The sequence below is a fragment of the Anabrus simplex genome, chromosome 2 (genome assembly GCF_040414725.1).
Source record: "Anabrus simplex isolate iqAnaSimp1 chromosome 2, ASM4041472v1, whole genome shotgun sequence".
Taxonomy (NCBI): Eukaryota; Metazoa; Arthropoda; class Insecta; order Orthoptera; family Tettigoniidae; genus Anabrus; species Anabrus simplex.
This window is the reverse complement of record NC_090266.1, coordinates 443,675,473-443,819,651: the sequence shown is the minus strand read 5'-3', so window position 1 is coordinate 443,819,651 and position 144,179 is coordinate 443,675,473.

The window sequence follows — 144,179 nt, the reverse complement described above, 5'->3', positions numbered from 1 at the left end:
GTATTTAGTGGCCACGGAGGACGTAGGAGGTGGTATATCGAATTTATTATACACGATGCCGTGAAGTTCCCTTTGTCGTGAAAGGCTTGAAGAATCGTTGATTAATTTTTCACAATAGCTGTATACATCTCCGTCCCTGCCGTCGCCTCGCAGACCCCGTGCTCGATTTCTGGTCAGGTCAGATATTTTTACCTGGATCTGAGGGCTGATTCGAGGTTCATTCGCCCTGAGTGATTGTAATTGAGGAGCTAACTGACGTTACGATAGCAGCTCCAGTCTACGAAGCCCAGAATAACGATGCAGAGGATTAGTTACTCTGATCTAGTTTCATCTCGTAATCTGCAAGCCTTACCGGTGAGTAGCGGTTACTTGGCAGGCAAAAACCCGTCAGATATTTTGCGCCGTAGGGTTTGGGAAATTTGGATAAGTATTTTACCATTCATAGGGGGTTGTGTCCTGTGCTGATATACGGTTAATTTGTATCATTGCCACGTTATTTTGTGTCAAAGTGAAAATTAAGACTTTAATCCAGGAAATGGGATATAAGTTGCTCTAATATATTAGGAATGCTCTTCCTAAGGGGCGACACAGAAGTGCAAAGGGAAAAATTTAAATGAAGGCGGACTATTGGTTTCGAAACGGTCTGTCTCCAAAATCACCCAAAAGTTGGCTGTGCGGTTACGATCACATAGCTTTGAGGTTGCATTCAGGAGATGGTGGGTTCTAATCCCATCGTCGGCAGCCCTGAAGACGGATTTTCGTGGTTTCCTATTTTTACACCAGAAAAATGATGGGGCTGAACCCTAATTAATGTCACGGCCACTACCATCCCAGTTCTATCCATTTCCTATCCTACTGTCACCGAAAACATTCGATGTGCCAGCGCGAGTTTAAACCAGTAGCAAAATACACTGCCTGACATAAAATTTGATGGACTCAGAAAGGGAGGAGGAAACGAAATAAAATTTCAATATCGAGAGGGTATGTAATGTTATTTCAGTGATTACAAAATTGGGTCAACTTACAAAGAATTTAGTAGTACGAGCCCACTCATCAGTATAAAGCTGCATCCCCTCTGACGTGGATAGGTGCACTGATTCTATTGGGAGGGGTTTTGTAAAGCCGTTGCATCCTCTCTTGAGTCAAACTGTCCCACAACTGTTGTAACTGGTCCTTCATATATTGGATACTGGCACGCAGGCGGAGTTTACGTCCTATCTCGTCCAGCACATGTTCTATCGTGGACAGATCTGGGCAGCATGGAGAGGACGGAAGTACCTCAACATTACGGAAACAGTTCGTAGAAGCACGTGCCGTGTGTCGACCAGCATTGTTCTGTAGAAAACTGGCACCGCGATACTGTTACATGAACGTTACACATGGTGAAGCAGATGTCCGCGTCGTGTTGTTATGCCATCACAGTTCCCTCATTCACTACCAGCCGTGACCTGAAGTCATATCCGATGAGTCCCCACACCATGACGTCAGAAGTAACACCGCTGTCCCTCTCCAAAACATTGGAAGAATGGGACCTTTCCATGTCGCTGCCATACTCGCAGACGATGGTCATCCGGAGTAGTGCAGAACCGCGATTCATCGCTGAACACAATGCGACACCATTCATCAGCAGCCCATACTTCCCAGTCATGGCACCACTCCAAACGCAGCCGTTTGTATTGTGATGATAAGGGCAGGCTACGCATAGGACGATAATTTCATTGTCCGTGCTACTAGTCTATGCCCAGTGGTGCGGGATGACACAGAATATTTCAGGAAGTCCGTTACTTGCTCTCAGATGGCCGGCGCAGATGTGAAAGTGTTACGATGTTCTTGGTGCGTTCCCTTGTGATAGACGTGGTCGACTGGAACCTTGACGACGAGTATGTCTGCCCTCAAGTTCCAATGCAGTCCAACATCGGGCCAGTATCACATCCGAATTCCCCACAAATCGGGGCACTGAACGATTCGACCAGCCGGCCAAATGGAGACCCACAGTGAGACAATTTTCAAACTCTCTCAGGTGCTAATAACGCAGTCTCACACGAGTATGAGGTATCTTACTGTCCTTCTCGGTGGTCACACAACATCTCACGCTGTTCACGCCCCTTATATATCCTAAGAGTCCGGGTAACAACAAGTAAATACGAACAACGCTAATGCACTCTGGGGGCCGTTCTACCTGTCACAGGGAACTGCACCTCCTATCATTTACATACCCACCGATGGTATGTACGTGTACAAAGTTCAATTGGCATCCGACAATTTCTTCTGGGTGCTTCAATATTTTTCTCAGAGAGAACGGTTAAAGTTGTAGGCGCTTTTGAACACGTGCTTCCCTGCATTTGATGTAGTATTTTACCAATGACATCATCAACACTGTCTACAATATTACGATTATGTCATCCCTACCATTGTAATAATAACGACACTGCCTCTTCCCCCTCCCGGATGTCCGTGTCACGCCACTTATCGTTTGACTAGGTACGTAAATTTGAAAGTAATATATCCTCGACTGATTCACTACCTTTCCACTATCCTCCCATAATTCGATTCGCTGGTACCACGTGAAATTATATCTTAAAATTAAAAAACGCATGCAATTCCAAACTTATTTCTCACGGACTTAAAATATTAGGGTCTGTGGAGAAACCCGGGGTAAATTTACAACTTAGCTGGCGTTTAAAATGATATACATTTCTCCCATGTGTACGATACACAAATTAGTGAAGATACAGAATACAGCAGTTACGCAGAAATGAAAAAGTTAAAACAGGCTAGGTTAACATAGATAGTCGCATCAACCTATTCTATTGACTCATGACCTAAACAACAGCAATATGGTCCAAGTGAAAATTCCAGTCGAAGCTGCCATGACTTGAATCCGAGACAAGCAGGAGGAAGTTCAATGAAAAAACTGCTACGTCAGACTGCTTCATTCTTACGAATGTAAGTGAGAATTTATAAAAGAAAATTTTATGTCCATAAATCGAACAAATACGAAATGATATGGCGAAATATCTATGAGATTTGAATAAAATCAAATATTGCACAGTATTATCATCAATAGACAAATGCGCTTTTACCCATTCATTCAACACCTCTAACCTGAGTTTCCCCATTCAAGACTGACGTATGTCCTTAGGGAAATTGGTGCACATTGCCATGAACGCTCTTTCTCTTCAAATTCTGTACATTTTTACAATCCACCCTTTAATCCGTGTAATAAATGCTATTGATGTTCCGTTCGTTATTCTCCAACGCATTGCATGTTAAGAAAGAAAGAGGTGTGTTGTATATATAACAGATAATAATAATAGAATTAATATTAATATTATTACTATGAGATCGAATCCTCATTCGAATGGTTAGCCATATCCCGAACATCTCAGTCATAAGGTACCTTAGATAGGCTAAACGTTTCTGAAGAGGCCTACTAGGGAAATGATGAGTGATGAAGTTCTCCGTTGCTGTCATACAAGAGCCGCATGGTCCAGTCGCCTATCGGTCCGCCAAGCTCACTGATATGCATACACCGACCGACCCTATGAGTAAAACCTTCACACCATTGAAATGAAATGAAATTGCGTATGGCTTTTTGTGCCTAGATGTGTCCGAGGATTTCGGTTCGCCAGGTGCAGGTCTTTTGATTTGATGTCCATAGGCGATCTGCGCGTCGTGATGAGGATGAAATAACGATGACGACTACACATACATCAAGTCCCCGTGCCACGGGAATTAACCAATTATGGTAAAAATTCCCGACACAGCTGGGAATCGAACCCGGGGCCCCTGTGACCAAAGGTCTGAACGCTAACCATTTAGCCATGGAGCCGGACCTCAAACGACTCATCCGCAGGGACTGGCTGTGTAAGGAATGGCATCACATCACAATATGAATGTTACAGTGTTACATTCATATTGTTAAACCAAAAGAAGAAACTAAGTTAGATCTATGAAAGCAACAAACCTGTTCCAGCCTATACAAAAATACAGTGAACTTACACACTACATTTCGCCAGAAATGGATTTGGCCTGATTATTAATAATAATAATAATAATAATAATAATAATAATAATAATAATAATAATAATAATAATAATAATAATAGTAATAATATCTGAAACCTAGGACGTAGGTCCACCAAGACGACTCACATACCGGGTGCTCCACCAGCCTCTTGCGATCCAGTTTTATGCATCCCTTCACATTTACTATAATTCACAAAGACATTGGTCCCTCTCCCTAAAACGGGGTAATATAATGAGATGTGTGTTTACGGGCTAGAAAATAGCAGCAATCGTGAGCACCATTATATTTCATTGTGGGCACCTCGAATGAACCAGTAAAATGAGTACACAGAACACGTACTTTAAAACAGGAGGTGGACGCACAGACTGGGAGCACGGTACAGTATAGGCTGGGAAGTGGTCGCCGTAGCTCAAGTGTCGCAGTAGCTCACATGGCATGCGGGCGGAGAGATATGCGATAGCGGACAGTGCTCGAGTAGGAGATTCGAATACCACATAAGAATTTTTTTAACTGCCTGTTGCCTGGGATGTGGTAAAATTGCATACTTGATAGCTTCCAGGGACTGATTTGTTTATTTGACCCTGTAACAGACCGTATGTATTGTTGCATTGGGTATAGTGCTGGGTATGAGGATGAGGATACGATGGTCTGTGGCCAGTTAGCTACGTCGTACATGTTCCAAGCTTGGTAGACCACAGGTAGTGCAAAGCATGCCCCATTGGAACGAAAACAACATGCAATGTCAGGCAAGTATGTAGCTGTGCGAACTCCCCTAACACCCTAATCCCATGGCATTGGAACCCTGAATAGCTTTGGACTATCAAGCGACTGAAGGCCTGCAGATTACGAGGTGTCATGTGGTTAGCACGACGAGTCCTCTCAGCCGTTATTCTTAGCTTTCTAGACCGGGTCCGCTATCTCACCGTCAGAAAGCCCCTCAATTCTAATCACGTAGCCTAAATGGATCTCGAACCAGCCCTCAGACCCAGGTATGTATCTCTGACCAGGCCGGGATTCGAACCCGGGGCCCCCGCGTAGCAGGCATGCACGCTACCCCTACACTACTGGACCGGCGAGAACTCCCCTCCTTCGAAGCAATTGACAACACAAGTTTTATTCACTGCCTCGAGATGTATTCCAATGACAAGTATATGGATATGCTATTTATCTATGGAGATTCTTGACAGAATGCATACCAGGCACGACGCCTGTACCAAGAATGCTATCCGGACAGACGACAACCTACGGGCATGACATTTTGAAGTGTGTAAAGACGCCCGCGGGATACTGCATACCTGGGAAGGACACGGCCTGTTCGAGATCATCCCGTGACATCTGCTGACAATGAAGATGTCGTGTATGACGGTATGCGGCGTAACCCTCAAACTAGCACACGGGCCATTGCACAGGAGACGAACATTAGCCGAGCGTCTGTTATACGGATATTGCATTCTCACCGGTTTCACCCGTACCATTTGCACTTACACCAGGAGCTCCATGGTCATGATTTCGTAGCCCTGGTGGCGTTCTGTCAATGTATCCTATTGTACCACCCAGGCACATGAAGCGAGGACTAGGGATCAAGTGGACGCGCATTTCCTTGTCTGGGAGCGAGTTCGCGGGAACCTGAAGCGTGGATAATAAGTGATAAGTAATGCCCACCACAAGTCGTTAGTGAGTGAGAGAGGTAACGTTTTCAGCACCGTAATTTTGGAACCGTCTTTAAAACAGCTTGGCTAACTGCGTTCTCTTATATCAACGGAATTAAAGATTTTAATAAGACTGCACTGTACATGAATTGAAAAGAACTGTTCGTCTTCTGTGAATGTATTTTGGGTTTGTGACGTGCTTTGTGGTGATAATCTCCTGTTGAAAGAGGAATATGTGATTACATAACAGTGGAAAGTCACAGAGACCAAGTGTTAAATATCTTGACACCCACTTGACAGGGGGAATCCCGTGAGCGAGCTGAAAAATGAAGACATTTATTTACTCAATACTCCGGATTTCATCCGGGAGAGTCTTAACCATATTATAATATCACTGGTCACCTGATTATCGCACTACTAGCTGATGTACCTGTGCTTCGCTACGGAATTCTACATTGTATACAGAATTGTAGTTAAGTAGTGTACACGTCGTGAGCAAGATTGTACTGAACTGCATAGGTCTTAACGTTACCCTAGAAACGCTACAGGGGAGCCACCAAACGTCTTTTCTCTTATGAAGACTGGGTTAGGGAATTTTCATTGTAATGTTAGTTTTCATTATAATGGCAGACGTTCGCTCTCCACCAGCCCTTTTACATAATCAGAAAGACTGTCTTATTGGTTTTCCAAAATGGAATAAACGTAGGTCATTAAAATGACGTCAGTAGGAATGGCCCTATTAAAAGCAATGCTTTCATACGAAATACTCGATCAAATGAAAAAACACACATTTTCTCACTTTTAACAAACAGTACTACGCTGCCGATCTAACAGTCAAAAGTTCCAGAGCTGGAATGACCAAGCCACAGACAGCCGCGATCAGTGAACACCCTTCGTCTTTCTTCGGCGGGGGGACCGAATAGTGGAGTGTCCCAGGGCAAAATCTATGCCCTTTTACTAATTTCCATCCTAGGATCCTAGGAGTACCCGAAGAGTCTGACAATCTCAATTCACTACACTGGTGGCGAAAAAATCTGACTTGGAGGCAATTTTTCTCCTCCGAACTAGAGGAGAAACCCCCTCTTCACTGCTAATTTTGAATAAAATGAATGTAAAATTTAATAAAAGTGAAAAGGAAGAAGCTTTTCTTAAGAAACGGCTCTGTTCAGGGTTGAATTTTCAGTTATTTAGTGAATTGTGGTGCTATACATTGGACCAGGCCTAAATTGTAATACTGGACCACGTCATACTACTACTACTGCTACTACTACTACTACTACTACTCTGCCATAAGTGTGCACACTGCTCATTCAAAACAGCGCGTCAGAGTAGGGATCGAATAGCAGGATACTATGATGAACCAGTGTGTTACGTACCAGCAGTATCAGAAAATGTATAAACCAGAGGAATGACATGCTAAAAGAAGAAAGTTTTGTAACTCCCCAAATATTTCCCGCCAATATGCAGTCAGGCTGTTATACTCGGTACGCAGTAGTAATCCCATCTATCGGAGTTGACTGGTGGCATAAGGGACAAAGAACATCACAACCAACAATGGTCAAGGTAATGTAATTATTGATCAATGTTATTCGCTTTCGATATTGTAGGCCTTCACATTTAGTTTTCTTCCGACTCCGAAATACCACTCTTATCATACTCGGTACGATAAAACTGAATAAAACATAAAGGATTGGAAATTGTATTCTATATAAATTTTGTTATGTAGTATTTTTCGATAGGACCAATAACATAGGTATTCAAAAATTAATTTTAGGCGCCTTCCCCTGAACTACTATTTCATCCAGGGTGAATAAAATTGCTTATAGCTTAGACTCTAGTTTCTTATTTTCCGACTCTATACACAGATTTTCATCAAATTCTGTTAAGCCATTTTCTCGTCTCTCGGCGTTGATTTGTACTTAGCAACAAAAATACAAATTCATGAATATATGTGTTATAATCGCCGGTACGGTAAAAATGTATAAGACATAAATGGTCGAAAATTTAATTCTATATAACTTTAGTTTTGTAGTATTTATCGATAGGACCACTAATAAGATACATATTTGAGAATTAAATTTTAAGCCTTAACCTAAACTACCATTTCACTAAGTGTGAATGAAATTATTTATAGCCTAGATTGCAGTGGCTCATCCTCCGACTTTAAATACCGATTTTCATTAAATTCTATTCAGCCGTTTTCTCGTGATGCGTGTACATACATACATACATTCATACATACATACAGACAGACAGACAGACAGACAGACAGACAGACAGAGAGACAGACAGACAGACAGACAGACAGACAGACAGACAGACAGACAGACAGACAGACAGACAGACAGACAGACAGGCAGACAGACAGACAGAAATTACGGAAAAGTAAAAGATACATTTCCGTGTTACTGTGGACATGACCGATACAGAAATACCATTCTTTTCAAATTCTGAGCAATGTACAGAAAAAACTCTTATTATATATATACTAGCAAGATACCCGTGCTTCGCTACGGTATTATACTGAAATTTATAATTGAATGCTTATTGTTTTAGATATATAATCCGCCAAAATTCACGATCTGACTGTTTTTCTGAGAGAATCCGCCAAAATTCGCGATCTGATTCGTTTTCCAATAGATTACGGCAAGTTTCCTCCCATTTTTCAATCTTTCTTTCCTGCAATCGATTTCGTACTTCCCGGGCTAGATCCAGGTACTCTACCCGGTAAGTTGGTTCCCTAAATCTTTGCCATCTTTTCCTATAAGCATTTCTAATATGGATCAAATCCTTCAGGAGCTCCGGCGTCCTGTCGTCTTGGGTGCCTTGACGGTGCTGAACCCACGGCCGGACTGCATTCTTAGTCATTACCCGTCCAGGACCCGTTTCTAGCGCGGTCCACACATTTGACGACGGTCCAGAACATTATTATTATTATTATTATTATTATTATTATTATTATTATTATTATTAATATTATTATTATTATTATTATTATTATTATTATTATATGTTCTGGACCCCACAGCAAGATGCAAGACCGCTACTTGGCGGTAAATTATATCTGCTTCCACTGTCATTGTTGATAATGTGACCAGCACCATTGTCGCGCGTAGGCAAGTGCGCGGAAATTCTGGCGATGCGAATGACATACTGTACTTCCGTGCATTATTGACCTTATTATAGAGGTGAACAATTTGACGGTAAATCTCGTTCCTATCGTTTATTTCAAATATGTTTACATTTTTATTTATATGCCAAAGAATCTACTGTAATCTAAGAACGTTCTCCGAAGGAAAAGATGGCTGTTGAAAACGAACCCAGGAAAGATTAAAAATGATCGGTTTATGATCAGAATAAGTACATCGAAAATCTACAGCCTGTTTCCAGTCATTCGATCGGGTCAGGAATGGAAATGAATAAAGCCCCATCTAGCGGCGACAATAGGAATTGTGCCGGCTGCCGAAACACTCCTCTGGGACAATGATCGATGAATGACAAATGAAATGAAATATTGGACAGTGTTGATGGAATGAATGATGACAGGGAAAACCGGAGTATCCGGAGAAAAACCTGTCCCGCCTCCGTTTTGTCCAGCGCGAATGTCACATGGAGTGACCGGGATTTGAACCACGGAACCCAGCTCTGAGAGGCCAGCGCGCTGTCGCCTGAGCAACGGGGGCTCCTTATAGTACATTATGAACAGTAAAATCAATTGGTCTCACTTCCTTTTACACCCCAACGCCGTTAAGTTTATTAACCACCCCCCCAAAAAAAAACATCAAAAGAAGGCATGTTTCTTTATGTTTAAAGGAGATTCCAAACACCAATGTTCACGTCTATTAGATTCAGTTTTGAGATGTAAGTATCCCCATAAAAATAATTCACTTTTTTCACTTCCCTCCACACTCCCCCCCCCCCAAGTGAATTTTCCGGCAAAAAATACTTGTTTCTTTAATAGTAAAGGATCTTCTAAATACCAATTATCACGACTCTAACTTCTTCAGTTTTTATTTATGTGTCCTCATGAAAGGAATTCAACTCCTTTTCACTCCCGCCCCCAAGATGGTTTCCCCCCCCCCCAAAACGCGCTTTTCTTTGTTTTTAAAGGAGATCAAAATACCAATTTTCACGTCTGTAACAACTTTAGTTTTTATTAGATGTATGTATTCTCATACAATTAAGTCAATTAATGTTTCAATTTTTCACCGCCCCCCCCCCTTCATTGGATTTACCGAGAGTACGTGTTTCTTTACTTCTAAAGCAGATTCCAAATATCAAATTTCATGTCTGTAACATCTTCATTTTTGAGATATCAGTAGCCTAATTAAAAGAATTCAACACCATTTTCAGTCACTTTCCCGCCCCCCTCCACCCAAGCGGTATTCCCGAAAACTAAAAATAGACGTTTCTTGATTTTTAATAGAGATAAAAAAACCATTTTTCACTTCTGTAACATGTTAAGTTTTTTGAGATATACTGTAGAAATTCTCATTTTAAAATTTCACCCCTTTTTATTTCCCCTTAAGTGGAGTTTCCAGAAACAAATCACCTATGTTTCTTTACATTTGCAGGAGATTCCAAATACCCACTTTCTACATCTGTAACATTTGACGTTTCTCAAATATTCTCTAGACATAGTCTTCCAAAAAATTCACCCCAATTTGTCACTCCTGTTTAACCGCCATCAATTGGATTTTCCAAAAACAAAAAATATGTGTTTCTTTATTTTTAAAGGAGATCCCATATACACATTTTCAGTTCTGTAATATCTTTAGTTTCTGTGATATATGTATCCTTATTAAAGGCATTCAACCCATTATTCACCCATTTACACCCCTCCTATTGGGATTAACAGAAAACAAATATACGTCTTCCTTTATTTTTAAGTGAGATTCTAAATACCAATGTTTACATCTGTAAACTTTTAAAGTTAAAAATTAACCCCCCTTATCAACCCCCATTATTTGGATTTTCCAAAAACGAAAAATTACTTGTTTCTTTATTTTTAATGTAGATCACAAATACCAATTTTCAGGTCTGTAATATCTTCTGGTTCTGAAATATAAGTAGCCTCATTAAAGGCATTCAACCTCTTTTTCACCCTTTTCCACCATTCCTATTGGGATTTTCCGAAAACAAAAATATACATGTTTCTTTATTTTTAAAGGAGATTCTAAATATAAATTTTTACATCTATAAACTTTAAAAGTTTTGAGATATAGATACTCTCATTTTAATAATTGGCCCCCTTTTCACCCCCCATTAAATGGATTTTCCAAAAAACAAAAAAGAATACGTGTTTCTTTATTTTTAAAGGAGATCCCAAAACCCAATTTTCAGCCCTGTAATATCTTCCGGTTCTGAAATATAAGTAGCCACATTAAAGGCATTCAACCCTTTTTTCATCCTTTTCCACCCTTCCAATTGGGATTTTCTGAAAACAAAAAAAATACGCGTTTCTTCATTTTTAAAGGAGATTCTAAATACCAATTTTTACATCTATAAACTTAAAAAGTTTTGAGATATAGGTACACTCATTTTAAAATTTCGCCCCCTCTTTAACCCCCCATTAATTGGATTTTCCAAAAACAAAAAAATACGTGTTTCTTTATTTTTAAAGGAGATCCCGAACACCAATTTTCAGGTATGTAATATCTTCAGTTTCTGAGGTATAAGTATCCTCACTAAAGGCATTCAACCCCTTTTTCACCCCTTTTCACCTCTACTATTGGGATTTTCCGAAAACAAAAAAATAAGTGTTTCTTTATTTTTAATGAAGATTCAAAATACCGAGTTTTTCATCTGTAAACATTAAACGTTTTGAGATATAGATGCGCTCATTTTAAAAATTCACCCCCCTTTTCACCCTCCCATTAATTGGATTTTCCAAAAACTAAAAATACGTGTTTCTTTATTTTTAAAAGGGATAACATGTACCAATTTTCAGGTCTGTAATATTTTCAGTTTCTGAGATATGACTACCGGTATCCTGATTAAAGGCATTCAACCGCTTTTTCACCCTTTTCACCCCTCCTATTGGGATTTTCTGAAAACAAAAAAATACGTGTTTCCTTATTTTTAAAGAAGATTCTAAATGCCAATTTTTATTACTCTAAACCTTTAAGTTTTTGAGATACAGATATTCTCATTTTAAAAATTAACCCCCTTTTCACCCACATAGCGACGGAATATCCAAAAATCCTCTCTTAGCGAGCACCTACGTCTTAATATGAATGTATCCCGAAAATTTCATTTCTTTATGTCCAGTAGTTTTGGCTCGGCGATGATGAATCAGTCAGTCAGTCAGTCAGTCAGTCAGTCAGTCAGTCAGTCAGTCAGTCAGGACAAGCTATTTTATATATATAGATATACTAGCAAGATACCCGTGCTTCGCTACGGTATTAGACTGAAATTTTTGAATTGAATGGTTCTTGTTTTATATATAATCAGCCGAAATTCGCGATCTGACTCGTTTTCTAATAGATTACGGCAAGTTTCCTCCCATTTTCAATCTTTCTTTCCAGCAATCGATTTCGTACTTCCCGGGCTAGGTCCAGGTATTCCACACGGTCTGTTGGGTCCCTAAATCTTTGCCAACTTTTCCTATAAGCATTTTTAATATATATCAAATCCTTCAGGAAATCCGGCGTGGTGTCGTCTTGGGTGCCTTGGCGGTACTGGACCCGCGGCCGGACTGCATTCTTAGTCATTACCCGTCCAGGACCTGTTTCCACCGCGGTCCGCACATTTGACGACGGTCCAGAACATTATTATTATTATTATTATTATTATTATTATTATTATTATTATTATTATTATTATTATTATCATTAGTAGTAGTAGTAGTAGTAGTAGATGTTCTGGACCCCACCGCAAGATGCAAGACCGCTACTTTGCGGTAAATTACACCTGCTGCCATTGTCATTGTTGACAATGTGACCAGCACAATTGTCGCGGATAGGCAAGTGTACGGGATTTCTGACGATACGAATGACTGACTTCCGTGCATTATTGACCTTATTATGGAGGTGAACAATTTCACGGTCAGTCTCATTCCTATCGTTCATTTCAAATTTGTTTAAATTTTTATTTATATGCCAGGAGAATCTACTGTAATCTAAGAACGTTCTCCGAAGGAAAAGGTGGCTGTTGAAAACGAACCAAGGGAAGATTAAAAATGATCGATTTATTATCAGAATAAGTACATCGAAAATCTACAGCCTGTTTCCAGTCATTCGACAGGGTCAGGAATGAAATGAATAAAGCCCCATCTAGCGGCGACAATAGGAATTGTGCCGGCTGCCGAAACACTCCTCTGGGACAATGATCGATGAATGACAAATGGAATGAAATATTGGACAGTGTTGCTGGAATGAATGATGACAGGAAAAATCGGAGTAAACGGAGAAAAACCTGTCCCGCCTCCGTTTTGTCCAGCACGAATGCCACATGGAGTGACCGTGATTTGAATCACGGAACCCAGGTGTGAGAGGCCGGCGCGCTGCCGCCTGAGCAACGGAGGCTCCTTATAAGTACATTATGAACAGTAAAATCAATTGGTCTCACCTCCTTTTACACCACACCGCCGTTCAGTTTATTAACAAACCCCCCCCCCCAAAAAAAATTAAGGAAGGCGTGTTTCTTTACGTTTAAAGGAGATTCCAAACATCAATGTTCACGTCTATTACCTTCACTTTTGAGATATAAGTATCCCCATAAAAATAATTCACTTTCTTTCACTTCCTTTCACACTCCTCCCCCCCCCCCAAGTGAATTATCCGGCAAAAAATATTTGTTCCTTTAATAGTAAAGGATATTCTAAATACCAATTATCACGACTCTAACTTCTTCAGTTTTTGATTTATGTGTCCTCGTGAAAGGAATTCAACTCCTTTTCACTCCCGCCCCCAAGATGGGTTCCCCCCAAAACGCGTTTTTCTTTGTTTTTAAGGGAGATCCAAATACCAATGGTCACGTCTGTAATAACTTTAGTTTTTATTAGATGTATATATTCTCATACAATTAAGTCAATTAATTTTTCAATTCTTTCACACCCCCACACCCCTTCATTGGATTTTCTTAGAAACGTGTTTCTTCACTTTTAAAGCAGATTCCAAATATCAAATTTTACGTCTGAAACATCTTCATTTTTGAGGTATCAGTAGCCTAATTAAAAGAATTCAACACCGTTTTCAAACACGTTTACCCCCCCCCCCTCCACCCAAGTGGTATTTCCGAAAACTAAAAATAGACGTTTCTTTATTTTTAATAGAGATTAAAAAATACCATTTTTTACTTCTGTAATGTGTTGAGTTTTCTGAGATACTGTAGAAATCCCCATTTTAAAATTTCACCCATTTTTAGTTCCCCTTAAATGGAGTTTCCAAAAACATATCACCTATGTTTCTTTACATTTACATGAGATTCCAAATACCCACTTTTTACGTCTGTAACATTTTATGTTTCTCAGATATTCTGTAGATATAATCTTTCAAAAAGTTCACCCCAATTTGTCACTCCTGTTTAACCGCCATTAATTGGATTTTCCAAAAACAAAAAATACGTATTTCTTTATTTTTAAAGGAGATCCCATATACAAATTTTCAGCTCTGTAATATCTTCAGTTTCTGAGATATATGTATCCTTATTAAAGGCATTCAACCCATTATTCACACTTTTACACCCCTCCTATTGGGATTTACGGAAAACAAAAAATGCGTGTTCCTTTATTTTTAAAGGAGATTCTAAATACCTATGTTTTACATCTGTAAACTTTTAAAGTTTTAGGATGTAGACACACTCATTTTAAAAATTCACCCCCCTTTTCACCCCCCATTATTTGGATTTTCCAAAAACGAAAAAATACCTGTTTCTTTATTTTTAAAGTAGATTCCAAACGCCAATTTTCAGGTCTGTAATATCTTCAGGTTCTGAAATATAAGTGGCCTCATTAAAGGCATTCAACCAATTTTAACGCTTTTCCACCCTTCTTATTGGGATTTTTCTAAAACAAAAAAAAGTACGTGTTTCTTTATTTTTAAAGGAGATTCTAAATACCAATTTTTACATCTATAAACTTTAAATGTTTTGAGATATAGATACACTCATTTTAAAAATTCACCCCCTTTAACCCCCCCCCCATTCATTGGATTTTCCAATAACAAAACAATACGTGTTTCTTTATTTTTAAAGGAGATCCCAAACACCAATTTTCAGGTCTGTAATATCTTCAGTTTCTGATATATAAGTATTCTCAGTAAAGTCATTCAACCCATTTTTCACCCCTTTTCACCCCTCCTATTGGGATTTTCCGAAAACAAAAAAATACGTGTTTCTTAATTTTCATTGAAGATTCTAAATACAAATTTTTACGTCTGTAAACTTTAAATATTTTGAGATATAGATGCACTCATTTTAAAATTTCACCCCCCTTTTCACCCTCTTATTAATTGTTTTTTCCGAAAACAAAAAAATACGTGTTTCTTTATTTTTAAAAGAGATCAAAAGTACCAATTTTCAGGTCTGTAATACCTTCAGTTTCTGAGATAAAAGAACCGGAATCCTGATTAAAGGCATTCAACCAATTCTTCACCCTTTTTTACCCCTCCTATTGGGATTTTCTGAAAACAAAAAAATACGTATTTCCTTATTTTTAAAGAAGATTCTAAATACCAATTTTTACATCTGTAAACTTTTAAAGTTTTGAGATATAGATACACTCATTTTAAAATTTCAACCCCTTTTTCACCCCCTTAGCGACGGAATATCCAGAAACCCTCTCTTAGCGAGCACCTACATCTTAATATGAATATATCCTCAAAATTTAATTTCTTTATGTGCAGTAGTTTTGGCTCGGCGATTTTGAATCAGTCAGTCAGTCAGTCAGTCAGTCAGTCAGTCAGGACAAGCTCTTTTATATATATAGATTGTACCTCTAATACACCGAGAATAGTATGTATGGGAACTTTGAGAGGGGGAAACATTTCATCTGATATAGCTGATATAAAGTGTAGGAAGTGTCACTCCTGGGCAGTATGCGTTTTTATGCCGTGAGAAGCACATGTGTGACCGTCTCGAACAACAGTTTCATTTGCATGTCAAATTCATTTTAAATAATGGTAATAAAGTCTTGGTGTATGAGGAGTGATATCGGTTATATATTAGAGTGCGCGTTCGGATTATGTTTTGTAATTCAGAGCACGGACTTGAATTGAGAATATTATTATTACCGTTACCGTCATCACTTAAAACAAAGTAGGGTCTACTGCAATCTTCATAATAATAGTTTTAGTAAACAGAGACACAGGGTATGGCACTAAGACGTCACTACTAAACTAAATGTGGGTGTTTAATTAATCACCCTGTATTAGTATTGCTGATCCCGGGACCTTGGGTCAAAAATCGGGTCGTAAAGTGTGCGTCTGAAACAGATGTACGTAAGGGGCCTAACTCTGTTTGTTGTGTGCCGTTGACTAAGTAGATTCCAATAGCAAGGGTAATGCAGTTCCAGCCTAGGGGTTCCAGCTCGGACCTGGCCATCAAAGCAGTCTACATGGAAGCTATTGTGGAGTAAATCAACCAATGGACGTCCCGTAGTTATCCGATGTGCCCTGAGGATAAGGCTGAGTACATACATTTTACTAGCATGGTTTATATCATATCAGAATATCCATTTAAATTTCATTAATTTGTAAAAAATAATGATAGGCTTTTGTTTCCTTTAAAATGTAAATATGCTAATTAATCACACAGTGTTCAATTAGTAATCTTTAATAACTGATTATTCAATTCTTAATAACTAAATTAGTAATTCAATTAGATTGATAAAAGTCTTATATCTTAATAGCTAAAAATAAAATTTTTAATGACTAAATTATTCATACATTTATATTGATAAAGGTTTTATATTTTAATAAATACAAATACAATTTTAATAATTCAATTATTAATTCAATTATTCGGTACCTACAATAATTTTCTGACAGCTTTCAGTGGGACTTTAATTCTTAGTGTTGTGGCAGTGTAGCTCCAAAATGTTATATGAACACCTGGTGAATGGTTGAGGGCGGTCGTCAGAGTTCTTTCAGTCCTAAGCGTGCTGCGTTCTCTTCAGTGCAAGAGAGGTACGCGAAAAGTCAATAGGGACAGTAAATATATATTCTCTATTGTATCGTTTAACTAGCAATTACCCACGGCTTCGCTCGCGTGGATTTCGTAATTTGATAAAAGTAATCGTTCCTCGGCATTGTACTAAGATATTATCTGAAAATTTCTGAAGAATAAAATTCACCCAAAAATTGAGTTTCATCTACCCCAGGAAATTCATGTAAACCATGTTTGTGATATTTCCTTTTGGAGCTAAGACGACCATGCGGCATAGAACTGTACATGTGAGAAACAGTCTTCTCTCAAGTCGAAAATATAAGTAAATGTTTCCATATCTTTAAAGGTGATTCCAGATACCTACTCCCACATCTGTAAGATCTTCAGTTTTTGAGGTGTGCATAAGTATCCCCATAAAAATAATTCAACCCTAGATCAGTCCTTCCCCCAACCTCCCCTCCAACTAAGTGTATTTTCCGAAAAGAAAAATACATGTTTCTTTATTTTTAAAGGAGATTCCAAATACCAAATTTTACGTCTGTAACATCTTCAGTTTTTGTGATATATCTATCCTCATAAAAAATAATTCAACTAGTTTTCACATCTTTTCACCCCCTGCTAAGTGCCTTCTCCGAAAACAAAGGATGCGGTTCCTGTATTTTAAACTGACTTTCCAAATACAAAGCTTCTTGTCTCTAACATGTTAAGCTTTTGACATATAATGTAGACACACCAGTTCTCATTTTAAAAATTCACCTGCTTTTCCAATTCTTTTCAGCCCTTTAACTGGATTTTCCGAAAACCAAAAAAAAGTGTTTCATTATTTTTAAAGGAGATTTCAAGTACCAGTTTTCATGCCTGTACGGCTGTAACACATTCAGTTTTTGAGATAAATGTATACTCATAAGAATAATTCAACTTATTCACTTCTCTCCACCCCTATCCCGCCTTAGGTAGACATTCTGAAAACAAAAAGAAACACGTGTTTCTTTATTTTGAAAGGAAATTCAAAACACCAACTTTCACGCGTGTAACAGCTTCAGTTTTTAAGGTACAGTACCCTCATAAACTTATTTCAACTCATTATTCACTTACTATAAACCCCACACTCCTTACGTCGATTTTCCGAAAAAACAAATGTGCGTTTCTTCATTTTTAAAGGAGATTCCAAATACTAATTTTCACGTCTACATCTTCAATTTTTGAGAGTTAAGTATCCCCATAAAAGTATTTCAAATCATTTTTCACCCCCCTTCCTATCCGTTAAGTTGATTACACCCTCCGAAAATGTGTGTTTCTTTATTTTTAAAGGAGACTCCAAATACCAATTTTCACGTCTTTAATATTTTTGCTTTTGAGATAAAAGTATCCTCATACAAATAATTCAACTAATTTTTCAATTAATTCTCCCCCCTTAAGTGGATTTTCCGAACACAAAAGCACATGTGTTTCTTTACTTCGATAAACGTTCCAAATAAAAAATTCATGCCTCTAACATCTTCCGTTTTTGAGATATATGCATGCTCGTAAAAGGAATTCATCACCGTTTTCATCCCCGCCCCTACCAAATTGATTCCCCCACCAAATGCGTGTTTCCTTATTTCAAAAGAGATCCCAAATACCAGTTTTCACTTTTGTATTATCTTTATATCGTTTGGTATATATATACATTCTCATAGAAATAATTCAACTAATTTTTCGAATCTTTCTGCCCCCACCCCGTTAAGAGTTCTTCCGAAAGCCCAAGAATACGTGTTTCCTTATTTTTCAAGGAGATTCCTAATAACATTTTTCACGTCTGCAACATGTCAAGTTTTTGAGATATACTGTAGATACGCCAATTTTTAAAATTCACCCCTTTTTCAGTTCCCCTTAAGTGGATTTTCCGAAAAAATATTTATGTTTCTTTACATTTACAGGCAATTCCAGTTTTCAAATATATAATACGTTATGTGTCTGAGATTATTTGCAGAAATGGATTTTTTAATTCATCCCGTTGTCACCCCTGTTCACCCCCTATTCATCGGATTATCCAAAAACCCAAAAACACGTGTTTCTTTATTTTCAAAGGAGATTCCATGTTTCAATTTTAAGATCTCTAACATTTTCAGGTTTTGAGATATAAATCTCCTCATAAAAGGTGTTCAACACTTTTTCCCCCTTTTTCAGCCCTTTTATGGAATTTTCCGAGAAAAATACGTGTTTATTTTTAAAGGAGATTCCATATACCAATTTTTACGGCTGTAAACCTTGAAATTTTTGAGAATCCTCATTTTAAAAATTCACCCTTCCTTTTCACGCCATTAGCGAGCACCTGCATGTTAATATGAATATATCCCCAAAATTTCATTTCTTTATGTCCAGTAGTTTTGGCTCGGCGACGATGAATCGGTCAGTCAGGACAAGTTATTTTATATATTTAGATGTTACACATTTGGTTAAATTGACAAGAGAAAATTACAATTCAATAAAAGCCAAGCTTGTGATAATTAATTAAAGTATTTCCAGCCAGCGGAAATGAATACAAAAGTGAGCTACCTAAGAACAACATGTAAGAAACAGGGAATGTGTGAGCGAGGGGAGGAAAGTCAAATTCTGCATCGGTATTTACTTGAACTTAAGCTAGAGGGAGCAATGGAACACTGTTCTTTGTTTAGGATTCCTTGTAATAATTTCGAAAGCAAGTCACTGTAGACACGTCGTCGGACTATATCTTCCACAGAATTAGATTTAAATGATTGAAAATTAAATTTTCGCTATAGAGGAATGAACGGGATATTACATAAAGAAAAGAACAAAGTTCAAGTTGGAGCCTGAAGGGCGAAACGAGAGACAAGCTCAATGCTTCAGTAAATCATAACAGCGCGCCCACCCAGCGTCACACGATGGACAAATCCAGTTGGTCAGGATTAAAATGGACGTGCACAAGACACGCACGTCTGCCGAAGGCTCTCCGCACACGACTGCTATTAAAGCCGGACTTACTTGAGGATTTTTTTGGAGGGGGGGCTATGCCGCTATTCCCGCGTAGAAATCGACTCCATTCTACATTGCCTCCAACATGCTATTATTTCTAAGAAGAGAAAGATAGCAGAGAGGAGTGGGAGTGTGATACTACTACAGGAGTATTTGCCCGTCCCCATGCTCAGCATGTTACCAGGCCAGATGGGGTGATAGGTATCAATAGTGGTGTAATCGGGTAAAAAGGGTCAGGACAAAACCACATAGGCAGAAACAGAAAGATGCCTACGTGTAAAACCTGACATTTTGTAGATAGCACATGCAAGGACGTGGTTCTGGAGAGGTCCAGGTAATTGCGTTAGTTGAGAATAGGTTTCATGCGCAAGTCATAAGCCAGTCCAGTTATTCAGGGGATCAGTCCTTCTGGGCATTGCTGTGGCTGGCGCGGGCCTTGCCGGTTGCCGAGCCATGCGGCAATAGCCACTAGGGCCTGCCGCAACGCCCGACTCCCTTGGGGTCCCTCGTACCCAGCCTCCGATCTCGGAGAATGAGGCCAAGACCACCGAGACGGAGACCTGCTGGATGGATATGGAACTTAGCGCCGGGCCTCCTTCCTCTCTGCCCGCGCCATGGCCCGGTATACAGGGCAACTGCGATGGGAGGTCGGGTGGCCCACCTCGCAGTTGGCGCACACCGGCGCCTCCTTAAGTGTGGCCCAGGCTGCGTAATGATGATCACCACCACAACGGTTGCACCTCACTTGGAGACCACAATTGACCTGACGGTGGCCCCACCTCAGACAGCGGACATGAGAGGGAAATAACTGGCATATGTATAGCAGCACGGATGGAATGTCCTCGAACAGTGGAAGCATGGAGCAGCTTCATGAAAGATCGATGACGTAATTAGCCACATGCCAGAGAAGCCGATGGAAGCTCAGCATGGTTAGTGGCTTGCTCGGAGGCGAAGATGGCGGTTGTACAAGAGTGTTCAGCAGGTAATTTATTTTTCTTGCTATTTTAGGGAGAACGTTACAATAAAATGAAAAGCAGAGTATAATCTTAAACAATGCATTGGATTTCCACAAAAATACTAATTTTTCAGCCATAAAAAAGTTGGAGGAAACTAATCACGGGAGAAGGAAAACTGAATGGTTTCAGTAAAAGGAAAGAACTTTCATTCTGGCTTCTAAAATAGCTGTCTTGCCCCTAGTTGCCTTTTAGGTTGCCACGATTTTCTGCGAGTTCTAAGGCTCTCTGTGCCCTCCATCTTATATCTTTTATCTAAAATGAAACTGTGTCTTCTGAGAGACCGACGTCTTCAGCAATATTTAATAACCGACGACCACATTACCACACAGCTGCAATGCATCCGTTAGTCACCTCTGATATATATGGCATGACGGATAATGTGTAGGAAGTAGTAGGTGTAACGCATGTATACTCCATTCACTTGAAGGAGTAGGAAATGTTATTTCAAACTTCCATTCGTTGCGGAGTTATGACTTGTCCATACACTTTTCATATGGTCGATTGTGTCCGAGTCTTCCCACACTCATTTCCCCTTGCGCATGGACTGTGAAATTAGGTGGCAGTGAGACGGTAAAGTAAAATCACTGGAAAATTATAACAGTTGCCGACTACCGAAGCATTTTAACGTCTGCATGCAACTCCATTATCTTAGCAGTTTGGAAATACTGAATTACATGAGATATACGTTTCATGCGAGAATAATAATGATTAGTATTCGTGTGGATCGAGGTTCTCTGTGCTATTCCATATTGCCGAACATACATTACAGGTCCAGAAGTTATTCACAGAGGAGAATGTGCTAAGTAAGTCAGTCATTTATTTCCTTTTCACGAGTTGCCATGTAGTATAAAAATATTTCTTCTTATAATGAACAATTTTTTACCTTGATAAAGCTGTTGAATTTTAAATAACTTCTGAGTTTTCCCACAGGGTGAATTATTATTATCATTAATAACAATATATTTTAACCTCAGAAACCAAAGAAAAATGACCTACCATTAAATAATTATGATCATCAGAGACGCAGTGGTGTTTGCAAAAACGTTCCTATGGAGTTATTTTCAGCTCTGATCAAACAATTAAATGCCATACGTATTGGGTCTAGATTATATCGTGAACATTTCTTCACAATTAAATTTCAGTTAATGAACTGTTTTCCTTGATTATGAGAAAGCAACACTGTGCGCTCGACGGGCTATTGTGAGTCAGATAACCACCCAGTTGAAAGTTGGGAGTCAGGAACTCATTTCTACTAGGACTGTAAAGAGGCAAGTCCACCGCATAGGCTACACCAGCCGACGCCCACCTCGTGTCCCTTTGCTGACGGCCCGACACAGAGCTCAACGACGTGCATGGGCACGCGACCATTTGAAAAGGCCCACAAAACAGTGGTGGTGTGTGTTATGGCCCGATGAATCTCGGTTCCAGTTGTATCGAGCTGATGGACGCACGAGAGTATATCTTATGTTCCATGAAGCTATGGGCCATACGTTTCAAAAAGTTTGTGTCCAGGCAGGAGGTGGCTCACTTCGTGTCTGGGCGTCGTGCTCCTGGTCTCAATTAGGCCCAATTTTCCAGCTGCAGGGAGGGTTGACAGGCGCACGTTATGTGGACATTCCTTCAGATCATCTGCATCCCTTTCTGGCCTTAGAGTACCCCGATGGTGATGCCATTTTTGAACAGGATAGTGCGTCATGTCACCGCTCTGTGGTGACACACAGGTGGTTGGAGGAGTATTCCATTGAAGTTACGACCGTGGATTGGCCCTCCAGAACCCCCGATGTTAATCCAGTCGAGCATTTATGGGATGCTGTCGATGATGGTGTACGCTCTATGAACCCCGAACCAACCACACAAGACCAATTGTGGCTAGCAGCGTAGATGCGTTGGTCCAGACCCCTTCAGAACGATTCCAACACCTTGTAGGTTCGATCGATGCCTTGCCGAATTGCTGTCACCTTGAGGGCTCGTGGAGGAGCAGCTCGTTATTAACAGCACATTCAATGTCTTCCTATGACATCTGGCTATTTAGTGTAACTGGTTCATTTCCGACTTCTTTGGACCCAACTTCTTTTCGAAGGAATATATTTTCTCTTTTTTCGGTATGAGCCTGCCACCATTGTCAGTGATTCCGCTCCATAATAGTGCTTCGTTCTGTCCACTGTGCAGTGTTGTTTTAATTTGCTTGGAATGGAGATGGACCTGAACTTGTAGGACTCATGGCATAGACCTCCTCAGCGTCTCTTTTAATGTCTCTTTTCACTTCCATTGATAGTGAGATTTTCTCCCACCGAGCTCGATAGCTGCAGTCGCTTAAGTGCGGCCAGTACCCAGTAATCGGGAGATAGTGGGTTCGAGCCCCACTGTCGGCAGCCCTGAAGATGGTTTTCCGTGGTTTCCCATTTTCACATCAGGCAAATGCCGGGGCTGTACCTTAATTAAGGCCACGGCCGCTTCCGTCCAATTCCTAGGCCTTTCCTATCCCATCGTCGCCATAGGACCTATCTGTGTCGGCGCGACGTAAAGCAAATAGTAAAAAAAAAAAAAATTCTCCCAGGTAGTCTACCCAGTACATAAATTTTTTAACGCCATGGATGTCCCGAGAGGCTATTGAGTATCAATTCTCCTTGTGTCATCTATTTTGTCTGAATCTAGGAATGCTGCTTTTGAAGGAAAATTCTTAATCCTATTTTGGCTGCAACATTTTGCAGTGTATTATTATTATTATTATCATTATTATTATTATTATCACCATTATAATTCCTCTTCTTCTTCTTCTTCTTCTTTCCGATGAGGACTGCTAAGGACCACGTGCCAATTTCAATTCAGTTCTTCATACTGTGTTGTTTATCTCCTCCGCTCCTTCCAATATTCTTTCTTCCTTTCACTATGCTGTTTCCTTCTGTCCTCGAACCACTTCGCACCAGGCTTCTTGTTCAATCTTCCTTGGAATCCTTCCATACGTACTACCCTCCTTCTAAAAATTTCTCTGCCCTTAGTTTCTTCTTCTCTTATATTATTTCTTTCTAAATCTTTCCTTACTTCTTGAATCGAGCTAGTTGTTGCCTTTATGTCCCAAGAGTACTTGAAAATCCTTTTTGTTAATCTGGAATCATCCATTCTCTAAATATGTCCGAAAAATTGCAATCTCCTTTTTCTTATGGTTTCTGTTATGTTTTCTATGTTCCTGTTTATTTCATCACTAGATCCTAATTTCCATACTTCTGTTGTTTTCACAGGGCCTAAGATTTTTCTCATGATTCTCTTTTCTAGTACCTCAAGTTATCTAATCTATAGTTTAGTACCAGGCATTCACTTGCATATAAGCATTCCGGTTTCACCACTGTAGTGTAGTGCCTCATTTTAAGATTTTAGATAGAGACTTTTTGTTATAAACATTTTTTGTGATAGCATATGCTCTTCCATGTTGTGTACTCTTTCTTCTACTGCAGATTTGTCTAAACCATTTTCTTGAATTATTTCTCCCAGATATTTGATTTTCGTTACTCTTTCTACTGGACCAACATACAATGCCAACAATTTTGGAGCATTCGTGATGTTTGTAATACATTTTGTTTTTTCTCCGGAGATTTCCAAACCTGCCTTGTTGGTTATTTCTTCCAAGAGATTGATTAGTGTTGTTGCAGTTGTTAGGTTTTCTGACAATATAGCGAAATCATCTGCAAATGCTAGCCAATTTATTTCAATGCCTTTGTTTTTTTCTCCCCAAAGTTACCGGCAAAATGTTATGCTCTTTAATCTTTAAGTTCCTAATTCTTACCATTTTCTCTAGAACACAGTTAAATAGAAGAGGTGACAGACCGTCACCTTGCCGTACCCCTGTATTTATCTTAATAGGTTTGGATATCTCACCCATAAATTTCACCTTTGAAATTGTGTCGGTAGGGTTTCACGTATTAGGTTTGCCAATTTAGTTTTCACTCCAAATTCACGAATTGTTTTATCTATGGTTTCTCAATCAACCGAGTGAAATGCCTTCTTAAATTCCACAAACGTCACAGCAATGTCCTTTGAATTCAATATCCTATGGCGAATTATGGATTTTAAGTTCTGTACTTGTTCTGAACAAGATCTACATTTTCGAAATACAGCTTGATACACACCCACTTGCTTGTCAAGTGATGTTTCTACTCTATTCATTATTATTATTATTATTATTATTATTATTATTATTATTATTATTTATGAGTCCGGAGATGATAAAATGTGATAAGTGTACATTCATACAGAACTCTATATCCAATTTACTCTTATATAAATCTGAGAGATGTAATAAAATACAATAAAGTATTAGAGCGTGATAAAGTCCTCAAAATTTTTATGAGGCTCGAGTTCAATTAGTTGAGTCCCGGGAGTTGTTAAGGTTAACAGAGACCTGTTGAGAAACTGCCACGTGAAACTAATGAGCAGTACTGTTCTAGCATTTCAGCTGAAATGAAATGTGATGAGGAAACGAAGAAGCCGTCACTAGCTCGCAATTATTTCTCAAGAACACCAAGAGGCACATTTTAACGTATTCAGAAAATTAGTTAACACTTAATTTACAGACACCTGAGAATCATTTTGCTATTAAATCAGCTAATACTATTTAATTAGCCTTCTGCAGATAGTTCGTGGGTCTAAAAGTCAGATTATTAGGTAGATGTAATTCGTGAATCCTTTTCAAATACGTTATTAGGTTAACAATGGTGATTCGATTTCAGCCCTCCTCTCATTCTCTGTATTCAACATTCAATCAAGGAATCATTTTTCCGGCAATAAAATAGTTAAAAGTTTGATTTGTCTCTGCTAAGTATGATGAAAGTCAAGCGATCATTGAAACTATTCTCTTCTTCGCCTTCCAGAGATTTTTTCCTCTTATTGGGGCACTAGCATGGATTTGACCCGATTTTGCGATTTAACATCCATCCAGACTCCAACCATGTGTGTGTGGATATGTTCATTCTTGTATGTTTCTGTGGTGATTGGTAGTATGATGAGTTAAATGTATATGGCGAGGAGTAAATTGGGACAATTACAAACACACAGACCCCAAGTGGAAGAAATTAACTATATACAGTTAAAAATCCCTGATACTGCAGGGAATCGACCATAGGTCCCTGAAACTAAGGCCACTGCGCTGAGCATTTGAACAAGTAAATATTAAATGAAACATGAATATATTAATGGAATGCTGAGAAACGTATTTTATATGCTATCACACATTACTTGATAAGTGCAGCGTAGAAAATAAAATATGCACCGTGAATCAAATTTACTATGATCCTTTAAACTACATATAATCTTCGTGTACCGATCAAGTGTACGCGCGGTTTCGGTCACGTAGCTACAGCTCGTATTCGGTAGATAGTGGGTTCGAATCCCACTGTCGGCATCCCTGAAGATGGCTTTTCGTGGTTTCCTACTTTCACACCCTGAAATGCTGGGGCTGTACCTTAATTAAGGTCACGTTTGTTTCCTTTCCACTCCTAGCCATATCCTATCCCATCTTAACCACAAGACCTATCTGTGTCAGTGCGACGTAAAGCAAATTGTATTAAAAAGAATAAACAAGGATCTTTTTGTTCGATGTAACAACTAGAATCTGCATAGAGGGAGATTATTAAAGGACATATTATGTACATCACATAATGCGCGTTAACATACCTCAGTATCGGTTGCTAAGAAGGGTAAGGCATTTAGAACGCCATACCATTTACGATAAATTACCCTCGATGTAATGCAAAAGAAATATAAAATGGATTGTTAAACCGAGGTGGAAGAACATCTGTCAGATTCCTCCTCAGGCAGTCAGGATTAGTTTTCGAATGGAAACTCATTTAGAGACGTTTACTTTTCTGGAGTATTCAGGCTACACCAGAATAGTTTATCACATTAATTTATTGGGTTGTAAGCACCAGAACAACGAGTAGATACTTTGCAATAATAAATATATATCCTCTATAAGAGGAACATGATGTTAACATGCCTGGTCACTTTCAATCAAACATGATAACTACAGCTGAAATGCTATTCATGGAAGACGGTCGGCAGCAGTCAGCTCTTTTACTCTTTGTAGGTGGTAGGCTACACACACAAATCATAATGATTGAATGTAGGGCCTAATTCCATGAGTATTGGAATTTATTACGAACCGACATTGGGGTTCTTTTCAATAGTAGTAACGTCACTCGTTTGTCTGATTTTCCTGCATGCATTGCCAGGTAGCGTCCACTATCGGTTGTTTCCAGGGCACTTCCACTTTTTGAATCCTATGTAGTAATATATAACAATGGCCGAATGAAACTAGGGCAATATGTTGAAAAATATGCTTAAAGGAGCATATAGTTAACAAATAACTGGTATCAGTGTAATTTCTCGTATGTGTATTAATATTAATTAATGGATTGTATGTTTTATTTTTTCCTTCGTAAAACACACTACATATGTTTTGTCATTTTCAGTCTCAGTGTAGTGCACAATACGTCGACTTGCAGACTTTATTACCACTATTCATTTTCTTTTTTATGGAAATTGTTCTACTCATTTTACCTCTATGAAAGGCTTCTGGCTTGACTCTCTTGAGCACCCAATAATAGTCAGCAAGGATGCTAATATTCCATCGTCCTTTATATATTCCTTCAAACACCTTTAAACCTCTATTCCTATTCTTCACTTAAGAAACTCAGATACTCAGGGAGAAGTCAGTGTGTGAGTGTAAAACATGCAATATTTTGAAAAATTTACATTACTGGTATAGTCTAGGCCTACCAATGAATCAAAAATATTTATGTAATTCATATAATGCCAACGGCCGTAGCCGTGTTGAAACACAGGAACCCGTGAGATCTCCGAAGTTAAGCAACATTGGGCGTGGTCAGGAGTTGGATGGGTTGCCACGCGCCGCTGGTGGGGGGTAAGGGAATGGAGGAGCGGAAAGGAACTGGCCACCCTACCGCATGTAAACTCCGGCTCAGGAACACCTCTGCGGAGTTTCGGACCTGCCTTCGGTCTGAAAACACCCTTAAATTCATATAATGAGCGTATTATGTAATTGGTCTAAATAACGATATCACTTAAAACGTATCTAGCTCACAAGGAATTTCTTGTCAACATATCTACACCTATTTGATTCATTTTCAATATATGCTTAATCCCTGACAAGAATTTACACTGCTTCAAATTATAAAGCGCAACATCAACCCAATTCTGAGAAAATGGAATTAGAATATTTCGAGATTGCTTCGCAAATCCAGAATGCAACGTATTCCCACATCGAAAGCGCAGCGCAAGCCTCGAGCTCTCCTCCTCACGAGCTCATGCTCCACGGATCGAATCTCAGTTTCGTAATATTTCGACGGTTCGAATAAACTCACGAAAGCAGTACAGAGGTGATGTTCGGTTCTTGAGTCAGAAGCTTACGAATAAGAGAAATGATTCGCTGTACTGCACGTTCGTTATGGGAATGTTTAGCGTGCTGGTCTTGTGAAGCAGTCTTGAAATATTAAAATACGAATTGGCTGGACTTCGAGCCTTGTAATTTGAATCGTTGAAAGTTCTTACCTTGACCAGCAAGTGCCCTGAAAGTTGATCAAATTGCTTTGGGAACGTTGGCAAGGTCCTCTTCTCAGTATCAAACAATCGATACTTGCTAAGAATATTCTGAAATAGTTTTAGGTATAATGGGATGCCAGTGTCCTCGTACATTTCTGCGGCAATGAATCCATCGTAGTGTTGTCTATTATATTTACTATGATATGGAAATCGTTTCCGCTATCACCTTGATATTCATTGATTTCGAACATTTATTCAGTTTTCTTGAGTGTATGAACGAATAATAACCCACATGCGGTACGAAACGTACTGTACAAGGTTGGGAGAGCAAACTTCTCCATCAGTAATGCTTTCGTATTTGGAGATGTAAAATCCAGTTCCCATCGGAATTCATTAATAAACAATCAGAAATGAGTGGCTCAAATTGTACAGCGATGTATTTCTGAGTCCAAACTATAGAGTTCGATGCAGGCTCATTCCGGTGATGTTTGAAAATGCTCAAATAAACAGTTATTTTCGAATTTTTACCTGCACATAAAGAACTCGTTCTGAAAAAAAAACGTAAGTGTAATTAGTAGGACGTTAAATCAATAATATTATTCAAATAATCGCTGTAATCACTCTTGATGGTTCAAAACAGAGCTCGGGTAGTTGGCTAAATTTTCAGTGCACTGGCCTCTGTTTCAGAGGACTGCGGGTTCGATTTACGGCCAGGGTGGAGATTTCAACTGCATACGGTTAATTCCTACAGCTCGGGGCTGAGTGTTTGTGTTTTGCACAATATATTGCTCTCCATATTCACACAAACCGCTAGCGAAACAAGCAGTAATGTATACATCCTTCGTATAGAGTTGGCGTCGGGAGGCCACCCGGCCAATAGACCGCGCCAGGTCTATGCAATATGCAATACGTTTTAAGTGATATCGTTATTTAGGTCTATATATGTGACAGAGTTTACACCCGCGATCCCACCAGTGTGGGAATCGTGGTTAATTAATAAAATTAATATTATAAAGAAGGCTTCAAAATAAGTAAAAGGGGAAAGAAAAGCGAGCAAGCTTGTAGTTTTACGCAACTGATGACATTGTCATCAAATCGACGGAGACTCCAGTTTTTGGGGGAATTCGAACCATGGGGGCGTGGCATTTAAAAAATCCGAACGCAGTGCCCGAGATTCGACCCGCAGCCAGCTTTGTGACTAACCAATACTACGCCAATTGTATGTCGCGTCCCTCTCATTAACATAGAGCCAATGCAGGTTCTGATTTTTTTTTACTATAGTTGTCTCACAGGAAATATCCCTGAAGGCGGTTGCCATAATTTAAGAAACACAGTGAATAATGCCCCTTTGTTAAATAAATGATTGTCCCATATTGAAAATAAATGGACGTAAATATATTATTGAACGACTGAGACCTAATATAACGCATTTCAAGTCCCAAACAGTCAGAGTAACCCTTTCAGTAAACTGCAAGTTGGTTATAATTTTAGAATTCGGAACACACTAAAATCGTATTAAAGCGCAATTTGGTCAAGTCCCAAACAGTCAGAGTAACCCTTTCAGTAAACTGCAAGTTGGTTGTAGTTTTAGAATTCGGAACACACTAAAATCGTATTAAAGCGCAATTTGGTCAAGTCCCAAACAGTCAGAGTAACCCTTTCAGTAAACTGCAAGTTGGTTGTAATTTTAGAATTCGGAACACACTAAAATCGTATTAAAGCGCAATTTGGTTCTCCATATCCCTAAGTGATGTTTTTCGAGCTGTGGAGGCTAATAAGGTTTAGTTTATAGATTCTGACGAAAGAAGCACGGGATAAGAATTTAGCACACCGACGGATTTCTTTTATAACCTCGTGTGTTCCAATATTCGTATGTCCCAAAAACATATAAGTCATTAGGGAGGCATGTCCAACGAATTTAGCGACGGGATTTTATGTGTGAAGGCCGAGAATATCGCGAGCGTGGAGGATTTACATATAAAGAATGCAGACCAACTTGACGAGATGAACAAACAAATTTCAAAAGATCGAATAGATGACGAAGGGAAGAAGGAGTGTTATCGTGCCTTCATGTAACTATTTTAGTGGTTATTTGCTAGTTGCGAATGACAGGATCTCAGTTCAATTACGATGAGTACATTTTCAGAATTTTGGTCACGATCATGTGTCTTCTATTTGTTTAAATTTCTCTTATGTTAGTACGAGGTTGTTAAAAAAAATGTGTTTTTCTGGCTTTCGTATAATTCGAACGAAGTGAGCCTCCAGTGGTCTTATTTGATATTCATTGATAAAGAATTAAATACATTTGTGTAACTTTCAGGAATAAAACATATGTGTTAAAATCCAAACGTTTATGTGTATCATAGGATTGTCTTCAAAATAGGTAAGGGTTTTTCTGCCCGAAGGCAGGTCCGAACCTCCGCAGAGGTGTTCCTGAGCCGGAGTTTACGTGCGGTAGGGCGCGTGGCACCCCATCCAACTCCTGACCACGCCCAATTTTGCTTAACTTCGGAGATCTCACGGGATCCGGTGTTTCAACACGGCTACGGCCGTTGGCTGTCTTCAAAATATGCATAGATAATCAAGTTGAGTTATTTACGTTGGAATCATCTATTTTTTAATAGATTTGTGTGTTTAGTAACATGTCAATATCGCGATTGTAGGTGACTGTTAGGGCGTGTGTTTTACCATGTTGGTAAGTTGAGAAGCTATGGAAGCCATCACTAAAATATCAGTAAATTTACGGATGTGTTATGTGTTGACAGGCCTTGGAGAGCATTTAAGTGTTACGATACCGTTGTATTTTCCTAGCCACAGTATGGTCTCATACAGCAGAATATGAGATTCTAGAGCCTTTACAGGACGATAATGATCTTAAAATTTGCTGCATTTTGTGAGGAGCGTGTGATCAGCATTTTGATTTCCGGTTTTGCTGTCGAGAGCAAATTTCACTACCAAAGCGTGTCTTAAGCTGTGTATGAGAGGCCCACTTTCTCATTAGCACCCACGTCTTTAGTCAATCCTTCGTGTTGTAATGTTTTGCCAGTTCTCCAGCAATTTTTGAGTTTAAGTGATAACTGCATGACAAGTATCAAGATGATCGGAGATGAGCACATTTAGCATGAGACATAGTTTGATCATTCTTCTCCCGATAAAAATGCTGGTTGTATGTAGTTTGAAGATATCAATTTTGAAGTTATTAATTCATTTTATGTGAAGATATCATTCTCAAGTATGAGATTCTCCTCAATCTATTTTATTGTTGTTTAAATCTGGAGTAGTTTATGTTTTGACATTATATCTTACAGCTATGTTCATATTAGTGCTTCATATGACTGTGCTTATCTATATGTTGTTTAAATCTGAAGTAGTTTATGTTTTGACATTACATCTTACTGCTATGTTCATATTAGTGCTTCATATGACTGTGCTTATCTATAATTTGTTGTAAATACGGTGTTGTGCGTGTCCTTTAAATACAACTTTTGTTTTGATATAATATCCAGTTTAGTGTGTTCAGTGTAAATATCATCGTGCTCGGAACCCTTCTGATTTTAAGCTAATATATAATTAGAAATAGACATTTCCCTATACGTTTACGCAATAAGGTTACTATCCAACAATTATATTTGCACGGGAATGCGATAAGTTGCCTAATCTATCATGAAGTTTGATAACGAATCTACGAGTTAGTACCACAAATCATAAGAATTGCATACGTTTCTTTAATAATGCATCTTTCATTTATCAATATATTTGTCCTTGTTAATCAATTGTCGCCCGTCTTTTATAGAATAGCTTCCTGTTTTCCCTAGTCCGTTTCTGTTGAAGTATATGCTCCCCAAAAACATGACCGGGTGATTATGTTTATAACTTTATCTATTTCACGAACAGAGCACGTCTAAGTTCGGTGTCTAGTCGGTGCATTACAAGATTTTGGTACTTGAAACTCGACATTATATCAGGAAATTTAAGGAAGTACGGTTCCTCGAGTCACTGTATATTAGTTATATAACAAGTGATTTTATTATGGACTAAATATATATCTAAACCGAAGTAAAGCGTAATAGGTAAAGGAATTTGACCACAGAACAGACATTCTTTGGCTTGTCACATATCGTTTTAACGTCACAGTGAGACATACTGTTATTATTGTGACGATGGAATAGGACAAGGCTAGAACTTGGAAGGAAACGACCGTGGGCTTAATGAAGGTGGAGCCTCGGCATTTACCTGGTGAGAAAATGGGAAACACGAAAACCTTCTTCAGGTCTTCCGACAGCGAGGTTCGAACCCGCTATCTTCCGAGGACAATCTCACAGCTACGAGATCGAAACTACGCAGCCAACTGCCTGAGTTTAAAAGACGGAAAAACTAGGAATTATTCACGTATTACTGTGCATCCCACAATTTCAGGAATTCATATAATCCAGTTGAAGGTGTCTTTGGAATCCGTACAGCATCTTTTCATTCCCTCTTCCATGCTTGGGATATAAAGCTGTTTTTAGTTGCGTAAAGATAGGACGCTGCGAGGCTGCGCTGTGCGGGCTGGAAGTGGGGTTAATCTCGGCCACGTAGCCCACAGTTTATAACGTAATCCCGCAACACGTTCTCTCACGACGGACACAGCCTATCTTCAGAGCGAAGCTTTCTTTAAGCTCTTTTCCTGTTTACTCTGGAGGATTTAAAACTCAATGCCCATAACCCCGTAATTCAGTTACGAAAAGCCATATTGTTGCCAAGCGATGGTGTTGACTTCTATGCATTATACCAATCAACTTTAACAATGTCCTAATTTGACAGAATTATCTTAAGAGTTACCTTCCTTATATGACCTGTGACAATGATACTGGCAGGTCACTGAAATCTTTAATTTTCTTAATCATATTTAATGTACAAACACAGAATGACAAAATGTGAATTACTATTACCAGTTGTATCAACAATGTTTACCCAGACTTATTCTGATTTTGTAACTACTCCAGCCACTACTATTAATCTCCTTCACACAATATGCTTTAAATTTGTTGAGCGCCAGTTGCTGTAATAAGCAACAACAATCGCACAGCATGCCTCTTATCTCAATTATTCTCAGGGCATGAGGTAATAAACTCACATTAATATGGATCAGGACATTTGCAGATTACGGTTGCATTTTCACAATTGAGGATTGTACTTGGAAATAGAATCAACTATTATTATTAAAATAAAACCGAATGCATGACTATACTTTACGTCACAATGAACTTGCACTGCCGTATTTTAATTTAACACTAAAAATATTGAACCCTTGAACTTACGTTGAAGTATGGGTTCAATGTAACCTGTGAGATTTGTTGTTACATAAATACAAAATTTGATCTAAATAAAGAAAGCTATTGGCATGAATTTGGATCGGACTATGAGATCGCCGCTGATTGAATTCTTCTTCATGTTATTTAAGCATAACATGTCTGATGCTGTAATTACCTGATGTCTGCACCCACTACTGTTGAACTTGAAGTTTCTGGAAAAACCATTTGGTTGAAGTCGGAAGCCGCCTGCTGTTATCTTATCTTCTTATGTAACTTGGAGTTGACCTACAATCCCTGTACGAGTGTAGTAAGCTCCAATGGGTTTACGTCCACTCAATATTTATTGTTAGAAATTGGAAAAAAATTACTGAAAGAAACCTGTAATATCCGGGCATACTATCTAGTTTCACTCGTCTTGCTAGCTAATATAGAATCTGCTGAAATAAATACAACAGTTCTATGTGATGTTAGATATATCTACGTTAGATTCAATTCTCGAACAAAGTTCGCGAATTGCATAGTAAAATTCAATATTGAATTCGAAGTACCATGACGACTGTTAACTGCATATATCGGTTAAATTCGATATATATATATACTTCCTATCCCTATACAGATCACGGCATAAAATCTATAGTAAATCTACTGGTAAAAATTACATTGCAAAGTTCTACCTCGCACTTAGATGCTGCTACTTCACTATCAGCCCAATACAAATCACTACACAGATCAGACCACCACTCTTACACTTCTTCGACGATTCTTTGACCTCTTCGAACACCTTTTAGTTTAGACCACCACTCTTACATCGACTTATATAAACTCGTGATGAGCAATCATCTCCCTACTACCTCGTCATCCCTTTCACATGGACACAAGGTAGCTGGTGAATACGGATACACTGTCGAAACCACGTGGCCACTCACTATACCAAAGTAGTCATGTGTGGTAATAGATTATCCACGTGTCCATACTATGATTACAAAGGTGTTTCAGCGGAAAATGTAATTCCCTAATCCAGCCTCGGTTAAACATAGCCCCGGATGCAAAATATCACGCCAGTTCACCTACCTACAGTTAAAAGTCACAGCATGACCATTTCAAATCAACAAATCTCATTTATGTACAGAAAAATTACAAACAAAATTCCCTTATCCTATGCTTAAATGACATAATATGCATGATACCTAATTATATTACAGTCCAAGTGATAGAAATCAGGAATATAAAACCTAATGAATCGGGTGAATTAATGATAATAATAAATGCTGAATGAAATCTGTACCCCTGTTGTACGGTTACAATGTCTAACAATATATAAATATTTTACAACTTGCTTTACGTCGCACTGACAAAGATAGGTCTTAAGGTGACGATGGGATAGGAATGGCCTAGGAGTGGGAAGGAAGCGGTGGTGGCCTTCATTAAAATACAGCCCCAGCATTTGCCTTGTTTGAAAATGGGAAACAGCAGAAAAAACATTTTCACGGCTGCCAACAATATTTTCTTAGCTTTACGACCTATTAAATTCTTTCATAAATTTGGAGATTCCCAGTACCAGAATATGTATTTATCTATTTATTGTATTGATAAATATGGTTCAAGAGATCAACAGCTCCGTCGAGAGGAATAATACATCGATAATCACAATAATGGCGGATTAAGCCTCAGGCCTAAAAGTGAATGTGTAATAATAGTGGTTTCACACATGCATTGAGTATCACTATTTACCGAATGGAGATGATTATATTAAGTAAGTTGATTATTATCAAAGTACCAATGAAGAAGGAACAAAGTTTTTACTTTTAAGATGACTGTGGAAATCGAAAAATAAGATAAATAAAGGTTTCACATTCATAGTGCCTAACAGGTAATTCTTAAGCTTATTACGAAATGGCACACTTTCAGAGATGATTGCCATATTGTCAGGAACGCTGTTATATTCAGATATTAGTAAGTGTTGCACTGCCTTAGTGCCAAATCTTGTTGTATAGTATTTAGAAACATGTAATTTATTTTGTCTTGTCCTATATGGATGGATGTAAGTGACTTTAGGAAATTCAGAGTTGGTGAACATTTTCTTATGCAGGACTTTATGAGTAAGAAGTGATGCATTTAATGAGATTAATTTCTTAAGTGGTAATATATTGGTTTCAATGCATATTTTATTTCGATAATGTAGTTGATGGAATCCGTAAATAAATCTAATAGGCCTAATCCCTTTTTGTAAGACCTCCAAAATATTTAAGTTATTTTGGATTGCATTGCCCCAAATCACACACAAGTAGGAAAGCCGAGATTGTATAAGTTATTTTGGGTTGCATTGCCCCAAATGAAACCCAAGTAGGAAAGCCGAGATTGTATCATTGTGAAATAAATTAGACGAAGGGTGTCAAATGTTAGTACGTACTTAACCTTGCCAATGATACTAACCAAGACAGAGATTTTATTTTTAAATTTAATATATGAGGTGTCCAGGAGGGATCGCTATCAATTATTAATCCAATATATTTAACTTCTTTAACCCATAGTAACTTCGACGTACATTTAGGTAATTTTTTGATTTATGGAACAACATACAGACTGTTTTTGAGTAATTGGCTTTTAGGAGATTTTTTCTCAGCCTTTCATCTAAGATATGACAGTCATGCTGGATATCTGCAGCTATTTAATCTCCAGAAATTGATGAATAGAACAGCGAAGTATTATCTTCCAGAAGGGATATTTTACCCTTAAGAGAGCACAGGGCTATGCCATTATCATATATGAGAAACACATTAGGACCCAATATGGAACCTTGTGGTGTACCAAAGGAGATATTTTGTAGTTCACTTTTAATCATGTCAATCTGAACATATTGTTGTCGATATGATAAGAAATCCTTAAACCAGAGCAATGAGGGACCTCTCTTGCCTACCTTTTCCAGTTTGTATGACATAAGTTCATGGCTAACAGTATCAAAAGCCTTTTTTAAAATCAGTAAACAACCCAGCAGTCTTGTAGCCTTTATCAATATAATTTTTAATCTCAGTTTTAATATTCATAATATCAGGATTCAACCCAGCTTTTTCTATGAAACCATAGTGAAGTCTGGAAAAATAATTGCATTTTTCGAGGTACCGTTAATTATAAGCCTAACTTTGACAACAGTGTCCAAGAATTTAGATAATTCATGCGGAAAATAGGCATAATAATATAAATGCACCCCGAATTAGAAATCTCCAAAACCAGAATATTAAGGTGCTTTTCGACATTATAGATGACATTACATTCTCACGATTTGCTTTTAGCGTAAACTGATACCCCCCACCCGTGAGAGATTCTTCAGAAGGAATTCTAAATGAATAAAATGCTTCATAACCTGTGATATTGTAGAAGTTAGACTTATCACCCCTTACTGGCAACCATGTTTCCACAACAACTATAAAATCGATATTCTGAATTAATATCATGCTATCGGCAATCATCTCTTAACTTGCTATTTCCTATGCTATGACAATTGAAATACATTATTGTCAGGGATGAAGCAATTGTTCTAAATGAGGTAAACGAGTCACTATATTGAAAGTATGAGTTTCATTGTCTTTCAGTCATTAGTACGCTTACGTGCTGATAAATCCACTGACACGAGGCTGGTATATTTGAACGCACTCAAATGCCACGGGACGAGCTGGGATCTATTCCTTCAATTCGGGCTCAGAAGGCCGGTACTCAATCGTCTGATCAACTCATCCCAACTCTGAGAAGTACTGTAGCTGTATAAAGCTATACTTGAAAAGACCATGAAGGCCTTAGAGGAATGGAACCTCGGAACCTAAGAGGTTTCAGTGGATAGCTCTACTCTCTATCTGGCCACGTTTGCTTTATACATACTTTTTCATGTATATTTTTCGACTTCCCGACGGGGAAGAGATAGAGGACGTCGTTACTGCCTTGGGTTCCCAGTTCCTATTACTTCGTGTATATTAAAATTACATGCCACCAAACGTTTATTAGCAATGTTAATTTTATAGCATTCAAAACTGATGTTAAGTGGTTTGAACCCGTGTCACGGTTATTTACGGCGGACAAATTCACTCTCACTTTTCTCTTACCAATTTCCCTTCCTCAAAGAAAGATGAAGGAATCATACGTTATTTATGACTGATTAATATGCCTAACTTAAGAAAGCGATACTTGTTGCGATGATTGGAACTATGCCATGAGAAGGCAGAAAATTATGAAATGTCAAAACCTGTAATAGAACCAGTGTATGATGTCCGAGTAACACAAAGAAAGTTTGCGTTTCACTTATTAGGCATGGTTACTTGTAAAATTGCCCCCATTTTCGGATGCAATACACCTGTCAATGAGTTAATTTCTATATCAACTGGTCCTCTGGATTATGTAAATTGTGAATTACTGAGTTAGAGAAAATGAACATCCGTTCATTAATCCAGCCGTTTTCACTTCTTCCCCTATAGTCCAGTATTAACAGGGGAAGAAATATGTGCACCATTACTAACGTATTGTATATAGCATAATATCTGCGTAACTGTAAGAATTATCTATCCCTCTATACTTTTAAGACTTTTTTCGGACGAATTGAGCAATATATATATATATATATATATATATATATATATATATATATATATATATAAAATAACATGCTCCGACTGACTGACTGACTGACGGACTGACTGACTGACTGACTGACTGACTGACTGACTGACTGACTGACTGACTGATTCATCATCGCCGAGCCAAAACTATTGGACATAAAGAAATGAAATTTTCGGGATACATTTATATTAGAGTGTAGGTGCTCGCTAAGGGAGGATTCTTTGATATTCCTTCGCAAATGGGGTGAAAAAAGGGGGCGAAATTATAGAATGAGGATATCTATATCGCACAAACTTAAACGTTTATAGACGTAAAAATTGGCATTTAGAATCTCCTTTAAAAATAAAGAAACATGTATATTTTTGTTTTCGTAAAATCAGAAAGGGTGGATGAAAAAAGGAGGGAAAGTGGGTTGAACACCTGTTACGAGGAGACTTATATCTCAAAACTATAGATGTTACAGACATGAACTTTGGTATTTGGAATACCTTTTGAAAATAAAGAAACACATAATTTTGTGTTTTTCTATAATCCGATGAATAGGAGTGAACAGGAGTGACAAATGGGGTGAATTTTTAAAAAGACTGTATCTACAAATTATCTCAGACACAAAACATATTACAGATTTAAAACTGGTATTTCGAATTTCCTGTAAAGGTAAAGAAATATAACTTTTTTTCGGAAAATCCACTTAAGGGGAACTGGAAAAAGGGGTGAATTTTTAATTGAGCATATCTACACTATATCTCAAAAACTTAAAGAACGTGAAAATTGGCATTTAGAATATCCATTAAAAATCAAGAAACACTATCCTTTGGGTTTTCGGAAAAGTGCCTTAATGCGGGAGGAGGGGTGAAATAATTGAAAAATTAGTTGAATTATCTGTATGATAATGTATGTATATATACCAACAATTTAAAGATGTCACAAACGTGAAAATTGGTACCTTACCTGGAATCTCATTTAAAAATAAGGAAACACGCATTTGGGGGGAATCAACTTGGGGACGGGGGCGGTGAAAAAGGAGTTTAATTCCTTTATATGAGGATACATACATCTCAAAACTGAAGAGGTTACAGTCGTGATAATTGACATTTGGAAGCTCCTTTATAAATAAAGAAACACGTATTTTTGGTTTTCGGAAAATTCACTTAAGGGCGGAGGATAAAAGAAAGTGAAAAAGTTAGTTCTTTTTACGGAGAAACTTAGACCTCATGAGCTTAAGGTTACAAACGTGAAAATTTGTATTTGGAATCTCCTTTAAAAATAAAGAAACACAAACGTTTGGAGGGGGGCAATGAACTTAACGGGCTGGGATGAAAAAGGAGTTTAATTCTTTTTATCAGGATACATATATCTCAAAAACTGAGGATGTTAGAGGCATGAACATTTGTATTAGGGATCTTCATTCAAACTAAGGAAACACGTGTTCCTTTGTCTTCGGATAATCCACTTAAAGGGCGAATGAATTGAAAAATTAATTGAATTCTTTGTATGTGGATACTTATATCTCAAAAGCTAAATATGTTAAGGATGTGAAAATTGGCATTTGGAATCTCCTTTAGAAATAAAGAAACACGCACGTTTGGGGAGCGGGGAATCAACTTTACGGGTAGGAAAAGCGGAAGGGGGGGGGGGTGAAAAAGAGTTGAATTACGTTTATGAGTATAGTTATATCTCAAGAACTGAAGATTTTGCAGACGTGAAAATTAGCATATGGAATCTCCTTTAAAAATAAAGAAACACGCATTTCTTTTCGGAAAATCAACGTAAGGGGTGTAGGTTTGAAAATAAGTACATAAGGAGTTGAAATATGTTTATGAGGATACATTATCTTAAAAACTGAAGCTGTTACAGACGTGAAAGTTAGTATTTTGAATTTCCATTCAAAATAAAGAAACACTTTTTTTTTGTTTTCGGAAAGTCCACTTAAGGCGGGAGAGGGTTGGAGGGAAGTCAAGAGTAAGAAGTTGAATTTTTCTTTGAGTATACATTTATCTCAAAAACTGAAGGTGTTATGGACGTAGACATGAAAACTGGTATTTGGAATCTTCTTTAAAAATAATGAAACATGTTTTTTTGTTTTCGGAAAATTCAGTTAAAGGGCTGAAAAGAATTGGAAAAGCGGGTGAATTTTTAAAATGAGTATCGGTATATGTACGCCATATGTCAAAACTTAGCATGTTAGAGACAAGAAACTTGGTATTTGCAAAGACCTTTTAAAAATGGAAGAACATGTACCTTTTGTTTCAGGGGAAGGCACTTAACGGGGGGTGAAAAGAAGTGAAAAGTAGTTGTATTATTTTTTATGAGGATACTTAAATCTTAAAAATGAAGATGTTACAGACGTGAAAATTGATATTTGGAATCTCCTTTAAAAATAAAGAAACACGTATTTTTGTTTTCGGAGGGAGAAGGATTGATAAAGGGGTTGAATTCCTTTTACAGAGACACTTATGTATATCTCGAAAACGTAAGAAGCTACAGATGTGGGAATAGGTATTAGGAATCTCCCTTAAAAATAAAGGAACATGATTTTTTTCTACTTGAGAGACAACTGTTTCTCATATATACAGTTCTATGCCGCATTGTCGTTTACGAAGAATTCCTAGGAATACTTTTGGAATTTTGAGATAATATTTTAGTACAATTCCGAGGAAGGATTACTTTTATCAAATTACGAAATTCACGCGTGCGAAGCCGCGGGTAATTGCTAGTGTATGCATACAATGCTAATGGTTATAGAAGGTTACCAGGAATCGGATGAAAAGAGCCGATATATCCACTTCGAAATCTGACTCACCATGACCTATAACTAGAATTCTGACGATGATTAAAACCAGCTAGGTATATTTGGTAAAATACGACAACCTTGGTTTTAAACCGTTTAATACCAGGTACAATTGATGTAATTGGTTAGATTGATAGTTTTATTGCGCGAAAAGAAAAAATAACATCTAAAAACTGTTACAATGGGTATTTTATTTCTCGGACAAATGCCATAGCCCAAGATGTAGAAATACATTATTATTATTATTATTATTATTATTATTATTCGAGATGCCACTCAAAATTCTGTGTAAACCATACTTGATATATTAGGAACGGAAATTTCATTATAAGACAACATTGTCAAACTTGTACCTAATACAGGCTACTGTACATGATAGCAAAGTATCAAGAAAGCATTATGATTGAAAAAGCGCAAAAACGAAGAAATCATCAATATATCTCCGGAACGAGCAAAAAATTAATGTCTGGTAGTCTCATATCATAATATTAGTCAGATTCGTCTTCACACGCTGACTGGAATGTTTCGATGAAGTGTATGTAATCCATGTTCCTCAGGTTACACTGTGCATAAAACAGTTTTTCAGTTGTACCTGGAGTCAGTTTGTTTCCTAGTGGAGTGTGCATTCGTCCGAGAGATCACCATTTACCCTCACTTGTTGCTGAGGAAGTTGGGCCATTCAAAATTCTGGAAGCAAGTGAACACTAGAGTTGTTTAGTACATAAGCCTTTCCACCATTCAGGAGGAGATACATGTTTTGCTGTAGTCCATAAAGCATTCTGTTGGGGAAAGGTTTCGGCTGCCCGAAATGAGTCCAAATTTCCCGTAACTCCACATTTTTATCCCTATTCACGAATTGTTGCGATGAAGTCTACAGCCTGTGTTTCCACCTACTGGCTGAGAGTTCTCCACCTTGAAACGGGGATCCAACATATTTGCCACTGTATGAGAGGCTTTACCTGCAAACTTGTGTCTCAGGTTCACTGCATCTTTAATGGAAGTTTTGTCTTCTGGAGAAATTATATTACATTCTACGAGTACAATGCCTACTTCCCTAGATTTACTATCACATAATTCATGTACAAGAGAAATTACAGCATTATCGGCTTCAACCTTGCGTATGGCTTCTGACATAGGTCGCAAGAGACGACATGCCTCAACAAATTTCTGCCACATTTCATTTGCTAACACACAAGCTTTAAGTGTTCTGTCGCACTGCACAGTTGGGCATACAATAATTTTTAACACAGGCTTTTTATTCTTAAGTAAACTGTCCAAAACAAATCATAATACCTGCCCAACAGGTTGGTGACGGCAGCATTAGTGTCACAGAGGTATGCCCGTATTTCTCTTCCCTCTTGGTTTTCAATAAATCATGAGGGTCTTGGCTATCCTTAAAGAATGTTTCTATTTTCTTCGCTAGATGGAAGCACTCTTGCAGCGTTCTCAGCGGCATTAAGTCCTTTATTATTAGATTAAATAGATGTGCTGCACACCCTATGCACGCATATTTCACGCAATGTATATTACTACTGCTATGAACCTCTCCGTAGCTATTTCAGTAAGAACTTTAATTAGTTTAGAAGCAATATATATTGTGCAGTTTCTATTTCCTCACTGGGTCTTATATTTTATAGAATACTGGCTTAGGCGTTGTCACGATAAAGATTATTCCCAGATGTATCAGTCCATCCATCCGAAATCAATGCAAGAGCAGTTGAACAACCCAACCTCTTTGTGACATACCTTCGCATGATGATATTCGGCAGGCAGCAAAGATGTGCTAAGCAAGTGGTGACTAGGAGGCTCATAGCCAGGCTGTATTTTCTGAAATGCTTCCCGCCAATATTTCGAATTAAGCATAGATAGTGGGGCAGCTGAAGCATATTTAGCCCTAGCAACAACTTAGTCTGCGTTACTATCAGTTGCTTGAGCGATATTGTTATGCTCGGATGAAAAGGGTTGTGGTGAATCTTTGGTGAGTTGTTCAGTGAGAGAAGAAGCAGAAGGCAGGGGTGATACAGTAGCGTAGATGAATGCGCTCTCCTTGATACCATTATACTGCAGCCCATTCTTTTCTGACATTTCTTTTTCTTTCTACTTGCGATCCATCATCCGAAGCTATCCGTTTAACATGCGGAGGGCAAGGATCATATATGATAAGATGTTCTTTTAATCGTGACGCCAGGGCGTTTTTGCATTTAGTTTTACAATATTTACATGTTGCCTCTGCCTTACCATCAACTCGTTTTAAACCGAGGACGCATTCCACTAACGAAACTATTCGGTATGATTGCTTAAGATAGCTCAGCCTCAGTGGAACGTAAACTGAGGCAGCCACAATTCTCATGGGTGCCGGGAAGTCCCAGCACCAGTGAGTAATTTTAACACTGTCTGGCTTTAAATAGACCTGTGACCTAGTTTCTAGATGATTCTGGATTGATTCCGTTCATTCCAGTATGAAAGCCCCTGATGCTTATGCAGTGCATGCTGCTGTACCGTATGGCAGGTTGCACGACAACCGGAATAAAAAGACTCATTCCTACCATTCTTACAGGATTTTAAACGGATTAAAATAACATGCTTACCAATTCAATAGTATGAAACGATATTTTTAATCTCTACCTATAACACAAAGCGAAGCTGAATCATTTGACACTCTCGGAAGACATAACATAATAAATATCAGCTATTTCGATCTTCACCTATAACTGAAGTGAAATTCTTAGTCATTTCCCTGATGTGGACTAAGCCCAGGTTTAAAACTCTTCAAGACGCTAACCTTAGGCGAAGTGCTGTATCCACTATTGCATGTTTATGAGGTAAGATGTAGTGTAATGTGTTGTATGTAAATGAAGGTGTGTATTAACACGATAACAAATATCCAGTCCCCGAGCTCTCAAAATCAACCAAACGTGGTTAAATCCCGGGTCCGACCAGGAATCGAACTTATGGCATGGGAAACGACGGCCAATACGCAGGCCATTCAGTCAAGGAGCCGAAATTATTATGGAAGTGCAACGTTTCTTCTTCTTCTCCTTGTGTAATGGTTCTGACTTGGAACATCCAAGTTATGAGCTAAATACAGCCCATTTAACACGTGTTTAATCTGTAGGACAACCTGTGTAACACCAAAGTCACTTCACTAATAATGTATTTGAAATTAATTGCATGATAAGAGTACAGCCGTGACTACCAGACAAATACCTTGCCAAAATTATGTAGGAACTTGAAAAGGGAAACATTTCTAGGGATGGTGAACGATGAAATGCGAACCCAAGTAACTAATGGATCAATTTGCATAACTTAATGATTGGGTCAGGTTCCTAGGTTCAATGGTCAGCTTTCTTCAATTTTGGAGACCCCCGGTTCGGTTACCGGGCAAGAGCCGGTTTATATGACGTGTTGAATATATTTCCATACCTAATGTTGGCGTCGGGAAATGCATCCTGTCCTAAAAGTGGGTACAATTCACATGTGGTACGTTCACAAAGTAGGCCTAATTGAAAAAGTCAAAGCAGAACAAGGTACTGAAAATCACACATCAAAATAGAAATATTTATGTCAGTGTAATTATTGTTTTATTGCTATTTGATTCGCGTCGCTCCGGAACAGACTATGGGATAAGACCAGTCTAGGGCTGGAAAGGAAGCGCCCGAGGGCTTAATTAATGTGCCTGGTATGAAAATAGGATGCCAAGTAAAACCACCTTCAGAAGCGCCAACAGCGGCGTTCGAACTGACTATCTCCCACATACAAGCACACACCATGTAGCCAACTAACCCCGCATTTATCAGTATTTAAGGACATAGTATAACGACCTCATGAACTTTCCTTCAGGATAAATGGATACGCATTGTGATAGATTCAGAAATTGAATCTAGTCTAATATCACGGAGGGTAGAGGCTTTATATCGTGTACTGAACCCGAGTGACTTAGGCCCAAAGTCAATCATGATTTGATTTATGAAGGGAAATAGTACATTTATTGAAATACAGAAGTGTAGTTGAAAATATTTCATCTGTGTAGTGTTGAAATATGAGCTAAGGAACACAACAGACTGGAGCCTGACGGATTAGCTCGACACAACAACATTTAGCTGCTTCACAGCAGAGAAGACCATTAGTTTGGCGACCAGAAACAATACAAGTCCACAAATAAGTCTTGGTCGGAAAGAGAAGGGGGTAGTTTGAGACAAAGGAAGCTTGCAACATGAGTAGGGCGCTGGGATATTTTGGGCGGACGGAAATTTCCGCGACGTCATGGAAAAGTACAGTGGTTGCGAGGACATTCGCTAGCCTAGGTTCGGGCAGGTGGAAACTTAAATCACGTGACCACTTGCAGGCCAATCGCTAAAAGTTGATGGAAGACTCAGGGATACCATCTTAAGAGAAGGGGGATGAGACACCAATGTAACTTCGAAAGTAATCAGTAATAAATTATTGTGGGTACACGGAGCAATGTAATTAATTTATTAGATGTCACGCATGGAAAAATAATCAATAATTATTGGCAAATTAAATAAATTGAAGGCTGGATTTCTTGGAAACCAGACAGCTTGAATGTCATTGGATGGACGAAAACTACGTTGTAAGGGACGCTTCCAAAGGCGCGAAATGTGAGGAGCTAAATCCACCCGTATCTCCTAAATCTATGATCGTCAGGAGTTCATATTTAATCCAGCAAATAAGCTAGAGGAGTGGATTAATTTGATATAAATTTTAACGTCCAATTCGGAGTGCAAGTGCCGATATTAAAAATACACCCCCTCCCTCATGGGTATGACGTCAATGAAACCGCGAGGGAAAGCTTCATCCATATATACGGGCGCAAGGGATACTCGCCACCACACTTGAAATGAATCTCTGGAGCTGAACCGTCGTTCGCAGCTGACTTCAAATCCGTCGGGCGTACAGTAACTCAACATTTAATGGCGCGAGCATCCGCCAGTACCTATGAAATGTGATCGCGCTCAAGCAACATGAACTGGAAGTAGTTAACTTAGGACAGTGTTTGCCAGTTATAAATATCATAGTGAAGTCAATTAATTGCATTGTAAGAGTGAGTAATATAAATTGCACCGCAATAAGTACGTAAATAACATACTGTGTGACGAACAGTACTTTGAGGGAATAATAGCCTGTACTTAGGAGGATCGAACCGTTATCATGAACACTTCAAGAGGGAGACATGCGTCGGGCGTACAACATACATTCGTGCCGAGCGAATAATTTGACACCTCGTCGTACGCGTCCATGTCCATTGTGCGGTGATTGGACGAAGCTTAAAACAGTGTAAAATATTAAATTTTGGGTCTAGGGTATTAATTTGTTTTATAAAAGTAAATTGTTCAGTGTTAACATTGTCAATGGTGAAGTATTGTGATAGTTAAGGTATTAGCGTAAAAAATGGTAATGTGCCAGGAAATCATTGGTGGAACTACGCCTTCAAGAATGGAGGAGTAGTACGGCGGATAGGGGCCGAAAGGAGCCTCTCATCTGCCAAGCTGCAATGGATTACCAATAACTAAGATGAGTACTAAAATGTAGATAATATTTGGGAAATCTTAGCGTGATTGCAAAAATGGGAATAATTTGATTAGACTTGGTTACCTTCTGTAACAAGATGAGTCGCTTAACGACCCCATCCTAAATTTGTATCACGGACAGTATTAAGTAATAACAATGTAAATAATTGGCTCTTTTTATGTATTCAGTTTGTTGTAGATGTAAATTTTGTAGATATAGGGTAGTACGTTAAGTCATGCATGCATTCATATTTTCTTTGTAGTCAAGAATAATTTTTTACATTTGATTTTGTTATCATAGTCAAATAGACCAGATATGTGCTTTTCTGTTTGTCATTTTGACGAGTTATGTAATGACATTGAAGGAAAGTCCAGCCTTGTCATGCCAGCTGTGTTTTGTTGTTGATTAGTGTGTTCATATTTTCAAAGTGAAGTTGTTAAATTTGTGAGAAGCGATATTAATAATAATAATAATTCATGAGATATTGGAAATTTTAGTGAGCAGTGCGTAATAATAAAATTTAAATGATCATGTGTTGAGTTTGTCGGGAATCATTTAATGCCGGGAAGTCGTTTTTAATTCGGAATTAAAGTGTGTGGTAATTTAACTTGATAAATTAATAATATTGAAATTTAAGATCGGTGCTAATAATCCGTACATGTTAATGAACGTGTGGTTTAAATTACGGTTCAATATTTTTTTTACGAATAAATGTCGTGTCTTAAATTTGCAATTCAGTAGCCGGAACACGTAGGACTAATATTACGAAACCATGATTGTCAAATTTTGGTAAATATAATTTCAAGATGTTACGATTATTTGTGGAGAACGAACTAAGGCGTAGATCAAAATGAGATAGAAAAATGTTAAAGATTCTACAGTCAGATAATAAAAGGTCGTACGATGTCAGATGTGAATAAATAAGTCAGTTGATAATTCTGTGAGAAATAAATGAATCAAGGAATATTGAGATAGAAAGGGATATAAATTCCGTACGACAGACACTTAGGATATTGAAATGAGTGTAAAATGTACGGGCAGTGTCACAGAGAAATACTGAGTTACGTAGCGGGTAGAATTCGAATCCGTGACAACATGTACGAAATAAGTAGACTGCACCGCTATTCGTCGAGATACTACGGATCTAAGGATAATGAGAGTTCAGATTCCACATAAATGATCGGATATTGTAATCATTGTGATGACGAGTGATGACAATCATGATGGCGTGATAATAATAAATATTGCAGATGAAGGATTGGACCGCCTTAATTAAATGAGCGTTGATAAAGATGTTAAACGGGAATCTAAATGAGAATATGCAACCGATAATAATAGTAACAATGTTAGGACGATGTCAAATCGTCGCGATCAGATTAATAATAATTGTCATAATAATAACAGTAATAATGTCGTTGGTTGATCAGTGAAATAATTGTAATTGCGACCGATATCCTAATGCATTTTTGGCGGAAGTGACCGGTTCATTAATAATAATAATAATAATCTTGAGTGACACTAATAATAATAATAACAACTTGAGTGACGTTAATAATAATAATAAAATCTGGAGTCACCTATTCATTATTAATAATAATAATAACCACCAGAGGGATATACTAATAATAATAATAACAGTAATAACCATTTGTGTTTGCGTCCCGCATAATAATGACGATATTAATCAAACGTGACAGTGCCAGGAACCGTTGAGTATAATAATAATAATAATAATAATAATAATAATAATAATAATAATAATAATAATAATTTCAAGGATGATAATATCGTGGATAAATGAATATTCTGACGATAGTGAATTAATTAATGGGTGACAACATCCCTCTACTCGTATGTTTGAATAATATGAATAATAAATATTATAGTCATTTGTTACCTCGTTATTGTACGGTTTCCGCACGGGACAGATGACAGTAATACTTGTGGGTTTGTTTACTTCGCTTGCGATGCGAAGAGAGGTCATCGGCACGGTATTTCCCATCGCTTCTCGTTACCTCATCTGTGGCAGTAGTCTACTGAGGCTACTTTGTAACATTTCAGATCATGTGTAAATAAAATATAAATGCTAATTCAGTGGTATGGCATCAGCTGGACATCGTAAGATAGGAACTGTCCGTGTAATCCATTTTTCGTAATTCACGTGAAACATTACCCAGTCCGAGTACCGGTCTCGGAAAAATGTATATAGCCGGGGTACGTCATCTTAGTTAAATCGGGAAGCCGACTGTAACATGGGTTATGCTCGGGCTCCCGATTGAAGGAAGCTATATCCTTGAACAACGGTTCGATTCAAACGGAATCGATCCATAAGTTATACTCCAATTGTAATTTCTTTCAGAAGCAACCCAGCAACATATTGATACCACTTGCGGTATAGCAAGTGATTTATTTATGTAACATGTGTGGAAATTTAAATATCATTGCCAAATGTATCAAAGTTTCGTACGTCGGATGGCGTAATAAACTGCTCCTTCTGGCAATTAATTCAAAGGAAACCATTCTCATAATCTTTTTATGGTAGTTAGATGAGACCCTTTTTAAAGTTAACAGTCACTTCTTAGTCCTATCATGGAGTCCTTAAATTCAAGTTTACAATCGAGTTTTCCCCATTTTAATTTTAATTGCTCCGTTCATTCTCGAGTTCTATTATGCCTCTATATTTATATATTCGTGGACTTAAAATAATGAACCGACACCCCTGAGATAAATGTTAGTCTGGGACTCGGGTGGTGGACGCGTGCAATACGTAGAGGATGGACTACGTACAATGATTTTAAATATACTTGTTAACATATTGTTATATTATCATGCGTTTTGCGTGATACAAGTAGCTCACTTGGGAAATATTCACCACACCTGCAAAGCACAAGCAGATAGCTGTCGCCATACGGATTATTTCTGGACAATAGATTAATGAACATTTACAAACGCTAAAAGCATGGTAGAGTTAAGCTGCTTAGCGAGCAGAGATCATAGGATGTGGCCGGTCCACTAATGGCAAGTGGAAGGGGGAAGCCAAGATGTACCGAGTCGCTAATTGTTTCAGGAAAACGTCGACGACATTTCTGCCTCATGCGAGTTGGCACGTACACCAGATATTCCTGGAAACAGAACATCTGAAATACCCATCCTGAGGCCAAATACAAGGGTTGAGACAAAAGTAATCACAATCCGCTATTTGTCGCGTGGAAGCTATGAAGGCATAGTGTATACTGACAACAACACATGGTTCTGTGATTGTAGGTAGTATCACAGAGAGGGCTGTGATATCAGTTGTGTGGCGATCGTCATGCGAGATGGAAGTAACCCGTGTTGGGCAGAGCGCATACATCGAAATAACCGCTCTCCCAGCGAGAATTGCGAGAGAATGTCACAGTGAATTGATGAAAGCCTTTGGGAATAACGCCCTCCTATACCGTGCAGTAGCATGGTGGGTAGGAAAGTTTCAACAAGAACGTGTGGCAACCTATGATCAGCAACGCTCGGGATGACATAGTAGTGTGAGGACCGACGTGGCACGTGCCGTCTTCGAGCAGCTCCTGGAGGAAGACAGACGAAAGACGCTACTGCAGTTAGAGAAGGCATTGGCATCGAGAAACGCACCCTTCACAGGATATTGCGCTTCTCTTCTTGTGCGCGGGAAATAAGCAGTTTGTGATCCGCTCACATAGGGATCTGCAAGAGAAAAATGTTGCAATGAATTTTGCCACAACCCTCCTACTCGCAGAGTTTGGGTATTGCTTGAAAGAAGGAATATTTAAAATCCCGCCTAACTTCCTAGACCAATCACAAAATTTCTGTTACTATGTCGAGGGAATACAGGACTGCAGGCCTTGATTCTGTAAACACGTGATCCAGCTAAATTTCAAATTCATAATAAATATTAATCTGATCACTGTTCTTCTACCATTAGAATTTTAGGTCATCGCTGTGAAAGACTGCAATCACTTTAATAATCTAAGGTGTCAGTTACCAAGAATTAATCCCAGCTATCTCACCATTGGTCAGAGCCACATGACGCCAATAGGGAAGCCATGAAACCCGCGAAATTGGAAGGATAGGAAATCTATTATATCTTTCAAATGGAATTATCAGTCTGTTCAGTAACGCGAGTTTAAAGATCCAGTTCGGCCTAAAAATGCCAATTCCGGAAAACCATCTCTATCTCATATGACCACAAGTAAACCGGGCAAATGTTAAAGAGATAGTAATAAATAGGCTGCTGGCCGAACGACGAGGCACCCTTGAACAGTAAGCCGAAAGCTGAACCTCTGCCTGTCAGCATACAATGATTCGCCGCACGTGAGGGAATCTGCCACCTGGGCGACTGCCCTAAATGCAGAGCAGTAGTGATTGATTGATTGATTGATTGATTGATTGATTGATTGATTGATTGATTGATTGATTGATTGATTGATTGATTGATTGATTGATTGATTGATTGGTTGATTGATTGATTGATTGATTGATTGATTGATTGATTGATTGATTGATTGATTGATTAATTGTAAGTTATCCACACTATACAGCCCGAGTAATTTGTTCTAGTACCATTCGGAGAAACAATGATAATTTCAGTTTGAATATTATTAATATTACCATCATATAGGGAGTGCATTCATTTAATTATAAATTACCGGCAGCCGTCCGGAGCACTTGCAATAAAGACAATGTACCGTGTCTGCATTTATCTATCCTTAGACTTTTAATAGACATGCGAAGGGACATTCACAGCATTCGCTTGGACGAAAGACTGGTTACGGTCCTAATAAATACAATATAACCTTAAAATTCAGGTGGTGAGTCTTCATCATTTGTGGAGGAAGACCAAGTCAGCTTAGCAAGCACTAGCCGGCCGAGACAATAACAATATCCGAGGGTGCCGTGTTCGATCTTCGTGAAGCGCGTCGGATTGCATTATACGGTATTCATCGTATAGTATCGGCTGTTCCTAGTTTGGGAAGAAACGAAGATAATTTGGTGAATGTGTTGGTGGTCTTAGGCACCTAATAGTTAGAATACTTGTGTCTTCTTGTGTAAATTTTAGTTTAAGATGTATTCGATACATGAGCGCATGGGATTTATTCATCTCCATGTCCTGAAGGCCAACACTATGCTGGTTTAAGAAGGATTGGGGGCCAAATCCCTTCGTCCGTCCAACGTCATGAAGCCTAAAGTGATGAGTAATATGATTTGATTAAATATGTAGGGACTTTTTCTCTTTAATAAGGGGAAATAAAATATATTAACAATGGTCATTTTAGTGTAGTACATGGACTTCTTCCCTATCTCATGATTTAGTTTTCAATAAGACGAAGATTACATAATTTAGCACAAATAATAGGTTGAGTCATTAATTAAACTTGTTTTCTGTTTATAAAATTACTATCGGTTTATCACTTGTTTACTAGTTGTGTTTGGGGGATTCTTACGCCTACTCTGTATAGAATTAGAGTTAGAATCAGCTCCGTGCCGATGGGATTGACCAACTTGGTTAATGTTACCGTATATTTACTTTCTTATTGTTAGAAATAAGGCATGTCGTTACATTAAGTCCAGAGGTATGAAAACATCAGTGAATTTAGATATGCGTTTTACGTATGGAAGGTCGCCTAAAAATAAATGTACCTGAAATGCCGATTTTTTTCCTGTGGCTATCAATGACCTGAATTCTCCGGATTTAACATGAACGTGAACCGTGCTAAGGATGGATTTCGTGTGATTAAATGTTAGAGTGATTAGGAATCACGCTAGGCTCAGTTCACGAGTGCGGCTCCCAGAGTTGTGTGTGTGAATTCAAATTTGTGTTAATTAATGTGTCAGAACGCTACCACCGGTTATAATTTCTAATTAATGATCTAAATTTTTTGTTTAAATAGTGGTTTGGTACCACGGGATAATAATTATATATTCGCGACCGTTAAAATTAATGGGAATGTAAAGTTACACCGTTCGGAAATTCGTGGAGACTAAACTCAGAAAAACAAACAAATGTTAAGGGGTTAAATTGAATAACATACAGTTAATGAACAAATGATTGTACTGTTTCCTCGATTGAACATAGTCACAAGTGAACTCTGTGAACGATGATTGAGGAATATTACTTTGGTGTATGAGAAACGAAGGATTTCTGCATCGGGGATATTTTAAATAGGCTGCGATAAAATAAGGAATATAGGAATATTACTTTGATGTAAGGGTAAAGAAGGGTTTACCCATTATGGGTATTTATAAGTGAGCAATGATGGGAGAAATAAGGAATCTACGAGAAACACAGAAAATACTTTACGCCCAGGTGACTAGAATATGGAATAAGCGGCATGTGTGACGTATGCGGAGTAAGACTGATCTACGAGGAATGGTACGAACGAGAAGGATAGGCTACATGTATGGATAGTGAAGTACTGCGGCCCCAAAGATCAGAGATGGTGATATTGTCCGCATAAGTGTTTGAATGGTGGAATATTAATTATGACAGTCTAAACGAATTTAAAAGAGACCCATGTTAATAATAATAATAATAATAATAATAATAATAATAATAATAATAATACAGATTTTTCAATGTTCGTAACCTATTCATGATAATATTTCGACGATCGTAAACAAACAAGAATAACAATAACGTACCTATGATAGTAAGCTAATAATTACCATAATGCATAGTTAGGCTAGTGTTCTTCCGTCGAAATTCCCCCGTGTTACGTTAACATTTCTGGGATAGGATTCCATTTTCTTCACAATTTGGTTAACGTCACACTGACACAGATCAAAATATTTATGAAGAACACTGATAATAATATTTGTGGTCGGCGTGAATCGCATTGGCTTCGGCCGACAAGTTAGGCTTCCCTTGGATGCCTATGTTCACAAACCTTGTGATTGAGACCAAGGCTGGTAAATGTTATAATTGCATGAGATTGTTAGAGACACCTTCCGATATTTTCATATGTCGAATAGACAATGGTAAATAATAAATTGAGGCTCAATTTGTCGACCTATAACTGGCATGCTCGTAACTCTGCATAGTTAGGCTAGTGTTCTTCCGTCTAAATTCCCCTCTGTTACGATAACATTTCTGGGATAGGATTCCATTTTTTCACAATTGGCTTAACGTCGCACCGACGCAGACAGGCCTTATTGCGGCGATGCGATAGGAAAGGCCTAGGAGTTGGAAGGAAGTGGCCGTGGCCTTAATTAAGGTACAGCCTCAGCATTTGCCTGGTGTGGAAATGGGAAACCACGGAAACCCATCTTCAGGGCTGTCGACAGTGGGGCTCGAACCCACTATATCCCGGATGCAAGCTCACAGGTGCGCGGCCCTAACCGCACGGCCAACTCACCCGGTGGGTAGGATTCCGGGTTACCTTATATGTGAATAGCTCCGGAGCTAACTCATCTATTGGACCGTGGAGGCGACCTTAAGGCTGGTTTTTTCTCGCACCCAAGTCTCCTGACATGGTTTCAGGTTTACATGTCCATGTATACGGGTCAGTAGTGCTATCCCGCGGGTCAGTTCGACCGATTCAGGTCTACGTGCACAAGTACACGGGTCGCACTTCGACTTCATGTAATAATTATTCTTGTCATCAAAGTGATAGGATGGTGATGATGCAATTTGTGTCTAATTGTCAGGTTTCTTGTTGTCGTTGTATTTGAAGTATCTGTCAGAAAATAAACATTGCATAGTACTTTAAATAAATTTCTCCTTTATCAATTCAAAAGGAATGAGTTCCATTTTCTTAGCTTTGTAGCTTGTTTTTTCCTGTACCGAGCTCGATAGCTGCAGTCGCTTAAGAGCAGCCAGTATCCAGTATTCGGGAGATAGTAGGTTCGAACCCCATTGTCGGCAGCCCTGAAAATGTTTTTCCGTGGTTTCCCATTTTCACACCAGGCAAATGCTGGGGATGTACCTTAATTAAGGCCACGGCCGCTTCCTTCCCACTCCTAGCCCTTTCCTATCCCATCGTCGCCATAATACCTGTCTGTGTCGGTGCGACGTAAAGCAAAAAAAAGTTTTTCCTGCCTGTGGTAAGTTTTTATGTCATTTGTTAGTCCTTCTGTAGAGTCTTCCTTTTGAGTTTCATGGATGAGACTTTGCCATTATTTAAATTTGCATGTCCCGTTCACCCCTGTAGTTTTACTTGAGCAGGTTATGAAAATTATATTTGATATCAGACTTTTAAAGATTAACCGAACATCCCTGAGATAAATGCTAGTCTGGAACTCCGGCGTGAGCGGTTACAATATTAAACATGATATATTTTTCTTGCATTACCCGGAATCCATCCTCTAAAAATAACCATGTATTTTTATGAATTTCAATCCATATCTGAGAACGCCCAGTCCAAATTTGTAACATGCACATTGTAGATGTTGAATCTGATACCAAAATTATTTGCGATGGTTTCAGTAAGGAATTGGTATCGAGGTGAAGTATCCGGAGACGCCTTGGAATCTCAAAAGGTCAAGGTTTAATAAATATATTATATTACTCCCCTACTATATCCTGTATACAGGAAAAATCTTTGTAACGTTGTGGTTACTGCGAATGTAACTAGTTTCTTTATAGTCAGCCCATGCTCTCCGCTGTGGAACAACGTGCTGTGAAATTCTATCAATATATCATGATGAAGCATTCAAAAATCGTTTTAATTAACTCTCCATTGAATTCTCCAAAAGTGCTTATACACCATTTCAGCAGTTGCGCGTTCCATTCCATTACCATTATCAGTTCGATATCTCGCTAAAATATCGAGTCCATGTAAGAAGAAAACGAGTAATTGTGGAAGTTTTTATATACACGCAATATACTTAATCAGTGTAATATATGATTTTTGTGCCAACCGATGTATATGTATGACAAGAACTGATGGAGTTATCTATATAGTATTATTTTCTTGAACTTAAGTTACGTACTTTTGCATTATCGTGGGATGAAATTGCATTTGGCGTTCCATTTCCTCAGGATATAAGTCAGGGAATACATGAAGTTAACTGTGTTAAGTTTTAAAGTACTGTTCTTGTACTGTGTATCGTCTTGGGAGCCTAGGTGTATATAATGTAGCAGAATTTTTTTGAAAGGGGTTTCGGTAACGCAAACTTATACAGGGTTAGTCACCTAAAACACTTAAATTCATTGAAGGTATCCATATGCATCTTTTATAATCCTACATGGTATTATGGGACTCTTAAATATACTGAACTACGTTTTCCTGTAAGGTGTTATATAATCAAGATATCGATGCCAACTTAATTTTTGGAAAAAGAAACTATGCTAATGAATACAGCTCGCATGAAAGTACACGTTTTAAGAGTTCAAAGTTATCTCGCTCCTATCCATTTACCGTTCAAAGGGTGTGGTGGCAATGCACGTGTGGTTGCAGAGTTTTCACCATGCTCTTCTGTCCTGCGCAAGATGCGTCGCTTGATGTAGAGACCTTCCAACCAACTCCTTCATCTGGTCAATCCACCTTGCTGGAGATCTTATTTGGGTTTTTGTTCATTGCACCTTTTCCTCCACGATAATCTGTTCCATAGCTTCAGTCCTCCCAGATATGTGGCCAAAGAATTTCAAAAAATTGTAGGTAATCTTCCTCATGATGCTGACTTGACCTTGAGCTCTTATAGGGTAGAGACGTTTGTCAAGTGCTCTGTTCAGGTTATTATTAGAACTTGGATGTACACCTATATTTTCACCCCTTCAATTTTCCTTCTTTCTGCTTTATTAATTGTCCAGGTTTCAGCTGCTTATGTGGCGGTGGAGAAAACAGAGCATTTACCAGCCCGACCTTGGTGCTGTTAGTGATGGCTCTGTCTCTCCAGATCTTGGTCAAATTCGCCGTCACATTGCGTGCCATTGCAGGGCTTCTCTTGACCTCATCCGGGCAGCCCTCATTGTTCGTTATCGGGGCACCGAGATAAACGAATCTGTTGACCACCTCAAAGCCTCCTAGTGTCTCAGGTGCAGCAAGTTGTTTGTCTGGTCCACGATCGTGATCTCTGATAATCTCCATCTCCCTTGCGCTCGATGCTATGATATGCGTATCGTCTGCATACCTCAACTTGCTAAACGCCTTTCCTCGTACTAGAATGCTTCCTTCCCAGTCTTCCAGCATAGTGCTCATAATGTGCTCTGAATACGTGTTATAGAACAGAGGCGACAGGATTCAGCCTTGTCTGATTACAGCCTCGGTCTTGAGTAGTCGTGAGAGAGTATCGTCAACGCGAACATAGGGCCTGTTGTTACCGTAAAAGTCGTTGACTAAACTGCATTTGTAAAGTGTTCTGCAGTTTCACGTCCTGCAGTACATCCCAGAGTGCATCTCATCTCACGTTGTGGAAGGCTTTCTTGAAGTCGGTGAAGCACAGAAATATCGCAACGTTGATTTTTTAAATTGGTCCCCAGTTTCTCAAGTGCAACTCCTTGGCTGAGTGTCAATATACTACTCTTCTGATCATAGGGCCCTAGGTTCAATTCCCGGACGGGTGAGGAGTTTTAACTATCTTTGTTTAATTATTCTAGCGCGCGGGCTGGGTATTTGTGTTCCCCTTTAACACACATCTTCATTTAAAATACAACATATTATACACTAAATATCACCGCAGAATCATGCAGGGGTTAATACATTCCTCTACGCAGGCTTGGTGTCAGGAATGTCATCCGGAAGTAAAAATAGGCTAAAACCATACAAAGCGCCGATCCGAGGTAATTAGGAAAAGGCCTCGCATAATAAGAAAAGGAAGAAGAAGGGCATTTCCTTTTAGAAACAGTGATAATGTTTAAAATATGATTTAAGGATTTGAAGGCGGGACGTATCACATAGCGCACGATAGCTCAAAGGTAAACACTATATTTTGGACGTGTTGACAAACGTTCTTGATGTCACCAGGGCGACACAGCGTCGAAATATGCAGTTATAGTAAGTGTTAAATTTTATGTGTATCTTACCTGTAAACTTTTCGTAGAACACGCTAATTAAATAAGAGTAAGAATGGTTTATGTTTACAAAATAAAAAAGTATTGGTTTAAAAGTCACTGAAAAATTATGCTTTTGTTTTTGGGTTAGGAAAGTTCACTCTGAGGTCATATATAATAAGTCAAGTAAATGGGGTTATGGAAACACAGTGCTACATTTACAAACAGGACAGTTTCATGCATTCCCAGGTATCTTCCAGAATGTATTGCATACCCTCCGCTATCGAACACTATGTGACAAAATTTACATCTTTGAACCCGTAATAATTTTAACTTCTGTTTCATCATTATTAATTAGTGTAGTTCGATTTTAAAGAAATTATGTTATTACCAATATCTCGGTTATTAACCATCTCAAAGTACAGTAATCCATAGGAGGGAATTTCATGAGCCACTTTCTATGATTTAATAATGCGAAAACAGCATATAGATACATTTAGTGGTTCACTATTTGGGTGTACCAATTTAGTTGACTAAACCAAAATATTTGAATGCTAACCGATTGTGCCTGATGTTAATACTGGAGCTTTGGGTTACTAACCCACTCCATAATCTCCTAAGACAGATTTTCTTGTATCTCCCCAAAGGCAATGAAGGCCCTTGGAGGGGTGAAAAGTAAAGGCTTCCACTATCCGCAACCTCGGCATTGGAAGACTAGTTCTGATGAGTAGTAGACAGAAGAGCTGCCTAAGCTTAATGGATCCACGAGTCCTATTTACCGGTAAATCCAAATAATTTATTGGTAATTGAGTATCATGATTCTTTTAGTGTACAATAATAGCTTTCTTTACCAGCTCGCTGTAGTTGTTTGATATTTTAAACAGATAAGTATGATATATTCGGATGTGTTTTTGTACCAACGTCAGCAGATTTACGAGTAATTTCCCAATTACCTCAATTATGTTATATTTCTCTCAGCCAGATGTTTGTGATGAATTTACAGTGGAGCAGTGACCATACGAGCGACTGTATAATCAGTGGAGCCAAGTGCTAGGCGAAGAAGAATCTGAGCAATGCTTCTCAGCAAAATAGGTAAAACTGTAATGTTGGGAAGGTTATTAAATTGCACTCGTAGACATAGAAATTTGTACATCAGGAAAGAACAAACGTTTATAGGTGTGATGGTACAGGCAAGAGAACGAAGTACTTGCAAGTCTTAGTACCAGGAACATTAATTTGCCCACTTGCTGTACACATGTAGGTTACATTTCTTACCTTGTATGGCAGACTCGTACTAGCATACTCGCGTTAATATGATCCCATATGAAAACAGAAAACTCATGTCATATGACAGCAGATTTAACCAGAGATGTAAGCAATTACGTTAAAAACTTACGAGCACATCGACTTGGAACAAGCTGATACATCAGATCTCCCAAATATTCGATGAGAGATAAATTGTAGACGTATCACGTCTGACAAATACCGTGAACGTCACCTCTTTTCTGAAGACAGTCTACATATGCCATAGACACAGTAGTTCAAGCAACCTCATACAACTTATATGGATGCACCAACATACGAAATTATAATCAGTTTTCTATTGTTCTAGAAATTTAAAAACTTTGGGAGTTATCGAATTTTCTTTACAAGGTACATGATGGCATGCTGGCATTACAGTTGCCTGATAATAGCCAACTCATGGCATATGCGGGTGATGCTTTGCTTCTGGTTCGGGCGAATAATGTGGCCAACATAACTCAGCATACTAACGCAGCTCTGTCACTGGGGTCAAAAGAGAAGTTACACTTCAATCCAGCTAAGACGAAAGCAATTATTTCTACAAGAATTAGGAAGATAAAAGAAAACATTTGTTGATGAATGGCATAGACATCACGCTTGTTAATCAGATGTATTACTTGTGTGTAATACTGGACTAAACGTTAACATTTCGGGCACATTTTAATCACCTTACAAGGACAGCTGCCAGTCTGCTTTCAGGCATAACTAGCGCCACTGAGCGTACATGGGGCCTGAACTCACCCATGTTGAAAACAATATGTGGGGGTGCTGTTGAACCCATTATCACACACTGTGCAACAGCTCTTCAAGATATCCTTTATAAATAGTGGGCCCAAACGAAACTGCCAGATTCAAAGACGTTTCATACTGGGAATCATTCATGGCCATCGCACTGTATTCGCCGACGCAGCGCTGATAATCACTGGAACTGAACCTCTGCATCTGACAGCTGTGTTTAAGGCAGACCTTACTAATTTAAAAAGAGGTTGCAACAGTTCAATTCAAACACCACACTATGATGTTGGAAGGAAGTCACACTTTTTGGTGTCAGGCCATCCTGGCTTGTACGATGAGCGGAACAATATACAATACTGTTTCATATACACTGACGGCTCTCCGATGACTGCCTCAGACCTCAAAACGATCTATTCGGGATGCTCATTCGTTGTGTATATTAATAATTCAGAATTACTTAATAGGGGATGCAGGTTAGCACCTTCTAACGCTATTACTCAAGCAGAACTCTTTGCTAAAAGAGGCAGTAAGGTGGTACTAACAAAATAATTACAGTGCTCAAATATCCAGTGATTCTCAATGTTTCATCACCGCCATAAGATACAAATATAATCTACACCCATGGGTCTCAGACAGTAGCAATTTTATTTTATTTTTAAATTCAATCATAAACAGCAACTTGCATACCTGTTTTAGTTGGGTAAAATGTCATGCTGGAACAGTTGGAAATGAGATGGTAGACATCTGAACAAGGTTATCAGCTCGAAGGGATATAGATTTCAGTTTCTCCACGTGTACCGTATCTCATGTCAAGAAGACATATAGAAGTTGAATTGAAGAGATTTGGAACGCTGTATGGAGAAATAGCATGAAGGGAAGTGTCAACGTCCTTTCCAACCGTTCATCTACGTTTAGGCCTAACCTCAAAATTCTTTGAACCCACTTTTTTTACTTCAAAATATATTTTCTTCTTATTCTTTATCCGTTTAACCGCCAGGGTCGGTTTCTCCCTCCGATTCAGTGAGGGATCCCACCTCTACTGCCTCAAGGGCAGTGTCCTGGAGCTTTAGACTCTCGGTCGGGGGATAAAAATGGGGAGGATGACCAGTACCTCGCTCAGGCGGTCTCACCTGCTATGCTAAAGAGGGGCCTTGCCGGGGGATGGGAAGATTGGAAGGGATAGACAAGGAAGAGGGAAGGAAGCGGCCGTGGCCTTAAGTTATGTACCATCCAAGCATCTGCCTGGAGGAGAAGTGGGAAACTACGGAAAACCACTTCCAGGATGGCTGAGGTGGGAATAGAACCCACATCTACTCAGTTGACCTCCCGAGGCTGAGTGAACCCCGTTCCAGCCCTCGTACCACTTTTCAAATTTCGTGGCAGAGCCGGGAATCGAACCTGGGCCTCCGGGGTTGGCAGCTAATCACACTAACCACTACACCACAGAGGCGGACACGGGAAAATCTGATGAGCCATTTTATTATTTTCGGTAGGGCAGATATAATGGGAAGTATTGTAAACGTGAGAGCGCCACGCAACTGGTATGAGATACAACATGCAACCTTAGAAACACGGAAAATTTTGCACAAATTTGGACCACGAACTGTACCGTACAATAAATTCGGAAATCGTCCTCATTCTCTCCGGACTTTGTTCAGCTTCATCAAATTTCCGTTACTGTCCCGCGCTGTCGTAGGAAAATATAATTTTAGCATATCGCATTAGAAGTGTGAATAGAGCCGTGTTACTTCGCACAAATTCTTGAAGGAAACATGCAATCCACTGCAAATTCCCATGCGAAGAACTGGCACAAGTGTTAGTTCTGATAATATGATTATTTCAGTGGTATGCTAACAGGCCAGGATTAGGGCTCGTGTTTCAGTCTGTCGTAGTGATACAGTTAGTCTGGGGTTCTGCATTATTTTCTTTTCCATAATTTGCTTATTATCGCAGATCCATGTCTGGTGAAACGTAGCGTTTGCAGTGCACTATAACCTCTGTCACAGGTTAGAAAGTTATTGTTACTTTGACTGATACGTCACACACTTGCTTTGATAATAGTATGAAAGTGAGTTAGGTATGAGGGATGCTAGTAATATCATTTTTATAACACCATTCTCTGTTATGAACGGTGAGATAGAACCACTCATAAATTCTGCTAGTGAGCGCATTTCAGTGGGCTGGCAGACTGGCGCCTGCTGGTTCAGTGAATGAAGCAACGGAAAACTAGCTCATTCTTTTTTCTTTAGTAAGCCACATTAGTCCGCCTCTGTGGTATAGTGGTTAGTGTGGTTAGCTGCCACCCCCAGAGGCCCGGGTTCGATTCCCGGCTCTGCCACGAAATTTGAAAAGTGGCACGAGGGCTGGAACGGCGTCCACTCAGCCTCGGGAGGTCAACTGAGTAGAGGGGTGTTCGATTCCCTCCTCAGCCATCCTGGAAGTGGTTTTCCGTCGTTTTACACTTCTCCTGCAGGCAAATGCCTGGATGGTACCTAACTTAAGGCCACGGCCGCTTCCTTTCCTCTTCCTTGTATATCCCTTCGCAATTTCCCATCCCCCCCACAAGGCCCCTGTTCAGCATAGCAAGTGAGGTCGCCTGGGCGAGGTACTGGTCATCCTCCCCAGTTGTATCCCCGACCCAGAGTCTGAAGCTCCAGGACACTGCCCTTGTGGTGGTAGGGGTGGGATCCCTCGCTGTGTCCGAGGGAAAAACCGACCCTGGAGGGTAAACAGATTACGAACGAACGAAGCCTCATTAGTGAAGCATTTGCTATCTCTGACAGCCGCTATGGAGCAATTGGAGGTTCAACTAGCCCTAAACGTGCATATGAAATTAATTTATATTAACAACCTCGGTACCATTACAACTTGAACTTAAGATACACTGCTTATCATTATACCATAATAAATTTCTGGGGTTCAAATTTTGGGAGAAATGATTGGTGACAAATGATACGAAGTGAAGTTGGGGATTTGATGGCAGCGGTCGCGCCTGAAATGTTTCCAACTCTTCTGGGGAACTCCTCAGCGTGCTCCATGTTGCCAGCTAAGCGGGTTAACGAGTCTAGCCAAGTCACATCCGGTCCCGTATAACTCTCTCCGGGAACATTACCGTTGACCGGTGCTCTCGGAGGCCTCGTTATGTTGCTGGCAACTGAGTCTCAATGAAAAACGCTATCGAAGCTTGTCATCGGTCTTTTTATACTCCCCACCTCACTCAGGGTCAAGTATTTCCTATGCGAGCACGGAATAACTACAGATTTTGATATGATCAGACGCCCCTTATTTCAATAATGTTTGGCAAGGTTGCTAGCATAGAGAGATTCAGAATCGGTCAACAAACGAAATACTTCATTTCTAATTTCTCTCATTCGAAGCATAATAGGAATAACTTAGATAAATCCCATTCACAAATATAATAATTTTAAAAAATGTTACACGTAGATTGGCTTAATAATTACCGTACGCATTTTCTTCTTCATAATCTGTTGACCCTCCAGGGTCGGTTTTTTCCCTTGGACTCAGTGAGGGATCCCACCTCTACCGCGGTTAATTTCGCTGGCACGGGGGCTCGGTGTATGTGTCGTCTTCATCATCATTTCATCCTCATAAAGACGCGCAGATCGCCAACGGCGTCAAATCAAAAGACCTGCACATCGCGAGCCTAACTTGTCCTCGGGCACTCCCGGCACTAAAAGCCAAACGCCATTTCATTACAGGACTAATTATGCAATTCGAAGTAGACGTGTTTATTTTCTTTCAGATCTGCTACATCTTTAATTGACAATGCTACGCTGTTTCGGAAAATCATTGTATTTTATTCTACTTCGAATTTCATACTTTTACTATGATCAAAGCAATATGAATACCCTCGGGGCAAATAGCGGGATGTCCAATTTTTGTCGATTGTCAGATTTTTATTCCGTAACGTACTAGACGCTGAACAGTTTCATGCTCACTATGGCACAGGGGAAGAAGGATCATAGTTTAATACAATTGCTAGTTGAAGATTTCTTGTACAGGGAAAAAGGGTGCATGTCCATAGTGAACAATGAAAGAAGTTTGGAGGGAAACAAGTTTTCATTTTAAATCCTCGGCCGACTGCTGAGAGAGTATTGTCTTCAACAATCTCCTACAGTAGCAATACCTCAGTTATTGGGTGGCTGTTGAATCGAAATTATGTGTGACGAAGTATCTGAGCCTGCTTGTTATAAACCCAGGAAGAGAAAGAAGTATGGACGTGTCAGCGATGATTCAAAGAAGTTAAGAGCTCAGAGTTATGCAACTTGTGAAGAATGCAGCTGCAAAAACAAGTGTTTCAGTGAGTTACAAGATTTTGACATACAGAGAATTATTCGTGATTTTAATGCTTTGGATGACTAGAACACACAAGTGCTCACGTGACGAGCCTGATTACAGTCCAGTCGATAACACGGCGAAGGAGTAGGAAGAATGAGGATGAAGGACAATGCCGTGATGCTTCGTAATCCTACAGAATAAGGAGAACTGACGAAGATATAAACGTTGCGATGTTTTAGTATGTCAGAAACACTTCGTATCCCTTCACGGAATAAAGAAAAAACGACTGCAAACTATTTAGCGCCCTTTGAAATTTTGTGGGTTAGCACCTAAGGATGGCGGAAAGAAACACAGCAATTGGTCACTTAAACTTCCACCGGACATTCATGATTGCATTTTCGAGCATATCATGTCCCTCAAGGGCCAACAAAGCCACTACGTAGCTGATACAACGTCTGAAGTTTACCTTCCTGACGATCTTAACATAAAGAAAATGTCTGAAATGTACTGCGAGATGTTCAGTGGGAATTGAGTGCGTTAAGAAACCTACAGAACTATATTTTCTATTGAGTTTAATAGATGGTTTGGCTACCCTAGATCGGACACGAGGGTATGCGACGAGTATGAAGTAAAATTAGAAGCATTAAGTACCGGATTCAACAACATATCAATGGAACAGGTGGACAGGAAGGCCGAACTTGGAAATAAATTTAAATGTTTAGAAACCGAGAAGAAATTACACCTTATAAAAGCACAGATATTCTATCTGCGAAAGCGCAAATCCAAAATCCGAAACAGGAAGTCGGAAGAAGTCTAGAGCTTAGTGATGGACTACCAGAAGAATCTTCCTTTGCCGAACATCTCATCGAACATAGTGTACTACAAACGCCTGTTGTAATTCTACTCATTCAATATTCACCGGATCTCGGATTATAAATCAGTTTTCTACGGATACACAGAAGTTACAGCTATATAATGTGCTTACGAAGTAGTATCCTGTTTTGGACCATTATGTTCGGGTTGAATTATCTGCTTATTTTAACCACCTTGAACTGTTGTGTGACTCGTGCAGTGGCCAAAACAAGAATTGCACCACATGGTGCATGAAAAGAAGAGGTTCAGTTCTATTCGTGTCACATTCCCAATTAGAGGTCATTCCTACCTGCAATGTGACAAAAACACGGGACTAATAAACTCAAAATCACGAACTGAAATGCCTGAAGACTGGAACAACGTAATCAGGAGTGCACAATCAAATCCAAAACCAATTCGAGTTAATGAAGTTGACTATTGGATGCTTCGAGTCTGGACCATGTTCCTAGAATCATTCTACCTGAAGAAGTGCCCTTTTCAATCTACGCTTATCAGGGAGTTTCGAACAGAGGAGAACCTTCCACGAATGAAATTTCTTAGGGACACTTACAATGGTCCCTGTTACTCTTCTGTGTTACGGCCCCCGCGAAGAAATCGCCCTATGAATGAAAAACTATCAGAGGGAGATTTCCTATACCCTGACAGAGCATATAATGGTCAGGATATTATTTTATTTTACATTGTACTGTAAGTTCATACGACCTTCAGACACGACTTTGCATTTTTTGTTACATTTTAGGTGATTTGTCCGTAATACAAGAGAAGTGGCGAGATCTGCAGGCTTAAAAGGTTTTGTGTGGAGCTGAATCCCGGAAGTTCTATGTAGAATTGCCAAGAAAGTGAATCTTCATTAAAAGAGGCATTCGAAAACAGAACCATTGCTTATTTCTATGAAAACTGTTGTATAAAGTAGATAATTCTCTGATTTAATTGCTAGTTGCTTTACGTCGCACCGACACAGATAGGTCTTATTGTGACGATGGGGCAGGAATAGCCTAGGGATGGGAAGGAAGCGGCCTTGGCCTTAATTAAGGTACAGCCACAGCATTTTCCTGGTGTGAAAATGGGAAACCACAGAAAATCATTTTCAGACCTGCCGGCAGTGTGGTTCGAACCCACTATCTCCCGGATGCGAGCTCACAGTTGTGTGCTAATAACCGCACGGCCAACTCGCCCGGTGTTTTTTGATTTCAGAAGTAATGTTGAGATGTGATTTGTTTTGAAATAATTTATGCAATACTAGGTCATGTTCTATAAGCAGCTCTTTGAGTGTTTTACATTTTTAAGTTCAGTGGGCCCCGCTTATTCATTCCTGGTCTTGTCAAAGACTATTTTTCCACTGTAGAGTGAAAAGTTAAGTGAGTTTTCCAACTATTGTTCTTCTAATAAGCAATTATTGTCCTTGCAAATTTTCACCATAGTTCAGTATATTATAGTTCATATAGTTTTTAACCAGCTTCTGAATTATATTGTTTTAAACTTTAAAACCATTTCCTGAGTAATCATCCAAACTGGACATCCCGCCGTTTTCCCCTGGGCTCTTCATATGCAAAACAGAATTTTTCAAAGTATGGATGCATATAGCGTTCATCTCCTACCGACATTAAAGTATACGATTGGGAACATTTTCACTGCATGTTAAGCTGTTACTTACATGCCTACCAAATGGCTATCCTGCATCACGTGGGCGAGTCAGTGCGTCTACCAACCTGAATCTTGAATGATATCGATTCTCTCATGGATAGCGTCTATTGTTTGAAGTAGCCCTGAACTAAGCACAATGTGTTCAACTAAGTATTATTTAAATAAAAATAAAAATAAAGGATACAACATTATATGAAGTAAGATACTGCAATTAGCATGCGGCTAGGCAATTTGAATCACGTAGTTGTCAGCATTTATTAGAGAGGTAGAGGGTTCGAAACCTACTGTCGGCAGCCCTGAGTGTGGGTTTTCTTAGTTTCCCATTTTAAAACTAGGCCACCCTCTCGTCACGCTAAGACCCGTCTGTGTCGGTGGGACGTAAAGAAAATTGTGAAGGTAAGTATTTAAAAACATGTGCACTTCGAATCAACTCATACGCAAATTTTTATTTTCGGCTCTCGTAACGTTTATATCAATTTTGTGTTCCAAAAATTGGCCAAGTAGAAGACATTAGGTGAATGAAATATACGGTTCAACAATAACTGAGTACAGCAATCATATGGGAAATCATATCAATACGTTTTGTTGCTATCTATGCACAAAAAGACGTAGCTTATATTCCCTGGAATAACATCAGGAATAAATTATTGGTAAAGGAGTGATTTTTCCTTGGGTATTCAGACTGCAGGTGACATACGGTATTTTATTCCTCAGCTATAAATTCAAAAGCAAACATTCAGAAATGTATGTATTGGTGCTTTCGCCCCCCGCCCCCTCACTTCCTTAGCCAAAACACATATTTGTATATGTTATGTGTGTATATGTGCGCCTACATCTGTACTGACCTCTTCACTGTAGACAATAATCTTTCCCCAGAATTCTGTATCTCCTTAGTTTAGATTCTAGACACCTGCTACGCTTTATATTGGATTCGGGAGAATATTTCCAATGTTGCTCGAAGCAATATTGGTTTCATGCAGGCCAATAGAGTGTCTTGTTATGTATTCAATAAACCAGCATGGAATCTTGTCCCAGAATATGTTGTTGTTCTTCTTCTGTAAACATGGCTACGAGAGTGTGATTATGCTTGTTGATGATGATGCTTGTTGTTTTAAGGGGCCTAACATCGAAGGTCATCGGCCCAGTGTGATTATTAGGCAGGCAAAAGGTTACATTAAGAGAAATGGGATAGTTGTTTATAATACGGCTCCTGGATCATAATTACAGAGTTTTGATATATTGTAAATTGGTACATCTTATATAACGTAAGCAAGGTGAAATCTACCCCACCAATTTCAGAATTTATAATTGATGCCATTTACTCCGACTTATTTTCTGAATGTTCAGCTTTGACGCCTTCGGTTTGGAGGTCCCGGGCTCGATTCCCGCCTAGGGCTTGAAGATTATAATCGCGTCTGATTAATTCTTCTGGCTTGGGGAATGGGTGTTTGTATTTGTCACATTAATTTTCTCTTCGTATTCAGAAAGCATACCACACTACCAACTATCACAGAAATACGCAATAGTGATTACATCCCTCCATATAGAGTTGGCATCAGGAAGGACGTCCGTCAGTAAAACAGGGCCAAATCCGCATGTGCAACGCAGTTGGCACCGACGACCCCATGGATATGGAAAAAGAGCCAGAAGAAGAACGACAAGAAGAAAATTTATATTCTTTAACTACTCTTGGCCGGTCCCATGCAATAAAGACCTTGTGACTGTAAGGACGATCGCTTCTAAAGCTTCTTAATTGGATCACTGCTGGAGTGTCGACCTTCGGATTTCACGATGGCGGTTTCAAACCTGGCAATAGTAATTGGAATTTTGAATGGTGGGAAAAATATAAATTCCAGATATCTTGACGTCTGGTGCGATCATGTAAAATATATCTGGTGATAAATTTGGTGTTCATGATAAATTTGGTGTTCAGCTCCTCCACCCCACAGCCTTCACAAAACATAAAATAAAATTTAAAACGTAAAAAAATAAAAAAATAAAAAATAAATAAAATAAGACTCAGCCATAAGTTTCCCAAGAGTGATCTGGAGATTGACGTGAAGGAATCCTAGATAACATTAAATAAGCTTACATAACATGTTATCTGTGGCTATAGCCTACCAATGTTGCTCTTATTATTCGTAGTAGTAGTAGTAGTTGTTGTTGTATTAGTGGGATTGCTCCTAAAATAAACGGCTTGCCAAATTTTGTCTGACCTGTAGTTAGTGTAAAGTTTTCGTCGGCAATATTACCTGTTTCGCTTAACCTGGCTCACTACCAGCTATACCAGGCAGCTAATCAGTTTCCGAAACGAGGCCGAGTGAACCTTGTTCCTACACTTAAACGAGCATTGAAATTCTTGAACGGCACAAGAATTGAGTTTGGGTCCTTCAGATGATAGGAAGAGACATTTTGTACACCACGATTTATAAAATACATTATTATTCAGCAAACTTGTCCTCCTCGAATCACTCACGAACCGTCCCAAATATCGATATTCTGTTTTCAATTTCACTAATGGTAACAAGGGGCTCATAATTGTACTTAGAGTACATTTTCATGGCATCATTATCGTCTGAGATAATGGTACAAACATTGTCTTTTTAATTGAACTACACTGTTTTCTACACATAGCTTTATTAACCTACAAATATTACAAATTCAGCACGATTATTTTGAAAAATCCACACATAACACTATCTTGCACCACAATAACACGCAGTTCCCTACACATGTCAGATGCCTCTCACCCTCATCGGAGGGTCTGCCTTACATGGGCTGCACTCGGCTAGAAATAGCCACACAAAATTGAAATAAAAATTTTTAAATCCAGACAAGTATTTCTCGAGAAAATGTAACATCTTCAAACGTGCTTCATTTGCCAGTTGGTGACTGCTCTGTTCGATCCGCGCTATGTATCAAACATGACGAAACTGTTGACAAACAGTGTTGCTTCGCTTTCTTCTGACACCTAGGTATTAGCTATACTGAGACCGTAAATACAGTATAATAAAAGGTATGATTTAACACCTTTAATATCGCCGTAGGTAACAGGTACAGGAAATTCAGATATGTGACGGGTTTCCTTCTTTTTACGATTTGCCTTAGCCAAAACTTTTACTTTTCTCTTCCCGACGATATTAGGTTCGTTATGCCTTTCTCAGCCTTCGTGGCCTGCCTCTTTCTTTTGTTCACCCTTCGAAGAAATCGGACCACTTATTTCTTACTTCTGATTAGTGATTGCCTAGGTATACTAATTAGTTGTACTTCATCAAATAATCCTCACTTCTGTTACTTCCATTACTTTAAAACTTTCAAACTAGGCCTTTATTTCCTTTTATTTATGAATTTTTCTCCTCCTTTCTCTGCCAGATTTCCCACAGCATGGTGGGGATGTGTTGCGATCCATGTCACGCATGTCAATTAGCCCGGTTTTACGGGCGGATGTCCTTCCTGACGTCAGTTATGTATGGTTTCCCTTTTTCATAGTGTTATCGCTAACTCAGGTGGGTTTCCAGTGACGATGGGTTACGGAATGCTTAGGATCTAGAAGGCACCGGTCATGGTCTTAATTAAAGTGAAAATGGTGTGAAAATGGCAAACCACGGAGAACTATTTCATGACTGCCTATTGTATGGTTCGAACCTACCATCACCCGAAAGCAAGCTAACAGCTGAACGGCACACACCGGGCAGTTACGGAGCTCGTTCGGTCTTGTGTGGTTTAATGTCACGTCAGGATAATGTTTTCTAATAGAACCCGTCGCATTTACGTTTTCCTTGTAGCTGTTAACTACGGCGATATTGAAGGTGCTTTATCATACATTTTATCACAGTATACTTACGAGTGCAGGAGGGAGAATACCGAGCTGTCAGAAGAAGGCGAAGCAGCTCTGTATGTCAACAGCCATCACACGCGTCATACGTAGCGTGAATCAAACAGGGCAGTCCCAAGCTGGCATTACATTTTCTCGAGAAGTACTTGTCCGATTTTCAAAATATTCACGATTATGAATTTGTAATGTTTATATGCTTAAAGCTATGTGTACAAATTGCCTTCTGCTATTCCATGATGGATACAGTACTTTAGTATCCATCTCTTGGCACAAGCCAGAGTAAAGTGTAGCTTCCACCGAAGTTCCTGTCTCATCCATGGCTGTGACAATATGGAAGCTGCTGGGGTATGGGTGGTGCTAAGTAATGAGATTCAGAACACGACTAGTGCATCTGAGTGTTATGAAAGGTGTTGCTCATAGGGTCAGTCGTGCTGCAATAGCACTTTCTGACCCAGTGAGGAAAGCAATGGCAAACTACCTTACTGCTCGTCTTGCCTAGTACGCCTCATTTTGGTGCTGCCATTGTTTTTTGCGGTTTCCTTATAACCGCATAAACTTTAGTGGTGCTATTTGAGGATCCAACCAGCCTCTGGGCTGATGACCTAACAGACAGATGTGTAGAAAAATGTGTAGTTAATTAAGAAAACAAAGTTAGTACCATTATATCAGAAGGCATTGACGGTGAAAAAGTACTGTAACTCCATAAATGACCCCTACGTTACCGTTAAAGTGAAAATAGAATGGCGATATTTTTAACGGTTCACGAGTTATTTTAGGCGGGCAATTTAGCTGAATAACCTTATACTGCATGTCCGCACCCAGAGATGACTGTAATAGTTGTTAGATTCTCGCAGTAAATATTTATTACACAGTGCAAGAACAATATGTCGAGTAACATAACAACTGGTGCCTCTAAACTTCATTCGGGAAATCAAGCCTACAATATTAATAATAATAATAATAATAATAATAATAATAATAATAATAATAATAATGTTATTTGCTTTACGTCCCACTAACTACTTTTTAAGGTCTTCGGAGACGCCGAGGTGCCGGAATTTAGTCCCGCAGGAGTTCTTTAACGTGCCAGTAAATCTACCGACACGGGGCTGTCGTATTTGAGCACCTTCAAATACTACCGGACTGAGCCAGGATCGAACCTGCCATGTTGGGGTTAGAAGGCCAGCGCCTTAACCGTCTGAGCCACTCAGCCCGGCGCCTACAATATTAATCCTTCCTTCCTCCGAAATACATAATCTTGCTAAATATGAAACGATCCTATTGGTATTCGACATCATGAATTTAAGCAATAAATAATGGACACTTTATCCAATTACAATGCGCAGACAGACGAAAGAAAGGACAAAATGTTCTTCTTAAGATTCATTTCGTATAATATTATTACTTCGTTGATTTATAAGATGTTAAAAAAATAAGTTTTCTGGTTGATTCCGAAGTTACTTATTGCGCATGAGCTAGTTTCAGAAATCAGCTATTCAGTTGCATATTAGACCATTTTAGAAACACTTCATTTGTGGTTCAAATGAGTGATTATTCTTCTAACCTAAACTGAATCAACAATAATAAAAGTACAGAGACGAGAAACAGAAACCTTAATTCTGGCTCCGTATCTTAAGGAAAGAAGGTGGAGAAGGCGTCCACTCCGTCCACAAGCCTTGTCCTGCAGTAGCGACACAGTTGCCAATGGCATGGAATGATAGGGCCTAGCTGTGCTGAAGGCGCCACTACGATCAAAGGTTCAAAGTGCAATGAACAAACAGGATTAATGAACCATGAGGTTCCACTACATTAGATATCAATCAGTCACCAGGGAAACCGTTTTTAGATGTAATGTGGTCTGGCTTCTATGTAAAAATATGTTGAAAACAAATAGCTGTATTTCAGTTTCTCTTCTACATTTCATTTGTACAAATGTGAGCCCTTAACCGAGAAAAAGTTGCATCTGATATTGTTATAGAACTAACTAACTACAAATGCTTTCATTCCCCACCCTGAAGGGGTGGGGCGGGCCACCTAGAGGGTAACGCCCTCTCTCTGGCCAAGAGATGCGGGCAGGTTGGGGAGATGTGACGGAAGAAGGAGGTGGGTAAAGGATGTGAATATGTAGGAGATGGCGAGGTGCTTTATTATATCAAGGGGTTTACAATAGGAAGTACAGAAAAGTTTTCAACAGTAGTATTACAGATTTACAATATTGGGTTACATACATAGAGTTTACAGATACATACAGTGTTGAAAGTATTAGTGGATTTGACGTGAAGGTTTAGTGGGTGGCATTAGGGTGGGGTTGGGATGTAAGGAGGTAGAGAGTTGATGTGATGTTGGCAATGGATGTGGCGAGGAGACGGAGTAGGTCTAGTATCGGGAGGGGTGGTAGGAAGAAGCTAGTTTGGGGAATAGGTAGGAATACGGATTGCGGGGGTGGGGTGGGTGGTGGGGTTGTGGGAGTTGTTGGGAGAGGAGAGCCTAGTAAGGGGTGGAGAGCGAGAGTGCTCTACTCGGAGGTGCTGGCTGTGAATTCGGACGCCGGTGGTTATTATTGCTGTGCTTCTTCTTCGGAGGGGAGTTGAATCCGCACCATGAATGTTGGACCATTACTGTTGTGGATGCGAAATGCCCGGAGGGCTGGGACGCCTGCTGTTTGGAGTTCTTCTACTATGTCTCTTGTTGCGATGGCTGGGTCAATGCCTCGTATTACAGAGCTTGTAAATGGTGGCTGCTGAGGTGCTGGTGCTGCGGCGGTTGTATTGTCTTGAGAGGCTGGCTGTGCTGTGGTGGTTGCATCTGTTGGGTTGGCAGGGGTTGCTGATGACTTGGTGGTGTAGTGTTTGGGGTGGTGATGGGAGAGGGGTGGGTGGTCGTGGTAGTGATGATGGAAGTAATGGGAGGATTGTAGGCCGAAGTGGTGATGGTGGTAGTAGTAGTAGTAGTAGTAGTAGTTGGTGAGGAGGAAATGGTGGTAGGAGGCGGTGGAGGCTGCTGAGTTGTGCTAGGTTGGTATTCGTTGACGGTGGGAAGAATGGTATAATTATTGAACATTTGTTCCAAGATGTATTCTGGGGTTGGCACTACTTGATGAATTCTGTCTTTTATCTTCGCGCCGCAGGCTTCTAGGATTGCTGTGTCATCGCCGTCTCGTAGATAAGCTAGGACCTGAGTTAAAGGCCGGGAGGTTGTTCGGTCCACGAGCCTGCGAATGTCGTGGACTCGGGAGCCGGACTTGCGAAGTTCACGTAGGATGGAGTACTCCATGAGGGCGGTGTCCACACCTGTGATGAGGTAGGAATACATGAGATATTGTGATGTAGTGGGGAGGCGACAGCCAACTAGGCGTCTGCGTATTAATTATTCTTGGGCCGACTGGGTAGCAAATAAAGTTGAGGGCCACCTAGCCGCAAAAATTTTGAGTTGTGTTGGTGATTCTGAGTTTGGTGTGTTGTCATCCCTCTGTCATAGAAGGGCCGATAACAATCATGTACCGGTATGTGTTGCTAATATGTTACAAGCAACCACAATTACTTGTCCGGATCACTGAGTAAAATGCAACCCTTTAACTTGCGTCACTATTCATGTCGTGATCATTGCAATCGGACTTTCAATTTTCTGCCTACAAAGAGGAATATAATTATTTCAAAAAGATATAATTTGAAAACCTTGATTTCAACCATGGCCGCCTTATTGAGAACACAGTGGTAACGTGACAGTGCTATAAGGGTACTTATCACCGACTACTTGTCCGACTTGTTGGTTGAACCGTCAGCGTACTGGCCTTCGGTTCAGAGGGTCCCGGGTTCGATTCCCGGCCGGGTAGGGGATTTTAACCTTAATTGGTTAATTCCAATGGCATGGGGGCTGGGTGTATGTGTTGTCTTCATCATCATTTCATCCTCATCACGACGCGCAAGTCGCCTACGGGAGTCAAATAGAAAGACCTGCACCTGGCGAGCCGAACTTATCCTGGGATATTCCGGCAATAGAATATCTTATCGGTACTTTATTTTAGGGGCTTCGGGCGTGTCCTTATCTGCGTAATTCAGCGTATGAAGGGCCTGGACCCTTGTCTGAATGGTCATCGTAGTAGCCTGCAGTTCAAAGATCACTTGTTCGATTCCTGGCAGACAATTCCTCTCGTTCGGTGCTAGGTTTTTGTGTTCGGCTTAAAACATTAATTTTCATACACCACATCACACTACAAACCACCATAAAATCACGTATTAGTGAACACACCCTTCCACATATGGTTGGCGTCAGGAAAGGCACCCGGCCGTAAAACTGAGCTCAGTCAGCATTACTGCCAACCCTATGTAGTTGGGAAAGAGGAAGGATGAGGAAGAAGGAAAATTGAGTATATGTAGGAGTTACTTGGCCTGAGGTTTTGAGATATTGACAGTATTCTAGGTGTAACTGTACGATTACGGCATGAAATGCGGACCTGAAATTCCTATTTCCATCATGTGAGAAGATACAGAAATAGATTATTATAATATTATTATTGCTATTTTGATTTTCGTCCCACCGATACAGACAGGTCTTATGGCGATGATGGGATAGGAAAGGCCTAGGAGTTGGAAAAAAGCGGCCGCGTCCTTAATTATGGTACAGCCTGGTGTGAAAATGGGAAACCACGAAAAACAATCTCCAGGGTTGCCGACAGTGGAGTTCGAATTCACTATCTGCCGGATACAAGCTCATAGCTGCGGGACCATAACCGCACGGCCAGCTTGCCCGGTACAAAAATAAAAGATCAAATTTTAAGAAAATTCGTCCTGATGTCCTCGTTTAACAACATGCTGCCGATAAAAAGAAGAAAATTATTTACGTAGTGTGCTCTACGGTAAGCGTAAGAATTTCTTCCTTGTTTTTCTATCGCTTTTCCCATATCTGTGGGGTGCGAACTGTGTCACACATGTGGATTTGGCCCTGGTTTACGGCCGGATGCCTTTCCTGACGCCAACCCTATATGGAGGGATGTAATCACTATTGCGCGTATCTGTGGTGGTTGGTAGTGTAGTGTGTTGTCTGAATGTGAAGAGGAAAGTGTCTGGACAAATACGAACACCCAGTCCCCGGGCCAGAAGAATCAATCAGAGGTGATTAAAATCAGCGACCCAGCCGGGACCCTCTGAACCGTAGCCCTCAACGCTGACATTCATCCAATGAGTCGGACTAAGCGTAAAGAGTCCATAACGGTAATTATCCTGACGTGGACTTGTACCTTTAATTCAAGATCACGTCAGTCATAAACTGGTTCAGAATTCAAATTTTAGATCAAGACTAATGACGGTCCATGTTCTTAATAGAGGCGTAGTGATGTTCGGCTCCGTTGCTAAATCGTTAGTCTGATGGATTTTGGCACAGGGGATCTCGGGTACAATTAATTCTCTGCTGGGTCGGCGATTTTAACCATAACTGGTTAATTCAAGTGGCTCGGGGCCTGGGTGTGTGTGCCGTCTTCATCAATAGAATTCATCCTTGGTAGGGGCCCATCCTCGCATCATGCGCAGGTATAATATAATTTCGTGTGGCTATTACCAGCCGAGTGCAGCCCTTGTAAGGCAGACCCTCCGATGAGGGTGGGCGGCATCTGCCATGTGTAGGTAACTGCGTGTTATTGTGGTGGAAGATAGCGTTATGTGTGGTGTGTGAGTTGCAGGGATGTTGAGGACAGCACAAATACCCAGCCCCCGGGCCATTGGAATTAACCAATGAAGGTTAAAATCCCCGACCCGGCCGGGAATCGAACCCGGGACCCTCTAAACCGAAGGCCAGCACGCTGACCATTCAGACAACGAGTCGGACAAGCGCAGGTCACCTATACGGCATCATCTCCAAGACCTGCACTAGGGCTTTTTGGAGGCCACACGTCATTATTATTATTATATTAATATTTTGCTATTAGACAAATAGTACATTGGGTGCTTTAGAATATATATCTAGGGACAGTCGATAGATACACTCATTATTTTACCTTATAGTTCAAATTATATCACAGGAAGTTTTATTATCATGAGAAGTTATTTGCTACATGCGCAGCAACCGTCTGATTATTTACTTTTTCGAACTTCCTCAGCATCATTTTATATAGGTGGTATCACTGGGTAGACCCTGGCAGTAAATACTCTATTTATGTGAGAAATGCTCGTTAAAAAGCCCATCAAAGTTGAAGGTGAAAAGAAGAAAACTTACTGCTGTACAGTGTATCGTCGTTGCCGGGGCAAAACCTCCTATGTGATAATATTTTTGGTCACATACTGTCCCGCAGCGCACACATTACGAAGAGCTAGAATGCCTTGATATTATTCACACAATATTGCACCTTAGATGACAGAACATTACCGGCCAAAGTTCTGAGCTAAAAATCTTCACATAGGAGGTTTTGTCCCGGCAGCGACGATATAGTTGTTTTTATTTAGGTAAGAGTTGAAATGAACAATGTTCAATTCACTACTACATATTTAAACACAAGAGAATTATATTAGGGTTTAGAATGTTATTTTTTCTACATTGAAAGACGTACTTCACATGAAAATGAGATCAGGCTCTGATGAGAGAAACGCGAATATAGTAATATAATACAGTGCTCTCATGTTACGATGAACCTCCGCAACATACAGTCGCTAGCCGACTTCTGCTCGCCGGACCGCGTTGTGTGTGTGCGGTGGGGAATGAATTCCGTTATGTTTTTCTTTGCTAGTGGTTTAACGTCGGACTAATACATCGGAGGTTTTCGGGACGCAAGGATAATAATTTTCTAGGATTATTCCCCTACAGTTTTACAAGTTCTAGTCATCTAGACTTAACATTCACCTTGGATCCCCCATTACGGCTATCCTTCATATTATACAGTTGAATCAATCACACAACTCATTATTTTGCTAACACAGTGCCTTAAGTTACTCCTCTACTCCTGATAACGTTTATGATATGTACTGAAACTATTAGCAATATTATTCGTCCTGGAAGCTTAACTGTCCATTTGGAAGTCAATATAAATCGCCGGCCATCCCTTTCTAACCCTAGATGGAAGTACTGGCCCTTACCTGGTAATTGCTCTACTAAACTGACGGTAAAATGTCCAAACACCACACAGGGGTTGTGCTAGATTAACTAACGTTGGTAGGAGTGTTTTTACATCTAAAAAATGACGTTCATTCAAATGACTTGCAAATCACATTAGCGTGGCGGCCCATGACGTTGCCCATCGGGTTAGAGGGGTTGTTCTGTGCGAGAGCGTTAGTTACCTGTGAGGTTGGACGGAGTGACTGTGAATGGTTCTAAAATGCCTTTACGACTACGAAGAGGCCAGTATCAACAGCTCACTGAGGTTGAACGAGGCCGTATAACCTAATAGGGCTATGTGAAGGTGGATTTTCCTTCCGCGTTATTGCAGAATGAGTTGGCAGGAATGTCTCCACTGTGCGTGCATACTGGCAGCAGGCTTCACGAACGGTACGCTCGCAAGAAGACCGGGCTCCGGGCGTCCACATGGCACAACCGAGAGGGAGTACCACCGTATTCGGCGTATGGTTGCTGCGTCTGCAGCAGCAATTCGAGCGCTAGTTGGCACCCCAATGATGCAACAGATTGTTCGAAATCGGTTACTTGAAGGACAGATCCGAGTCAGTCGCCCTGCGGTGTGCATTCCACTTACCCCAAACCAACACCGTCGGTGACTTCAGTGGTGTCAAGCGAGAGCACATTGGAGAATGGAGTTGAGGTCCGTTGTGTTTTGCGATGAAAGCCGGTTCTGCCTTGGTGCTAGTAATGACCATGTGTAGGTTAGAAGGTGGCAAGATGACCACCTGCATTCCACCTGTCTGCGGCGTCGACACACTGGACCTACACCGGGAGTTCTGGTCTTGGGAGCAATTTCCTATGACAACAGGAGCACTCTCGTGGTTATCCCACGCACCTTGACTAAATATGTGTACGTCCGTCTGGTGATTCGACCTGTTGTGCTGCCATTCATGAACAGCATTCCCGGGGGTGTTTTCCAACATGATAATGCACGCCCCCATGCCGCCGCTGATGTAACCCAACGTGCTCTACAGAGTGTCGACATGTTGCCTAGGCCTGATCTTTTCCCCGATCTGTCCCCAATCGAGAACGTATTGTGACATCAGTGGACGACAACTCCAGCGTCATCCACAACCGGCATTAACCGTCCCTATTTTGACCCCCAAGTGCAACAGGCATGGAACTCCATCCCACAAGCTGACATCCGGCACCTGTAAGACACAATGCATGCACGTTTGCATGCCTGCATCCAACAGTCAGGCGATTACTGGTTACTAATAGCCCAGCATGGCAAATTTGCGATGGCTTTTCTCGCGCGGATATTAACCTGTAGTCTTGTACCTTTAATCAATTAAATGTGTTACCTCGACAAATATATTGCCAAATTTCCGTATTGTACATTCCTTATTTCATGGTGTCTGGGTATATTTTTCAGCCAGTGTTCTGTTAATAACATTAGAATCAGCATATATTTTAGCTATTATAGAGAAGTAAACTATGGTAACACATTAAAATCACCCTTATCATTTAGGTAACCCTAGAATTACCCCTTAGGCTTTTCCTATCCCATCGTCGCCATAAGACGTATCTGTGTCGGTGCGACGTAAAGCCACTAGCAGAAAAAAAGAATTACCACTTAACAGGAGCAATCAGGGCTATAACAACAACTATAGGAATAATCAAATGATTCTACCAATACGATAACCCCTTTCAGTTCTTAGGCCTAACCTTAATTACTCTGACCCTAATTCAATTATGACGAGAATTCACACGTGAGGGAACTTACCACGGTCTTCACATCATACCACTGGGCGAGTTGGTCGTGCGGTTAGGGGCGCGCAACTTTGAGTTCGCATCCGAGTGATAGTCGGTTCGAACCCCACTCTCGACAGCCCTGAAGATGGTTTTCCGTGGATTCCCATTTTCACACCAAGAAAATGCTGGGGCTGTACCTTAATTAAGGCCACGGCTGCTACCTTCCCATTCCTAGGCCTTTCCTCTCCCATCGTCGTTATAAGACCTATTTGTGTCGGCGCGACGTAAAGCAAATAGCAAAAATATTATTGTCCCTGAAGTATTCTTCGTTATCTCAATTTTCTGAGCTTTCTTTCACAGAAGCCTCCCACCTAGTATTCAATTTGGAAGCCTTTGAATCCCTGTGGGTATCTAGCCTTTAAACCATTAACAAATCCCCCTTCTCAACACAGCTATTGTCCTTGCTTCAGGTGTACCAGTTACTTCACCTCACCATACTTTAATAGAAGAAAATTATTGTCAAGCCACCCAAAGACTATTCTTCACAATCTTACTAGGCATCCATTTAATTATCCCTCAAGCCTATGAATATATTGAATCCCCTTTTACTATTAGTGACACCGTGCATGGATCAACCTATTTTATAGCAACGCGTTTCCATGGCTTACACGTCATCATTGGAACTACCTTCCTCTTAATATGTTTAATACGATACCTAATATATCATCTTTCTACCAATCACCAATTTGGGTTTGAAGCCACAGCGAGGTACTGACTCTTTGTTGAGGTAGTATGATTATTCCTATATAATTCAAGCTACTGATGAGGAAGATAACATATTTGTTTAATATATATGTACATTTGACTTCCAATAATAAATACTGATTAATTCAAAATAAATAATCTGAATCATATTCATTGTTAAAATATTCACAATTATCTTGACATCAGTTGTAATGGGTTCTAGTCTATCAAAAACTATTACTGACCGGAAAAAGGCTCACCTTTTGATTGTGGGTTTGGACCTATAAGTTTCGCGCAGCTTCCTTTTTCCCTGCGATTTTCTTCTAATTACCGCAATCTTCCTCATCGTTGATGTAGATATTTCCCTCCTACTCTCCGTCATCATTATTATAAACTGATCAAATATCATATCGTTAACAATTATTAGGACATTATTTCTATTTATCCTATTACTAATCTTATACCACGAATGAAAACAAGGCGCCCTTGAATGAGCCTACTAGGGTTGTGGTTAATTATAACATTTGATTCGCACTCAAAAGGTATTGATCTTCAATCTACCTTAAATAAGAAGCGATATATTGTAATCAGTTTCGACATTGCCTTAGATGATTACATCCTTATTTATTAATTGAAACAAAAATAGAGGCTTATTACTATTAATAAGATTGTTGAAATTTATTTTCAATTAGGTGCTGCAGCGTGGGAAAGCACGGAAAACCACTTCGAGGATGGCTGAGGTGGGAATCGAACCCACCTCCACTCAGTTGACCTCCCGAGGCTGAGTGAACCCCGGTCCAGCACTTCGTACCAATTTTCCAATCGTGACAAAGCCGGGAATCGAACACGGGCCTCCGGGTTGGCAGATAATCACACTAACCACTAGACCACAGAGGCGAATATCTATTCTACTACTTTAATTTTAATTTTATTGTTAAGGACAATACGGCTGAAGATGGCTATTATATCATAGGTGAAACATACCCTGTTATTAACATGTAATATCGTTCGACTCATTGGCTGAATATTCAGCGTAGTGGCCTTCGGTTCAGAGGGTGCCGGGTTCGATTCCCAGCTGGGTCGGGGATTTTAACCTTCATTGGTTAATTACGATGGCTCAGGGGCTGGATGTTTGTGCTGTCCCCAACATCCCTGCAACTCACACAAAACACTACCTTCCACCACAATAGCACACAGTGACCTACACGTGGCAGATGCGGCCCACCCTCATCGGAGTGTCTGCCTTACAAGGGCAGTACCCAGCTAGAAATAGCCTCACGAAATTACTAATTATTAACTAGTAACAACGATTTTGATTTTTAATAAATTACATAGTGTATTGAAAAGGTGGAAATCTATGAGATAATTATTTCATGAACTTATACGTAGTTCAATACGGATCCCAGTATGAAATTTATACATTCAACGCCTTGAATTACCTGGGAATATTGAACTGATAGCTTGTAAACTATCTGGCTCCCTCAATGCTCTCTTCAAACTGGACCTAGAATTTTATAAATTCGCATCCCAAGGAATAATGGTAAATATCTTACCCCATACGTTCTAATAAAGTGTATAAATCACATGGACCCTAAAAAATAGGTAATATATATATATCCTTGGAGACATTATTGAATTATAAGACAAAGAAAAGTTATAGATTTCGTATCGTAATCAACACCTTAAAACCCTTACCACCAGGGCCAATAATTTTATCCCACTGCGCGAACAGATTATAGAAGGAGTTGGGAATAAAATAAGACCCAACTCAACATACAACCCCTAAATCGCAATCATCACTAACACTAATATTCTTTTGAAGATACTTTCACCCTCATCATTTAAAGGATGACCAGGCGAGTTGGCCGTGCGGAAAGGGGCGCGCAGCTGTGAGCTTGCATCCGGGAGAGAGTGGGTTCGAACCCCACTGTCGGCAGCCCTGAAGATGGTTTTCCGTGGTTTACCATTTTCACACCAGGCAAATGCTGGGGCTGTACCTTAATTAAGGCCATGGCCGCTTCCTTCCCAGTCCTGGAATTTCCATATCCCATCGTCGCCATAAGACCTATCTGTGTCGGTGCGACGTAAAGCAAATAGAAAAAAACAATGGCATATAAAGGATGAATTGAAGTAGAATTAAATTCACACGTTATGGAATAATGTACTAACCGTAATGAATAACGAACTTTTTAAACTCTAGATAATAATATAGGAATAAGCTGATGTAAGACACCCTACAATTTCCAAAATCAGATCTTTAAAATAAAATACAGCTAAAAAGGGCATCCTAAAAGCTCAAGACTAGAAATATTAAAGTAATATAATAATAATAATAATAATAATAATAATAATAATAATAATAATAATAATAATAATAATAATAATAATAATATAATATAATATAATATAATATGTATATAATATAATATAATATAATAATCAAGAAATATTAAAGTAAGCGGCTGGAAGTGATCAGATTTCTGGGGATATACTAAAGACAATGGGTTGGGATATAGTACCATATCTGAAGTACTTATTTGATTATTGTTTGGTCGGAGGAGCTATACCAGATGAACGGAGAGTTGCTATAGTAGCCCCGGTGTATAAAGGAAAGGGTGATAGACATAAAGCTGAAAATTACAGGCCAGTAAGTTTGACATGCATTGTATGTAAGCTTTGGGAAGTCATTCTTTCTGATTATATTAGACATGTTTGTGAAATTAATAACTGGTTCCATAGAAGGCAATTCGGTTTTAGGAAGGGTTATTCCACTGAAGCTCAACTTGTAGGATTCCAGCAAGATATAGCAGATATCTTGGATTCTGTATCGCGATTGACCTGTCTAAAGCATTTGATAGGGTGGATCATGGGAGACTACTGGCAAAAATGAGTGCAATTGGACTAGACAAAAGAGTGACTGAATGGGTTGCTATATTTCGAGAAAATAGATCTCAGAGAATTAGAGTAGGTGAAGCTTTATCTGACCCTGTAATAATTAAGAGGGGAATTCCTCAAGGCAGTATTATCGGACCATTATGTTTTCTTATATATATAAATGATATGAGTAAAGGAGTGGAATCGGAGGTAAGGCTTTATGCGGATGATGTTATTCTCTATAGAGTGATAAATAAGTTACAAGATTGTGAGCAACTGCAACGTGACATCGAAAATGTTGTGAGATGGACAGCAGGCAATGCTATGTTGATAAACGGGGTTAAAACTCAGGTTGTGAGTTTCACAAATAGGAAAAGTCCTCTTAGTTTTAATTACTGCGTCGATGGGGCGAAAGTTCCTTTTGGGGATCATTGTAAGTATCTAGGTGTTAATATAAGGAAAAATCTTCATTGGGGTAATCACAGAAATGGGATTGTATATAAAGGGTACAGATCTCTGCACATGGTTATGAGGGTGTTTAGGGGTTGTAGTAAGGATGTAAAGGAGAGTGCATATAAGTCTCTGGTAAGACCCCAACTAGAGTATGGTTCCAGTGTATGGGACCCTCACCAGGATTACCTGATTCAAGAACTGGAAAAAATCCAAAGAAAAGAAGCTCGATTTGTTCTGGGTGATTTCCGACAAAAGAGTAGCGTTACTAAAATGTTGCAATGTTTGGGTTGGGAAGAAGTGAGAGAAAGAAGAAGAGCTGTTCGACTAAGTGGTATGTTCCGAGCTGTCAGCGGAGAGATGGCGTGGAATGACATTAGTAGACGAATAAGTTTGAATGGCGTTTATAAAAGTAGGAAAGATCACAATATGAAGATAAAGTTGGAATTCAAGAGGACAAACTTGGAAAAAATATTCATTTATAGGAAGGGGAGTTAGGGATTGGAATAACTTACCAAGGGAGATGTTCAATAAATTTCCAATTTCTTTGAAGTCATTTAGGAAAAGGCTAGGAAAGCAACAGATAGGGAATCTGCCACCTGGGCGGCTGCCCTAAGTGCAGATCAGTATTGATTGATTGATTGATTGATTGATTGATTGATTGATTGATTGATTGATTGATTGATTGATTGATTGATTGATTGATTGATTGATTGATTGATTGATTGTTACAGGTATCTGAATGCAAATATTCCCTACAAAGAGCAACGTGTTGAGAATCCTTTATATTTTGAATTAATGAACCAGCGCATATAAACAACAAAGCCTTAATTAACGCATGAGTGAGCAGATGGAGAAAGGTAACTTTGGAGATCCCATGGCCAAAATTCTTATTTTTAACCCGCAGCTGACTTAACTTTGATAAAGCACTAATCCTTTTGAAATCAAACTCAATATTAGCATCTAAACCAGCTCTAAATACAGATAATCCAGCCATAAGCAGTATAAACCTGTATCAATAAACGCAATGTTAAATTGAATTAGCAAGAAAACCCCAGCTGTTAGTAATGTGGACCAATGAACTAAGGCTGGTACAGGTGTTGGAGCAGCCATTGTCGCTGGAAGTGAAGAAGAAATAGGAACCCGTTCACTCTTAGTTACAGCTACCAGTACCACAATCGCTCTAATTAATATTATAACCAAATAATCCTTACCAGAGTATAGATAAGACACAAAATTCCATCTCCTACATCTTATAATTTAATCAATAGCCATCAACAACGCCACATCTTCATTCCAATTTGCCAGATCGTCTGCAACCCAGCATTATAAGGCTTCACATTCTGGTAACAAATCACCAAACAATAAGAAGCTCATCCTAATCCATTTCAGCCTAATAAAATTCTAATGAAATTTGATCTAATAATCGAAATCATTAGAGACAAGACAAATATTGAAGCTAAAATAATAAACCGATTAATTGCTAAATCACCATACATGTATTCCTCGCTATAAAAAATCAAAAATGAAGTAAACCGTACAAACCCCATAAACAATAAAGATATTCAATCAAATAAAAAGTTATGACAAGAGGTCTTCTCTATAAATTAAACATCTCTCACTCAATAAAATCTACTAAATCATACATAATAAAATAAAAACATTTTAATATTATTCAAACTACTGCTATAATAAATAAAACTTAATAAACGAATAGACAATGACCAAAAAATGGTTTAAAGTACGCTCTTACAACTTTGGCATCACAAAAGGATATTTTCATAAAAGTATCTAAACAAAATCACAAAATACACAAATCTCCCTTCAACACTAGAATATTTAACGGTAATCAATGTAACAACATTAAAATAAATTCACGGCAATGCCCGCTAGAATATGAATAAATCCTATAATACAATACACCATGCTGACTGTAAAAATTTAATTATAATGTAGACTACAAACTGATCTAAAAACGATAATAACATCAACGCAATAATAATTATTCAAGACCAGGCAAGTAGTCTATTAAACCACCCAATCTCCCCTATTAAATTTAGTGAGGGATGTGCCGCCATATTTGACGGACTAAGTATTATCCGCGCACTTTTTAGTGATAGATTTTTGTACTCGTTGGAGAAGTAAGAAGGGTTCCGTTAATACTGCCAACTGAATGGAAATGAAATCTGAATTGAATCGATAATATGATCGATCGATATGAATTTTATAAACCTTTATGATTTTAAGCAAACATCTGTGTCACACACACAATATTTAATACTATATAACATTTCCCGTTGCGAAACGTGTTCCTAGCATGAATTCTATAGTTTAGCTTTGCTGTGTAAACAACAACAGTACGAGTACGTAAAGTGTACGCCAGATGGCGCACAGCGATGATAAGCGATTCTTAGTTTGTGTTTCAAAGGTTGCCAATACGAATTTCTAAGATAACCAAAGTCGACCGCTTCAGCACTAGGGTGTAAATCTATCACTAAAAAGTACGCAGATAATAAAAACCATCCCATATCTCTGGACGGTAAAATTTCATTAAAGCCTTTCTGACAAGTATACTCCGACTACCAAGCCGCTCATCTGTAATATTAGATAGAGCAAATAGACCCGAGGAACACAACCCATGAGCAATTTTAAGAGTATAACGATTGCTTACTTCTAAAACCTCGTATCTCCCAATGCACTTCCTATCCATTTCCTTCCTTAAGACTGGTCACGCCTCTTAACCACATATGGATGTACAGTCCATCAGAACAATTTTCATTGTGTTCATTTTCCTATGCTGACGTGTAAAGGAAAATAAACCTTAAATACATTAAACTGTAGGAGTACTTAAATTCGCCATGAAAACAACATTCCTACAATACGGTATGGTAAGGTCCATTTTCCTTTACACGTCAGCATAGGAAAATGGACACTACGAAAAAGGTTCTGGTGGGCTGCATATAAATATGTGGCTGGGAGGCGTAACCAGTGTTAAGGAATATAATGGATAGGAAGAACATTGTAGCATACGAGGTTTTAGAAGTAAGCTGACGTTAACTTCTACTAAACCCTCAAACAGTCAGCGTTATCAATCTTCCTAATACAACACCTATTTAGGAACATAAGTATAACGATGGCTTTCTTTTAAAACCTCGTATGTCCAAATGTTCTTCCTTGCCATTATATTCCTTAAGACTGGTCACGCCTCGCGGTCATATATTCGTATCCAGTCCATCAGAATAATTTTCGTTGTGTTCATTTTCCTTTGCTAATGTCTAAAGGAAAATGGACGTTACCGTACCATATTGTAGGGATCTTGATAGCGTGGCAAATTTATGCACTCCTACAGTATATTGTATTTAAGGTTCATTTTCCTTTACAAATCGGCAGAGGAAAATGACCATAACGAAAATTATTCTTTTGGACTGCATATAAATATGAGACTGGGAGGCGTGTCCAGTCTTAAGGAATATAATGGATAGGAAGAGTATTCGGACTTACGAGGTTTTTAAAGAAAGCCATCGATAAACAATTAAAGCTTTCAAATCCGTTTGATTTCAATATCTCAAACTAACCAATTCACCTCCTACTAATCTAATCGCAATTCAAACAATTATACTTCAAACCCAAAAACACTATTTTTGAATAAACACGCAACAACAAATAATCCCCTAGCTTTGCGAAGGTAGCGGCCGTGGCCTTAATTATGTTACAGACCAACCACTTTCCTGGTGTGAACATGATAAACCACGGAATACCACCTTGAGGGATGCCGACAGTGGGATTTGAACCCATCATTTCCCAAGCGCAAGCTCACAGCTATGCGATCCTAACCGCACGGCCAACTCGCTCGGTTGTTGCTCAAATCAAGACATTCAGCATTTACAAAGCAAAATAAGCCCACGAATTAAAACTCAAAATTATTAGTACTTTAAATGTGTACAGTTTTATTACTCACCATTTATTTCAGATACTGTTGAAAATAACCTCGTTCCGCAGTGAGATATACCTCACACAGTATAAAAAATTAATTGCCATTTCCTGAAATTCCGCTACCGTAATAGACTGTGCTGAATGTGTTACTTCTACCTTCAGTTATTCTATAGTAAGTGGATTATTTGGGCAAACTTTGCCCTTTAGGGTTCCCCAAAGATAATAATCACAGTAAGTTAGGTCACCTGATCTAGGGTCCATAAACCTGAACTAATTATCTGGTACCGAGCTCGATAGCTGCAGTCGCTTAAGTGGGGCCAGTATTAAGTAATCGGGAGATAGTGGGTTGGAACCCCACTGTTGGCAGCCCTGAAGATGGTTTACCGTGGTTTCCCATTTTCACACTAGGCAAATGGTGGGGCTGTACCTTAATTAAGGCCACGGCCGCTTCCTTCCCATCCCTAGGTCTTTCCCATCCCATCGTCGGCATAAGACCTATCTGTATCGGTGCGATGTGAAGCAAAAAAAAAAAAAAAGAACTCGTTATTAAAACTGGATGTAAATTGTCTACAGAACTAAGAGCGGTATGGTTTGTGGCACCGTCCTGGTGAAAATATGCATAATCTTTTTCGTTCTGTGTCAGTTCATTACAAATTGGACGCTAAATTGTTATCACATACGTATCTGAATTCACGTGGTCATCGAAAAAGTGCAGGCCTAATTATCAGCTACCGCGTTAACCAAACACCATGCACCTATTTTAAAAGGATGCAGTGGAACTTCCAGTGCAATATGCGTGTTCTCAGTACTCCACAATTGCACAGATTGAGAATTTACATATCCGAAAAGATGGAACGATGCCCCGTTACGTATAATAGGTGTACATCCAAATTTTCATTGTAAGTACTTTCTCCAAACGAACATACAACATTATTCTTGAGGCGAAGTTTGTCTAGTGAAGTTCGTGCACAACACTTAGTTTATATCGTAGAAGCTTCACACCAGTTTGGTCGCTTTGTGGACTGACCCTAAGATTATATTCGTTTCTTGCGCCAGACGATTAGGTGATTATTTGGGACTTGCTTCTAACCGCACCCGATGATTATTAGATTTAAAACGAGGCTTTTCCGCAACCACAGTACGTCACAAACAGAACCTGTATTACGCTACGCTATATTTTCCCAAGAGGATATTTACAAGTAAATCTCCGAACGCATTTTCCGTAGCTATCTTTTTTCAACTAATATTCCGTCAAGTAAATGCGCTGTTCAAACAAAAACTTCATTTTCCATTTAGTTACTTAATACACAAGCAACAGACACAATAATATACCAACTAAACATGTGGGCGTATTCCGGTAAAACTCCCGGAAGCACTAACTGGTGGGATGTTATGTACGGTCGGGGGAGCGGAAGTCGGCTGGCAGCTGAATGATGCAGAAGTTTCCTCGTAAAATAAGAGCACTGTATAATATTACATAGCATAATTTGAAAGATGGAACTTGTAATTTGTGGCCGTGACAACTCCGCGCCTTTGTCTTTCAGCACCTTAAATAATCTCTGACGGACAAACTTTGAACACACTCTCTTTTCATCAAATCTCAGCAATTGATACTGGATAGTATCACTTATTTTTAACATACCTTGCCACGCATTCTGTAATCATCCGTTCACATCTTGTAAATCCAAAATAAAATCTCACAATTTAGTAATCTAAGATTTATGCTTTCCTCACTTAACTATCTGCCCTTTTTAGATCTGCAAATCATAGTCATAGCTGGAATTGTTATACAACATTATAGTCATTTATCATATCCCATTTTTAGCAGATGTCGTTTTAGCCAGTCATCTCACAGAAGATTTCATCCATATCTTCTCTAACACTATCTTCCCATGTTCTACAAGGTCTTCCTCCTATTCGCCTTTCTGGTGGTATCCAGTCTAACATTTAATAAGGCCAGCGATATTCGTTCATTCGTTGGACATGACTATACCACTTTTACCAATTAGCTCCTATGGTGCCCTATATATCGTCGGCTTACTTCTAAAACCTCGTTTGTTACAATGTTATTCCTTAAGACTTGTCACGCCTCCCAGCCACATATTCATATGCAATCCATCAGAACATTTTTCGTAGTGTACATTTTCCTATGCCAATGTGTAAAGGAAAATGGACCTTACCACACCGTATTGTAGGGATGTTGTTTTCATGGCGGTTTTAAACACCCCTACAGTTTAACGTACTTAAGGTTCATTTTCCTTTGCAAGTTACCATAGGAAAATGAACACAACGACAATTGTTCTGATGGACTGTACATCCACATGTGCCTGGGAGGCGTGACCAGTTTTAAGGAAGAAAATGGATGGGAAGTGCAGTTTGAGATACGAGATTTTAGAAGTAAGCCATCGATATATTGGTGGCAATATTCGTCCAATTACGCATATCTTTATTTATTACATTGTCTCGCACTGTAAGTTGAGAACAACGCTTTGGGCATCCCATTTCCGTTACATTAAGCTGCCTGTTTAAGATTGACGATGTTTCTCATTCTTATGATCCATATATGACAATAGGGGCTGCCTGGCCTAGGCGGTAAAGGCGTGCTGGCTCGCCCGGAAGGACGTGGGTTCGAATCTCCGTCAGGAAGTCGTAAAATTTAAGAAACGAGATTTCCACTTCCCGAGGTGCATATGGCCCTGAGGTTCACTCAGCCTACACCAAAAATGAGTACCAGGTTAATTCCTGGGGGCAAAGGCGACCTGGCGTAGAGCTAACCACTCTACCCCATAACGTACCGAGGTTAACAATGGTGGAAGCCTTTACCCTCCACTCCTCGAAGGGCCTATATTGCCTGTACGGAGGTGACTTTGCTTTCCTTTGCTTTGCATATATGACAATAATTTCTAATATAGTTCCATTCATTCTAAATTTTGCCCCCGACCTTCTTTTTGTACTCCGAGAACCGAGTATGATCGCCAAGTAAGTGGCTACGAGGTGTGCGTCACGCAGCTATCGGCCTGCATTTGGGTGATAGTGGGCTCTAACCCGACTGTCGGTAGCCCAGAAGATGGTTTTTCCATATTTTCCCTTCTTCACATCATGCAATTGTACCTTAATTAAGTCCATGGCCACTTCTTTCCTACTTCTAGCCCTTTCCTCTCCCATAGTAGCCATAAGATCTATTTGTGTCCGTGCAACGTAAAGCAAATTAAAGAAATACCTGGTAGTCCGTTTGCCATTAAAGTCCGTTTTGATATTTCCGTCTTTCAGGTATCACTACCTTTGTCCATTCTTATAAATGGTATTCAAATTCCATGGAAAAACCTTAATGATGATAGTTCTATCGATGACTAAAATAATAATGATTTACAAACATACTACTCTTTTCACAGTACCAGAGAATACATTACATTGAGTATAATATTGATTAAAGTAATATTTTAATAATTGTCTGGCATAAATCTGTGGCTTGGTTCTAAAAGGGCCAATGTCAAAAAACCTGTTTTTGCGCTATGAGCGTTTGACGTTTTGCTTATAGTTTTCCAATTATTTTTTCCAACAACTAACTTTAAATAACTTTATACTTTCTTTGTGGAAGTCACCTTATTAAACGCTATTTTTTTCTATCGTATTCTTTAAAAATTGCCAGGTCTTTAATCTTTATTGGTAATCTAACATTATTGGCAAGGGCTTATTTAATTAAACGTTAACTGTTCGTTTAGTACTTAACAGAAACATTGTCTCTTTTAACATGTTGCAAGCCGGGATAAAACGCGTTAGTATCAGTTAATGTCTCAATTTCGATAAAAAATGACAGTGGCCCTTTTAGAACCAAGCCACATAAATATTCGGAGGGAACACTATCCTCAATCCCCGAAAGTCAAATAAAAAGCATGATGGACCAAAAAGACAAGCAAAATAGAATAAGAATACTAGTTTACTCAATATGAATATAATAATCAGAAGAGACGGGCGGATAATTCACCATGTTATTCGTAATAAGGAAATGTGCAAATTCGTAATTAAATTATAGGGCATTTTCCCCAATTTCTTCGGTCAGTAATGACTGAATCGGTATTCCCTATTTGAACCTATTACCTGATCTTCAGATAATTATACTAGGTGATACCTAAAAGTAATTACAGTAACATAATTTCGAAAGATGAAACTCTTTCAGCAATTCAAGTAATAGTTGATAAATCACCCAGCACTGGTCACATGTTAATAATAATTTATCGGAGAGAATACGGTTACTGATTTTATTGCTCGTATAGCTACACATATGCTAGAGACATCGCACCTATTACCCAAATTCAAGAAAGCAAAACAATCATTAATATTTAAATCTTGAGATCTGATGTCATTGGTGGTCAATCACAATCGTTCAGTCCTCAGGAGAGTGATTGAGCTAGTTCGTGACCACAAGTTTAAGTCATTCTCCGTGCAAGATGAGCACCAAAGAGGTTTCACAAATTCACCTACAATACTGAACTCGTCATTATTGCAGTCAATATAATGTGAGACGAAGAATAGAAGCAACGCTACTGTAATTTTCCTAGATATTCGTAAAGATTCTGGTATCATCGGCCACAAATATCTTAAAGGAACTCTGGAAAAGTTCTCTGCTCCTTCAAAGCTTTCTTCTCTGATTTTGTCTTTACATTTAGAAGAAATGAATCAAATACAAAATTTAAGTAAACTTTAAAATTAAACCATACCACTTAGAAGGAGCGTTTTGCAGAGATGTCATTTAACTCCAGCGTTATCCATTACACAAACTTGCATAGATCATATTATGAAAGAACTGACCGAGGAGCCTGTTGAAACCGAATATGGATTTCCTCTAACACCCGACTTTAGGCCTTTAACAGTTGTAGGCTTCACAAATGATGCTGTCTTCATCGGAAAAGGTAAGGAATCTGCTCTCAAACTTGCACAATTGGCGGTTCAAGAAGTCAATGACACTGGTTTCGATATTAATTTAAGTATGTACTAACACCTTTCAAGGAAAAATCACTGATGAATGTATCTCATCTTACTGAAGAGACGTCAAGAGCATCTCTCTGCTAGAGATAATCAAATATCTGCGAGTGAACTTTGTGAGTGTTATGACATTCAAACATCAAGATTCAATAATTGACGTCAGATGCTAGTTGGAATCTATATATTCGTCACCTCGTTTACAGTCTAATTAAAAATTCTGTATTCTCTCTACTTCAATAAATTTTCATCTGTTGCACATCAGTTCCAAACTGCCACTCTGAGCAAATTCCTGAAAACTTTCTTGATGATACAGATAAAATTATTAGGTGAACAGTGGAAGTCTTACCAGTTTCCACTAATATGAGAGACAGTATGCTGTACAGTGATAGGTAATTCAAGGGACTGGATCCATTGTGATCGTGTTAAGAGGCAACGCATTCATTCCTTTCGAATACATTTTAATTCCACACCTCCTTACATACTACGTATATGAGGGAACCAAACGAAAAAACCTCAACTGTTCATAAATTCTTAATCTGACATTGGATGACGGCATAAAAGAAGGACGCACTTTTGTGCTTTCAGAATGTAAGAGCCAAGTTGAGAGAAGTCTCATTTAATGAATGGTGTGACCTCTCACCGAAACTGAAAGGAGTTTCCCTTTTTCCCTAAACACACCCCAGCCAATCCGTGGTTTAACCATCTTGAATGATTATCTTGGAGGTAATGTCGTGGTGCTTTGTAAATGACATGTAACACATTGGCCGTATGAGCTATTCCATGAAGGACAATGGACAACAACCGTTGTCGGCACTGCCACAATATTGTAGAAACATTCGCTCACATCTTTGGTTGCCGCCGTCTCAGAGAAGACCTACGAAATACAAGTCATAATGAAATACGATCTGACGTTGCCCAGGCGTTAAGGAACTCGGGTTTTAGTCTTCGACGAGGTTCATGAATTCTTTGTTACAGCCAAAACATATTGCATTGGCATGATATTCTTGAAGGACCATCAAAAGAACTTAAGAATTGATTGAAATATTCCACCCAAATGCTGAAGAACTATATCTCCTGAAATTTTTATTGAAACAATATATTCTATCATTTTAAAATATGTGTGATCTTCTAATTAGTAATTATGTAATTAGCTCCTTAGAATTGCTTTTAAGTTCCTTTTTGCGTTTGCTGTTTTCTTGTTCCTCAATGGAAATATCCATTTCATTCAAGTTGATGTAACTAACTAACTAACTAACTAACTAAATAAATAAATAAATAAATAAATAAATAAATAAATAAATAAATAAATAAATAAATAAATAAATAAGTAAATAAGTAAATAAGTAAATAAATAAATAAATAAATAAATAAATAAATAAATAAATAAATAAATAAATAAATAAATGTGGCCTGTTTATTTCAAGGTCAGCTCGCAATAGATGACAAATGATTTGCAGAAACTATTCTCCTATTATGTATATATCAAAGCAAAGCAAAGCCAACTTCACACAGGGCATTAAGGCCCTCGGATGGGGTGCTTCTACTGCTACTGCTTCTACTATCCTTAACCATGGCACTAGGTTGGTAGAGTGGTTAGCTCTACACCCGGCCGCCTTTGACCCCAGGAATTAATCTGGTACTCATTTATGGTGTAGAGTGAATGAACCTCAGGGCCATGTGCATGTCCGGAAGTGGAAATATCGTTTCTTAAAATTGTTCGACTTCCTGAACGGGAATCAAACCCACGTCATTTCGGGTGAATCAAGCCTCGGCAAGGCAGCCTCTGTAGTTTATAGTGTTACCAATAATAATTTCAATAAGACTTAGAAGACATAAGGTGTCGTTATTTTCCATCAAATCAGCTTCTTTGACGTATCAGTAAATATACTAACACGTCCTTTAAACTTGTGCTTAGGACATAAACATTTAAGCAAATATCTGATGCAACCGACATTAATTTAAATTGACAAGAAAACATGAATGATTTTAACAAAATATGTGTACACTCTGGGACGGTAGTTAGATTAAACCTATCTTCAATTCTCTCAGTGTTACTTCCAGGAAAAGATGTCGAATTGTCACCTTAAAATGTATTGACAGTAATGTAGGGGTAAATTATGTAGCTCACCATCAAAAGTAATATCAGCATGCTTTAACTGTATGACACGAATTGCCAAATTCTCGTACACACGAATTTTCGAGTTCATTGGAGTAACGGAAGGTTAACATTTCGTCTTGATAGTGAGAATATTCATTGGAACATTGAAAGCTGTCCAAAGATCATTGCCCTGTAAATTGGAAGGTGAACAGGTACAAACGGATGCTTCATTTCATCGCATTTATTCTGTAAAAATTCACGGGTTTCAGACACAATACAAAGTCATTTTAGCACTGCAGAATCGAAACGGGATTTCAGTTGGTGATAATCGGATCCACCTTGCCACTTGTCTAGCACATAACACGAGGGGATTTATGGTGAGACTGTGACTGGAACGACGTCATAATCATAACACAGGCTTGGATGCACAACTGTTCGATATCAATATTCGATATCAACTTTCTGGGGATTATACCATGAAACAGATAAGTGGTAATGTACAGGAAGGTTTGAAAATTACGCTCATTAAACATCTGTCTTTACAGGAAATAATGACCGTGCACAATGGATTTCAAGGGTTACAGGACGCATATCGACGACAAATCCGGGAGTGAAGTTGTCTATACAGAGATACCAGAGCTGATAAATCTGATCTCTATAATGGACATCCCTAAGTATCACTTAAAATTGTACTCACTTTACTTACAAGGATTTAAATACCCTTTACGGGAGAAATTTTAAATTTAGGGCAATCAGTTAAACTCAGAATATTGAAAGTAGCCACACAAGGAACAAGTGCAACTGAATTTTGTGTTCAGTTTTATATACCCCATCATAGACGTATTTGATCATTCCTAGAATCATTTTGTCACTGCGCGAGCAATATCGCGTATCTGACAATGTTCTTCCTATCGATTATTTTCCTTACGACCCGTCACACCTCCCATCCACATATGGATATGCAGTCCATCAGAACAATTTTTGTTGTGTTCATTTTCCTATGCTCTGTTTAGAGGAAAATTAACCTTACCATATCGCACTGTAGGAATGTATGTTTTCGAGACGTATATGCGCACTCCGACAGTAGGCCTACAATATATTTAGGTTTCGCTTTCCTTTCCTTTAACCCTCGACATTCGGAACTAGTGGGACTCACTAGCTTATTTACTCAGGCGTGAATACGCGCTAGGAACTCATGGGACGTTTTTCCTAACCAATTTGTTTTCGGAACTCACGGAAATGGAACTCGTGGGACGGAACCCTCATGTCTCTACCGGTACTAGGTTCACTACCAACGGTTTTGATCATGTTTGCGTACCTCACGCAATTTTGTTGGGAATGTTGAATGTAACACTCATCACTGTTAATGTTATGTTGTGAATTCAGTGCACTACGTCGCATGACATACGAGATATGAACCAGTTACCCCTGGGGATTAACAAAACGGTTTAGGAAAAAATGGATGACGGATTCTCTCTCAAACAATTGAGTTTATTATGCCCTTACAATTTTCGTAACTTATTTCCAAACACCTTGTGTATATACGTAGGGTGTTATGGGTATACGTTCAGATATTTTGCTAGTCGGTAAAGAAAAGTTCATCTCACAACACATGCTATGTACGTTTCACCTTATCCTATTAGTTTCCTTATAAAAGAGCCAAATATTTCAGGACGTAATATGTTTAGAATTTCCGTAGTAGGAAACGCTGATTATATCATACTGTCCTCGTAACGTTGAGTCACGTGTTCTACTACAGTAGCAGACTACAGGAGTTGTTGTAACTATTTGCTATCGAATACTAACTCATGTTGCTGTGTTCTTCCCCTAGTCGCTGAGGAAGAGGGGAGGAGGCGCACGTGCCAGACGAGGTCTTGCTGTACTCGTAAACTGCTCTTTCTTTCGTAATAATAATAATAATAATAATAATAATAATAATAATAATAATAATAATAATAATAATAATAATAATAATAATAATAATAATAGTAATAATAATCATAGTAATGAAATGTCGTATGGCTTTCTTAGTGCCGGGATATCCCAGGACGGGTACGGCTCGCCAGGTGCAGGTCTTTCTATTTGATGTCCGTAGGCGACCTGCGCGTCATGATGAGGATGAAATGATGATGAAGACAACACATATACCCAGCTCCCGTGCCATTGGAATTAACCAATTAAGGTTAAAATCCCCGACCCGGCCGGGAATCGAACCCGGGACCCTCTGAACTGAAGTCTAGTACGCTGACCGTTCAGCCAACGGGTCGGACATATTAATAATAATAATGAAATGAAATGAAATGGCGTATGGCTTTTAGTGCAGGGAGTGTCCAAGGATATGTTCAGGTCTTTTGATTTGTCTCCCGTGGCCGACCTGCGCGTCTTAATGAGGATAAAATGTTGATGAAGACGACACATACACCCAGCCCTAAGGCCAGTGAAATTAACCAACGATGGTTGAAATTCCCGACCCTGTCTGGAATCGAACCCAGGGCTCCTGTGACCAAAGGCCAGCACTCTAACCATTTAGCCATGGAGCCGGACAATAATAATAATAATAATAATAATAATAATAATAATAATAATAATAATAATAATAATAATAATGCCATTAGGTTTTACGTCCCACTAACTACTTTTAAGGTATTCGGAGACACCGAGATGCCAGAAGGTTGTCCTACATGAGTTCCTTTACATGCTACTAAATCTACCGATCAGAGGCTGACGTATTTGGGCACCTTCAAATATCATAGGATTGAGCCGAATCGAACTTGCCAAGTTGCGATCAGAAGGCCAGCGTCTACCGTCCAGCTAATCAACCCGGCATTAGAACATTCGTTTCACCATATTTAGGATATTACACACCTATTGAGATCCGTAGTTATAAATGTTGATGAGTGTTTTCTAGGCAGATCATTAATTAGGAGTAGTCAATTTTTCTTCTTCTTCTTCTTATTATTATTAATATTACGCATGACTTCGCTCCATTGATTCATTCCAAAATGTATTCTTGCTTTTATTTTAAATGTACTGTATCTTAAGATCAAGACACTCTTAACTCATCGTATACAAAACAGGTGAAGAAACAATCTGACGCAGTTGTTATGCAAGCAATCCGAGTGGCGTTACACTCAGTTGTGGGGCATGAACCAGTGAATGTGGCCTGGATGTAGGCTCCACGCTACCTGCCCCACTGCCATTGCTGGTAAGTTGTTTCTGCCTGTCCCGCAATGTAGCCGTTTGATTACATAATGCAAACATTTACATGTGCCGAATTAGCTGATATTCACCTCGTTTACGGAGCAGCTGGAGAAACTGCACATGGGGCGAGGAAAAAGTTGTAGAGAAAACGATTTTGAAACCGCCGTATTCCAATGGCCGAACGTTCGTCGCTGTGTCCCAAAGGCTCCGAGACTATAGCTCGCTTCATCCTCGGATCGAGTGTCGCGGACCGTATCGTGATCCCTCGGAAATTCGGCAGGAAGAAGGATTTTTTAATCACTTCTCGAAGAGAGATCGACTGTAAGCACAAGGAGCTTGGAATGTCACGTAGGTACCTCTAACTACACTGCTCTTCTTAGTGTGTTAGTGCGACGTAGAGCAAATTGCAAAAAATAAGATGAACGCAGCAATAAGTTATAATTATTTATTTTAGCACTATACATGTTCTTTTTAAGGATAAACTGTAGGTACGTTTATTTTATGTAGTTTAATAGCACGTACATTATACGTTTGAAACCAAACGTTCCATGTGCTTTAATAATTCACGTTTAATATTGTTCATTTGCACATCCTATCCCATGCATTATTCCCTTGACGCAAGGAACGTTGTTTACGTATACGTCAGCATGATTTTGCCTTGTTCATTCTCCCTTTATGCAATGCAAACCAGGGATAGTAGCATACGTCATGTTCTGTAGTGCCTATTCCAACCCTACTCTCGAATAATTATAATTCCACACAATCTTACAGACTCCACACCGACACAGATAATCAGGCCATTTCTACACGCAGTAGAGCATGGATCTGATGACCACAGTCATCGTAATCCCCTAAAGGACCTAACAGAAACAGAACCCTCGTTATCACCGGCTGCATCTGCGGATCAATGGTAGAGTGTCGGCCTCCGCATTCCAAAATAGCGCATTCAAATCAGACAGAGGTATTCGGATTTTTGAAGGGCGAAGAAAAGTCCATTTGACACTCCATGTTGTACGTGAAATGTCGTATGGCCTTTAGTGCCGGGATATCCCAGGACGGGTTCGGCTCGCCAGGTGCAGGTCTTTCAATTTGACTCCCGTAGGCGACCTGCGCGTCGTAATGAGGATGAAATGATAATGAAGACAACTCATACACCCAGCCCCCGTGCCGTAGGAATTAACCAATTAAGGTTGAAATCCCCGACCCGGCCGGGAATCGAACCCGGGACCCTCTGAACCGAAGGCCAGTACGCTGACCGTTCATCCAACGAGTCAGACATGTCGTACGATGATGGCAAGTAAAAGATCTCCGGTGACACATTTGTGTTTACCGGATAAAATTCATTAAAACTCAACCATAGGCGCCCAAGAGAGATTCGGTTTACTCGGTCTGCCATCTAGTAGGCCTAGAGTAAAACAGAACGTTGAAATTGACGAACAGACAGACAGAGGGTGTTAAATTGAAATGTCTGCACGCGGTAGCTGAGGCTATACCATTATTACAATTATTATTATCATCTCCTGCTCGATACGTCTCCATTAACCGAGATCGATGTCCAAGGGCGTCTGAAGATCTAGATCGGAAAGAAAATGCTAACAGTTTATCGTGGAAAGGCTGTCCTAAATAAACAAAACAGGTTTGGGAAGAATGTTATATAACAAATCATTAACCAGTAGCACCAGCCTTGGAAGGATGCATATACCCGTAAACAAAATCGGTTTAGCAGGAAGGGTTCGTAACTTGCCATAAACCAGTATCTGCCCAAACGCATGAACAAACCCAGTTTGGCAAGGATTTAACAAAACTTGTCATGACTCAGTAGCACCATCCCTTAGCTGTTATCGTGGACAGGTTTTAGTAACTTCTCTAAAAACGTCATATGCCTTTGCTCACGAAAGTAACTTCCAAAGATTACTAAACAATTTATTTATAGTGGTTCTACACATCATTCTCGATTGCTACGAGAAATATCTGCACGCATACCCGTAACAACCTGTATATGATTCCAACAAATCACACATTGTCACGTAGCACCATAGTTTAAGGACACATGACTAATGATTAAATTTAGGACTATGCATGATATTATGGTTAGAAAATTGAACCGCAGGCAGTGAGTCTTGAGATAGGTTCCTTTTGCCATTATTGTTTACCTAGTGTTACATTCATATGCCTGTCTGTTAAACATTACATTTAATTAAATGCACAGTACTTTTCCCCCTCTTCCCGTACTTTGTTGACCTTCAGTTACTTGTTAGGATTATTATGAATGCGATATGCAGTCTATCATAATCTCTCACACACAACCTAAATTTATTTCTTTACTACAGTATTTATTTTCCGTCGCACCGACACGGACAGGTCTTACGGTGACGATTGAAGAGGGAAGGGCTATAACTGGGAAGGTAACGGCTGTGGCCTTACAGCCCCAGCATTTGCTTGGTGTTCAAATGGAGAAACCAGGGCTGCCATCAATTTAAGTTCGAACCCACTATCTCCCAGATGTAAACTGACGACTACATAACCCAAATCGCGTATTCATTCATTCAGTACAGTCTGAATGCACTACTCTAGTATTTGCTTTTATGGTATAATGTATTATGTTTTACTCTCTTGCCATTCACCAACAGATGTACTATGTAAAACAAACAGGGCTTCCTAGCATTGTTTAATTCTGAAACAAACTATCAATCATTAAACAATAGAGCTCTCTCGAGCCCACAGTGCGTCAACTATCTACAGGAATTCAAGTACACATTTGGAGCAGCAGTAATTAATGTATTATTACTCCAAGTCGTGTATCGTCATGGGGTGTTGATGTCATGACCCCACTATTTAACAACACCAAAAGTATTTCCTGAGCTCTGAGTCGTAAAGCGTAAAGCTATCGGAACTAAGAGCACAAGTCTTTCTTAAAATAATTTTACTCCCAGTAAAGTTGGCAATCGCGTCGCAAGCCTGTTAAGCCGATGTGATTATTACGTTTCGCTGGGTAAGCAGCCAGGCGTAGGGCGAACCAAGCCCTACATGTATCTCCGCTGGCCCACTCTCACAGCCCACGCACTTTTGACCACCATATGCTGGTACGCTGCAGACACTGGGCTCCTGTCTACTTTTCCGGGTGAAGCAGACGGTGTCCTTCAGAGTGCACACAAAGTCTTGCCACTGACACATTCCGAGAGGGAATCTATGAAATTCAGAGAAAATGAATACCTGTGACACAGGAACTAAAACTGAAAGATTCGTAAAAATTCCACACTTCTTTTATTTCTGTGCGGAATTTTAACGAAACGAGACGAAAGGAACAATTTACGAACTTTCTTGGCAGTTAAAGGCCGGTACAGTTAACGTGATACTGGGAACACAATATTAAGAAAATATACAACAAATATATTTCTACTCTTCAGAGGTTTCGTTTGAATATCGGTAATAAACGGTAGTGCATACAAACCTTTGTACTTGTTGTTAATGGTGATGGAGTTCTTGTACTTATTATAGCCTTTCATAGCAATATTACACATTTGGGAACCCGGAATTCAAGGATTGACAGCTCTGCGTAATTATTTCGAGTAGAAATTTGTCTGATATTCCGTATTACTATAGTGCCTGTTATGTACTACTAATTTGTCACTAGCTAAAATATCTATTGAAAGGAAACATCTGCGGCTCAGAAAAATATGCGACCCCAATTTTTTAAATATATGGAAGCCATGAATATCAACTTCTGGATAATCGGTCTACTGGTTCTTGGTATCAGATAAGAGGTTTGTAGTGTAGACTTCCAAAGGTTAGTAAACATATAGAAACGTTTCTTATTAAACGACGCAGACATATTCACTGCACGTTTGTGTTACAGAGGTGTTTGCTAGAACTGTTGAGGCGCCAGACTTATTATCCCAACTTAGCAGTTTCGATCCTGGCTCAGACGGACGGTATTTGAAGGTCCTGAAATACGTCAGCCTCGTGTCAGTAGAACCCTATCATCTACTTCTCTACCCAGATACAATTGTTGGACATGTTCCTGCCGTATTTCTGCCTTATCCTCTTCCTTAGAAGTAGTTTTCCATTTGATCTCTTAATATTCATACATTTAGTTTTCCTTTCTCCAAAGGTTTCCTTGATTTTCCTGTATGAAACATCTACCTATCCTAGGACCATACAACCTTCAACATCCTTACACTTCCCTTTCAGCCATTATTCTTTAGCTGTCCTGTACTTTCTATCTACATTCGCTGTGCTGAGTTGCTTAGATGGTTGAGGCGCTGGTCTTCTGATCCCAACATGGTAGCTTCGATCCTGGTTCAGTCCGGTATTATTTGAAGGTGCTCGTCAGCCTCGTGTCGGTACCCTTGCTTCTCCGAAAACCGTAAAAGTAGATATTGGAACGTAAATCAAATAGCATAATAATAATAATAATAATAATAATAATAATAATAATAATAATAATAATAATAATAATAATAATAATAATAATAATAATAATAATAATAATAATAATAATAATAATAATATTATTATTATTATTCGCCTGTATTCTTTTTGCCATCCCATTTTTTGCATTCTTTTACTTTCGTCGTTCGTAAATCCTGTATAGTATATCGTCGGCTTACTCCTAAAACCTCGTATGTTACAATGTTCTTCCTCCCTATTATATACCTTAACACTGGTCACACCTCCCAGCCACATATTTATATGCAATCCATCAGAACATTTTTCGTAGTGTTTATTTTCCTGTGCAGACGTGTAAGGGAAATGCACCTTGCCGTACAGTATAGTAGAGGTGTTGTTTTCCTGGAGAATTTTAGCACTCCTACAGTTCAACGTATTTAAGGTTCATTTTCCTTTACACACACCCATAGGAAAATGAACACAACGACAATTGTTCTGATGGACTGTACATCCAATTGTGACTGGGAGGAGTGACCAATCTTAAGGAAGAAATTGGATAGGAAGTGCATTGGGAGATACGAGGTTTTAGAAGTAAGCCATCGATATCCTGAATTATCCATTAATTCCAAGTTGATCTTTCCATTCCTCCCAAGGTTTCTTCAGCAGCTTTACTGATATCATCTTCACGATTGCTCATTCTTCCTCTACTGTGTTTCCTTCAGTTCTTTTCATTTGGTCATTGAGCAACATGTTCCTGGAAACATTCCCACATACTCTTTTCTTTCAGCTTGTCTAGATAACATCCCCTTGCATTCCTTCCTTTTTTCAGATTCTTGTAGAGTCTCCAGGTTCCGCCCACGTATACAGCCTTCTTTTGTGATGTTCGAACCAAGTGTAACAAGGACTAAATTAAAATCGGCGCAGAATTCAACCAGCCGGCTTCCTTTTTCATTCCTTTTTCCTAACCCGAGTTCTCTGTCTTTATTACCTTTTCTTCCTTGACCTACCGCTGCATTGCTGTCCCGCATCACAATCAGATTCTCGTTACCTTTTACATATTGCATTCAATCTTTTGTCTCTTCATATGTTCTTTGGATTTCGTCATCATCCGCCCAACTAGTGGGCATATAGGCCTGCATTTGTTTTGGGCATTGGTTTGGTGTCTATCGTGACGACAATAATCTTTTCAGTTCGCTGGTCTTAGTAGCTTACCCGCTACCCTATTTTCCTTAGTCATTATTAAACCAACTTCTGCATTTCCCCTGTTTGATTTCGTGTTGAACATTCTGTAGTGGCCTGCCCAAGTATCCTGCTCCTCCTGCCAACGTACTTCCCTTATACGAACTATATCCAAATTAGGTTTATCCATATCCCTTTTCAGATTCTCCAATCTAACACAACGATACAAATTTCTAACATTCCTCACTCCGACTCGTAGGATGTCAGCATTCATCTTCCTGATGATTGCCCCCTCTCGTGTAGTTCCCAGCTGGAGATCCAACAGAAACAGACTTACGCTGAAAATCTGAATATTAGTCAAACTTACATATGATATGTACATTTACTGCGGTCCCTAAGTAAGACACTTTACTTATCATACCACTGTAATTTCAGCAGTTAAGTGATCTCATTCTACGCTTACTCTTGCAGGCAGTAATGTTGTCAATATTGTTATTCAAAAATATATGTCCTCAGAGCTCTAAGATTAAAGATCAGAGGATATCAAGTCAAAATAAATAGATTCGTTCCGTTCCAACTTTTATCTGTGTACAATGAAACTTAAACTTTGAAAACTATTTTTCAGTGATATTGGTACGAGTTGTATAACTTGGCGTTTCATCCCGAATTCCTACAAAATCGTGCTTTTTTCTTCGTATTCGACAGTACGGAAATATTCCTTATGTCAACGTTACGAAAATCATTTTTTTTACATGATGCATTACGGAATAATCCGGCAGGAAAGGAAGTATACGCAATTAAATAAACAGTTACCGATGTCAGCAAATATTGGCTCTGTCCAAGAAAGGTAATCTTACTAGAATTACTTCTCAGCCAAAGCGTTCCTCACTTGTACACATTAATTGCTCAAAAAACTGTTAATTGGATTCATGTTCAATACGTTAAATAAAGTGGTTACTTATTTGAACCCGTCTTCAGCAACAAGTTGTCAAATGCATAATTTGCAAAAGTAAATACGTATGATATACGCTCTCCCTAAAACTACCGTAACTTGCGGCATGTATGTTTCATGTCGTCATGAGTCACCATAATTACCTCAGCAACACGCTAAGTAATGTTGTCTGAAGAATTAATCGGAACAGAAACTTTACTGCACCCAGTTGTTATAATTGTACTAAAAATATCACTAAGAAGGAAGAAGGAATCTAGTCTATAAGTGACTAATCACCTAATTCATAAGTTAGCATCCGTTGAACAGGATTTTAGGGTGTGATTACGTATACATTTTTATTTGTATCAATTGCTGAAGTAAAGTAGCTTCTACGTCTGGAAGATGACGTTGTCCCTCGCTTCTAAGTGGTAACAATAGCACATGATTCTACCTTCTAACTTTGATAAACTTTTGTAGAGCTCAGGTGTGCGCCCAGTAGCCTTATATTAACAAGGCAAGACTCTCCTATTTCCATCTAAACATAAGCTCCTATACCGGAGCTGGTAGTTTCTTGTGTGAGTATTAATTGTCCAACTTCTTGTTTGCAGAGTAGTGGCTTTACAGTTTGGAACAGCTATTATGATACGCTTTGTATAAATGGAAGTTTCCTTAAGAAATTGGTACAGCCAAACCTGTCATTGAGTAAACTGAAGTCAAACCTCATATGTTTAATATAACATTTTCTATTTCTTAGTTTAATAATCGTGTTCCATTATTCCAAACGTCCATATGGATAAATGAACAAAGTTTTATGGAATAGGAAAAAAGGCTTCTCGTTTTCAAATTTTCAGCACTGCCCAGCATTGTAGAGTTCATTGAAACATTGTGGAAAATTGGCCTGTGGAAATTGAAAACCACTGTTTCGATATTACAAGATTTACCTTACTATTAAGGGTAGGCCTATACAGAGACTTGCTTCAGTATTAAGGACATGTGTAAATAAAATACCAGCTGAAAAGTGTAAACTAAAATTTCCTGTTTGTTAACATACATAATACACTAAAAGAAATGTTACTTCATTGCAATTAATATCTTACATTCTTCAATATTTATATATCAACTTTTGATGATTTTTCATTGTTTAAACATTCCAGGCCACAGTATTCTCATCACGCATGCAATTCAGTGTCTTCCTGAGCTATTTCGAGGTTTGAATCAAATCGTTGTTATGTCAGCCACTGGACGCTTGTAAAATCCACAATTTCAGTTTCGGTGACAGAATGTTTCTAAAATATGGAAGTGATGTATTTCACCTTTGATGTTTTCAATGAATTACCTATGTTAATCCTTCGAACATATAAGTTGCTGTAATCCTTTCGTTATTTAGAAATTCCTTATCCTTTTCGATACTGATACCTAAAGTGTTGCGACTTCCTCCAGTAAACAATGCATTACCCACTAAAATGCTTTAAAAAGAATGGACTGCATTCCACATGACGCTGTTCATCTGTCGGATGGGAATGTAATGCCTTAAGCAGACACGTCGGTGCTATTCGACAGAACTAGGTTACCTGCCGGCACTGGGCTTCACCCTCTCCCTTTCTACTATCATACATAACATCATTAATTTCATCTCATTAACTCCTCAGATGTGGTTGACATCAGTAAGGGCATCCGGTCGTAAAAATTTCATACGTGTAGTCACAACTGATTTGTAAGTTGAAAGGCAAATAATGGTCTTCTGGACTTCAGTACTTTTCTCACGCTCGCTTTTAGTCTTTGTTCGCAGCTATAGCCGAGACAGGCCAGTAGTCTTTAATAATACCTTTTGTTTGAGCCACTTAGTACATGTTATTTCAGTACACACTTCTCTTGTTCAGGCAGAAGATTTCAGGATTTTTTGTGAATTTTACTGAGTAGGAATAACATTTGGTGAGAATCGTATGGTGCCATCTGACAAAAATTCATAACAGCATCTATAAATCTAGGTATAAGAATTACTCTTCTAAGTCAATGCAGAAAGGGAATAAAGTCATACCAACGGGGCAGCACTTTAAGTAGGTATCTAGAAATGTTCAGTAAAGAAGGTCTTTCAGTTGGAGGAATTTTTCCGATATCCATATATTATGGTGCTAATCATCCAATGTAACGAAGAAACAATAACGCAACAGGAATAGTCTAAATGTAATAAATAATGCTACTTGCTTTACGTCCCACTAACTTCTTTTATGGTTTTCGGAGACGCCGAGGTGCCGGAATTTCGTCCCGCAGGAGTTCTTTTACGTGCCAGTAAATCTACTGACACGAGGCTGACATATTTGAGCACCTTCAAATTTCACCGGATTGAGCCAGGGTCGAGCCTGCCAAGTTGGGGTCAGAAGGCCAGCGCCTTCACCGTCTGGGCCACTCCGCCCGGCTAGTCTAAATGCATTGGTATCTACAGTGAGTTGGTGTAAATACGTATACTAGGTTAGAATTTGGCACTGAAAGTTTTAGTAACGATGGATGAATGGTGTAAAATCCACAGGTGGACAAGCAATCTAAAACATTCGTAAATCATAGCCGTACCTCAAACACTTCTAATGCCTGTTATAACTCTGGAATATACCAAAAGTCTGAGGCGAATATTCCGTTCATTTAGATCTCAATACCGGCATTAAAAGTGACCATTGTGTGCTTACTTGTGTCCAGACACCTCCACACTTACTACACCCTTGTGAATATTTGAAAGTTGTATAGTTTTACGTAGTTAAATAGGCACTTTCCCCGATTCCCAAACCAAATGTTATTGCATATAGACAGACACGCACGAATGTCTGATGTACTCCACGTTCTTATTAAAAGAAAATTAACCCCAATATACCACAGAGTTGGGATGCATTTTTACAAGTTGCTTTACGTCGCTCCGACACAGATAGGTCTTAGGCCGAGGGTGGGACAGGAAAGGACTAGGGGTGGGGAGGAAATGCCCTTGCCATTAATTAAGGTACAGCACCAGCATTTGCATGGTGAGAAAATGTGAAACCCCGGAAAACAATTTGCAGGGCTGCCGACAGTGGGGTTCGAATCCACTATATCCTGGATACTGGATACTGGCTGCACTTAAACGACTGTAGCTACCGAGGTCGGCGAATGGTTGTTTAAAGATGTATTTATGCTCTCCTACAATGTAATGAAATTTAAGGTTCATTTTCCTTTACATATGAACATAGGAAAATGAACACAACGAAAATTGTTGTAATGAATTGCATATCCGTACGTGGCTGAGAGGCGTGGCGAGTCTTAAGGTATGTATTCACGTTTGAAAATGCGATTTAGATCAAAATAATCAATATTTGGATTTTGATGTCAAATGAAAGCCTGGAATTTCTAGTTAACAAGTATGTAAGTATCATTGACCTGAGACATACGGAAATGCCGTAAATTGCATTTAAATGGACCACTGCGTTCATGATTTCTCTGCTCTGGGGGCGTGGTCAGGTGCTAACATTCACTAGCTTTCCATACTCAAGCAGATTTTTCCACATAATTACATTTCAATACATTTCACTGGTGTTTCCCCATGTAGTACCTTTGTGAACCAAAATATAGTATTGGTTGTCATATGATGTATCTCCGGAGAAGGAATGTTGAATCTTGCATAAATGCTGTGCAATCCAACCATGACTGCCATGTGCTGTGTTATTTGTGTTTATATCGAGTAACTAACTTCTGCTAAGTGAATAATGGGTAGTAATAGACATAGTGGCTATAAAAGAAAGTGCCGTTGCTATCGAAATAAGAATACAATGAATAAACAAAATATTATTGAGACAGTAGTCCAAAATGAGAACAATAAAAAAAAACTTCCCAGTGTCAGTAGTGCTTCTGAGTCAAAAACTTTTCACTTCGCATTATGACAGTAATTGTGGTGATTCTCAAGGTAGTTTTAACATTATATTTAGTGTGGAATGTGTAGAAAAATTGTTATCTTTGCTGGTATGTCCTGTCTATATGAAATGTGGATCAATATCTCTGAAAAACTTCTGTAAACAAATTGGGCTTTTTTTTGTTAGTTTGGTGTGTAGTAGTAATGATTTTCAGTCTGAACCTCAGTGTACATCAAGGAGAATTGGTCACATTCCTGAAATTAATAGAAGAATTGTGTATGGGATACGCTTCAATGGTTGTGGGCGAAGTGAAACAAGAAAATTTTCGTATATTTTGAATTTACCTCCACCGCCCGCACCTGCAGTATATACTGAACATGTCAAGATTCTGGCTGATGTTACCACTGAAAGTATCTGAGGAAGAAAACGACTCAAAGAGGGCAAAATACTACAATAATAGGGACCTACTTATGCAGCAAACCAAACCAAACCCACTGGCACTACAGCCCTTGAAGGGCCTTGGCCTACCAAGCGACAGCTGCTCAGCCCGAAGGCGTGCGGAGTTTGAGGTGTCGTGTGGTTAGCATGAGGAATCCTCTCTGCCGTTATTCCTGGCTTTCTAGACCGGGACCGCTATCTCACCGTCAGGTAGCTCCTCAATTCTAATCACGTAGGCTAAGTGGACCTCGAACCAGCCCTCAGGTCCAGGTAAAAATCCCGGATCTGGCCGGGAATCGAACCCGGATCCTCCGGGTAAGAGGTAGACACACTACCCCTACACGACAGGGCCTGCACTTATGCGTCAGGAGGGTTTTAATTAGTCAAAGTAAGTAATTTCAATCCCGAAATAAGATTCACGTTCAAATTTCCACACAGTGAATTTCTCCAGAGTTTTCATATTTCAAGAAATCATAACGTCTTCAAATTTTAAGTTATAGAATACATTGATATGTCCAATTGGAGCTTATTAAAAGTAGAACGTTTTGAACTAAACATAATAATAAATAAGACTATAATAAAAAGGTACCAAATGAAATACAAATTTTAATAATCTAAAATTTTGGCCGCCATGAAAAATATATTATAAAAAATATGATATCAGTAAAGTCTTATATTATGTTTAGTTAACCACATTATAGGCGTTATTAGGATGAATTATGCGCGAAAATAATTAGAATTGAACTATTTTCCAGAAAGCTATGATTTTTGGAAATTTATGCAAAATTTTGGAGTTTTTTCAATTATTTAGGAAACGGTACCTTAAGTGTGAAATTTTTATAGTATAAATATCTTGCGTAAATGCAAGTATTTCATTGTAAAAATTTCAAAAACATTGATAAAAAAGTATAGATACATTCTGAAACCTTTAGGTCGATATAGAGGGATACCTACCTTTCTTACCTATCAGCAAAGTTCATGAGATCTGTCTCTTGGGTCGTATCGGGTTCTTCGTCACTTGCTGAGGTAAAGGTAGGGTTCAGTAATTCTAATCTATCTACTGGAATGAAAGGTCTGTTTAAAAGATTCCTATTTATTCAGGAAAATTCTGAAGCAATCTGATATGTCAACGGTATCATAGAAGTCAATTGTGTCCACTGGACACCACAATCATTTTTACATAAACGTCAGAACACTGGTGTGAGACTTTAACGTAACTGCCTGACGGGCATTCATACTAGAAACCATTGTCTCAATTATTAATCATTTAAGAAAGGAAAGTCTGGAAATCCTTAAATTCGGCTTCCATGTGATACCACATGTACCATCATAGTGATGCGTTATGGTCCAGCCCTCGTAACACGAACTCTGGACTCTGGGTATAATTAAGGCCGTCCAATCGGTGTGAGCCACACAGTGGTTCTACGACATGGACCCTTAATTGAATCGATGCGACCTGCGTCTATGTCATGGACCGACATCTAATCTTCTAAGTTACTTTAAAGTCATTGTGGATGATGACCGCAAGGAAATGATGCTACAATGGCATATGGCCCTAATCCAAGTCACTGGGGTTGATGACCCCCTGACCATCCAAGTTTCTAGGCTGAAGGCTAAACACAATTAAGTTACATCGGTTGATGACCAAAGTTTCCACTTTACTATCCCAGCACATTCACTGCTCAATCAATCAAAGTTCAATAATTACAACAATAGCAATGCTCACAAACTTTGTGGCAGTAAAATCCATTTCCTTCGGATATGTCCCCTTAATCGTTACTTTATATTTAAATATTCCCCCAGAAAAACAAACTAAAATTTCCAGAATGCATCTCCAAGTTATTCGCTTGATTAAAGTTATTTCAAAATGCGGTTTCACTGAATTTAATAATTAAATAAATTTAAATGTTTTATCGAAATGTTAAAGAACAGTAAATTTTATCTCCGCGGACTCTGGTTTCTTCACAAATTCCTACATTGCTGTGATGTAAATTCAATCTTGTGATGTTTACCTGGCTAGAAAAGAATTGTTACATAATTCATGTCCAGTTATATATCTTGTCTCCTGATCTCACACTTTTAAAATCTAATCTAGTCCTAACCGTTATTAACACTTGGATATCCTAATAATCTACGTACAAACCAAACAACTCGCCATATAGTTACGATGTCATCTCTCGTCATACCATTTATGAATTTTGCACACCCCTCACAGACAAACCGATCATCACAACCCTGAATTTGGTTACTCTGTTCCTTATACTCAAAGTTCGTGATTTCAAATGTTCATTACGTCCCCAATTAAACAAATTTTACAGTATTTCACAATACTCAGATCATTACCGGCTATGAATTTCAACTAAATCCAGCATTTTAACGTTTTCCCCGACCGAGAATACAGTACAATCTCAATTCTACGCCTGTCCCGTTATCACAGCTGAGGCCTCTCGTCCCCAAGTCCGCTTGGCAGTAACATGAAACACCTGGTTTGTTCCAGTTGACTGGCTTATCAAAATGCTCTCTTTAAACTCTGCCGACAAAATTAAACAAATATGATATTCTAACCAACAAAATGCACAGATTATGCTTCAAGATGCCCACACTAATTATACGCGTCGCAAATTAACACTGCTATGGATTTCTATGTATTTCTTTCCATTCCCAACATTATAAAATATACCTCAGGCTATCGTGTCCCGGCTTCAATGACAGGACTCTAACCTGATTCGCACATCTCATCTCAACTCATATAAAACATTCCTCGGGCTTCCGTGTCCCGGCTTCAATGACAGGTCCAACCTGATTCACAAATCTCATACCAACAAAACTAACCTCTGTTTCCCAGCTCCACAATTATCATCGACAAAGAACTGAAATAAAATCCTTACTAGAAATCTCGACGTCTAATATCGCACAATGCATTAATCATGAATAACTTCGCATAAAGGATATCGTATTTAATAACTTGATTTTTACGAGAAAATGACTGAAACATTCTACTAGATCTTTTATTGTCAGTCAGACACAGTTTAAAATGGGCCTAGAAAAAAGTTTCTCTCCGTGACCAAATTCATCACCCTAGGTTCTCACCCGACAGCGCGCTTCCACTCGATTGAAAATGAGTGACCATGGATTTCTACATTATTAACTCAAATTGCAGACAGGAAAAATTTACGTCGACTGAACATCTTAATTTGGCATCACAAAATATAGGCAGTACACTCACACGGATGACGATCTACATTGGACGTGATATCACTTCGGAACCCTATTCAATAACTTTTACAACATTACACGGCACTCGCAAGATTTCAAAAATTTTATCCAAGTGGAAAATAAAACAAATGACTCTTTTAGTCGTATTCTCATATTTACAAAACTTAGTAGGGGTGACCACTGCGTCGTATATCCCCATTCAAATACACTTTTAGAGATCATGAGACAAGATATAAGAGGTAGTAAGATGGAAAGTCACCTACCTCATGTAGTCACACCATTGTTCTTCATAGGGCTCACCTGCGACCCTGGCATTTAATTTAGCCATTTTTACATTCATGGCTGTACAGATCATTATGTTTCTTCAGGTTTTCTGGAATAAAGCATAAAAAAAAGAAAATACCCTTCACTTGTTTGCTGAGCGCACACGATGGACTATAATTATTTCCGCACACGAATTACTTAATCACACTAGAATTTATTCAGTACTTTGACCGTCCTATCTGGTACAATTATTTCACTCAAGAAAACTATCTCCTCATGGAGACAAGACCTAGCCACAATGGCTAAAATCTGCAGTTGAACTCAGTCTACTTTCGTTGGTTTGATTTCGCAGAGCAGCTCAACAATTTTTCGTCCGCTTTGTATCACAAATGCCGGAGAAGGAGACTTCGTCATGGCGTCCCTTCATATATATAGCAGTTACCCCTTCTCTTCGGATATCTCCCTTTGCCGCCAAGAAAATTTCTATAAATTTTCTGACTTAACTGAACTGTAATTTCAAGAGTTTTGAAAGTGACTACATGCTTGCTACATTTCTGGCGGTAGTGTTCATGGACATTTAAAATTTTTACGGGTTCGATTTGTGAGATGATTGACCCCCTTTGATAGGCACTATATTTTTTTGACTCGGCTTGGGTCACGCCATGTACACGCGCTTTGATATAGTTCACAAAAATGACTTGAGCTTCTTCCGCCGTCGACACGTGTGGCTGACGTCACGTACCCCAGAGCGTGGGACCGAAGGTAATCACCCCCTCGTCACGCGTCAAATCCATGCTATCAAGAATCCAACTTTTAGTTTCATTGTTAATTTATGCATAATGTTCTTAGGGCACAAAAGTCATGGGTTCAATACAGATACGTGAATACATACAAGGTTCATTTTCCTTTACATATGAACATAGGAAAATGAACACAACGAAAATTGTTGTAATGAATTGCATATCCGTACGTGGCTGAGAGGCGTGGCGCGTCTTAAGGAAAGTAATGGGCAGGAAGGGTATTGTCAGAAACGTAGTGCTGCTCGCGCAGCAACGATATAGCTGTCACTCCGAGGAAGCAGCCCTTGATAATTACAAAGTGAGAGGCAGGAATAATAACTCAGGAGTTTATTTTTTGCTATTTGTTTTACGTCGCACCGACACAGATAGGTCTTATGGCGACGATGGGGTAGGAAAGGCCTAGGAATGGGAAGGAAGCGGCCGTGGCCTTGATTAAGGTACAGCCCCAGCATTTGCCTGGTGTGAAAATGGGAGACCACGGAAACCACCTTCAGGGCTGCCGACAGTGGGGTTCGAACCCACAATCTCCCGGATGCAAGTTCACAGCTGATGCTCCTAACCGCACGGCCAACTCGCACGGTAACTCAGGTGTTTTAAGGACGTGATTAAACGAAATACACTTCCAGAGAAACCTTTTGGGTTGTTAAAACATGTTGAAGTATTGACTGGTGCAACAAGTGCGGTAGGCATCTTCGAAATGACTAACAGAACCTCTCCGCCTTGACAATGTTGTTATAAGCGTTCGTAACTCTCAATGAGCTGAGAATCAAATTAATAATGTTTTTGGTTTTTATGTCCCACTGGCTACTTTAACGGATTTCGAAGACGCCGAGGTGGCGGAATCTTGTCCAGCAGGTGTCCATTTACGTGCTAGTAAATCTACCGCCATGAGGCTGACGAATTTAAGAACCTTGAAATATCACCGGTGTGAGCCAGGATCGAACCTGCCATATTAATGTAAGAAGGCCAGCGCCCTAACCGACTGAGCCACTCCGCCCGGCTAAGGTGTGGATCATGAAGTTCTCTGAAACTTTCTAGTCTGCAGCATAACGATGTGATTAAAGGTGAGTTTTACTACGATTCCCAGCCCCATCGTCTAGGCGTAGCGTGCCTGCTTCACACCCGGAGTCCCCGGGTTCGATTTCCGGCCAGGTCAAGGACTTTTACCTGGATCCGAGGGCTGATTCGAGGTCATCTCAGCCTACGTGACAATGAGACAGCTGCGCCGGTGTAGAAAAACCGGAATAACGGCCGATATAATTCATTGTGTACCACGCCTCACCTTGCAATCTGCAGATCTTCAGGTTGAGCCACTTGGTTGGGCAAGGTCCATGAGGGCTGCAGTGCCATGGGGTTTCTCTTGATTGTTTGTTTACTAGGCTTGTTCAGTGGTTTCTGGTCCCGCCCAATACTACTCTGAGCTTCATCATGGGTTCACTACGTGGAGTGAGATGGGGTCTTTCCGGTATGTTCTCAAGGATAAGTTGTTATAGAGCAAGCGCTGCTAAATTCTATTGAGAAAAGGTAATCACATTCTGTTGTCGTATAGTTCTCTTATTTAAAAAAGAAAAACTGGTACTGATACATTTCATTCTCTTCGCAGTCTGGCATCGTTGTTTGACGTCACAGGTAGTACACTAGTGTCTTTCAACAATATTCTGTGATTTTTATTTCATGAACATTCGGCTAATATTACTTTTCCTCGTTTTAATAGTTTGCAATTATGTTCTTTTACACGTATTTGCATTCCTGTAGTATTTTTAGTGCCAGTTTGACCATGCTTACTCGAATCCAATATAATCATGCGGCTGAGAGTTCGGCTCCATGGCTAAATGGTTAGCGTTCTGGCCTTTAGTCGCAGGGGTCCTGGGTTCGATTCCCGGCAGGGTCGGGAATATTTACCATCATTGGTTGATTTCGCTGGCACGTGGTCTGGGTGTATGTTTTGTATTCATCATCATTCCATCCTCATCACGAGACGTAGGTCACCTACGGGAATCAACTCAAAAGATCTGCGCCTGGCGACCCGAACATGTCCCCGGACACTCCCGGCACCAAAAACCATATGCCATTTAATTTTTCATTCATGTGACTCAGAGTGAATTTCTATTGATATTTGTGTTTCCAAGGAACACACTGGCTTTCTTGTGTGAGCTTGTAGACTTCATATTGAACATTCTTGAACAGCACTCAGATAATATCCATTTCTTTTTTACAAGCTAGTGAACTTATAATCATATACATCCCCTTTCCAATTATTGTCTTATTAATAATAATGTTATTGATTTTACTTCCCTCTGACTGCAATTATGGTTTTCAGAGACGGTGATGTGCCGGAATTTTATTCCGCAGGAGTTCATCAACGTGCCAGTAAACCTACTGACACAAGATTCACAAAATTTGAGCACCTTGAAATACCACCGGACTGAGCCAGGATCGAACCTGCCAAATTGGACTCAGAAGGACAGCGCTCTACCGTCCGAGGTACTCAGCCGGCTGTGTTAAAATAAGGCAATAGTAATTATCCCTGCCCCCTTGGAGCTCGTGTTCAGTAAGTACTGACGTGGTAGCTAGGTCTCTAAAGGTACAAATTCACTTTGAAAAATTTCATTTCACATGTTTCCGTAAAAGTTATTCTATAAACACAGGCGAAAATATGTGCTCCAATTTTTTTTTTTTTTTTTTTTTTTGCGAGTTGCTTTACGTCGCACCGACACAGATAGGTCTTATGGCGACAATGGGGCAGGGAAGAGCTAGGAGTGAGAAGGAAGCGGCCGTGGCCTTAATTAAGGTACAGCCCCAGCATTTGCCTGGTATGAAAATGGGAAACCACGGAAAACCATTTTTAGGGCTGCCGACAGTGGGGTTCGAACCTACTATCTCCCGAATAATGGATACTGGCCGCATATAAGCGACTGCAACTATCGAGCTCGGTAAGAGCTCCAATTAAAAGGTCATTTAAAACTATTCATATCTCATTACTGTATGATATAAAAATAATTCAGCACTTCTAAGTGAGGTCCTCTATCGAGCACATTGGGAAGAGAAAAAATACATCTTGTCACGTTAAGACAGATCGGCTTCGTGGCTAACAGCAACTTGGGCTTCGGGCTACAGCGTATTAGGGTCGATTCTAAGATTGTAATTATGAACAGTTAATTCCCTTGACTGAGGGACTTGGCGTTCGTTTCGTCCCATGAATTCCACCACATTAACACACATTTTCCTCTACGTCACAAGTAGTAGATTTTGAGAGCTTCAGCCGCCGCCTCCTCTCACGCACCTGGGAGAGACCTGCTCCACCCGGAGCTGTGCCGTCACAGTGCGGGCAATTTGAAAAGTAGGGCGGCTGGCTACGTGTGCGAGCTTAACCTCACAGGCTCGGATTCAACTCCAGGCTTAACCTCACTAGGGCGTTAACCTTACAGACCAAAGTTCAATACCTACGAGTGAAAACGTAAACTTACAGGCTCGGATTTACTCCCAAGCTTAACCTAACTAAAAATATAGCACTATACACTATACTTATGGATCTACTGAATGCCTAGAGAGCTACGGTCAGGGGCTCCTTTGTAACTTTGGACCTATTCGTTTTATTAGCGTAACTTTTGGGAACTGACGCAAGGGCTGTTAGGCAAGATGGATGCTGTACACTATTGTTATGGACATATGTCTACTGTCGGATTTTTTATTATGGACACCCGAGTTTAGGCTTTAATTACAAACGAACCAATAGGCCTATTACAATGCGAGTTATACCAATATTTTCCTTGTTTAATTCTACATTAGTGTATATAAGACACATTGTTTTCGACGTTCACTACATATTTTTTATTTGTGGTTATAATAAATATTGCCCGGGTTTTTGGCTTCTTCTCTAGGAAGCGCTCACTTAGGGCTATATACAAGGAAAACTACTTGTCTGGTGGTAATTAAATTTTTATATGATATAACCACATGTATGTGAAGTGTAATACTCAAGTTACAATGTTTTTCAACCACCCCGAAAAAAGTTCTTATCATTTTTCTAAAGCAACTCTTTCTCAGCCCAGGATAAACGTACAATAGCAAACTTGGGCTTGTTTTGAAGCACTCAGTGATGGTTATCAGAAACTACAACAACAGTAACCGCACAGTGTGGTACCGAATTTATGAAGAGTAATATTGAAAGGAGGTTTTGTGTACGCTGGACCGTGCGATTAACAGCAGGCAGGGTGGTGATATCGGGCGCAGTGTTGCCGCGTTCAGTAGTAATCACGCGCGCAACGAAAACAGCTTTTCGTTAATTTTCAACATTTAATTTTATTTCTTCTTATAAATTCCACTTCCCATCACCTTTTCTCATACGGGCTTTGGACCTTCAAAGGCAGGTTTAAAAATGGTTGACTTCCTAATTTAGAAATATCACACTGTACAATTTTTACATGAGTTATTTGCATTATTATTTACATATATTTACAATATTTAATTCTATCAATTTTTTTAGTCTGAAAAATCACTGTGTTCCGATGAAACGGTGCTGCTGTCATTCATGTTGATTATGACTGGCTCAAAATAAGGGACGTTTTCAGACAGTCCATCTTTTTCCCAGTAGTGGTCTTCAATTTTCTTAGCGTGTTTAACACATTGCTTCCAGAGTTCAGGGGCCACGGTACGTAAGGCTTCTCGGCACAAAGCGTTAATTGCTCCCATACCTCTACCATTTTTTAAATGTTAGCCATATTTGTTTTTTCTATTTTCCCTTTTACGTAAGCCCAAATGAGCTCGATTGAATTAAGCTCGCAATGGGCCACTGGTAACCAAACAAGCTGTACATCTGGTCGAAGTCGTTTAGTCAGTTGTTCCAGCGTCTTTACCGGTGTTTGAAAATAAGGCCTGGCAACGACAATCAGCTCTGATTTCGTTAATTTTTTATAACGTCAACTCCAGGTGGTAGTGAAATATTTTTTGATGTTATCCAGGATATAATTTCAGGTTTCAGCCATGACATGTTCGGGTTTTTAGATGAAGGATCGTCCATCATATGATATGGAGCTTGATCTGTAGCGACAGCCGACCTTTGAGGCAATAAGCTCAAGACTTTAGTGAACCATTCTTCATAATGAGTCGAGATCATCTCATTGTGGTAATCACCCCTTCTTTTCTTGCCAATAAAACAAAGTTCTGCACCGTCAAGAAATCCTTCTTCACTTCCGATGTGTAAAATTATGATGCGTTTCCCAGCACCAGACGGTGTTTTGAACCCTCCATGCCATCCATAAATTTGCTGAATGAACCCTCTGTACATTTTATAGTTGTCAAAGTTGTTTTCTAAAGCATCATCCACGTTTTCTTGCTACCCATATTACATAGTATGGTTCTGTCCGCACCAGGTCTCGTCTGTAAAGAAGATATTTTATCCCTGTGCTCTTAAGTCTCTAATTCGTCTAAGGTAGGTATGTCGGGATGCAGCAACTGTCACAGATTCCATTAGCACTGATTTCCTGTTTAGTTTTTTGAATCGGAATCCCAAGCTTCGAACTACTTTCAAAAGCGTAGAAATTGACACATCAGGAAAATCTAACAGTTTCATGCGGAGGCTTTTTAATTGTAGGAAATACCTTATTCATATAAAAATCGTGCATATTTCTTCGTATTGTGCTCAAAGTAAAATCATCGAGATGGATTTTTGGACGCCCCGGTCTCACACACTGCTTCTTTCTTGACCTGAATGACGTATTTCCATCATTCTCCTTTGAATTGGCTCCTACTCTCTTCACTGACGACAGCGATAATCCAAGACAATCTGCCACTTTCTTGTACACAGGGAACCTCTTGTCCCCTACTTTTCCCCCTCACATTGAAAGAAACAAATAGCACTCAAAATCATTGCAAGTTAACCCTCTGATAACGGCGGTTTCAGAGGCATCTTGAAGTGACGTGGCCAATATGCAGAACACAGGACAACTGAAAATAGCTTGCAGACAAACCAAAGCCACGGGCATTCCGTTGCACAACTGCCCGGAACGAGTGTACTGTGTTCGTTGCGCGCGTGATTACTACTGAACGCGGCAACACTGCGCCCGATATCACCACCCTGCCTGCTGTTAATCGCACGGTCCGGCGTACACAAAACCTCCTTTCAACATTACTCTTCATAGATTCGGTACCATACTGTACAGTTACAGTTGTTGCAGTTTCTGATAACCATCACTGAGTGCTTCAAAACAAGCCCAAGTTTGCTGTTGTACTTTTATCCTGGGCTGAGAAAGAGTTGCTTTAGAAAAATGATAAGAACGTTTTTCTGGGTGGTTGAAAAACACTGTAACTTGAGTATTACACTACAAATACATGTGGTTATAACATATAAGAATTGCATTACCATCAGATAAGTAGTTTTCCTTGTATATATTCCTAAGTGAGCGCTTCCTAGAGAAGAAGCCAAAAACTCCTGCAATATTTATTACAACCACAATAAAAAAATATTTAATGAACGTCGAAAACAATGTGTCTTATATACGCTAATGTAGAATTAAACAAGGAAAATATTGGTATAACTTGCATTGCAATAGGCCTATTGGTTCGTTTGTAATTAAAGCCTAAACTCGGGTGTCCATAATATAAAATCCGACAGTAGAGAGCTAGCTCAGGTGCTCACAGCTACTAATTAGAGCTAGGGAGGTGACGAAAGGGCTCATGCGCAAGGGGCTAAAGGGCAATAAAAGGATAAAATGCACTAGAAGACTAAGGGGCTAAATGTACTAAAGGACTATCGGACTAATGGTTACTAAAAGACTAAAAGGCAAAAGGGCTAAAGGACACTAAATGTATAAAGGAGACTAAGGGGCATTAAAGGGACAAAGGGATAAATTGTACTAGGAGGATAAAAGGCTAAATGGTACTAAGAGGCTAAAAGGCACTAAAGGGCTAAGGGGCACCGAAGGGCTAAAAGGAACTGAAGGGCTAAAGGGCACTAAAGCGTTAAAGAGCTTAAGGGCAATAAAGAGCTAATGGGCTAAAGGGCACACTACAGTGTTAAAGAGCACTAAGTCTGGAACACTCAATTTGTAATTCGAACTCTAGAGACTTATAAATGCCTACAGCATTTTCTGCATCACTTTGAAATCAGTATAGACTAATAGGCTAAACGTGGGGCACGTATAGGTTAACGTTCTGTATTTTTAGTGTCTGGAACACTCAATTTTTTCTTTTAACCTTTCGAGCTTATAAACTTGCTTATCGTAACGTTTCCATCACTTTAAAGTTAAAACAATGTGTTTAGAACCGAAAATTGTTTGCCCTATATCTGTAGGGTGGTTGTGCATTGTTGATCAAACTACCTTCTACCGGCTATGCTGAGTAGTTTAGGCGGAATAGCGCTGGTCGCGTGTGTAGCTTTTAGTGACGCCTTGTTTTGATCTTTTGATTTGAGGAATTTAACTAAAATACCCGACCTCACCAGAAATCGAACCCAGGGCTTATACCCTTGGACAGCAGACTAACATAACGACATTAAAAGCTTGCGTTCGATCCAAACCATCCGAACATACAGCTCAAAGTATTGAAAAATAAAATCCACAATTCGAACTGGAACCGAATCCTAGGGCGTCTTCACTTGGAACGCAGACTAGCATGCTAACTAAATGATTGTACATTAAAAGCTTGTGCTTAATTCAAACACCTAACCTTCTAGCTACGGCAAGGTTGTCTTCTTAACAAGAAATGACTACGAGCAGGCTTATTAGCCTTGGACATATTTGCTGAGACAGGAAATACAAAGTTGATTGTTTTTACATTTAGCCCGGAGCTCTTAGTTAAGTTGGAATCCAATTCTAACGCCTATCTTTATTCTTAGTTTTGAAAAAAACGGCCTAACTGAGGGGTAGGCCTATTGAAAAGCTGTATGGTTATCAGCCAGAGGTGACGTTCAAACATAAAACCATATCAAGTCTATATAGACTTAGGCTGAGAGCTCAGCTGGCATAGCGCTAGCCCTTCAAGTCATGAAAACTGCATGGTTATCAGCCAAACATTTAGACTTTTGCCGAGTGTAAATAAAAATGGTTGAACAGAATGTAATAAAAGTTACAATGTAAATGTTAGGAGTAAAGAGGTATAACGCAGTTTTATTTTAAGGTATTTTCAAGTTTTCTTAATCCTGAACTACATTTGAGAGGCATAAAATTTGTATAATTTTGTGTCACTGATATAGTAGAGGCAGTTCGTCAGTGTGCACTCAACAAGAAAGAATAATGACTTACTGATTCTCCAGAATTAATATTTTAACATTAGAAACGGAATGAGTCATCAGCCACCGTTTGGTCATATATGACCGAAGGATATCACACTTCAAGCTTTCTTCGTATAGTTATTCTAGTTGTTTTGACGATGACGCCAAAGCCGTTTATCATGAATTTTGTAGGATTTCGACAGTTTATTATTATGAGTTAAATGTGAGTACGTGACTCTGTCTTAACATTTGTATCGATAAATCTAATTAATTGAATAATAATACAGTATTCCAGTACATATTTTTTATTAGATTTAGGACAGAGTTATACTATTTTTCAGGCGTAAACTAAGTACATACTTCTTCAAATATCATCTGTGAAGCATAGCTGCTCAGGTGCTTACGTTAGAAAAATACAACTATGGTACTCTTTTACACTTAGAAAGAAAGTTTTTGGATCTCAATCGGGAAAAGGTTGGAGTTGAGAATATGTCGGAATTATGACTCAAATTTTCAATACCCAGTTTTCAACATGTGTTCAGAATGAACTAGTATCACTTTCTGAAGATAATTAACACGTGTTGAAACTATTTCGGTTCAACAGCTTGCATATTTCGCATAATTTATGTAGTAACTTGACATTTGCTGATATTAGCGAAAATTAAGTTATTTTCTTAATATCATACACTGGGCTAGAAGTATACCAATTATCTAATTTCAAAATCCTTGGCCATGATATAAATGAATTTACAGAGAAACTTATGAAGGACGTTTGACTGAAGACATCTGCAATCTCCAGTGGTAACATAGAGATCTCTTCTGTGAGAAATCGCAAGTCCCAAACTGATCATTGAAGTATAATAAACAAACCGTTGTTCTAGTTTTACATGAACAAAACATCGATGCGGAAAGCTACGCAGCATCGTGAAAGTTGGAAAAGCATGGGTACGAAATTTTCTTTGCTATCCGAGTGACAGCTCTAACTGTCACTTACAAATTAATTCACCACTCTCCCTTACTACCTGGATACCACATTAGCAAAGTGACAGCTATATTTGCGTTATTGGTAGTGAGTGTTAGACTCTGGAATCCGAGAATTTTTCTTTCATGAATTACCAGCTCTTCTATTTTAGTCTGTTCCGCACTCTCAGCGCTAGCGAAGGATTAATAGCTTTGGTAAACAACATGAAATATTCCGGAAGTGTCATTATATTTATAACGGAGTATGTAAAATTAGCTCTTGTAATTTGACATGCAGTTCATATGCCTGAGTACATTATGCTCAAATGTACTGCACGTAATGTACATTAATATTGGTGGAAACAGCGCCGACACGTTTATATGTCAATTTATCCACGTGGTGAAATCCATTCGTGTATTTTAAGACACATACGCCATTCTAGTTTCACATGCTATAATGTTCATATACACTCTGCCTTAGCCTTCATGAATAACATTACAGCGAATTTAAATCATATTTCCATAATACATTTATACTCAGACTGAAATTTCACTAGAATATATTTGTGTAACCAAGAAAATTACAATTGCAAATCAGGAGATACAGGGATACGGGAATTCTGCGACTATCAGAGCAGACAAGAAAGGGGAACAATTCTTTAGGGTAGAGGTACTAGGACCCATGAACCTATGAAAAATATCACATTTAATGGTTATATGTAGGAATTTATTTAAACAAAAGAAATTCAAGGCAATACAGCGATATAAAAGGACAAACCGTCCGGTATATACCACATATTGTACTGGCATTCACTGCGTTACAGATCACACATCTCCTCGAAACTGCCATCCAAATCCATGCTAACATCCAGAAAATTATCGGTCAAAAGGTCCACACATAGGCCAACCTGCCTCTGGTAAAGAAAATATGACAGATAGATTTTTCGTTGTTCCGGTAGGGTGAGAGCACTAGAATTAATTCTTCATCCCTTATGACGCACGTCACCAACAAAATGTAAAGGAAAACATCTACATTGTGTTACAGAAGACAGCTGTTTCAGAAACCTGCATCATTATGAGGAAAGTGCTGAATAAAGATTTGAAACGATCCATAAATGGTAAAAATCGGAAGATGAAGAGCGTTTAACCGGGTTTGCTTAGTAATTCTAACAAACGTGACTGAATACCAGATAATCCCAAGAAAATCTGGATGACAAATTACTAGCTTTCCACTTTAAGACGAGGTAGACTGGTCCTGATCAGTGTTTTCAAACCGGATTGCCGGGTCAACAATATGGCTGGGGAATCATTCATGTTAAAAGCCACGATGTCACTAAGCCGGCGGGATCCACAATTAGCAATAGCAGGCATCGCTTCGTAGCGGTTAATAATAAGTAATACAAATTTGACAAACTCCTAAAACTTCGTCCTCCTTCTGGAGATTACAAAATGTATCATCAGAAGTACAAAACTTTCTGAAGTATACATCCTAAAAAGTTGTGGGATTTTTACCCTTCATGAATCAATCCTCATCGGCCTGTAATAAATCCCTTACTTAAGGAACATATACATTTATAGCAAAACATTGATAACGTACTTCAAAATTTGATATAAACTCAATTACAGTACTTAACCACATGCGAGAGAACTAGACAAAGATTTTTACCCGACAAGAGAATATTTTTGTCATTCCAGTAGACTGCTCAATATGACTTATATATTCATTTAACGATTTCATATTCACCACAGAGATAGAAAACCTATCTCAGTGTGCTTTGTAACGAAATTTTGAAAACAAAGCAGCTGGTGATTATTAATGTAAAGGACACTTACACGCATTAGATATCCACTTCGTGGTTATCTTAAAAATTCTGCCGATCCCGATAAGCACATGAATATGAGGCGGCATACAGAAAAATGGCACATAGGCATATGTGCCCCTTTTCGTGATCATCGCGTTTTATAACATGCCGTAATGTTGAGAATACTCTGTGAAACTTCCATTTCAATATCTTAACACCAGAGTTCAGTAGCACAGTTTTTGTAAACGCATGTTTGATAGTTGTGAGCCTGTTGAATCATAACATAACCTAGTGATACCGTGTTCTTGTAGTTTGTGCTTTAATACTTATTAACTAACTACAGTGATGGATATAACTGAGAAAGTTGGAAATAATTGACGATTGATGCATAGATATATAAATAAGAAACGATAAAGTTAAAAAAATGCTTAAAGTTCGAGGTAAAGTGTATATTACAGAAGAAAGTGAAGTAGTTCCATCAAAATATTTTACTTTTTTAGCAGTTATTTACGTCGAACCATCAGACATAGGTCTTATGGCGACGATGGCATAAGAAAGGCCTAGGAGTGGGAAGGAAGTGGACGTAGCCTTAATTAAGGTAATTTTGCCTGGTGTGAAAATGGAATATTGCATTTTTAGTGAATGTTGTAAAAATAGATGTTATGAACATTTTCCACTTCAAGACTAGTGTAACTTATTTGACCCAGTCTACAATAGGCAAAATAAAGCACTTCGAGGTGCCTACCTATCAGCTTATATGACCCTGTCTGCTAATATCAACTTTCGTAACAACCAAAAGGAACCTCGTCTCTAAACTTGGTCTTATTCCATGAAGCTGAATGCTACACAGTTTATGGTGTGTGAAAAATATGTACTCCCTCTTAAAAGGCTCCATGTTTTTCAGTCTAAGTCCTTTAGTGGTGCCGATTTTCAGGAAAGGTTTGATACTTACGATAACCGTCCACATAAGTTACATGGTGATGTTGTAGACGTAATGAATGCTCATTATAACTAATACCTAGTGATTTTAGCCACTATTGTGCTCATAAAACAAATTTGAAGCATTTGGAAAATTCACAACTAACTGTTAAAAGCCTTTTTGATATGTTTAAGATCTATTATCAAGAAACTACCAGCAAGCCTCTCAAACTTTCATATAAACAATACCGTAAAATGTTTAAAAGCCATTTTAAATACGAGTTCACACGTCCTAAGAGAGACATATGTGGTTTTTGTAGTGAGTGTTCCCAAAAATTTGTTACGAGATGCAAACGATCGTTGCAACTTAAATCTGGAAATCCACAACAGGAAATCCGAAAGACATCACCCTCTAAGGTCAGATTTTATTTCCAAGGTTAAAGATGACAATGCGTCGTATATGGTGGTAGAGTTTGATTATAGCCAATTATTCCCAAGCTTAGTGTGAACAGCCAGTTTTACCAAAGATGTCTTGGGCTATATGTCCTTAATGTTGATGTGTTTAACGACGATTCCTCGTACTTTTATTGCCACATGGAAACAGGCGGGTAAAAAAGCAACTCGGTAGTATCGTCTATATGACACACTGAAGAAAAATCTACAGTAGTTCCCCAAAACCAAAACAATCGTTTTAAATTCTGATGCAGAGGCAGGACAGACCCGGAATGCTACTCTAACTACATTCTGTACCTGGTTTTAGAAAACGCATCAAATAGAACTGGTTCATTTATATCCTGTGCGTGGTAACTCATTCAGCCAGTGTGACCGTTTTATTCGCTGAAAAATAAGGAAGAGGGAAGTGATTAGAAATGGAAGTCCTTGGTTCGAAGGTGTTCGGACTTGTAGATAAAATCCTTCAGGATTTGAAATGACAACAGGGTCGAGCCTTGGTCAAAGATCGGGAAACTGCACTATCCAACTTCTTTCTTACAGCACCAAAGTACTTTAAGAAATTTCGCTATAATGAAGTTTGTAATGATGACATAGGCCTATACTAAAAGTGGTAGTGTGTTGTGTTAAGGAAATTACTTCCCAGTGTACACACTGTTCACCTACTTCGCAACATTCAATTTAGATACTCTTAAGAATGTGAACCTAAAAACCTTCCCCTTTCCCATTGTTAGTGTTTGTAAAATAGATGATGTAAGAAGTTTGATTACACTCTTCCCCAAACAGATATTGGATGAGCCTAACCAGTAACATAGGCCACCTAACTTTTGTGTTATCAGCATATTTTATTTTGTAGGCTCATTAACCACCTGTAGCTATTATTCTTCCACAAACTTATTTTTACCAAAACGTTTGTTTTGAATTCATACAACCAAGATATTTTATATTTATATACTTTTCCTGTGTAGAATAAAAGAATACCTTAAATCTTACAAAAGCACATTATTTGAAACCTAATCCCTTGTTGGATGAAGGGCACATAACACACTTATATTATTTATTCTTCTTCTTCCTCTTAATCTGTTTATCCTCCAGGGTTGGTTTCCTGCCCGGAATCATCGAGGGATCGCATCTTTACTGCCTCATGGACTGTGTCCTGGAACGTGAGAAATTGGGTCGTAGAGTACAACTGGGGAGGATGACCAGTACCTCGCCCAGGCGGCCTCACCTGCTATGCTGAACAGTGACCTTGAGCGGGGATGGAAATATTGGAAGAGATAGACAAGGAAGAGGGTAGGAAGCGGCCTTGGCTTTAAGTTAGGGAGCATCCCGGCATTTGCCTGGAGGAGAAGTGGGAAACTACGGAAAACAACTTCCAGGATGGCTGAGGTGGGAATCGAACCCACCTCTACACATTTGACATCCCGAGGCTGAGTGGACCCCGTTCCAGCCTTCGCACCACTTTTCAAATTTCGTGGCAGAGCTGGGAAACGAACCGGGACCTCGCATCGAGTTGACAATACGTTTCAAATTCGCGTTGCAAGTCTGCCGTTCGCAATCTGACATGCGTGCTGTACTGGCTAAAGAAATTGGACAGTATCTTATTTCATAATATTTAGTAAGGTGTCGTTAAAAGTTAATTCTATTGTGCGCGGTGTGTGAATATATAGAATACCTACGAAAAGTCGCATAATGTGTATCACATATATGTACTCGTAGGTATGATTAACCTGTAGGCTACGTACAATAAATTCTATGAGTAATATTGTAAGTAGATGTTTTACGTAACTGTCCCTAACTTAAAAGCCGGGGATAAGACACTCGGTCGACCAACACTTCATTTACAACCAGAACGATTCAGACAACATAAAGTGCGCGAATATCGACGTAGATTCCAGCGAGGGGTGTGTACAGAATACGAGTGGTTATGTGGCTGTGATTCAAGGAATGCGTTTTTCTGTTGTCTGTGCATGTTACTCGGACATGGCACGAAGTGGACGAAAACCGGAGTAACAGATCTCAAACACTGAAGAGAAAAATTAAAAAAAAAAGAAAGTCCTCCCGTGATATCAATTCATGCATGGAATTAGCTGTTTTAGGGAAAGTTAATATAGTGACTCAAATTGATTCTGCTCATCGCTAACCCAGTAACAAATATAACGATCAGTTTAGAAAAAATAGGTACATATTTCGCTGAAGTATTCAATGCATAACTTTCTTTGTTGTGTTTGAAGTGGCACTGCGTTGCAATGATAGAGGCAGAAAATTCCCTAAATCCTGCAAATTCCAAAATTCTTATTAATTTTAGAGCTGAAATAGACGTTGCTAATATAGAGCACCTGGCCAAAGCTTCTTTATTTGAAGGTAAGTCGAAGACGATTCAGGACGAGGTTATCGACTGTGTGTTGAATGTGTGTAGGAAACAAATTTCTTCAGGAACTGGGGAATGCTAATTCTCTGCATTATAATAAGATGAAATAACAGATGTTTCAAACAAATGCCAATTGATACTTGTATTTCGATATACTATAGAGGGTCACGTCCATGATGGGTTTTAGGGGCTCATGAATCCAACCCACAGGACAGCGGGTGGATTGAGTCAATGTCTGTTAGAGAAAATTAATCCCATATAAAGTGACACACCAAATAATCTTATTTGTCAAGAGTTATGACGGAGCCAGCGTGATGAGCTGAAGGACAGGGGTCGTGCAGACGAAGTCGAAAGTACACTGTCTGAATGAGTATTTCATTCATTGCTATGAACACCAACTAAATTTGACAATGCAGGAGACTTGTTCGTACAATACCGAAGTCAAATTATTTTTCTGTAACATGTTCGCAGTCCCAGGTTTTTTCCAACTCGTCTCATAAAAGTTACCTCTTGAATGAAATGATGAAGACTAGACTCCCTCGGACAATCTCTACTCTCTGAAGCTACAACATTCGTAGGGTGAATGTAGTTTTCCAAAAATAGAGGGAAACTGTTAGGGTGCTTTCATAGATTAGAAGAAGAATGTAAAACGTCTATTAGCGTAAATGAATCCAGTTGACTGCACCATTCTCTTGAGGCTACCAAATTCATGTTCTGTTTGTCTATTTGTCATAGAGTAATGCCGCATGATGACATACTGCACAATCAGTTAAAAGAACGCGAAACAAGTTTAGTTCAAACAAAATAAAGGCTATTTATGACTTCGCAAAGTGTGGAACACAGAAACGTGAAGAAATAGATACAATTACATGTTATCTCACATACTAAAATAATTCAGATAAAAGACGTAGAGTAAGTGACACGGGGCCCATTGAAGCAAATGAAGTCTGTGACGTTGTAATGACCAAGGTTCATGATAGGTTTGCATTTACTGGGTATATTGAAGCTGCAACATTATCGTAGAACGATTCATTTGAAAAATCCAACTAACTTTCCAGAAATTGTAGACTATTGAAGTCTACTGTGTTTCATTATCCAATGTTGCAGAAAGGTTAATGACGCGATTATAAGTGACATATAAATGGGTAGATTTCTATCAAACCAAAAGGAAACTCACCACTCCTCGCCTTTATTTTAGAAAATAATCTAAAATCATTGTTCAGAGAAATTCTAAAGATTCTCAGAATAATTGTGACATTACACATATCCACAGCCGAAGGAGAGGGCTGTTTCTAGCCAGTGGCTAGTATTAATATATTTCTGCGTAACGCAATGACCGAAGAACGCCTCTCTGCTCTGGCAATCATTTTGATTGCCAAAGACCTCATTTGCGATTGCCTGACTTTGACGATAAAGTCATTACTAAGTTTGTGGACTTACGGCATAGAAGAATGGAATTCGTATTTAAGTAAAGGAATAACTCCGCCAACGTCGAACAATGCACAGGCAATACTGTACTTTTCATCTGTGTTGCTAGGGCGGGTAAAATATTTTTCATTCGTCTTGGTACAGTAGTAGACCTATACGTATATACAGTAATTTGAATGGACTTACGGATTAGCCGACCATCCAGCTGCAATTAGTTCAATTAGGTATCTAGTGTTGTGAACGTATTTCAGATAGACTTCAAAGGCAGTACGCACATTTAAACTGTTCATGATACTTGAGTAATCACCGCTTTATTCGAATGGACACCAACATTTCATTTCACATTTTCTCTAAAAATGAAGAAGACACTGAATTATGTGAGTAATGATCACGTATTTAACATTGCACAATATCGTCGCTTCACCGGTAAAAGGTTGTAATCCACAAAGCTCTTCCTATCAATTATTCTTCTTAAGACTGGTCACGCCTCCCAGCCACATATGGATATGCAGCCCATCGGAACAATGTCCGTTGTGTTCGTTTTCCTATGCCGCCCAGTAACCGAAAATGAACCTAACATGCATTATACAATAGGAGTCCGTAAATACGTAATGCGAGCATACATTCGTATAGTACGGTACAGTAAGGTTAATTTTCCTTTACACATGGGCATAGGAAAATGAACACAACAAAATTTGTTCTGATGGACTGCATAACCATATGGGGCTGGGAGGCGTGGCCATTCTTAAGAAGAATAATCGATAGGAAGAGCTTTGTGGAATACAACCTTTCACCGGTGAAGCGACGATATGTATCTGTGTATGCATTTGTTTCCTTTTGTGTGTTTAGTAAGAACGTAAATATGTGAAAATATAATCAACCTCCGTCAGTCCCCCTCAACAACCGCTGCTGATTATAATACCGTTACTCTCTATCACAATGCATAAAACTATAATCGAAAAAGCACTGAAACACCCACTTACATAAGCATCAAAACGACTAAATTTCCACTGCACACCACGTGTTGAAATTTACCCACTGACGAAGTGTAAAAGGATAAACGATTTAGTAGGAAAACCAGCGTGCTGGCAACACTGATCGCAGGTAGACCCCAACAGCTCAAGAGCAGGAATGTAGAAATTACCTCAATTTTCCCTAATGAGAGAGAGGACAGACAGCCCTTTCATCTTTCCTTCTAACGTTTCTCGATTTCTCTGCGAAGAGAACAGCTGCATTCTTTCATCTCTAGCTGAAAAACTCACTTCCCCGGGTACAGTACAACGGTAGCCATGTGATAATATCAGAAGTTTATAGGATAGTCGTTCGGCTACCACTAGCGGTCTTTACTAATTGGACAACAAAGGAATAATATTATTAATCATCATTTATGACCATATGGTGATCGATAGTAACATGTACTCCGTATGAATGGGGTATGGTTGATCACCTTTTTGCCCCTGGTCCTGAACGGGAGTGAGTGTATGAAATTATTTGGGGTTAGAATTCGAAATGAGGTGGTCCTAGCCTGAACGTAAACTATCATCCCGTGAAGTTCCTAGTGTTAAAATAAATCTAAAGAAAGACAATTCTAAAATGACTGACTTTTTAACCCACTTGTTGGGTTGGTGGCAGTAAGTTTTCATATTAGGAACAGATGAGGTACCTTATCATAATTTTTCTATTATATTCTGTCGCGAAATATAGAGGTTACGGCGTTTCAAACCTGGAACCACGATTCAGGTCCTCCGTAGGAGATATTGTAATTATTTTCAGAGCAAGGGGCAGGAAGCAATCTGTACTAGTAGTGTGGATAATACTAATCGAATCTTACCTTACTTCTTGAGAGGAAGCTCTGCAAAGTTTAATACATTGCAAGACTTCTATTGCTAAATTGCCAACGGCCGTAGCCGTATTGAAACACCGGATCCCGTAAGATCTCCGAAGTTAAGCAACATTGGGCGTGGTCAGGAGTTGGATGGGTTGCCACGCGCTGTTGGTGGGGGGTAAGGGAATGGAGGAGCGGAAAGGAACTGACCACCCTACCGCACGTAAACACCGGATCAGGAACACCTGTGTGGAGGTTCGGACCTGCCTTCGGGCAGAATAACCCTTACCTTACCTTCTTGCTAAATGAAAGGCCTGACATTCGAACCCAGCTCCTGATAGCGACATAGGAATCGCAGGATTTCCATCGTACTTTGAGGGTATTCATTTCATTTGGGAGACGTTGTCAAAGGAAAACGTACCCATTCAAAGCGTGGTTGCTACAAGTACAACACCAAAATCTTAGAGGCTGAAAGATAAAATGGAATTACCGAAGGTCCGATGCTGCATTCCATGTACTATTCTCTCAATATTTCGCATCGTCATACGTACGAATTTTCCTGTTGATAACAGCACAGATAGCCTGTTTATGGTAACCAGATAACTTCGAAACTAGTTTCTGCATCACAACGTCAAATCATCATCATCATCATCATCATCATCATCATCATCATCTGTTTACCCTCCAGGGTCGGCTTTTCCCTCGGACACAGCGAGGGATCCCACCTCTACCGCCTCGGCAATGTCCTGGAGCTTCAGACTCCTGGTCGGGGATACAACTGGGGAGAATGACTAGTACCCCACCCAGGCGGCCTCACCTGTTATGCTGAACAGGGGCCTTGTGGAGGGAGGGGAAGATGGGAAGGGATAGGCAAGGAAGAGGGAAGGAAGCGGCCGTGGCCTTATGTTAGGTACCATCCCGGCATTCGCCTGGAGGAGAAGTGGGAAACCACGGAAAACCACTTCCAGGATGGCTGAGGTGGGAATCGAACCCACCTCTACTCAGTTGACCTCCCGAGGCTGAGTGGACCCCGTTCCAGCCCTCATACCACTTTTCAAATTTCGTGGGAGAGCCGGGAATCGAACCAGGGCCTCCGGGGGTGGCAGCTAATCACACTAACCACTACACCACAGAGGCGGACACAACGTCAAATGAGAATCGTAAATATTCCAGTAGTGTAAAATTCAATATTGATTTCACTAGAAAAAGCTCCTTGAGAATGAAACAAATTTGAGTGTGATACACTCAAAGATATATATACTAGTTCCACTGCAAACACCTATATACTAGAATTAAGGCTTGTGTTGGATGATCTGTAACACATTGGGTATTTATGCTTTCTTGTTAATTTTAAGTCAGAACGGTAAACTGAAACAGAGAATTGAATTTTCTTGTAATATACTCTACTGAAAATTAGGGACACGGCGGTTTTCGAAGATCCACCATACCATGATGTTCTCCGGATACTTTCACACAGTATCAACAAATAGTGAAATGGAAATTTGCTTCAAATAGTAGACTGCAACATCACAACCAGTATTAACCACAATTAATTACTATTAGGTACTCTGAAACTAGCAGAACTGTGGTATAGGGTTACCAGGTTACCACGAGGTGAAATATTCTGGCGTAGAAAATTTGACGGTCATAAACCAGAAAAAAAATACGAACTAACACAAAGTAAGATGAAATTTCGCACTGTTCGTAAAGACTTAGGCGTATATGCAAATACCAGCCATAAATAGAAATTATATAAAGGTAGCCGTACAAGGCTTACGGTATGAGCATTATTTTCATATTTCATTAGAATTCATGATTGAAGAATACATTTTCAATATAGCCTACTGGTATAAAAAATCAGTAGAGGCTGATAAGATTCGACTAAAAGAGATGGGGGCTATTTATCGAAAGAATGACAGTTATGAGCACAAACTAATGGGGTGTTAGATTTAATATATTTGGAAATATAACAAAAGTTATAAAAGCTACGAGAAGCAAGGAAATCAAGAGATGGTTGTGAAGAGATAAACGGCCAATTAGTAAGTCAAAATTCCTGTTTACTTCCTTAATGGATTACGGTATGAAGACGTTATGAACTTCTTCTCCTTATTAAAGCAGGGATACTCAATAACTTCAGAAACCGAACCATGGAACTTTAAAAGACACAGCTTCCATAGCGAAATTTAACTACATTTCTGTGACGTTTAACGCCCACAGTAAAATAATTTACGTTAAAATCCATTCAGCAATAAATGTTTATTACAGAATGGACAATGTTGTACGGGGGACATACAATGCTTTATGTGTTAAAATCCATCGTTCATGTTTTGTATGGACCGCTTAGAGAGAGGTATACATTATAGGAGTTGAATCCAGTTTCATGATAAACATCAAGTGCACCCTGGCTGTTGCTTGTGGTAGAATAATACTGAAACCGTCTTGGAAACATGTAGTATTATATACTGGAGCATGCATAAAATGTAATGTATGATAAGCGTTTGTCGGCTGAAAGCTGTACCGGCGGTGGAAGGAGACACAAGAATACTGAGTATCAGATAAGAGTTATAAAATGAAGCAGATGGAGGGACATAAACTCTTGTGGTTGGGTGTGTACACTAAGAATTATCAGCGAGAATAGTTGTTGGTAAGAACAATCAAGAATGAGGTTGGAAAATATTTGTAATAATGAGTTCAAAGTTCAGTTAGGAATTAGTATCGTCGTAATCCACAAAGCTCTTTCTATCGATTATTCTCCTTAAGACTGGTCACGCCTCCCAGCCACATATGGTTATGCAGTCCATCAGAACATATTTTGTTGTGTTCATTTCCCTATACGCATGTGTAAAGGAAAATTAACCTTACTGTACCGTACTATACGAATGTATGCTTACATTACGTATTTACGCACTCCTATTGTATAATGCGTGTTCGATTCATTTTCGATTACTCATCGGCATAGGAAAACGAACACAACGGACATTGTTCTGATTGGCTGCATATCCATACGTGGCTGGGAGGCGTGACCAGTCTTAAGGAGAATAATCGATAGGAAGAGCTTTGTGGATTACAACCTTTTACCGGTAAAGCGACAATATGTTGGATGAAACTGAGTAATAAAATTGGATACCTTAAAGTTTCAAAATCACAAAATTCATGGCTTTCATGTAGGAAGATACTATACGCTAGGTGAACGGGGTATGTTCCACTTTCGATTCTTATACGGAAAACACGAGGTATTCCATTTCACCTCCACTGCGACTCTCATTTCGCTGTGATTGTAAAACGGGAACGAGTGTTAAAAGCTTTCAAACTCTGTGACCTGTTTGGAATCGTAGAAGCTATTCCAAGTTCCTCATATGACTGCACCAGATATCATTAACGTCCACGAAGATGCTGACAATCTGGTAACCATTACGCTATTGAATCTCTCTAAAATATGTTGCATGCGTTATGCTGTTAATAATATAGCCAGTGCTACTAAATCACATATACAGGGTGCAGCGAAATTCGCGCAATCGGGCGTCGCAGTGCGACTCCTCACATGCCAGCAATAAAAAATATCGCTCACAAAAGATCGTCCTGCGAGTATGTCCGGCAGAAAAAGAACGTTGAAGAGTAGCAATCTGGCAACACTGTAACCACATGCAGGGTAACTATCTCTGTCAGCACGTATTAGCCGTGCTGTACAGTTGGCGCAGTGGATAGAGTTTTGGGTTGGCATGTAGGAGGTCGGGGGTTCGATCCTGTGTTGAGGCGCCTTTTCTCATTTGCTAATTTCCATCGGACATTACATACTGAATAACAGTAAGACACCGTTTCTTAGGTCAAATGTATACTACATTTACAAAATTTAGTAACGCAGAACACGATGTAACGCCTCTAGTAGATGAAGTGGTGCGAATAAATACACGCCCACGACGTGGAAAGGGCGTCTTTCAAAACTGACAAAAAAAAAGAATATTCGTCCATTTCTAGGATCGTAGTATGTAAGTGCAAATGGCTTCTAACGGACCCGCTGCAGTTGCTGTTGACGATTAAGATGCCAGATACCATACCACCTGGACTACATCTACGAAATAAAAAAACATACGCCTCAACTCAAGGTCGAACCCTCGACCTCCTGTATCCTAACCCATAACTCTATCCACTGCACCAACTGTACAGCAAGACTGTTACGTGCTGACAGAGGTAGTTACCGTACATGTGGTTACAGTGTTGCCAGATTGCCACTATTCAACGACCTTTTTCTCCCGCATGTACTCGCAGGACGAACTTTTGTGAGAGACATTTTTTTATTGCTGGCATGTGAAGAGTCGCGCTGCGACACCCGAGTGTGCGAATTTCGCTTCACTCTGTATAATGGCATTGAAGTTGGGAAAACCATCATAGTGTTGAAAAAGAGTTGAACAGTGGAAGATGTGCAGTCCGGATTTTTCATTATTCTAACCCCACATCGGGCAATCGTTGATGAAAGTGAGACGTATCTACCGGCAGTGATTCCTTTCCTGCGAATTATAAGCTTAGGATTTTCTTGTGTCCGCCTTTGTGGTGTAGTGATTAGCGTGATTAGCTGCCACCCCCGGAGGCCCGGGTTGAATTCCCGGCTCTGCCACGAAATTTGAAAAGTCGTACGAGGGCTGGAACGGGGTCCACTCAGCCTCGTGAGGTCAACTGAGTAGAAGTGGGTTTGATTCCCACCTCAGCCATCCTAGAAGTGCTTTTCCGTGGTTTCCCACTTCTCCTCAAGGCGAATACCGGGATGGCACCTAACTTAAAGCTACGGCCGCTTCCTTCCCTCCTCCCTCCTAATCTTTCCATCCCTCCACTAGGCCCCTCTTCAGCTTAGCAGGTGAGGCCGCCCGGGCGAGGTACTGGTAATTCTCCCCAGTTGTATCCCCCGACCAAGAGTCCGAAGCTCCAGGACACTGCCCTTGAGGCGGTAGAGGTGGGATCCCTCGCTGAGTCCGAGGGAAAAGCCGACCCTGGAGGGTAAACAGATGATGATGATGATAATGATGATGATGGTGATGATGATGAGGAATTTCTTGTAAAGGCATCTTACAAGATTGATTAATTAGTAAGGATGATATTTACCACTCAAGGAAATCAATTAATTAAAGTTATCAGTATTACCCAGTAGTAATACAGCACAGTATTGCACTGTAAGGTGTAAGGTATTACCAAATAACGCATATGTGGAAGCAATGGAAGGTAGGCATGAAATTATTAGTAGTGATATATTGATGTCTAGTATTAACTATGAAATGAGAACCAAGGTAATGATAATGTAATTGGGTTTGAGAAAATAAAGAAGTAGTTAGAAAAACGAAAAATTGGCGACCTTTTTGCTTAATGTATGAATTGTTTGTGTTTCGGTTAAATCATTCTCAATAAAATTTAAAGCATTTTAATTAAGGGGAGAGAACAGCGCATAAGTACATGTACACAATATAAATTCCAGGGAAAAACATTAAATAGGCCAAGAAATTCAGGAAGGTTCGACCAAATGAAAATAAGGCAATGGGCTATAGATACTCAGTCGTAGTGTTATAAAGAACAACATCACAATTAAGCTTGCATACTTAATTTACCTAACGACCATAGAATAGCCACATATCCCTATTATTTAAAGCCAGGAGGCTAATTGACTGACTGACTCACTCACTGACATTAATGTTTACCCAGTTCCAGGTGAGCTAGGAACTTGAACTTCGACAATCTGATAGCTATTAGCCTATAACCGAAGGGAAAATTCCAAAAAGTACAAAGTTTTCACATGTAGCCTCCCCCCCCCCCCACCACACACACAACAAAATAGCGGCCTCAAATTTCGGGTGTGCTAGAAAATTGAAATGTTTTAAAATTGTAGCTGTTATCCTGTAAGCGACGGACAAATTATAACAAGTTCCAATATTTAACGTTTTACCTCACAAAAATATTGAAATATTGAGGCAATTTTCATGCCGGTGCAGACCTTCCTTTCGAGATCGAAATATTTTGTGTCTAAACTGTAATTACTATAAAAAAATGGATAGCACATTTTGTCCCTGGAATGAAGAGATCTACATAATTGGTCCTCTAACTTTTTGTCGTATCTCGACCCCTTCTACCTTAGATTGAGCTTCATTTTCCCGCTTTTTTCCAATTTTGTTTATTTCCCATGTGTTATTTTACTGATTCACACACTTATAAAATAGATAGTTACACGGAATTCAGCAGCCTCCTTGGCACGATCATTGGCCATACTTAGACGAATTTCATTATTCTACCTGCCTTGAATACATGGGAAAACGGAAGGAATCTGTGGAAATACTACTCAAAATTCAGCCTTATCTATGTTTCTAAAGCAATCTGAGGTGAAGCCGACGGTGATACGACAAGACGGCAAAGAACCAAACATTCAGATCGTTTTGTGGTCAATACTCCAGCCAATTTTCAAGACTGTAGCTGTCTGGTAATTTGACTAAATAATTTCTCAACGTGTGAAAAACGTACGAAACTTGACCTTGATCGAAATATTTACCTGTATCTATGCCGTAAATAGCCGAGATACAATAAAATGCCTTAGAATGGAAACTGTAGGCTATGAAAAAGTCCGTCTGATGCCGCAATTTGTTTGTCGATACGACCAACCGTTCCGCCACAGTATATTTCCAAATATAGGTCTGCACTTATAAACGTGCATATCTTATTAATAATAATAATGCAATTTGCTTTACGTCCCACTAACTACTTTTTTAGGTCTTCGGAGACGCCGAGGTGCCGGAATTGAGTCCCGCAGGAGTTCTTTTACATGCCAGTAAATCTACCGACACGGGGCTGTCGTATTTGAGCACCTTCCAATACCACCGGACTGAGCCAGGATCGAACCCGCGAAGTTGGGGTTAGAAGGCCAGCGCCTTAACCGTCTGAGCCACTCAGCCCGGCGTGCATATCTTCAAAGCTTATATATATTATATAAAACCATACGGCTGACTGACTACTTCAAAATGAGGTAGAAACTTGAAATTTGTCAATGTTAAATCAATTAGGCTGCAACCTATGCAAAAGTTCCAAATGTTCAATTTTTTGTTTTTATTACTTACCTTCCCCTAAACTAAATCGTGAACGTAATGTTGCAGTAAGCCTGAACGTTAAAATTTGGCACAGTTAGAGCTCTTAACCTGCAACCGACGGAGAAATTCCAAAAGTTCCGATGTTTAACTTTTTACCTCCAAAACTTATCGAAAAGTGGAGGCAAATTTAATGACGGTGCAGACCATCGTTTCGAGGTTTTTTGTGGCTAAACGGTAAATCGTATCGCCAAACGGACAAGACATTGAGAATCCATCATGAGGAGATCTACAACTTCGGTCCCATGACTTTTAGTCGTATCTTGATCATTTATGCCTTGTATAGTGCTAAATTTTCCAATTTTACGTCAATTTGGTACATTTTCCATATTTAATTTTACTGTTTTACACACTTATAATACCGATAGAATCATGAAATTTGACAGGCTCATTGGAACTTCCGTGCGTCGTATGTGAGCAAAATGCATGATTTTGGCACCCTGTAGGAAAGAAAAAACGAAAGGAATACGTGGACACTGTACTCCTAATGTAAGGTTTTAAACCAATCTACGGTGTAGCCAATGCAGATACGACAAAACATCGAGGAACAAAACTGTACAACGTTTCATCCACGGTACACCTACCAAGTTTCACGTTTCGCTAGGAAAATAATTTCTCTTGTTGTGAGAATCGTACGTAATTTGCATCAGGTCGAAAGGTTTTCATATACCATTGCTAAAAATTGTGAATATACTGTACGAGAAAATATTATATGACCAAACATGTACGCGAATAAATGTGCCGACTGTTGGTGCTATCGGTTTCTCGTAACGACGAACCGGTTTGTCACAGTAATTTTCCAAATGACCACCTCTAATGTACAGGAACTTGTGGTTGGAGGGCGGAGCCTCCAACGAACGAAAGCGAGTCCCTATTATACAGAGTGAAGCGTAATTCGCGCACTCGGGCGTCGCAGCGCGACTCCTCACATGCCAACAATAAAAAAAAAGTCTCTTACAAAATTTCGTCTTGCGAGTATATCCGGCAGAAAAACGAGGTTGAAGAGTAGCAATCTGGCAATACTGTAATCACATGTAGGGTAACTACCATCTGTCAGCAGAAGTTAGTCGTACTGTACAGTTGGTGCAGTGTATAGGGTTTTTGGTTAGCATGCAGGAGGTCGAGTGGTCGATCCTGGGTTGAGGCGCATTTTTTATTTGCTAATTTCCATCTGACATTACCTACTGTTATACAGTAAGACACCGTTTCTGAGGTCACATATATCCTACATTTATAATATTTTGTAACGATGAAACAACAAATACCTGGTTAGACTAATAAGAAATAGACAGCTGAAACAAACAGTCTTTCACATCTAGTAGATGAACTGGTGCGAATAAATTCACGCCCACGACGTGGAAAGGGCGCCTTTCAAAGCTGACCAATGAAAACGATTGTTCGTCCATTTCTAGGATCGTATTATGTAAGTGCAAATGGTTTCTAGAGGACCCGCTGCAATCGCTGTTGACGATTAAGATGCCAGATACCATACCACCTGGACTACATTTACGAAATAAAAAACATACGCCTCAACCCAGGATCGACCACTCGACCTCCTGCATGCTAACCCAAAACTCTATCCACTGCGCTAACTGTACAGTACGACTAACTCCTGCTGACAGGGATAGTTACCCTACATGTGATTACAGTGTTGCCAGATTGCTACACTTCAACGTCGTTTTTCTGCCGGATATACTCGCAAGACGAAATTTTGTAAGAGACATTTTTTATTGCTGGCATGTGAGGAGTCGCGCTGCGACGCCCGAGTGCGCGAATTACGCTTCATCCTGTATAAAGCTACAAGACTGACTCACTCACTGACATTAATGTTTACCCACTTCTAGATGACCTAGAAACTTGAAATTCGGCTATCTGGTAGCTGTAACCTAACGAAAACTTCCAAAACGTATACATTTTTATAATTTACCCCCCCCCCCCCTCTCAACATATTTACTGACGCAAATTTCGGGTGCACCAGAAAATTGAAATTTGGCAAAATTTTAGCTCTTACCTTGTAGCCGACGGAAAAATTCCAAAAAGTTTCAATGTTCAACCTTTCTCCTCCGAAAAGTATCGAAATATTGTGGCAATTTTCATGCCGGTGCTGACCTTCATTTTGAGGTACTTTGTGTCTGAACGGTAATTTCTATAAAAATGTATAGCAGTTTTGTCCCTGGAATGAAGAGATCTACAACTTTGGTCTTATGACTTTTGTCGTATCTCGACTCCTTCTACCTTAGATTGAGCTTCATTTTCCGATTTTGGGTCAATTTTTTTTCCATATATTTTGTTTTACTTCTTGAAACACTTATAAGATAGTTAGAATCATGACATTGGGCAGGCATGTTCCCACGTCCATTAGTCATACGTAAACCATGTTTCATCCTTCTAGCTTCCGTATATGTATGAGAAGGAGAAAGGTACTATACTGCAATTTAAGCCTAATCTAAGTTTCCAAAGCCATCTAAGGTTCAGCCGATGGAGATACGACAAAACCTCAAAGAAGCAAAATTGTAGGTCGATTTATAGTCGATATGCCTGCTAAGTTTCAAGGCTGTAACTGTCCGCTAGGTTAGGAAAATAATATTTAACTTCTAAAAAGCGTACGAAAATTGACGTACATCTAAATTTCACCACTATCTACGGTATAAATAGCTGAGATACGACAAAATATACTAGGAACAAGAATGTAGGCCACTAAATCGGCCGTCTGATGGCGCATTCTGTTTATCGATATGACAAACCGTAACGCAGGAGTGAATTTCCAAATGAATGTCTGCACTTATTATCGTGCACATTTCTAAACCATATCTATATTATATCGTCGCTCGACCGGTAAAAGGTTGTATTCCACAAAGCTCTTCCTATCAATTATTCTCCTTAAGACTGGTCACGCCTCCCAGCCACATATGGTTATGGAGTCCATCAAAACAAATTTTGTTGTGTTCATTTTCCTATGCCCAGGTGTAAAGGAAAATGAACCTTACAGTACCGTACTGTAGGAATGTACGTTTGCACTACGTATTTACGCACTCCTAGTGTAGAATGCATGTAAGGTTCATTTTCGTTTAATCGTCGACATAGGAAAACGTACACAACGGACATTATTCTGATGGACTGCGTATCCATATGTGGCTGGGAGGCGTGACCAGTCATAAGGAGAATAATGGATAGGAAGAGTATTGTGGGATACAACGTTTTACCGGTGAAGCGACGGTATAAAACCGAACGGCTGGCTGACTGAATGATTGATATTAATGATTGACCACTCCCAGGTGAGGTAAAAAATTTGTAGTTTGGCCTGTAACCTATGGAATAGTTCCAAATTTCAAATTCGTAAGTCTTACTCCTCTTACCCAAAGCTAAATGGCGGATGCTGTGTTGCAGTGCGCTAAAAAAAATAATTTTGCACAGTTATAACCCTTGGCCTACAACCGACGGAGAAATTCCAAAAATTTCCAGTGTTTAACTTTTTATTCCAAAAATTGTCGAAATGTGGAGGCAATTTTCATGACGGCGCAAATCGTTTTCTCGAGGTATTTTGTAGCTAAACGGTCGGGCGTATCGCTGAATGGACAAAACATTCATAACCCATCATGAAGAGATCTACAACTTTGGTCCCGTGACTTTTCGTCATATTTCGATACCTTATACCTTAGATCAGGGCCTCTCAGGGTGCATGCGCGTGGTGCATGCACTGTGCACGGTGCAAAAGACGACTTGGCTTGGTTGACCAGAGTGCAGACCCCCCACTCCACGATTTGGAGCAATAGCGCTAACTCTCTCTCTCCTTACGCTTCTCTCGCTCGCTCCCCCTGTCTCCCTCTCCCCCACTTGCGCCGTAGCGCTCCAGATCCGGGCTGAGTTGAGCCGAGTATAGCCGAGTAGAGCCGAGCATAGCCGAGTAGCCCGGAGACGAAGCGTTGATCCGAGCCATACCGAGCGGCACCGAGCGGCACCGATGCACAGTGCACGGAGCTCTTGCGCCTCGCTCTGCACGCGTGAGATTTTGGGCGTTTGAGAGGCCCTGCCTTAGATAGAGTTGCATTTTCTGATATTACGTCAATTTTGTACATTTAAAAATAAATTTTACTGTTTTGCACACTTTTAAGACTGATAGGATCATTTAATTCGGCAGGCTCAATGGAACGTCCGCAGGTCATATGTGAGCAAAATGCATGATGCTAACTGCCTTGTAAAAATGGAAAAACGAAAGGAATATGTCTACACTGTCCTCAAATTTCAGCCTAATCTAAGGTTCTAAAGCAATATACGGTGTACCCGACGTATATAAAACGAAACGTCAAAGAGCCGAAATGTAGACCGGTTCAACACCGTTAAGTCCACCAGGTTTCAAGACTATACCTGTCCATTCTCATCTTGTGAGAAACGAGCGTAACTTGCACCAGGTCGAAACGGTTACTTCTATCTTTGCTGTTAATCGGAATATACGAGAAAATATTATCGGACCAAAGATTTGGGCGAATAAATGGGCCGTCTGAGGGTGCAATCCATTTTATCGGTACGACGTACCGTTTCGTGGCAGTAATTTTCCGTGTGACCACTTCTAACGTGGAGGATTTGGGGGGCAAAAAATGAGTTAAGTATGTAAAGCACCAAATCCCATTTGGCAGATTTCAGACTAATATTAATAATAATAGATAAGGTTGCTAAACTAAGCGAGGTCACTGTCAGACCACATCAAATTCGACGAACAGCGTATAGAGATGATTAAGTAATGATGAATATTACACCTGTAACGAGAACAAAAATAAAAGAATAGCAGGTCAGAATACAAATGAAGTTAGAGATGGGTCAGTATCGGACCACATTAAATTCGAATAATAGCGCATACACATCACATCTGACATTACGCGTCCAGACAAGTCAAAGACCAATGTGTTAATCCATCATAGGTTCAATTAAAAAGTTCAGCATTCCAATAAACGTTACTAGCGGCGACCCTAAACAAATGTAAGATCCGAATGATAAGGAGCAAATTGAGAATTATTTCAATTAACTATTTACCCTTTTACACCCTAAGGTGTTAATAAAAATCATCATCATCATCATCATCATCATCATCATCTTTTTACCCTCCAGGGTCGGCTTTTCCCTCGGACACAGCGAGGGATCCCACCTCTACCGCCTCAAGGGCAGTGTCCTAGAGCTTCAGACTTTTGGTCGGGGATGAAACTGGGGAGAATGACTAGTACCTCGCCCAGGCGGCCTCACCTGCTATGCTGAACAAGGGCCTTGTGGAGGGATGGGAAGATTGGAAGGGATAGGCAAGGAAGAGGGAAGGAAGCGGCCGTGGTCTTATGTTAGGTACCATCCCGGCATTCGCCTGGAGGATAAGTTGGAAACCACGGAAAACCACTTCCAGGATGGCTGAGGTGGGAATCGAACCCACCTCTACTCAGTTGACCTCCCGAGGCTGAGTGGACCCCGTTCCAGCCCTCATACCACTTTTCAAATTTCGTGGCAGAGCCGGGAATCGAACCCGGGCCTCCGGGGGTGGCAGCTAATCACGCTAACCACTACACCACAGAGGCGGGTTAATAAAAGTAATGATGTTTTCATTGCTCTTTCCTAAAACAAGGCTTCATTCTCTATGTAAGTCTAGACAATGTAGTTACGTCGGTATCTGAGATCATAAGGCTGGAAGATAATTCGTTTTATGTTATCTTAAAATAATATATAAACTTACGAAAAATACGATACGTTTGATTGAAATAAACACTAGGAGTGAGGAGGAAATAAATGTTTCTCAGAAGATGCAGGGACATGGAACGCCAAGACAGTTAAAACCTTATAACTTCGTAAGGCGTGTCAAAACCGAAATTTAGAAAACAAAGATCCATAAAAATAATCAGGTAAACAAATACACACAGAACAGAGAAAAAAGAGTGTAGAATCTGGGTCAAAAGCCCCGATGAATGTTAGAAGCTATATCGATGTCTTAGATTGAATACCTCGTATCTCACAAAGTTCTTCCTATTCATTATTTCCCTTAAGACTGGTTACGCCTCCCAGCCACACATGGATTTGCAGTCCATCAGAACAATGCCCGTTGTGTTCTTTTTCCTCTGGCAATGTGTGAAGGAAAATGAACCTTACCGTACCGTACTATATGAAAGTACATTTTCGTGACGTATTTACTAACTCTGAGAGTATAATTTTTATAAGGTTCATTTTCCTTTACTCGTTCGCATAGCAAAATAAACCCAACAAACATTGTTCTGATGGAATGCATACCCAAATGTGGCTGGAAGGAGTAACCAGTCTTAAGGGAAATAACGGATAGGAAGAACGTTGTGAGATACGAGGTATTCATTCTAGGCCATCGACATGGAGCGTTCGTACAAAGCGACTCCCGAAGTAAGACTGACTGTAATGGCTGACAACAGTTACTACGGCCTTTGAGAATTATCTTAATAACTGGAAACAGGAGTGAAAGACACTCATCACAGCTAGGCACGGATAAATGCTCCAGTATTTCGCTGCTTACAGTGTTAAGAGGACTTGAATACAATAGAGGCAGACAAAAATGCTTTACACGTTTATTCATACCAAAGTGTTAGCAATTAAAGCGCTAGTAAATAGATATTCTATAGGCATACTTATGAGTAAAGAGTACTTCGAAAGAAGTATCATAGCCAAACAATATTTAAATGTAACAGTCCCCGTGGCTTACCTGTATTCGCAAATTTCTCCCCATAAACGGGCCTAAATAAGGAAAACTTGATATACCATTCTTACTAA